This window comes from Tinamus guttatus, unplaced genomic scaffold, assembly GCF_059628265.1.
Source record: "Tinamus guttatus ecotype Peru unplaced genomic scaffold, ASM5962826v1 Tinamus_guttatus_pri_ptg000203l, whole genome shotgun sequence".
In the NCBI taxonomy this organism is placed as follows: domain Eukaryota; kingdom Metazoa; phylum Chordata; class Aves; order Tinamiformes; family Tinamidae; genus Tinamus; species Tinamus guttatus.
The window spans coordinates 1777439-1921617 of NW_028288737.1; the positions used below are offsets into that span (position 1 = coordinate 1777439).

Here is a 144179-nt window from a genome sequence, read left to right on the forward strand (position 1 = left end):
ACAGAAATATTACTAGATTTCAATTATCTCAAAGTCAATCACTTCTTTGCTACTGATAATGTTCCCCTACAATCAGTGGTATAGATGTATTTTTAAAATTATATTATATTTATATTATATTATATAATAATAATTATATTAATATTATAGTGACTTAAGCACTCAGGTGTTAGTTTCTTAGGAGATTATTGAGTAATGATGATAGGGCAATAATGTGTCAGTAGCTAATATGTGAACTTATCCATGTAAAGTAAGATTGGCAATGTATTATATGTGTGAGAGAGAGAGCAAAACTACATTTAAGGTGGGTACTAGCAAAGGCATTTATTCTCCCATCAAATGCCAAAACCAACTGTGATTGTTTTTGAGACTGGAAAGTGACACTTCACCATCACTGCTTGCAAACGATGTGGCCTTAGGTCACCCAGAGCTCATATGACAAACTCATTAAGAGGAAAAATATCAGTCCTTGTGGAGTTGTGTGCGTTCATCATGGGAACATAAAAATAAATATGGGAAAGAACAAATAGGAATTTGTGATGCCTTGAAACTCTTGTGTTCTGTTAAAAAAGCAGCAGAAGTGTATTTGCTTGAAGAGCAAGGCTACATATTTTCTTCTTTAGGTAATGTTCTCAGAAAGCCCTTCTTTTTAATGAGCCTTGTGTTGTTTCTCTGGGAACTTTCTTGGTGAGGTGGAGAGAGAGAGGAAAAAAAAAACAAAAAACAAACTAAAAAGAAACCAAAACAAAACTCATGGCAATTATAACTGGAAACAAGTTCCAGAGAGCAGCTTTTGGGTGCAAGTGTGGGAACAAAAGGCTACAAGTAAAATAGCTGTTAAATGCAATCCAAGCCTATTTGCATTAGAAATTCCTCCTAGCTGTTTTGAAATCTCCAGCTCCAGAGGCCCTGCGGCATTTTCTAGTTGTGTCCAGCTGGGGCACCAAGGTCATGAAAGCTGCCTGCCTGCGTTGCTACTTAGTCCAGCTGTGGCTACTAAAATGCTTATAATATTTTACTAGAAATTGATCGTTTGGCCAACCTGTGCCACTCACATTGGTCTGCTGCTCTTGCCAGTTTTCTCTAAACTGCACAAGATGTTGTCAACTTGAGGATGGCTGGTGGTACTTTTTTGGGGTTATGAATCTGCTATTGATGACTGACATGACATCCCTCTTTGGGATGGTCCCTACCTTCGTCGCCTTGGCTGGGATGGTACAAATTAGTTTAAGATAGAATGAGATCAATTGAAACTTCTAAAGGACTAGGGTATGATTGTGATTTCAGAAACTGGAGGAATCAACATGTAAATAAATGTTCAAGCTGTCAAGTCTTCCTATCTAAAATTTGGAATATATTCATTTATGACACAAAGGTTGATAGAGTTCATATTGTACACTAAAGATTTAAAGCAAAGCTTAAAGAAAAATGCAACACAATAAATTTGCTAATTTTATAGATGGGGTTGACACTTACTTTTATGAGAACATATGGTGAATATTTTGAAGATAAATGTATGCAATATGATTTTACCTCAAATTTTCATGTTTTCCTGTGAGTGGCTTGAGGCCAAACAGGATAATATTCCTATGTGGAATCTCCCACACCACTCTCAGTTGGTCCAAGACAACAGATTCAATGTGGGCTGTCAGTCATTTGCAGGTTCTGTAAGGCAGAGTGCTTTCCCAGGTGTCACCCTCCATGGGTCTAGGCACTCTCCTCTCTCTGGTTCACCGCTCCTGTGGTAACTAGATGTACTACTTTTGATAGCACGTCAGTTTATTTTTTAGATATTCTCAGTGCATAGAACTTCCCAGACATCTTTATGTTTAAGCTGATATCTTTGTGTTTAAGAAATTCCTTCTGTTTGCAGCAGGAAACTGATAGTGTGGGCTTTTAGCAAGTGTAAACAAAAATTGAACTGTGCTTATTTCAAACCATATTTTCTGCTGTAATTCTGCCCTTTTCCTCTTGCTTTTAAACCTCAGAGCTGTAACAGCATTGGTATAAGTGGGTGCCCTTACTTGGCAATGCTGAATGCGAAAACAGGATTGCTCTTTAACATTGTTTAAAATATTTGGAACCTATATTGGTTTTCAAAGCCCTTTCTTGACTCTCCTTGACTACAATGAGCAGTTTGGACCTCCTTTTGCAAAGGGGGAAAAAAAAAAGTGGAATTTGATGACCATTTTTCTAGAGACAAGTAAATATTGTATCCCTAACAGCATACTTTCCATCCCTGAGGCATCCAGTATACACTGGTAATGGACCAACCCTAGAAAACCAGTGTTGTCACACTGCATTATCATATGTTATATTTAGCATAACGTTACTAAAATAATGCAAGGCTGCTAGGCAATGAACAGCCTAGGATACAGCTCCTGCAGCAAAAAAAAAAAGCTTACAAGTCAGATAAAGTTTGTCTCTGATTCTAAAATAGCTTTCACCAAAATCTAACATTTTAGATATGATGAAAATGGGGAAAGGGTTTTACCTCCGGCTATGTTTTGAAGCCCAGGGACAATTCCTGCAGTTTGTCCTTAATGGACTTTGTGTTGACAGGGCCTGTTCTCTGCTCCCTCGTTTCTTTCTGTGCACAGGGACCACAGAAGTGCTACCAAGTCAGCATATCTGGGCTGAATTCGCTGCCTGAGCCACCTAAGTGACTCTCATTGGAACTAGTAGAATAGAATTAGCAAAGAATTTGGATTTTTTTTTTAACATAGGTGATAATGGTTATAAAACTGGTCAGCAGAATCAAGCCTTGCAATGTATTTTTTGCCAAAGTTGTAAAAACCAGCAAAAAATGTCTGGCATCAGCCAGATTCTTAGTCTGTATCTGAAACATATATGACCTGGTAAAGAAGAGCATGCGGAGGCGTTTTTGATTTGGGCAATGTCTAAATCTGAGCTTTTGGCCTGGGTTTATATTAGGATGAAGGCTCAGTTTAAATGCAGTCCTAATGTCAAGTGCAGACTCCTACTAGCTTAGTGAGTTGCCTGCATCACCTCCAAAAGCAAAGTTACTCCTCCACCTCTCTATTCCCTGTGTGGGGAAATTTGGGAGGGATAAGGAAATATCAATAGTTAATAAACTGAGCAAAATTAGATACGATACTGACCATCACTGTAAATGTGCAGCCCTCGTCGCTCAAGGCAGAGCACAGGCTTCTGCTGTCTCCAGCATCGCTGCTCAGACATGGCCATATCTGCAAATTAGAAAAAAAACTGCCTTATAAAATTAAAGTTATGCCCCAGCTTTGAAACCCCATCTTATTAAGACTGCGTGTGGGAATCATTTTCAGCACAAGGTTGTCCTCTGATCCTGCTGCAGTAAATTTGCTTCATTCCCTAGAAGAGCGCTAGATTTCCAGGAACAGCTTTGCCATCATTTCCCTCCAGGACAATCTGGTGCCCAGGCAACATGTGCTGAAGCAGTGAACAGTGTTTATCAACAACGGGCACGATGCAAACCCTCCCTTTCCCTGCAGCCTCAGGCAAGCGAGGTTAACAGGAGATCTGAAGAGAAATGATGCTCTGCAGGGGGCTGGGATCTCTTTCAGGGCCATGTTTTAAACCCAAACTTAGTAAGCGTTTTAAACCCAGGCTTAGTAAGTGCAGGGAAGAGGATGGGGGCGGCCCCGGCGGCGTGCCCCGAACGGGCAGCGCGGCGCTGGCTGCGCAGACCGTCCCGCGCGCTGTCCCTGCCGCTCGCCGCGCTGCCAGGGGCCGGTGGTGCTGCCAGCCCGAGACGTTCTCATAATCATCCGTGCTCCATGTTCACCACGGAGGCCAGCTTTTATTTGCATGAAAATCACGTACGCGGCAGAGTGCCACCTGCAACCCCCAGGGACTCCCGAAAGAGGCTGGTTTGAACTGAAAGGGGCTTTTTTTTTTTCCTGGGAGCAGCTGAGGAATAGGAGCGTTTCACACTGCCAGGGTGGAGAGCTGCCGAAGTGCTGTGTTACTGTTGTTTTGTGCTGTTGTCCTTGGATAGAGCAGGGAACACGAGTGCCGGGAGCCCTCCCAGCTGCCCTCCTCGTGCTGCTCTGGGCTCCTGGTGCTGGGGAGCTCCGGGTAGGTGAGAGCCCCCGGCCCAGCACTTGCTATTCGCAGAGTGGCCGCGTGCCAGAGCTGGCCTCTGCTCAGGGGGTTTCTCCGTGAGTAGGACCCAGAAGAGTCCGCAGGGTCACAGGGCTGCAGTCATCCTCTTGCAGCGACTGGAGGTTGCAGCCAGGCCATGGTGCTCTCGCTGGTGAGGCCTTAGCAACCTGAGAAAGAGCTTCTTAACAGTGAGGGTGACAGAGCTCCGGAACAGGCTGCCCAGAGAAGCTGTGGAGTCTCCTCTGGAGATCTTCTAAACCCACCTGGATGCCACCCTGTGCCACGTGCTCTGGGTGTCCCTGCTGGAGCAGGGGGGGTTGGACTAGATGATCTCCAGAGGCCCCTTCCGACCTTAAGCATTCTGTGATTTTGTGAACCTAAGACATTTCTCGATAGCTTTTCTTGTAGAAAGGAGTTGCTGAAATGCTCTGCAATGCTGAGACCTGCTCCTTCATATCAGGGTGCTGCATTGCTCCTGCGCGTGACCCTAGTTTAGCCCGAAGGCTCCTTCTTCTTTCATGGAAGAGTACATGGGATCTGGAAGCACTTGCTAAACCTTGCTGTTGAGGCACTGTAAGCGTGAAGACACCTAGTGAACTAAATACAGCCTAGGAAGGAGTGGGGAGAGAGTGTTTTTCAAGCTCTACTCCGCCTCACCTAAAAGAAACCATCTAACCTTTAATTGCCTCAGTTTCTCAGGTGGCCAAGCAGCGTCACAGTGGGGGAAGCAGAAATATTCCCAAGAAGCAAGTGGCTGTGTAAGCGTTTTCTGAGCTCATATAGGATCCAAGCAGGGAGAACAGTTTCAAAATTCAGACAATTACTCACAAAATGGTCTTGGAGGTAGATGCAGTGCTGGTGTTTGCATCCTATATCTCAGCTCCTGGCCTGTTCTGGAAATGGGATGAGCAGCTGTAGTCTCTCCAGCAGCTGTGTCTTGTTCTTGCCCTGATGAAGCCTAAACTCTCCCTCTTGAATCTGCTGGATGCTCTGTGTTTTCACTGGTGGCTTCCCATCCAGTTTGAAAAATACAAATAAATAGTTACAGAGAGCAACAGTGTCTATAAAAATGAGCAAGAGCACTCCTATCCTCAGTCACATAACCAACTAAAGGACATCCAAACAGTATTATGAAAATAGCTAAAAAAGGATCCTTCCTTGCATAGCACTGCTGCTGCATTAAATACATTTCCTGAGCAGCTCTGTTTCTTTCACTGCCAGAAAGAGAGAGACCAATTCCTTTTTCCTGCCTCTACTTGCTGAAATTTAATTAGTACCACAAGTATTTTTCATGGAGTAAGGAAATAATGTCTTTTCTGTAGCTTTTTTTTTCCTGTAGAATACAGAAATGCATTTCAGTAGAATCTGCATAGAGATTCTGTCATTGAAGATGAGTTCCCAGTAAAACATGGCTCCGTTACGAAGAGAAAAATTTAAAAACCATGTGAAGACATCCCAGTATAACATTGCTAGTTAAACTTTGCTTTTTAGCTCCACCTTACCAGCCAATGTATATTACACCTAAAGCTAACATTCACTTAATAGTATCCAATATTTGCATAAGAACATTGGCGCACTAATCACTAAAAATAGGTTATTTATGCTGCTAAAGAAGTCACGCCACAGAAGCACTATGGTAAGGGCAGATCATTGCCTTAGTAGCATAGCAGAAAGACAGGTGTGGCTCAAATACCACAAACTCCAGCCACCCTCCCTTGAATTTTCTCCCACACTTTCTCAAAGACCTTGCACAAATTGCCCCTGTAGTCGGCGCCCTGATCTGCTGGGAAGCTCCATCTCTCCTTGGCAAGGAGTGATGAGGCTCCAGCTTTTGTCACTTGGTCCCCTCCTAGTGCGGCCCATCTTGTGAGGCCTGTGGGCATGAGCCAATGCCGCGTGTCCCCTCTGCAGCTGCCTGCTCTGTCAGGCACCTCCTCTCCAAGAACTGGACTGAAGTTGGTGTTCCAAAGCTTATCTAAACCAGAAGATGGTTTAGATGCAGCAGGCCAAGAACAGCTCCAGGATGCTAACGCTGCTGCTCATGTTACCTTAGCAAAGCACCATAGTGCTTTAGCTGGAAGAAGAGTGAGGTCCATCTGCGCTGCACAGCACGTGGCCCCAGTTTCCCACAGGAACCGGAGCCCAGCACAACCTCAGCACTCCCTGCCCTAAGAGTGAGGCGTATTTTCTTTCATCTTGAAAAGACTTATCGTGACATGTGTGTGCTTGCATAATTAGTTATTTTCGTGTGTATACATAATAAAAACAGTCTCCACTACACACGCGTCTTTCCCGAGGGAGAGGGTGAGCAAATAAATTATGGGACAGATGTTAGTCATGTTGCTTATTAAAGCATGGGATGGCAGTGATCATATGCTGAAGTGGCAAGTGTGGCACGGAGGAGTAAAGAGAAAGGGGTATTTTTAGGCGCCCAGTGTTTACAAACACGTTTTCAGAGGAGCTGAGCACACAAAGTGTCTTTGATTTCATCGGGGACACAATTTCTTCCATTTCTTATTTATAAAATACCTGGTTAATTTAGGGCAACCCTTCTTCAAGCGATATCTCCCCTCCCAAAGATTTGTTCCAGTTATGTTGCCTTTAGACTTACCCATCTTTTTGCGCATCTCCACAGTAAACAGTAGTGTCTTTTGCCTGCTATTACTGTTATCTTGCTGCCAAAACCAATTTCCAGCAAGTTCAGTGAATAAACTAACCTCCAGTTAACTTGGTTTACATTTAGATCTACGGACGTTTCTTATGATTGCCAGTCTGGTGCAATATTTGAAAGACTAATTACTATTTCTTATTGCTTTTGGATACACCACTGAGGGTTTAGGTGTCTCATTGAAGGTTTTGCAAAAATGTGCTCTGTTAAGGGAATGTGTGGCTATTTCAAACACTCACCGTAAAGTGACATAATGCCACAGCTCTGCAATATCTGACAGATGTTTTGTATTTTTTGCAGTCCAATGGCAACCTATAAACCATTTCTAAGTAGGGAAGGATTTGCATGCTGTTTGATGTATGTGCCAGTTTGAGGCTTGCTGCTCCCTAAAGCGAAAGCTTCTTTGCATAAAGCATTCATCAAAGGTAGCTCCATATACATGGTAACACGTTCAGATGCTTGCTGGAAAAAGGTAGATGTGATGAAGGTTGAAATCCGATGTATGCACCTTTTGATAGTGTCTGCGTTCTTCAGATTGATATGGAAAAGAAATCAAAATTTAACAGTGTAAATTGCCTAGAAATAAAAGCAACAACAGCAGAAAAAACATGACTTATACACTATTCTGTAGACAGTTCCCCAGTTACCATCTTGCCTAGTCCTTCATTAGCACAGAAAAAAATGCTAGACTCCAATCACTAAGACTTGATAAGCAGATTAAAGGGCAATTTTCACTGTCCATTTAACTTATCTTTAAAGCTCTGCATTGTACTTATCTTCTTGCTCTGAACTGAGCTTTTAGCCACAAAGACATTTTTAAAGAGAGTGCAGCAAATAGCCGAGGACTAGCTTTGCATTATTAGGAGTTGAGTGTTATGGTGTGGAAAAGGCAGGTGATCTGCTTCAGTGTTGGTCTGAAGAATATTTCCTCTACTTTTTTTTTTTTTTTTTTGAAAAAACAGTTTTTATAGACTGTGCAAAGACTCTATTATTAGGGGATTGCTTTTGCCCTGCACAATTTCATATATAGGGCAGAGTATCCTAAAAATAGGTCGATAAAAATAAAATATAATCTCAGATTTTAAAGATAGGTTGTTAGCTTGGTAGGTAGGTAGACTGCTAGCTACCTAGGTGGATATAACTTTATCTTTCTTTGGGCCTGTTTTCAATGCATGCAGTTTATTCAGTTGTCTTCTGTGACTACAGCAGTGTTTAGAAGTGGTTGCTCCTCAGCATACACGACTTTGAGAAGATTTAATGACCACTGTATTGCCTGATGTGTTTTGCCTTTAATCAAAAGCAGTGAGCTCCTGCCTCTAGGCAGCCTACAAGGAACTTTTTGCATCTAATGCATTATTTTCTGTCTAAATGAGCCTTTCTAGGCTGTAATTACTGTGTCTGAGCTGCAATATACACCAAGGCTAATCAGTTCATCTGTCACCATTGTCTGCTGCCCTGACAAGGGACTAAAATCATTGCAAGCCTGACCCAATGGATGTCAAGGTTAAAAATATCGCACTGCTTCTTCAAATTGGCCATTTTCTGCTTTATGATCTCTGCAGGCTTGAGAAAAGCATGTGTGAATTTAAACTAGATTCTACTGAGTGACCTGACTCCCACTGTAAGATATATTTCCACATTTCCAATGCTTTCTGGTATGTAGGTCACAGCAAATTTAGTTAACTTGCTAAGTAGCTCAAATGATAATTTAATTTTGGGGTAGGTGATTTTTTTTTTCTATTCAGGTCAAGAGTGGCCTCAGGTAACCGTATGCTATTTCCTTATCCCGCTCTCCATCCTGGCTCCGCTTTGCTTTCTGAGTCGCCTCTGCCTAACCTGAAGAACCAGCACCAGAGGGACTTTCCACGCTGGCTTTGAGGTGATTCGAGGGCAGCGCACTCAGCTGGGAGAAACCAGAATTCCTGGTGGTGGGATTGACTAAAACAACCCGTTCTGTAACCGGGAGCCAGCGTTAGCCAAGCAGGTTCGGACGGGGTCTGCAGTGAACATATTAATGCTGATCGCTTAACCCAGAGTCCTTCCGACCAAGAGCTCCTTCAGATCCTTCTGATCAGGGAAATGTTTCTACTAAATTATTTAGCTCTGTGCCAGGAAGATGCAGTTATTATTTGCTGAGTAAAAGTAACCCACATACGTGGGGAGACGATTAACGCTGGCATGTTAATGCTGTAATGCTGCAGTTTCTGAATAAATAATTGTGCTTCTGTTCTTAATGTGAAAGGGTTGTAAAATTCAGAGAATAATGTCACACAATTTCTCCTCCATTGGATACCACTACGTTCTTCAAGATGTCACTGCTTGACAGGTCGGTCTATGATCCTGAAAACCCGAGGTCTTATATGACAATTAGTTAGTGTTACAGGCAGTCGAGGTCCCAGGCTGTAGCTCCACCATGCAATTGCACAACTCAAGGTTTGCTTCAGCAAAACGGCAGTTCCAGGGCTGCTCTCTGGGAAACCAGGATCAGACCCATTATTTATTGAACACGGCCTGGGCTGCTGGCTTCCAGGGGCTAATGTTGTCTTCCCGACTTATTTCTGCTGTCCTCCCAACTATACCAACACCATTTTTTCCCCAGTAATATAATAAGCTTTTTAATATGGTATGATTACATGTCTATTCATCTTACTATAATATTTTTAGGATGGCCGTACAAAATTATACATTTAACTTACATTTTAAATATAAGTAGCAAAAATAGTAAAGCTGTGGTGTTGTCAGAGGTACCACAGATGGAAGGGAACACAGATAATTTGTGGAGACAAGGCTTTGATTTTTGTCTAAGATGTGATTTCCATGACAAACCACAGTGACATTGTACTAAGAAAATACCCTCTCAAAAGTCTTTGGTTTTGTCATGGAAACAGCTGTGACAAAATCATGGCCTTCATTGTTCTTCCTCTCATTCATTTATGCAAGTGGATTTTTTTTTCTGTCCTGCCAATGTAGGATGCAGAAAATCTAGCAATGAGCAATACCATGCACATCTCTAAGACAGCATCAGGAATCTAGGCCCTGTTTTAGAGACAAACATGCTGTAGCCCTGGTCAGAGATGAGCCGAAGTTCCCAAAGTGTCCAGGTTGCTTCTGTTTTACATGGAAAGAAAAGGAATGCTCCTAATAACCTAAGCACCTAAAATTGCAGTTCTCAGTATGTAACCTGAATGGAGCATCCTCATTTAATATCAGAGGTAACTTTTTCAACCCCTAGAATTGGGCCCTATTGCCATTAGTGCAGGATACAGCATTTTGGAAGCCACCAGCTCAGTAAGGAAAGAAGCGCTGGCTGGGAAATGCCGTTGGGGGAGGCTGCCCGCTCGCTCAGCGTGCTCATCAGCAGCCTAATCCCCAGGGATTAGAGCGGGGAAGGGGGCAGGAGGAGGACGAGCACAGCACCTGGGCCCATGGCATTTTTCTGTGTAAACCTATTCCAAGGCCTTACCGAAGGGATTAAAAAATCCAATTAAGGTATAAAAAACCCTCGGGGGATTTAACAAGACAAAACAATTTTTTCTATTGTTGGCATTTAATAGGATTCCCACTGCACGGCCTAGCAGCAGGTCCTTCCCTGTTAGCACAGTATCCGCTTACATCCCTCCACCACACTTACTGCCGTCCAAAGAGCCACGGAAATCTCAGTAGCCAGGCTAGTTCCTTCCCCTCTTCTCACGCAGCCGTCCATGTACTCGTACTGCTGAAGGCACCGTGTTAATTTTTCCTTTCTATGACCTTCTTGTCTCACATCTCGGCCATGGCTGCAGGCGAGGCTGGTCCAGGCCCGTGGTGCTCCATGTGCAGGGCAGCGTTTCTGCCACCCTCCACCAGACACTCCTTAGGACATGCTTCAGGTCTCTGCAATGCTGGCACTACCTTCCCCTCCAAATAGCTGTTTCTTGGGAAGCACTATTTTTTTCAGGCTCTGTGGCCCATTGCAAGATCTGTAGGAATTGTCTCACACATTCTGCAGAGGGTGCCAGGTTTGCGTGGAGCCTCTGCATGGAGCTTCTACACCAGAGGAGAATGAATAATGATAGGGGAAGCCCTAGCCCAGCTCTTCTAGGGAAAAAAAAATGGACATTTTGAGAAATAGAGGTTTGTTCTTTTTTTTTTTTTTTTCTCTTCCCTTTTTCTTTTTTTTTTAAATTCTAGAGCCATCTCCTGCAGGGTAGTCATTTCTCTCATCCAGACTTTGAAGGCAATGTGTCTCATGCTCCTGTGAGATGGATAGAGAGATGATAAACAGGGAAAGGAAGCAGACTTTGCCTAAAGCCATTAAGGCTCTCCAGAAAGTAGGCTGGGCCGTGTGAGGGCTGAAGACATTAGCTGTCATTTTGCATGAAAATTATAGGTACTCAACAGCTTAATAGTGGTCCAGCAGGTTGCAGCCATTTACTTAACTGGAAGCCAAAATAGGGGAGCTGGGAGGCAGCAAAACGCTGCTGAGGATACGGTGTCTCCAAAGAGAGCAAGGGGGAGCGGAATGGCTGCGGATGTGTGGGGGTGTAAGGAGAGGAAGGACGGCGTGAACCCGCCCTTGGCCATGCACAGAGGTGCAACACAGATGTGGTGCTGCCCCAGGTTTGGGCAACGGGTCCCATCCAACATCGGGATGAGAGACAGTGCCCGGCCGGGGAGGGCGAGAAGACGTAAAACCCGCGCGTGGGGCTGAGGGAGCTGGCCCATCACAGCGCCCAACCTGCGTGTGGGGCTGAGGGAGCTGGTTCCTCACAGCGCCCACCCCGCGCGTGGGGCTGAGGGAGCCGGCTCCTCACAGCGCCCACCCCGCGCGTGGGGCTGAGGGAGCCGGCTCCTCACAGCGCCCACCCCACACGTGGGGCTGAGGGAGCTGGCTCCTCACAGCGCCCAACCCACACGTGGGGCTGAGGGAGCTGGTTCCTCACAGCGCCCACCCCGCGCGTGGGGCTGAGGGAGCCGGCTCCTCACAGCGCCCAACCCACGCGTGGGGCTGAGGGAGCCGGCTCCTCACAGCGCCCACCCCGCGCGTGGGGCTGAGGGAGCCGGCTCCTCACAGCGCCCACCCCACGCGTGGGGCTGAGGGAGCCGGCTCCTCACAGCGCCCACCCCACGCGTGGGGCTGAGGGAGCCGGCTCCTCACAGTGCCCAACCCGCGCGTGGGGCTGAGGGAGCCGGCTCCTCACAGCGCCCACCCCGCGCGTGGGGCTGAGGGAGCCGGCTCCTCACAGCGCCCACCCCACATGTGGGGCTGAGGGAGCCGGCTCCTCACAGTGCCCAACCCGCGCGTGGGGCTGAGGGAGCCGGCTCCTCACAGCGCCCAACCCACACGTGGGGCTGAGGGAGCCGGCTCCTCACAGCGCCCGCCGCGGGGCCCAGCCCTTCACCTAATTACCAGCTCATGGTAGGTAATATCCCAAGGCCATGAGCTCAGGCGCCGCAAATCCCCCAGCGAAATCCAGCTATCTCTTGCAGCGGAGCTCCGGCAGACGTCTCCCCGTCCCTTTAAACTAATTTACGTGGCAATCTCCGCGCTGCTCCTGCCCTGATTATTCATGAGGCAATAATTCAGCGCGGACACCAAGGGAGCCACAGGCCTCCTGAAAAGGCTTTTTATTCTATCTTAGAAGCCTTTAAAATAACCTTAGATGGACTAACAGAGCCATTACTTATTTGGCAATTTATTTAATTATGAAATGTGCTGGACTAATGGGGAAAAAAAGATGCCCCAACTCTATGAGCAGCATTTTTAGAAGATAAAAACCCTGGTGTTTCCAAAGAGCCAGTAGAAACACGTGATATTTCTTGATGTCACTGTGTTTGCTAATTAGACTAGAAAGGAACTAATGTTTAATTAATGTGATTCTTCTTAAGATTGTCTGCAGAATTTCTATTTGCATGTAACCTTCTCCTTGCTATGCACTGTCTCACCCTTGTTTCAGTGACTTCCTGCTCCCTTGTAAAACAGTTTACCTGGCAAACCAGAGCCCAATGCTTATCTTCAAATACCCTCTTCCTTCAGGGTGTCCAGCAGCTAATTCTCCAGGCTGATGTATTCCCTGATTTCAAAGGCAAATGCCACCTTCTGATACCAAGCAGTCATCTCAATTTTCTTCTGCATCATTAACAAAAATTACAGCTGTCACAAGGGACAGAAGAGTATTTTTTACTCTCTGGTAGCTAGCACTGCATTTGCAACTTCTTTAACTCACTTCATCTAGGAGAAACAGCTTTTAAAAGACCCATATGCCCTCCTGGCCACACTGGAAAAGTACTCCTGGCAATGAAGATTTTGAAAGCAAACAGGATCTTTCCTTTGTGAGTTAGGGCTTCTTTAATAGCCATTAGGACCCCTGGACAGTTCTTGGGTATGTTCCTCCTTCTGTTCCCAAGCTGAAATTCTTGCAACAGTTAAGTAAGTATTGCAGCTAGAAGATCTTCCAGGATTGGGGAAAGTAAGTAGGGTGGTCTCCACCTGTAATTAAAAATGTTAGAACTTAACGTGTCTACTTAGTGCTCACGAAAAATGCAAAGTGAGGCTTGAAATAACTGAGGAGGCACTTAGCACTGACGTGATGAAAGCTTTGGGAGCAGGACTGGACACTGCTCTTTGGCTGCGGCACCTGAGAACTGCTGGACGACACCGCTTTGGTCACGGCTTCTTTCAGTCAGTGGCAATTTTCACAGTGGTGACCCAGAGGTGGACACTTTGACGCTGGGTTAACAGCCACTGTCCTGACTGACGTGCAAGAAACAAGACCTCAAGCAGCTTTTGTTTGGGGGCTGCCCCGATGGCTTGGGGGTTTGTTCTCGTCCAACAGCTGAAATGAACTTCCTAGAAATCCGGGCTTAGCACAGCGGGACAGGATGTGCAGGGAGCTTATCGCTCAGCAGCGCTAACCAGGAAAGCTGCTGTGGAGCCCAGATGGTGCTCTGAAATACCTGAGCCTAAGCAAGGGGAAATCAAACAGGAATGAGCCAGCATGGCTCTGGGATAACCAGTCCTGGGGCTCCCTGAGAAAGCAGGCGTCCAGACAGATGGTACCTGGCAAAACAGCTCAAGAGCCTTCCATGTCTTGGAAGTTTGAGGTCTCAGCTGTGTTTATGCTTCATGCGAGCTACTGGCTTTACAAAAGCTCTAGTTTTATTGGATTCGGCATGTAATGCAGAAGAGACTTGGATTAATAGCGATGATGTTTTTTCGACACGTATTTCTGACATACTGTGTTGCCCTGGCTTGTTTTCACTCACCTGAAGGATGCGGAGCCGCAAGCCCTGTGACCTCAGAGGAGCTGGGATTGGCTATGCAGTGAGCAGTGGCTTTGCAGAGGTCAGAAAGGGCCTCGAAATCTTCCCGTGGCCTCACCGAGTGCCCACCGGAGCCCCGCACGGCAGCGTGGCCATCAGCACGTTCCTCCCGGGAAGCAGAGCGCTCCTTCCCTTGGGAATGAGCGAGGCGTTTGCAGGCTGTTGCCTCCACTGAAATGAACCATGATGGGAAATAAACCTCACAAAGAATTCTAGCACTTTGCAAATACTGAGGGTTTTATTTCCACTTCATGTGGTCTCCAACAGACTCTTAAACAAGACCAGTTACAATTTAGTATGCTCAGAGTTCACAATGTTTTTTTTTTTCCCAAAACAAAGGAAGTTCTCTGTAAACACTGTACATAGCCAGTCGAACGGTTAACAATAATTTAAAAACTCTTTTTTTTTTTCTGTATAGTCAATGCAAGAATACCAACAATAAAAGTACAGTACAGGTAAATTCACAACAATTACAGTGAAACAGATTGACTCACATTTACGTGATGGGAGAAGTACAGTAGCAGTATGTACATGCACTAAAGTGCTAGGACCCAGAGGCATGCAAGTCAAGTATTGGATGTGTATTTTACAGCTAACTCTGTAAGACTTTCTGAGGTTTTCTTCTTTTTTCTTTTTTTTTTTTTACATTTTATTTTCTTGAGTTTACCTGTATTCCCCTCCTTCTTACTGAATACAGTTCTAGTGAACTAGCTCGAAGGCTTTCTTCACTACTTTAAAGGTACTGCTTCTGCCAGTTGCAGCATCTGTAAGACCCTTACCTTTAAAAACTGATAACACTGACATTAAAATAGAATAAAATTAAGACCCTAGTTTTACATTAAAAAAAAACCTCCCCCCAAAACCCAAACCAAAATCAAAAACATAACAGTGCAATTATAACCAAAAGGCAATTGGTATTTGGAGAGAGAGCGAGCATGTATTCAAATTCCCTTAAAACTTAATTTACATTTTATTTTAAATCTTAACTTGAGCTATCATTTTTTAACCTTTTTTTCTGTTAATATACTGTATGTAGAAAAGATGGAGACAAAAATAGTTCTCTCAGCTATGAAAAAAAAAAATCAGTTATTACAGGCACATTAACTGTTTCACTCTAGAAACATCTCTGTCTCACCGGGCGGACACTCGGCGGCTGCGCCGGAGGGCGCCCGGGGGCCGCCGCCGCTCGATGCCCCCTCTCCGACACGGCGCGCTGGCGGCGCGAGGCGCTAGCGCCAGCGGCTCAGGCCCGCGGCGCGTCCGGCGGGCCCACGGCCCCGACCCCGGCCGGGCTCTCCGCCCGCGGCTCCTGGCTTGCACGGTCCTCGGGGGAGGCCGGGTCTCCGGTGGACTGCGACTGGGAGGCCGTGGGGGAATGTGAGGCCCATCGGGACGGCGGGCGCCGGTTTGCTGGTCTCTCCGGCCGGGAGAAGCAGGGTTCGAGGGACGGAGCTAGTGCAGAACAAGGTAGTTCCTTTGCAGCCAAGAGAGCAAAAAAGTAGTTAGAGACTCGTATTAGAAGCAGGTTTCGGATCTGCAGAGAATTCCAAAAAATAAGACTAAACTAAGCATCTGTCATGTCACATGCAAGGAGCAAACATTTCTGTGTGGGGACTCCACATATCTGCGTGTATGTCCATGATTTATGGAACAGACATGGAGAGAATGAGAGGAGGTTTGGGATGAGCTGAAGTAGCTGACAAACTTCCATTTGCTAACACTCCTCGCGCTAGAAAAGAAAAGAGCTGAAAAATATATTTGAATGGTAGCTGAGTAAAACGCACTCACACTGCACTAAAAGTGCTGACCCGGCATGAAAGTGCCCAATGCTGCATTTGCAAGGGAGGTGAAAACCCACCTCTGCCCACTTTTGTCTGCTGCAGCATTGACACTGACACATAGGAAAGACCTCCTAGCTGGAGAATAACAACTGCAGCACTAGTTATGACCTCCACATGGCTTAAAGATGAAGCTTACCTAAAAATTTCAACTTTCAGAACATCACTCCTGACTGCCAGCTGCTTGGATCTGAGTTACAGGAACCAGTGGCACTCACATTAAGGATGACATTTACAGAAATAGAAGAAAACTGAAATATTATTTCTCCAGCTTTCCACTGTCCAGGATTGGTAGCCTGCTGCTGCAATCAGAAACAAACTGCGCTTGCGAATTTTCACCCTGGCACTAGGTTGGTGATTGCTTCTAATAGTTAAGGGCTTTGCTCTTTGCACACCTAGACCTCCTGCATTGCTTTGCATGCTTTATACCCATGGGATGGACTGTGGGAGCAACCAGAACACCCAGACTTCTCTATCTACTTTACATTCATACAAGCAAATCAGCTGAGGTTGTCAACCTATAGAAATGAGAAGACACTGGAGAGGATAAGAGAGCTGAATAAAAAACAGTCTTAAAACCAGAGTGCAAATGATGGTAGAGGTTATAAACCAAACAATGGAAAGGAGAAGCTCTGGCATGGTTGGACTGAGGAGAAACAAAGGGAGTGGTGGGACGATGCAGCCAGGAAATTTTGTTGTAGTGTCACATGGAGAAAAAATGACCAGGGATGGAAGATACTGGGTTAAGTAACATGATGTGACTGACCACGAGCAGACAGGGTGATCTGCCACTGTGTATCTTGGCTGAGATGTGAGCATCGACCACGAGTGTTACATGGCACGTCAAAGACACAGGGACGAGGCACAAGGCATGCAGCGTGTGGGAGGCGCGTAGGCCCCGCGGGACACGGGGAGTGACGGCAGCGCCTTGGAGCCCTGCGCAGCCCCGGCGCTGCAGTCACCGGCCAAGGCTGAGCGGTGCCCAGCCGCCCCAGCGCTGCGGAGTGAGGCGCGAGCGACACGCGGCGAGTGGCGGCCGGTCCCACATGCACACGGGCCCTCGCCCCGCACCCCGTGCCCTTCCCTGCCAGCTCAACGTGGCCCACCGCAAAGCAGCAGCAAAAGCCACACTATAAATCAACACTACCCAAGGGACTGACTCGGCGTCCCAATTTCACCCTATCCCATGGGGCCGCGGGCAGCGTAGGGCCGGCAAAAACTGCCGCTGTACTCAGGGTTGTTAATAGAAACCCTTAATGCAGAGCAAGACGGACAGGCAGCCCGGCGCCATGAACGGACGCTACGCAATTTCTGCCTTGCCTCTTGGCCTCTCTCTAAGGAACGGCTTAAAATGTTTATCTTTATGTAAGCTCTGCCTGCTCGCGGCTGCTTAATCGTCGTTTCACAGCAGCCAGGGAGAGGCAGCGCTAGAACGGCAACACTCATTTCCACTGCCAGCTCCCACCTCAACGGCACCGCCACGCGCAGCCCTCGTGGCGGCAGGCCCGCCTCGGCGGCGCTGCGCAACCCGCGTACACCGGGGCGGGGAAACGCGGGGCAGCGCCACGGCTGCTCAGCCACCCTGGTGCCCCGAGTGCCAAGGAGATGCCCAGAGTGGGTTTTGAAACCCCTTTTCGGGGAATCTGGTCCTTTCAGGTGCTTTCGGAGGGCCACCACAGCCCCGTCTCAAGCAGGCCATTCCCTGAGGGCGCTGAGGCGAGGCGGGTGGCCGCAGCCCCGGGCTCTGTGGTGTCTCCCGCCACGCCGTGGCTGCCTGGCGCGTCCCCACGTCGCCCTCCGGCTGGCACTGGCCAAACTGGGACCCCAGGCGACCACAGGCCCTTGGGCCTACTCTCCCGTCCCAACACCACCCCATACATTTATCCGTGTCTTAAGTAACTTCATTTTTTTTTTCAAGTTTGAACCAATCACCCCATTTTCCTCCAAATTTTCACTGATATTTGACCTTTTCCAGGCCTGCCTACGCTGGTGCCCCATGCACAAGTGGGGTCCCGTCCTGTGCACTCCCCGAGCGCTGCCAGGGCCACCACGTCCCACCATGGGGCCCGCGCACCCGTGCCAAGCGACTGCTCTCGGAAAGAGCTGGAAACAAGGTGGAAAGGACTTACAGCAGTGAGGCAGGCAGGGTTAGAGTCCCCAGGGGGCAGTTAATAAGACAGTTTGGTTCTGGACAGAACAGACAGAAAAGAGAGAAAGAAAGCAAGTAGGTTGCAAAGATCTGTTTTAATCAATTATTCTTTTTTCAACGTGAAGGTCTCTTGTTGGCCAGGAGGTCTCCAGAAGTTCCCACCCATTCAGATCATGTTACAGCTGGACCGGGTTGGGGGGAAACTAAGAGTGGTTAAAAGAAGATGAGCCACTAGCAGGAACAGACTTAGGAGAGAAAGAAGCAAACAAACCAGCCCTTCGCAAACGCAGCCGTGTCTCAGAAGTGGACACGCCATTAAAAAATCCAAACATTTCTATTCAGCGGAGAAAGGCGTTTCATCTTTTGCCAAGCCTGGTTAAGACCAGAGTTCAAAAAAAAAAAAAAAAGTAAGTTATTGCAAAAGAGGAATAAAGCTGTATTTTTTCCCCCTTGTTTGATTTTGAGAGAGAATTTCTGCTTAGGGGACGATTAAAAGGCAAAAAAAGCCACTAACTTTTATGTTACTCAGATGCCCATGTAAAGCTTTGATGAGAGCTGTTTGCCTCTCCCCTTTTGCTCCTATTTAACAGTGCTCCTATTAACTTGCTCCTATTCCACAGCAAACTGAAATAAAACACTCACCTTCTGCCACCTGCTACTTCCTACCTCCTCCCTGCAGTGCTGCTGGGTTCAGCAGCCAGAGGACCCAGCAGCTCCCTCTCCCGTGGGTCCTTAGGGAAGGCCCTTTCTCCCTGCTCTCTCCAGAAACAGGTCTTGCCCCCACCATGTAACCTCCCTGATTTACACCCGTGCCAGCTATGGAAAAGTTTCTACTGTTCTAATGAGGCTAGCTGGGTAAACCTAGCTTTTTTAGGGTAATATTTATAAAGTTCATGATATGCAAGTAAGTTTAGTGAATTGGCAGGGTAAGACACCATGAGGCTACACTGGGTGGATGTGAATTTGCTTGTAAGCAGCTCTGGGGAGGTTAGAATAAAAATACAGAGCTACTATGAAAATACATTGCTACTGTGTATGCATATACCGGCACACATATATATGTGTAAATATATATGAACTAGATTTTATATTTGCTGTAGGAATATAAAAGCAAATTATGCAACGGGAACATCCAGAAGCTCTACTTGGAGAAGAGCTGCCAGCAGGTGCTCCAGGCAAGTTTTAAAGCCATAGATAGGTGATGCCCTGACTGCAGGGACGGGAAGGCTTTCCGTTGTCCAGAAACCCAGAGGGATCCATGGACAAGGCAGTGGATGGGGGGGCCCAGCAAGGAGCAGTACAGGGCGGCAGGACTGCCCTAGTCCTGCCTCTTGCCTGTGCCAAAACATGACAAGGGTAACTTGCACATGGCCAGTGTAACCCACACATAACCCAAGGGACTTCTGGAGTCTAAACCCCTTTGCAGCCTTTTTTTCCAGCAGGAAATCCACACTCCGCAAGCGCATCTTGTAGAGCTCCACCTCGCCTGGGAAAAGCTAAGCCCCTCGTGGATGCCGCCCACCTTCCTTTCCCAGGCACCTTCTTGGGAAAGGACGGGACTAGCCCAACTTCATAGCAACAATCCGAACAACTGAGACTTGCAAGGAGGAAACAGTCTGAGCTGTGAGGGTTGGCACTCAAAAATAGGCGAAAGATACTGAAAATTCCCAAACAGAAGCAATTTTCTACTACGCTGATGGTTAACAATGTTTTTTTTTTTTTTTCTAAACAGCATTGACACAAATCTCTCCAGGCATCAAACTCTGGTACTGATGTAGGCTGTGTTGCCAACAGCAATTTGTGATGAGCTGAGGTGACATCAGTTTACTTATACTTGAAATTTGCTGAGATATTTAAAAGATGCAGGAGGAAATCGAGAGTTTTCAGTGATGCCTTGAAGGCAAAGTTGAGGTGATGCTGTGAGAGTAAAGCACATACTTTCTAATAAGGAGTAGTAATGCATTCCCAGTATTTCAAATTATAGGCAAAACACAGAGATAGCTAGAAAGATTCACACAAATGAGGCTTCTTCCACTTTTTCTTTATGCTCACAGCCTACTGTCTTTCACTGTTATTTATAATATGCATGTAGTTTTGCTTTTCAATATATATGTATGCAAACTTCCCTATTTATTTCCTTTCAAACAGCATATAGGTAATATAACCTCAGCTTTGGATGCTGTTAGGAAAATGATTCTGCCCTCCAAGTACTAACCGCAGAAGAGGAGCAAATCACACTCATTTAGAACAACCTGCTAGTGAAAGGCAAACTGCAGAGCAAAAGCAAAAAGTGCCCCTCAGTTCCCAGAAAAGCCTCTCGACCCTGATGTTGTCTGAGCAAATGGGTTTTGCCCCTTCCCTTGAGGCTTTCTAAGGCCGGAGTGGTAGGAATTGACCCCCAGAGCTGCTGCTGCTGCCCATCTCACCCCAGCAAGGCTGCGGTGGTGCCCCAGGGATGCCAAAACATGGGGATGCCACAGAGACAGCCCAGGGTGGGCACGGGCAGCATGGCAAGTTCCTGTCCCTACCCTGGGAAACTGCCCTGACTAGCCAGAAAAATGCTACTGCACTGAGGTTCCAGAACAGGCACTGCTGAGTGCTGGATGGGGCTCAGCTTCCCCAGACTCCCTCTCTTAGACATGGACAGCTCAGAGAGCTTGTGTCCATCATTACACCCTCTTTTGGGTTGATTTCTGTAGCATGTTCCTGTACCGTAGGATCTGACTCCCAAGGCTTGGGTATATTTGCTGAGACGGATAACTTTCGACAGTGCAGTAAGACATCAGTATAGACGTCTTAAATATTAAATAGGTTTGTGCTTTAGACTAGTTGATTCTCATTATTATAATCACTACTATTTTGCAGGGCAGCAACAGTCAATTCCAAATTTCATGCTGTTTAATCACATGTACAGACCAGAGTCAAGCTTATGCAGATGCATCCAGAAAAGCTACGCTGAAGGCACTGAAGTTCTGGAGTGGGGCATTGTAGTCACTATTTTTAGCCTTGTTAATAGAGAACTACTCATTCTTGCATAAGAGAAACAGCCTACCTTTCTGTCCAGCACAACACAGAAATTTACTCAAACCTAGGGTCTCTAATTTGTTAATTTGTGATGTGTTTTGTGACAGAAGCACTCAGGGGAGAACCATAAAAGATAAGGCTCATTTGATACTTTCAAGCCCAATAAGCTGTCAGGATAGAACTTAGATTGTTTAACGAGTTCTTCAGTGACTAATCCAACAGCTTCATGACTGGGACTCGCTGGTAGTACAATGGCATGACTAGAATACCAAAATACTCAGAAGGCCTGCAAGACATCTCATAGTGCATTTGCTCAAAGAAGGGTGCATTTAGCTAAAGGAGAAAAAACAAACAAACTCATTACCTCTATGGACCCTGGTTCTACTTTGACAATATCTGCTGTGCTGTTGTCATTGCTAATATTTGGTGGGCTGTGTGAGGGTAGCCTTCTCTCTTCCTTTAAGGCATGCTCCAAAAGTTTCTTATTCAAGATCCTGGCAGCATTTTCTGCAAGTGTATACCCTGGAGGAGCAGACAGGTCCTGCCTGATGCTTGTCACCTCAGTCCCTTCTTCCTTTTGCGCCTCTGTCCCCAAACGGAGAGGACTGGGTGATCTGCCACGGGCATTTGTACATGGTTCCTGCACTGGACCCAGCTCTGCTCTGGGTTCTGCTGACCTGGATCGGCTGCTAGACCTGGGGCATTTTTGGAAGGTCTCATGAAAGATGGGGCTATGGTCAATGATGTTGAACAAACTGGAGAGGCCATCATTGATGGTGGTATGGACCGGACTCTCCCGTGTGGTCGTGGATCTTGCCCAAGCGGACTCGCTGAAGCCCTTCTGAGGAGTTCCAGGCACAGGCCGGCCGCTTGGCTGCTCTGATTTGGGAAGGATTTTCCTTTGCAACTTTGGAGAGCCGTATTTGGGGGAGCAGCACGTGCGTTCAAACTTAGCCTGGACCTTCTCAATGACAGGGGTCACCTGCCTGCTTCTCAGGCTTCTGGATGGTGAAGAGACAGGAGTGGATCCCCCCTTTGGGGTGAGACACTTGTGCGGGCTGCTGGTGATGCTGCGCAGGGTTTCTGTCTGCAAGCCCACGCTGATGGTCTGCGTGGTCTGCGTCCCGGTCGTTCTCATCCCGTTGGTCTGACAAGCCGTGTCCTTGAACTGAGGCTCTGCTGAAGTGGAGTTGGAGCGTATTGCGTTCCGAACAGAGAAAGCCACCTCCTTCATGTCGTCACTCATGTTTTTGGACATCTCCAAGGTGTGCAAGGGTGAGGCAAAGCCCACAGTAGTGCAAATAGGGCGCTCAATGGGATGGAGACCACTCTCCAGAAAATCCTTATGATGTTTGGCCAGGTCACAAGACCATCTTCCAAACATATCTGAGGAAGCACCTTTTGTCTCACCAACATTCCCCATAGCTTTGGTCACAGAAAACAGGAAATCTGGCTCGACCTGGTTTTTCCCTTCGCTGCCAGCTAGCACTGAATTATCAAACCTACGGACAACCGGTGGGCTGTGAAAGACCCGAACTCCCATCTTTTCGGGAACACCATGACTCCTCGTTGGCTGCTTCTGGCAGTGCTCTGGACTGGTCATGGTGGTAGTTGTCATAGTGACACTGGTGGTGAGGTACCAGGATGACGCCTGGAAAGGATCTGAAGCAGGTTCATTCCCAGCTTTCCCCATCTCTGTCCTATCTGCCCAGGCTTCCAGAGGCTTCTCGGCAGCCCCACCATGGTTCCTAGTGCTACTGTAATCCCAGTTTTTATTGAACTCCTCGATGTATTTCAAGTCATCAGGAGACAAGGGAGGTGTGATATCATCTTTGCTGCTAGATGAAGGCAAGGTTTTTTCTGGGAGGAATGGAGAAATATCCATCAAGCGCTGGAATTCTGACATGGAAGAAACGGACATCGCCCTGGAAAGGAGAGCACAGAGGTATTATACTTACACCGACCCTCATAGAACTGTTATTTTTTAATTTTATTTTTTCCAGTGGAAAACTACCTCAGACAACCCTGCTTTCACTAAGGACTTGCACACTGAAACCACTTTAGCTCTCTTTTTTGCTGAAGTTCCCTTATTAACAGCTATGAAATGCCAGCATTCCTGATGAGTCACTAAGAGTGCCCAATAGTTTATTAATGGCTCCTAATCTACTGTTTTCTCCTGGATTGCCGCTTCGCAAATATCTGAAATGTGCAGCAGTAAGATGTGCTTCAGAAATATGGTATTCATGGAAAAGGAGCCTTCCTGAGAGCATGAGGTGCCCATTTCACAGCAAGTGTGGAGTATTTGCGACCTGGCGTGAAACCTGCCCGTCCATCCCTGCTCCCGAGACGGCTCAGGGTGCACAGCCACACGGGGCAGCCTAGATGCTGCTCTACTGAATTGGCTGGGGGAGCTGAGCTCATGCTATAATGCAGCAAAAAGGAATCCACAATTATGCTCGATTCCAGGCTTTTCCCACACTTTGCTAGCTCATACAAACTAAAAATGTTTGGCTGAGTCGTCCTACTGCTTCCCTGTAAGAAAAATCAAGCAACAGAAGAATACTTCTGAATCGAATTACTTAAAAATATAAATAACTGTGGTTATTTACAGAGTCTGCTCAGTGAGGTAGCTAAAGCTGGATGAGGATTCAGTCAGCAACGCTCTTCATATAGAAATGTTCCAGAAGGTACAATAAAATGACATTGTAAGTTTTCTAATCAAGAGAAATTGTCCACAGCGAAATATCCCTGACATGCATGGGGGTGTCACGTCCTCAGCACCATCTGCTTTGCTCTACATATCGGTGTGCTAACAGGTCTGCTCTACTTGCTAACACAATCTCCAGTGAAAGCTGAAGCCTCGTGCACATATAGCCCATTTTTTTTGCACCACAGCTGAATATGGCCCACATTGATCAGAGGAGAACAGAAGCATCCCGAGACAAATTAACCCTCGGAGAAGTCCATGAGCCTGGCTCAAAGCTGAGGAGGCGGCAGCAGGGTTGTGCCTGGAGGTTGTGGTTTGGATGTGAAAACTCTGGCTGCTGCTTTTCTTTTTTTTTTCTTTCTTTTTTTTTTTTTCTGTTTTGCTGTTTTATTTTCCCCTGCAGTTTTACTCACCTTTGAAGATTTCCCTTGTGCGTTTCTTCTTCCTGAAGCAAAACAGAAACAAAGAAGGTAAGTTATTTCTGAACCTCCTCATGGCATGAACTAGTGGGTGTTTTGCCATTTACTTCCACGTAGTTCCACAGGTAAGTTGGTCCCTGAAAAAACAGCTGATTTTTGCTAGGATAAGGAATCACAAGGTGCCTGTGGAAATATTCTTCCCTTTAAACACAGGCAGGAAAAGTGTCAATCGGGCTGGAAGAACACACTGCACAAATAAAGAGCGTGTCCCAAACCCAAAATGACCTTGAACTTTTACAGACCCATGTTACCAGGACTAGAAGTAAGCTGCAAAAGAGTTTTCTTCCATATGTACAAAATATTTAGTTGGACCATAGTTTTATGAGTTCTCTGCAGTTAATCTGCGTTATAACAGAGACCTAGTTGTGCCAAAAGAAGAGATAAAAGAAGGTCCTCTGGCACAAGATTTTATTATATATTCTCTAGGAACCAACAAATGGCACCAGCTGTAACTCATTAGACTAGCTATATTAAACGTGTTGGAAAACTACTACTTGTTTCACAGCGGGAATACCTATGCCTTGCTAGCAGCATTAAGATGTTGTTATGGCAATTATTTCCCTGTGACAATTACCAAAATTAGTTGTCTTTTTTTTTTTTTTTTTGTAATAGATTCTCCTGAAGCAATTGCTCTACAGCTATTGTTCAACTGTTTATTCGTATTTCTAATAAAATATAGCAAATACCAAATATGACAAGGAACAAAATAAAATAATTAGGACTAAATAGTCAAACACAGTCAGTCAAACACAAACCCAGAAATCCCGGAGAACAGTATCAGAATTTTTCACTAAGCCCCTGAGCACACATGAAATAAACAGGGAAGAAAGAATGAGACAGCATGAACAGGGAATCCTATATTTCCACCCAGTCACTCCTGACATTGAGGGGAGGGAAAGCCAGCTGCAATGCACATGCAGCTACAGGTACTTAAATGTATGAACATAGTCATATTGAGTCATATTGAGTCATGTTGCTTGGCTCTCTCCATTTTTACTTCTGCTTCCTTGCAAACAACCTGACTTCGCAGTCCTTTAGCTAAGGAACCATGCTTTAAGTCTCAAGGAAAAGTTCAGGTCCCATTTTCACAGGCCAAAGTGTTCAATTTAAGCCACACTGGTGCAACTGTGTCAGTCCCACAGGGAGCTCATGGTCTGACCTGTTGTCGAGCTTCTTCCAAGAGCTGTCAGATTTTTAAGCCTGCGTACACACATGGATATCTCATGGGAAAGTTTCTGCTTACCTGTTAGCTATGATTTGTATATCCAACCAGTATTCACACATTCACAGCATAAGTGTCTAACTCATGCACAAATCTGAATTTTCAGGCAAGAAGAGAATTCTCAAAACTAGAAGCTGGAACATACAGCAGGTGGAAAAAAGCAAGCAACATGCTGCCTGCTTGATAAAAACTGCAACCTGCAGAACACTTCTTGAGCTATTAACACTCAAGGAACAACAGAAAACAAGGAAGACTGTAGCACTTTGAAGCTTCAAAGTGCTTTTAATTTCACAGAAGGGATTAAACTGCACAGTTGTGGTTAATGTGGACATCCTCACCGCAGTGAGTATTACACAACAGTTGGCAGGTAATTTTGTATGAGCCTACAAGGATGGGGACCTTGGATTTCATTCAGCATGGATATAAACTGAATTGTGAAGACGTGGATCCTGCACCAGTTAGTGTGCTTTAGAGCAAACTTCAGCAGATCATAGGGGTCATTCACTGCAGCCTGATGGCACCTCTTAATACTGTGTTTTGGTACTTACTACCTTTTTATAGTGTAATCTCTGTAACTTGCTAACGAAGGACCATTTTATTTTTAAAAATCTCATCTCACTGACTTGTGCTAATCTCTTCAGAAGGCAACCACTAGGGGATAACCAGAGTTACCTCTCTGAGAAAATAGAGCCTATGCTTCTTCATATACAGAGAAATATGTATGTGCATGTATGCATGTATTTACAGCTGGAAGAGGTTTAGGACCTTGTAACCCAGTATGTTATATCAGGTATAGCTATCCATAAAAGCAGGGTGAGACAAGAAGCACCAGCAGAGCACGTACTTCCGTCAAGCCCGTCAAGAACTTCTCCCGCTCCGCTTGCCGCGACCGGTGCTCCTCGGGCTCCTCAGGGGAATCCAGGGACAGCGACTCCAGAAAGAGGTTTTCCGTGGCCGTGCACCTATCGCTCTCCTTCAGCTTCGACAGCGAGCGATCGTCAAACTGGATGGCATCTGAGTCAGAGTAGGATCTTGCCCCCATGGCGCGCGGTAGGTGAAGGTTCCCCTGGGTTGCGAACGGACGCAGGTTGCTCTCCTTCTGGTCACAAAGGAAACCGCTCCCTCTTCGCGGGCTCACTTCTTTCTGAAGCTGGCAACGAGACAAATTAAAACAGAGAGCAGTTATTTATGTAGGAGGTGGTACTCTGCACCTCTCTTCTGAAGAACGTAGCTTTCCGTAGCAGTGTCCTTTTCCACACGCGTGTCCTTGGGAGGCAGGCACGGCATGTGGTCTGAGCGCAGAGCTTAGCTTTAGGCCTGGCAGCTTTCAGCACTGCAGCGTGCTCTTCTGCAAGGGAGGAGGAATCCCAAGGGCTCTGATGTTCTCCCTCATTGCATTTGTGGTGATTAAATATATATATACGCATACAGTTGTGTGTGTTTATGTATATATGTATACATACACTCAAACGCACACACCCTATATATATGTGTGTGTGTGTGTATATGTGTGTGTTTGTGTGTATACACACAAAATGCATCTGCTTGTAATTACAAAGAAATCAACTCTTATTATTATTTAAAAAACAATCTTGATATGTGGTCCTAAAGCAATACAAGTAGAAGCTCAAAGGGTTGGTTACTCAAAGCAAACACAATTTTCTTCTCGTCAGCAATATAAGGGTTGCGCTTTTATGTACATCACCCACCCTACATTCTTGTTTCCAGAGGTGGAAAAAATCACTTAACAAAAAACAAAGTCTATGTTTTAGAAACTGACTAATGCATAGCTATAAAGTTGGATATTTGTACTGCCAGAGAGACAAATTAGGCACAAAAAGTTATGTTGGAGGAAAATGAATATTTATAGAAGGACCATCAAAGTTATTAACTCTATACTTTGCAAGAGCTGGGTGAAGAGAAGACAGGAACATGTGTGAAACTGAATCTTAAATTAGATTATGTGGCCAGCTTTCCTTTTAGTTGTAAATGCAGGAAGATGGATGAAGATATTTTCAAGCAATGCATGGTAGGAGGAATCTGATGCATAATGCTGATGTTCTGCTACAGCTGTCTGCTAAGGTCTTTATCAGGCCCAAGCAACAATAACCTACAAATGCCCAAGTCATCCCCTAGGACTTTGAAGGCTCAGGACCTACAAGAACATATTAACTAAATCTTCTTGGGTGTGGTGGGAAAAATACAAAAAAGGCATCAGTTGGCTCAGAAACATTTTCGGTCAGGATGCAAGCAACTAAACTTGCACTTGGGCTGCACTCAGCGGATTTTTGTTTCATTTAGGCTTGAAAAAAACTGAATGCATCTTCAATGTTTTGCTCATTATTTGCAAAATCTGAAACAGCTTGATTACCAGGAGCTAATTTAAAGTATCCCCTACATATAGGGGTGGAAGGTCTCTCCAGAGGTCCTGGAGTCCTTTCCCTGGAATATGTGCAGGGCCCACTGCAAGGAAAAATAGTAACTGCATATATTCTGTACAAGCAGTTCCAAATGTAAGTTCTTCTGAATTTTCATGGATCCTTAGGATATGATGGTCTGGGAACCTTTATGAGATAAGATTACAGTTTGTTGCTTACGCTCTGACTGGCAAACAACTGACAGGCGAATTAAAATGATAAAGTCCAGCCTAAATTTTAAGTGACTAATGATTTGGTGTCCCCATCCGTTAACACCTAGAAACACACAGCTTTTCACACAGGTAATCTCATGCGTTTAAATATTTGGCAGTGTGATCCGTTCCGGATTAGCTTTGGTAACACAGTAGTAGGGGAGTCTCTAGGGGAAAACAAAGTGACAGTGCACTGGAAAAGAATAAAACTTGGAGCTCAGCAAGAAGTAGGTCATCATGCATGCTTTTTTAATATGTTAGTAGGATCCCTATACCCATCCAGTGTAACATATTTTATATATATTCTACATTGGTGTGAGCTTACCTCTTATCATACATGTATTATTCAGGAACTATGTGGAAGCAGACAGGCATGAAGCATTAGGAGGAAACTTGGCACACAGGCCTCTATTATCTCCTCATGTCTGTTTTTCAAACATGCACACTGGTGTGGTCTCTGTGTATTTCCATACATGGAATACACACAGAAAAACACGGGGGAGAAGGACTTTAAAGATGTTCTAATTGCTTCCATCTAAAGCAGGGCACGAATGCAATCTGAGAGGATATTCCACTAAAAGTCTGCAAATATTTGGAAGCTCCCTGTCACACAGGGAAATGGTTGATTACAAGCAAAGATGGGGTTAAGATTTTTTGCAGGCAGATAGCCAAGTCTTCAAATGCTATTTGTGATCCTCCAGTCCTTTAAGAATAGCTTGATATCATATGCTTTGTTTCTCTGTCTATCACTAATACTGTGAACAATTCAGTTGTACAGAAAATACAGAGCTGTACTGTATAGGTTTCAGAACCAGTTCCAGGACTAGTTTAGGGCTATTTTGTAGGCTCTCCCAAGATGGCATGGAGAGAATATGTTAGGTCTATAGAAAAATAAGACCAGGTAGCATTAACAGGGATTCTTCTCCTTACTCCTTTACTAACCTCTACTCCTTTACTCTCAGGAAAGAGAAAAGCAGTTTTTAATCAGGTGAAATCCCTTAGGTTATTGAGGATATATCAAGGAACTAACATTAAAAAAATACAGTTCACAGAAGAGTGTGAACATAAACATCCAAAGAGGCAGCAATGACTTTTCAAACAAAAATTTGTGTCCATGCCTTTATATTTTGCATGGAGAATCCCTAGGAGGTAGTTTTGTCACTGAAACTCAACAACTAGAGAGCAGTCCAGTCAAACCATGGAGAACTCAGCATCCCCTTGCTGTGAAGCCTGGGAATCAAATGAGTCTGATGATAAACTGCTTGGTCGCAAGCCCTCCTCCATGGTGTCTATTGGCTGCCCTATCTGACACCCAATTTCGGTCTGCATTACCAAGCAGCATAAGGGTTTGTTCCATTAGCTTCCTGACCTATTCTCAAAAACACTTTGACATATGGGAGATTAAAAAAAAAAACCCAGAATATCAATTATTGGTATTTTAAATTAGGAAGCTCAAAAATTACCTTTCTTAGTTGATAAAGCTTTCATAATGGTCACCACCGCCATCTGGGTGATACCTACAAAGTTAGTGATTTTAGAAATGTTCATAGAGTACAACACTTTCCTAAGTACTTCTCTGTAGATTTAAAAGCCACACCTTAAAGCGAGGTGTAGTCTCGCACTCAACTCACTGCCTGGTGAATTTTCCTTAGCTTCTTGTTGCAGCCTAAGTGTGGGAATATGAGGTACAGATAAATAATGAGTGCTTTTCAGAGATGGGTCATGAGATTATACCAGGCTTTCATCAGTTTAACATGTGAAGCTACTCTGTGCTTCATTCAAGTGTAATGCTCCCTAGAGAGCATACACAAATCTGGTGCAATTCCATTTTTGAAGTCCTAAGGACAGAAAGTAATCACTTAATTGAGGAATCACAATTTTTGTTGTTTTTCTTTCTCTTCCAGGAATGCATGACTCAGAACTGAACAATGTTCACTCAAAAACTCTGTATTAGCCATCCCTCATTAAACGTTTTTTTTTTTTCCTGTGGCTTCCAGCCAAAGAGTGAATCCATTAGGTGTAATTTGGAACAACATTTTCAAATCGGGCTCTAATACTAAGCAGACGAAAGTGCAGATCGGCACGAAAAACAAGTGGAAGAGCCATGCAATTAATAGATTTGCAAATGATAGCAGAGGTTCATGCCATTCATGTGAGCAAGGTCAGAAGTGTCTTCTGAATACTCAGCATTGATAGCTGCTTATTTGTCATGAGTCAGGGCTCTTCCCTGTCACCCCCTGCGTTTCCTTGCTAGAGAAAAAGAGACTGAATAGTCACAGCAGCTGCATCTTTGGTGGCAATTTATGGAGGAACAGACTTCTTTTGGCAGGAAGCTGTGTATCAAACCTCAAATAACCCTGTGTGTGGGATTGAGTGTTTTAGCATGAAGACACGTGCACAAACTTTCAAACAGGATGGATCAATGTGACCATCCCTGTCTGGGTAAGTAAAATGAGGCAGGAAATGGCCTTTCACCTGGAGCTGATTTCTCAGAAACATTATTTTAAATGGATTATGAGCATTTTCCTTGTATTCCCTTGTGTATGCAAACTGTTACGGACCATGAGAAACCCTGAGGTAGCCAAGAAACGGAAAAACAACCCTCTGCTGTTTCTTAGCACAGCTTCTCACCGGCGAGCCCCCGTGCGGAGCCGGCGCGAGGCGGCCGCCCGCAGAGGCGGCCCCTTACCTGCTCCACCCGCCGGAGCAGCTCCTTCTTCTGCCGCTCCCACTCCCGACGATCTCTATCAAGCCTGTCCAGGAGCTCCACTTTCTCCCGATTCCAGTTCTTCTCGCTGTGCTGGATTTGCCAGCGGAGATCCATCACCACACTGTGACTCTCGGCCAGAAGCTTTTTGTGCTCCTCTCTCTCCCTTTTGAAAGCCCCCTTGGCGTCGGCGCTGAGGCCTGTCTCTCCCGAGGCATTCTCGCTCTTCCCTTCCAGCTGCCATCAAGATAAAGCTGTATAAGGATTTCTGAAGATAAAACCCATGTCTGACAAGGAATTTAAGACCTAACTCCACAAAGATAATTGCAAAATTAAGGTAATTCCTAGCTCCTAGGATCTCAACAAACCATCAAAGATGTTCAACTGACAACAAGTTTTAAAATCAGAACAGTAAAAACCACAGTCAGTCTATTTTTTCCCAGCTCTACCAGCTCATGCTCTAAGGTACAGTGCGATCTCTCTGATGGATGCATGGGTGCCAGCGGCGAGGAAACACGGAGCTGAATTCCAGCCTCAGCAGCGAGACACCCGCCAGGGCCACCACCAAGGCTCTGCTTCGCTCGCCCACTCAGGGCACTCATCTGTCCAAGAGACCTCTTGCCCAGAGCAGTTCTCACCAAAGGCCTTAGTGCACAGCTCCCCACAGCTTCCAGCAAGAGAGGGTATCACCAGGAAAAGAGATGTACTCGGATCGCACCCCATCTCTGAAGCTTCTGGTTCCTCAGTGGATTTCTAGGGTGCTCAGGCAGTTAGTTGATGCTAACTTGTCTCTCTTTTCCTTTACTCTGTGTTCAGGGGTCAGCTCTGTCAGAGCAGAACATCTGGCCCAAGGTCATGGGAAAAATTCAGGAGGGATGGGGACTCAGGAGGTCTCTCACCCAGGGCCGTCTCAGAGCAGGATGAGCTCTGGTCAGACCAGGTGGCTCTGAGCTGTGTCCGGTCGGGTCCTGACAAACCTCGGAGTGGGGAGACTGAGCAGCCTCTCTGGGAACCCTGGGCCACTGCTGGGCTGTCGACAGGGTGAAAATGGAATTATCTTGTGATAGAGAAATGAAGAATGTATCCCTGAAGCCTGACCTTTTGTTAACAGCTCAGTCCATGCAAAAGTGAGTCAGAGTGAGACACATCCCCTGGCTCTGCAGGCAAACAGGAGGGTAAGACAGCGAGGGCTCTTTCCATCTCTGAGGCCAAAGGGTGTACACAAAAAACACAGGCTGCAGGTCTGCTGGGAAACACATCCTTTAGCAGGAGAGGAGAAAAACAACTTCAAACTGTCACAGGTGGAAAATAAGTCCAACATATCTAAGTCAGGGGATTGATTCAGGAGACTACTCCATGGAAGCAGCTCCCCAAGTGGCAGGAAACTCATTGCTTAAGTATTTTAAGACTAATGAAAGAACATCCTCCACAGCTACTTGTGTTGACAGGGAGATCTCAAACACCTGCTTACTCTACCACTAATTTCTAAAGTAATGTTATTTTAAAAACACACCAAAAAATCAATTATAAAAGCACAGGCCCTTTGTTTAACTAAGTTCAAAGGGCACCATGTCTCTCTCCCTTAGTTTGTGCAGTGTAAATTTGTGGGGCAGAATTACACTGACGGCAGCTGATGAGATTCAGATGTATGATCGTGTGCACAGATCCAGTTATTGGAGACTTCACTTTTAACTATTTATACCTGCAAAATCTCCCTCAAGTCAGATCAGTAGGATCTCGATATTTCTGCCAGTATTTAACTCAGTAACTCAAGTTGTCAATAAACGAGCAAAAAGGCAGGTACCAGACTAGGAAGAGAAGAAATTACATCAGAAATGTGAAAAAAATTCAAAACAGAGCAGAAATGCTAAGATTTTAAAGAGTATTTTTTGCATTAATTAATTAGAGAGTAATGAAACATTAATCTTTTGCTCAAGTTCTCTGACCCTAGTGCTAGCAAAGTTAGTGATAAACCTGCACTGACTTCAGGGGCAGTCGAGTGCAAGGGGTGCAGACGGCTGGACAGATGAGCCTGGAGGCCATCATGAGGAGCCCTGAGAAGATTTTTCTGCCCAACAACTGCAAGTTGTAACTGAATACACACACAGAGGTATATTAAATACCTCAGTGCTGCAGGTCCATTCCTGGAGACATGGTCCCTGAGCACAGAAGCCAGCAGGCTTTGCTGTCCTCCTGCCTCTACTCCCGCACACAGGCAGCTCATGCTTCGCTCAGCAATACTTAAAAATCCTGCTGCCAAACTCACTGCTAGCTGCAGACAATGGCATCTTGCTCTTTTTGCTACATCTTCCCTCTGTGTGTCCCCAATTCCCACTTCCCCAGTTTATGGTGCTGCTGGAGTCACGGCTGGTGCTCAGCCATCCTGGCACCCATTTGCTCAGGGTTGCTTGCTCTGAGTTTACTATCCTGTGGTCCCAAAGGGTTGCCCTTTGCAAGTGTCTGCTGGGGTAACTAAACAGCTGTGACACTAAATAATTATCTGTACCAAACGTGTCACTGGGGAGCTGAGATCAGCCACAATGTAAGGGACTCTAAAATGAAGCAAATTGTATACAATTTCCTTGCACCTTAGCCTGACAGAGGATTATTTAAGACTTGTTCTTTGGGATATATGCAACTCACCTTTCAAGGGACATTAAGGCACTGCAGCCTTCCCATCTTGGAATGGGAGCCCTTAGCAGAGGCAGCATCTGGAGTGCAGGCACAACCTTGCACGTTTGCTCTCTCCTGGACCACTTGCAGTAGTAGCTATGGCTAACATGCTAAGTTGCAAACACCTCCCCATGCCTGCTATAAATTCCTGACCTGGCATGAAGCATGAAAATGTCAAAACAAACCTATAAAGCAAAAAATGCTCTGCTGTAACATATGCAATTTGTATAATTATAAAGAAAATTCCCTCTTTTTTTTTTTTCAAATCTAAAAGGTACAAAGAAGCTGAACTACATGAATATGAATACAAAGAAGTTGAAAAGCTGAACAAGCCACACTTTCTCCCTGCTTCCCCAGAACAGTGCTTTTTTTTCACTTGCCCAGCTGGAGGCTAAGCATTGCTGGGGTTCGTTATTGGCTGAGAGATACCAGATTCCCATAGTTAGGAGCAAACGCGCTACTTCTTATCTTAAAAACAATGCCTGAGGATCCTTCTGCCAGAGAAGATGGATATGCACATCTGACAGACAAGAGTTTTATTTTGTTTTTAATGACATACGCTGTGTTAAATCTTAAAGCTCCAAAGCACAAGGCAGCAGTATATGATCATCTCCAATATGCCCTGCTATTTTAGCCCAGAATTTTTTCTTTCTTTCTGTTTTTTTTTCTTTCCTACACAGAGAGTTCCAGCATCAAAAGACAAAGCCACTGTCAGCAGCCATTAGCTTGGAGGTGTCTGTCTTGAGGAAGATGCTCCAACTGACCTCCTGCTTCACAAAAAAACAGGGCAAACACCACTCGTGAAGACAGCAGCGGAGGCGAGAAAGGCCTCGATTCTCTACTGGCTTGTCAGGGCTTGGGCAGCTCTGTCCTGCCGCAGGGAGTCATTGCTCTCTTGCCATCGGTGAACAGGACAGGCTGAGAGGTCCTCTCTCCACACTGACATGAAACCTGGGCTGTTTCGAGCTGTTATCCTACATCATGGATGGCACTGAACTGCACAGACTGTCAATGTGAATGTAAGTAATGCTGGTGTTTCACACGTCATTCACTAGCTGCCCCCATGCTGATTCTGAGGCTGAGCCTGTAACAAGAATGCCCCAAATTCTGAATCGCTGCCATCGGCCTTAGCTCATTCCTACTTTGTATTTCCATTATTTCTGTTTTCTAATTTAATTTTATATTACATCTTGTTATTACGTTGCCACCAACCAATACTTGTAAATCAGTGGGACGCTCACATTGTGTGCACTATCCTATTTGATGGGCTAGTGGTGTGTACAGTATCTTTTTGCTGCTTCACTGGGGACTCGATTTCATAGTGCAGTATAAACCTCTTTGGGGGAGTCTGGCAAGAAAGTCAGTTTCATGCCTTAAATATTGATGTTTTATTCCCTTAACTTGCTTAAAGAAATAAAAAAAAAAGTAACATCCACCATTCAGCAATTACCATATATGACAAACTGCCACCAGCAGGACAGCACAAAAGTAGAGAGAGTGAAAATAGTTGGATGAAAGGAAGGGAGCAAACCTCCCTGCTCCCAGGGCGGGTATGGGAGCACGGTCTCACCAACCAAAACAGCAGCCTAGGTGTACATTGCCCATATGAACACAAAGGTGCAAGCTCTGCACTTGCAGATTTCTCAAACTAACTGTCTCTAAGTTTTGGTCTTTGTTCTCACATTTAGGTTAGGGAGAGAAAATGGCAATTGTTTTTATTTTCTTTTTCAAATGATCTGTTGACTGGGAATTCGTGTGTGCTATGACACTGCTGATCTGAAAATGAGAATCTGAATCCACTGAGGGAAAATTCTGCTAAAATTAAATCTTCTTCCATCACTGCACCTGGCCAGGAAGAGAAGTGTTCACGTCTCCACACCATGCGTCACAGCGAGTCTCCTGACAGTGCTCCCATGTTCAGTAAATCCTCCTAAATGTACCATCGTCTCAGCAGCTAATATTGTTGTTACATTTGTCTTCTGCAGAGATGTTCTACAATTATAAATCTTTCCAACAGGACCTGAACATATTATTTCTCCTTCCCCTCCCCTCTTCAATGCAGAAAACCAAAGCTTTTACGCTGTCAGCCTTGGAAATGATGCCATGTGGTTTTCTGCAGGTTTGTTTTCATTTTGCCTCAGAAACAGTGAACTGTGAACGGCAGTTTGCAACACTGCAGCACCTGGCGCCAGATTTTACAGACATGCTTTTAATAGAAACTTATGGCAGGAAGCTAGAGCTTTCTCTCCACTGCGGTACCATCCGTCACCAGTCAGTAGCCTGGACTGGCTGGTTTGCTAGGACATACTGATCTGATGCTTCGGTATTATTAAGTTACTCATTTCTTTCCTAAGCATCAAATACTGCAGTTGTTATGTGCCAAGGCACAGAGATGAGCTAATTGTGAACATGCCAACACGAAGACATTTTCTCTCCTAAAAATGCAAATGAATACAGACAGCCGCATGTCTCATTATCACAGCTGATATATTACCAGCCAACTCTTTGGAGGAATTAAAACCAGAAGAGGTTCAGATCCTTTGTCCTCACGTATATTACACAGTACCTGCTCCACGGATACTCATCCTGGGGCAACTGAAACCCAAGAGGTACTCAAAGGGCAAGGCATTGCTTAGGCACCCAGGGAGGCCTCATGACGCTTGGCTTTTAAAAGGATAACTACAGTAATCTTCCTGACTGCCACAGATTTCACAGAATCCCAGAATGGTTGAGGTTGGAAGGGACCTCTAGAGATCATCTTGTCCAACCCCCCTGCTCCAGCAGGGACACCCAGAGCACGTGGCACAGGGTGGCATCCAGGCGGGTTTGGAAGATCTCCAGGGAAGGAGACTCCACAACCTCCCTGGGCAGCCTGTGCCAGGGCTCTGTCACCCTCACAGGAAAGAAGTTCTTCCTCACATGGAAGTGGAACTTCCTGTGTTTCAACTTGTACCCATTTCCTACTCGGTTAAGTGATTCTGCCATTTCCTTACAAGTACGAGACATGGGGGGCACTACCTGCTCGAGCTGGCACTTGAGCTCGGTCATTTCCACCTCCCAGGCGGCCTTGTCCCGCGCGTACTGCTGCTGGAGGCCGTGGCGCTCGCGCTCGTCGTCCCGCAGCTCCGCACGGAACTCGTCCAGGAGGCCCTTCACGGCGCTCAGCAGCTTCCGGCTTTCGCTTGCCTGCCAGGACAGAGAAAAATAAATGTTCCATCTGTAGTAACCTTAGCTTCTAGCTTCACTTTTAGGAGGAAAAATGCCCATATGCTCACTGCATGGCAAAGAAAGCGCCTGGGTTGCCTCTCACATACGGAAACTAAAAATAGCGATACCTTCTGTGTCCACTTTCCCTTGCAAGTCCTAGTTCTGGAGCACACACGGAAGCCAAGGACTCTTAATCATCCTGAAGAAAAGACTAGGCATCTTTCTGGATTGAGGACATCTGTAATAGCTTCCCTTCCATCACTGTAATCCATACGTAGAATATAAGATCTGTCAGGCAGCTGTAAATCTCCTACAGTTATTGCTGGCCGTCAAACCTCAAAAATGTGTGAAGTTTATAGTAAGAAATAGGATTCATTTGCAATGCTTTGGCATTGTAAGACAAAGTTACTCTAAAAAAATATATTGTGGTTTTGAGCTAAGTATCTCTGCTAAGGGGCTTCACATTTCTTCTCAGTCCCATGCAGGTCCACAGAGACCAGCTTTGCAACATGTCAAAATGCCAGGCAGGAGGCTTTCCCTCTTACGGAATAGGATCAAAAAGCAAATCCTCCCCAGCATCTTGCTGAGAATGCCATGGTCACATTTAAAATATTCACTAACATTTTAAATGTTAATCGGAAGCCAAGAAAGGAGCCAAAACAGAAGTTTAGCCCACAGTTGACGTCAGATCTTGGCAAGTACTGACAGATAGGTAGGTACATTTAATCAAATCACTGTTTTTTTTTCTTAGTTTGACACTGGCATTCACTTGGCATTTACTTTCTTCAGACTCTCTAGGGACTTGCAAAACCTGTCATAGTTATATTAAATACCCAGCAAAATACTTTAAAAGTTCATGTGTTATCAATAAAAAAAAACCCAACCCTTTCCTCCAACCCTTTTTGCTGTCTTTGAATTAGGAAACAGAAATGTGCAATATGATTTATTTATCCAAAAACTCAATCAAAGATTCCCAATGAGCCTCTCAAAGATCAAGGAGTAGCTAGAGATTGTATCTGACAAGTTTTATTTTGAATAGAAAAGACTTTTAAGAAAATTACAATTGATTAGCAGGCACAGCATGAGTAGAAAAAAGGGGAAAATGCATGAAACAAATTCGGCATTTAGTCACCTGGGTCTCATGAATATGCTAGCTTCCTTGGGAACCCTAACTGAAATTATCTGGCTTCAGTTTTGCTTGATAGTCCAATTCCTTTTATTTTTCATTCATTTTTTCAAGTGTAGGTTGTCTGCAGTTCCTCTTATCTAGTATTTCATGAAGCAGTTAAGTGGGGAATTCTTTATAGCTAGGTCAGGTAAGCAGAGGTGCACAAAAAACAAAGCAAGAGTGTCTCAGAGACAGAAATTGAGGTATATATTTAGAACTTGCCTAAGCAGGGTGTCCTGGTGTGTCGCATGATAGAAGCAAAGTTGATGGATGTGCAATACCCTCAAATTTGAGACTGTCTAGCTAAAGAGTGTTGGATAGTGCCCAGCAAGGACAATAAGAACAATTTATTCTATAGCCTAATTACAAAGTAAATGTAAAAATTAGGAGAGCAAGCCAGACATACCGTGTCCTTTGTATTTTATTTTGCTTTCTTTAGAGGCAAGTTAAAAACTTCTTAATGAAAGTTAAAAACTTCTTAATGAACCCCGAAGGTTCAGGTTATTTTCCCAGCGCTGGGGCCCGCACGCTGTCGACTCGCAGCGCCTCCGGTCCAGGACAAGCTGCAGAGCTGCAGCCCCTGCGCAGAGGGTTGTGCCAGGCACGTGTGGGGTGGTAGCACCACTGCTCCTGGGAACTGCACGGGATGGGGAAAGCGGCAAAGCCAACCGAGCATCCCCCACAGGCCAAGAGGGTCCGGGGGGCTGCACCCCAGGGTGCCCTCCAAGCAAGTCCGAAGCGGGGCTTCCACCTCTGCTCCTTCACACTTCAGCTCTGTGACTCCAGACCAAAGGCTCAGAAGGATCACAGAACTTTAGAGCTCTAAAAAAGTTAATGGTTAAGCTGTACGGGATACAGTTTTGCACAGGCAAGTCAGCTGATTTCACCTGCCTACCAGATGCTTTGGCATCACTGAACCCACCTCACCAACTTCTGCTAGTCAGACATGCTGTTCCACCTTCTTCTTGAAACAAACATACAGAGATGGTCTACTTTTTCCAACCCATTTGGTTCATCAGCCCAAAAAATTGCTGAACACATAGGAAAATGGGTGCAGGTGCTCCCTGACTGACCTGAATCTGCTTGGGCTAAGGAAATGTGACGGCGTGCAACGTGACATTGTGTAAGAAACACACCCACAGAAGCAGAATTAACACCATTAACATTTAATGCCAATTAGCAGTAACCTACTATGCAGCTGCACTCCCCATTATGCACATAGATCACCTGCTTTTCAATAGGTGATGAGATTTTACAGGTTTGCACCATGAATTGGCATCCTGATATCCAGCAAAGGCCAGATTCTCCAAACAAGTCTCTTGCACAGTGATCAGAATAAAGTATCTTTGAAGATCTGTCCTTAGGATCGCAGTGGGAGCTGCTGGGTCCTGAGTGCTTCAAAATGTAACCTCACCTCCTCAGCGAACCCTTGACTCCCAGTGCCTCGGAAGTGCTTTTGTTCAGGAGCCACATTCTGTGTTTCTTGTGTGCTGCATCAAACTCTTTCTTGGGCAAAGTAATTGAAAGGCTCCACAAGGGAAAAGAGGCAGAAGAAAAATAAACCCAAGTGAAATAAAAGCAAGCTAAAGCCTCCCTTTGCTCCCGCATTCCTGTGCAAGCATTTTTAAGTTTTAGAGTGGCATCAAATTAGGTCTTATGAAGAAATAAGCCATCAACTGGGGCGGAGAGGAGTTAGGAGAACCTCCCTGCAGGTTTGCAGCCTGCTGGGGAGAGGGCACATCTTATTTCTAGAGGTGTTACATCAATGTCACTGTATGAGACAAGCACCCCAGGTACCCCCTGAGATTTTAATTAACTTGCCGATATAAGTAACATTTTTGGTGCATTCTTCTAATTCCCGCAGAGAAGTCCCTTGTGTGTGACTTGCAGCCTGAAGTTGGAGAGGTCTGTGTGATTACTATTCTGTTCTGCCAAACTGAAGAATTTTTAGAGAACAAACATGGTACTTTTGAGATGATGTGCTTGGAAATACAACATTTACATTTAGAATTTTTTTTTAGCCTTCTGATGTAAAACTGTCAAATAGCTTTTGCATAACAGTAAATCCCATAGGTATAAAATAATGATTGTTCCTGTCTTCCTGCTCCTCCCAGAGATGTTTTGCTGCGCACAGGCAGAAGAAACAGGGCATTGCCGTGATTCTCTGAATAGTCTCCCACGTAAGTAGCTGTCTCCTTAGTACCTGAAAAATCACTATAATTTAGACTGATTCACAACAGATCCAAGACAAAGAAATAGAAAACAAAAACCAAAAAAAAAAAAAAACAGTTTAGAGTCTTGTTGCACCCACAGGTCAGGTTTTATAGGCAAATGAAATACCAGTTGACAAGAAGTAGGAACTTAACATGGCAAAGCCCATTTCAGTTCCAGGACTTTGGAGTCTTTATACTAAGTAGATTCGAGCCCAGAGATGTGAGCCTCCAGCTCCAGAAATATTTGGACCTGAGAAATTGTTTGAAGCTTGGTTCTGGTTTTAATGACACACTTTCTTTCTTGGAGAATTCATTTAACAAGTTAGCCAAAATCTGGGATTGTGAGCAGTTTAGCAGAGCAATGAATTAAAAATACAAGTCTGGAGCCTAAACTCCGAGAACTGTGCATTTTCTCTCTGTATTCACAGCTCTAGGAAAAAAAGTGAAGCTGGATATTTGTGCAAATCATTTTAGAATATTTAAGTCTTAATTACTCTTCCTTTAGGCCTTTTTTTAAGCTAAGCTTTGAAAACAAATATGCAAGAAAAAAATCTAACTAGAGATTTTCTGGAGTCCCCACAGCCCTACCCGTGAGTGTATTGATTTTTAACACGTTTTCTATTGGCCAGCAGATAGGTAAACTCCTTTCTTTTCAGTCCCCCGGTCCTACAGTACCAAGGGGCACTTCGCCCTTTCTGCTCATCCAAAGGCCCCGCTCTTCCCTTCTCCCTGCTCGCTCCGTGCCCGCCAGCCGCCTCTCCGGCGCCACCAGCCCAACCTGCCTGCTTGTCCCCTGCCTGGGACCAGCCTTTCTTCCTGGCTCCTGAACCTTCCCTGTCCAGCCTCTTCTGCCACTCACCCTGGTTATCAGCAAAGGGATGGCATTAGAAACGCAAGACCATTTAATATTAAAAATAAATGTGGGTTACTTTGAGTTAGTTTTCCTTTTTTTCTGACCTAGTTATCACAGCGGCTCTTAGACTATCGCAAGATTTCCTTCCTCATGTGGAACGAAGCTTAAACATTTAAACACTTTTAAGTGCTGATGCTTTTCATCTTGGAGTTTGCCAGGCAGAAACAGCAGCTCTGGGCTCTCCTTGGGCAGGTGCAGTCTTGATAGACTTCCCCCTGTTACAGCACTCACCTGAAAAGCCCCATATACAGCTTTTATTCCTGACTGAGAGCTTAAGGAACCTGCACAAGACCCCAAGGAACCTGCACAAGACCCCAAAGATCCTTTTTTTTTTTTTTTTAATCACAGGATAAGTCACTGACAAGTCAGTAGGAGAAGGTGAACACTGCTGAGATCCCTGTCTTCAGGACGTGCTCTGCATCTGCTCTTTGCAGAGCAGAGATTGCACAAGCAGATGTGTTTTGCTCAGTTAACGGACAAATTAACCAGTGAGTTTTCAGGATCATATGTGAATTAAGCGGATAATTTTACAGAAGAAAGTCTGTCATGGGTGTAGATCAAGGACCAGCTTCTGTGACCTTGGTGAGAACCTCATGGAGGAGGTTGGCAGGGCCACAGTGAGATGGGCAGATGAGTCAAATCCCACTAAAGCATCGGAGGTCAGTGCTTGGTTCTGGGAAAGCCTTGAGCCTCCATCCCAGCCCTTTGTCACAGAAGACATCGATGCCCTGAGTTTATCCCAGGATCAGAATTAACCTACACTGAGGCTCCCTATTTCTGTGTCACAGGGTAGGATTATAATCCTTCCTCCCCATTAATAGCTACCATCCAAGTAGCACCAAAAACCCTGTTCAACCCATTCAAGCACACGCCTGTGAATAAATACAGTGCTTGTGGGAAGACTCAGTGCACTGTAAAATACAGTAAACAGGTGAAACAAGTAATAATGCTTGAAATGAAGAATGCTGAGCAAAGTTGCTCACTTGCAGTGTTGAAATAACACTTTTTCACAGTTGGAAGGTAGGAAACCTCTTTTACCTTCACAAATCCATCTGGGTGTTGTGCACTGTTTAATATAAAATATTTCTTCTATCAACAGGGGTCTGTTTCTGTACCTCATTTCTTTAAGTGAGATTAGCTGGAAATGCTGTCTTAGAACATCATGCAAGCTATTAAAAATGAATCACATTCAATCCTACTAACCATTTTTGCCACTTAAATTGAGATTAGTCTCCAAGCAATGATTATTTTAAATAAGATATATTTTATTTGCATGTTCTTGGTCATTTTAAGGGATATATATGGAAAATATACGACAAAGGTTGTACTGAGATGGTATATTGCTTCATATTTATTATACACAGATTAAATCAGTCTACAGAGTGAATGCCACAAAATGAAATGCTCGGGAGCATCTCTTCCACAGCCTTCTTCAACCTCTACCAGAAAGGAGCTTGCTGAGAGGAAAACAGTGATGGGTCTAGGATTGACAAAGATGTTCCTGAAAGCAAAGTTGTCTGACCTCCACCAGCATTAGTAGCACTATACCCTTTCCAAATGCTAAACTAATCAAATGTTGGGAGCAATGCTACCTTGGGAACAAACGTCATCTGAAATCGCAGCTAGGGGTGGAATCATCAGCTAGTACTATTAAAAAGGAAAGCTCAAGAGTACATGAGCTGAAAGCAGGCTAGGAACTGGCAGAGTGCTCTTTTTCTCTACTGTTTTGCATTCAAAGACGAATTCTAACTGAATAGAGAGGTAGTTTGCAAGAGAGCCTCTCTATCTCCCAGCACCAGCCTAACTTTACTCTAGGATGGAGACTTACTGTTGCCTACACAGGCAATATGTAAACTGCACAGTCCTGAGAACTGGGGGAATTGAGAGAGAATTTAAGGAGAGGAAGGGATATGCGGAGACACAACCCACACTAACCCCAGAGCCTGCAGCAAGGCCAGCAGCGTAACGTGGTTGTGGAAAACGTTTGCTAAAGAAGGGGCTCCAAGGCAGGGGCCTGCACAGAGACTAAACATAAGGCATAAGGATACAAGAACTTTTTCACTGAATATGTTATTTTCTCAGATTTTTTGCTGCTACGTCCATTTGTAAATAGTTCTAAATAATGAGATGCTGTCATTTGAACATTTTCCATTTTAAAAATATAAGAAGATGCATCAAAAGGGCTATGTTAGAAGCCTGGATTTTCCTCTTTGAAAGTTTGTTATTACTGTCGTTATTAGGATTGTTGGTATATTCAACGCACAAAGCTTTGAATTCACTAGGCATATTCAGTGCACACAACAATGCACCAAACACTGAAAAATTCAGCACAAAGATGTGTGACAGTGATCAGCACCATATTTCATATCCGTGGAGTCTTAGTTTTACTCACTTAGAGATATTAGAAATTATGAAAATTTGGTTGAGCCTTTAAACAGGACACAAGGTACCGTGTGAAGAAATGTCAGTGAAACTATAAAATAAATCAGAATATAACTATGTGTTCTGTTGGTGTGTGTGCCTTCAGTCTTTCAGCAAAACACCCATGTTTTGGAGGGTTGGGTAGTTCACCACACATTTCAAAAACTGTTGAGTGAATGAAACAAGAAACCATGAGGAAAAGAATACACAGTTACTCAGTTAAAGATAAACCTCTTCACAAGACATGTGCAGAAAAGAAATGGCTAAAGCTGTGCAGCTATAGTGTATAAATGATGAAAACTAAAAAATGGGTAATAGTTCAGTTTATTCAGTCCAACTGTAATATGTCCTACCTGTGAATTTCATACTGTTTTGTATTAAATTTTACCATGCTTAGGAGTTTTTGCAGCCTTTGAAAAAATATATGTAGCGTGGTGGTGAAATCAAACTTCTGTCTTGCATGCTTTTATTGAGTGTTGAGTGTTGAGTTCTCTGCACATTGCTCTGACACACAGAGACAGGGTGGAGAAGACACCAGGGAAAACTCAGCATGATTTGCCCTTAGGTATTTGAAAATGAGGCCCAGTGACAGGAAGGAACTTTTGCACTGTTTTCCCATCATCTCTAAAGGAATCATTAAATACATGTGCTCATTTCTTAAATTATTTAAAGGAAGTAAAATCACCTCTTTTTGCTAGAAGCTGGACAGGAGAATACAATAGATATGCAGAGGCAAGAGAAGTGTGTAAATTCTGCAAACCATCACACACTGATAGATGTTTCTGGGCAAACGGCCACAAGAGGAAATAGGATTTTTCCCTGAGATCATCTGCCAACAGGAGAACAGTAATCACGTGGCTCCTGATTAAATATAAATCTAATGGACGAAATCCATTGCAACTGCTGTGTTGCTAGAGCTGTTGTTATGAACATGATTCCAGGTGATTTAGCACAGCAGCAGCAGAATATGCATCCCCTGGAAAATCCACACTTTCCATTCCCAGGACATGACATACAAGTGCCTTCTGGTACGGTACCTGCTTCTGCTGCTGCAGTAACTCTGCAGTCTGCAGCTGTGGCCCGTGATCAGTGCTCTCCACAGTGGGACGCTGAGAATAATCTGCCAGTGCAAAAACAACATCCTCTTCCTCCTCCTCTCGCTCTGCATCCTCCGCCTTTTGCTCAGATGGAAGGCCAAATTCAGGGAGGGCCTCAAGAGGCTCGATCTGAAATGCACAAGATGGGACAAATCAACAGTCTTCCTACATTTACCATGGAGGAACAGAAATCTCCTGAAGGACTAAGGGAAAGGACTATTTTCTCTTTCTGGCAGGGTATAGTGGCTGCTTCCATTCTGTAGGTTACTGGGGACAGTCTTCCATACGGCCGCTGAGCAATACCAGCTAACTTGCTGCACATGAGAACACGGTGCTATGCAGGCCTGCAAAACAGGAGAGCTGCCTGTTGTAGCCGTGTGGTTGAGAAGAGGGATGCACAAGCACCACGCAGTGTGAGAGTCATCATGCAATGAAAACCTACAGAAGACAATGGTGGTACTGTAGGACGAAGATATGGAGATCAGGAGGGGCCTGAATCCACCACTTCATTTTCTCTGTTGAGTTAATGAAAACTCATGACAACAGTAATGACAGGAGAGGGACTGACTGTAAATGAACCAGTCAAAAAACCCAAGTAGTGAAAAATGGAAGCTATTTAGATAGAAGATGATAGAAGATGAGTTAGTACACAAAAAAGCAAATCAGTATTTCTGAAGTAAAGTAGAAGCAAATTATTTCTAAACAGCTACTCATCTTTCTGACTCATATTTCCACATCTGTTAAAGGTACGGATGTTCATCCATCCTCTATTTGGCATGCAAAACATTGGAGTATTCTACCTAACCATATTCTTAGCAGACGTGAAAGATTTCTTGTTCTGCCAAATGTAGAAAATGCAAACACTGGAAAACATTGGGTACATAAATACCAGAAATAGTGGGAAAAAAAATCCAACATGAGTGTTTGATGAGATGGTTTTAAAATTGCATGAGCCTGCAAGATCCCTCTGCCCTTCACAAGGATTTTGGACAAAATGTCTGAATGGGCAAATATACTTTTCTATCTAGGATTTCTTTGGATAAGATTTCCAAAGCAATTGTTAATTCTGGCTCTGCAGCCTGACATAGCTCAGCAGCACCTTTTCTCACAGTACATTTCTGGAAATCACATCCCTGTTAATCATGCCAGCTTGGGGATTCCAGGTTGCTATGTACTTATGAAATTCCTGATCTTAATTTAGTTGCTGCTTGGAAAATCACCATGATGACTCCCGGTGTATTGCTGCTGACGGTGATAGACGTGTGCATGCAGAGAAGGAACAAACAAGAATGAATCACTGTAAGTTCCCACAAGAAGCTGTGTAGTTCTCCTGCCAACATGAAAACAGAGCTTCCCTCCATCTGTATTGCTGAAGGCTCTGTAAGGAATACACTGTACACTCACTTGAGAAAAATGACAGCACTCAAGTCATCTAAACCAATTCCACTCCATCAGCTCACTAATGCATTTTTTTCTTTCCAAAAATTACTCAGGAGTCATATCTCAGAGGCCTAATTAAATCTTCATTTACTATGAGAGGATTTTTCAGGACCAGATGTTTGTACTAGCCAAGGGTTTCGATTCAAAGATAAGTGATCTGTAACATAAAGATATCATACAGAATCCCCTTTAGTACAAGCCAACCTAATAAAAGGCTTCATGGTTTACTTTCAACCTCTTAAAGCCCATACCTAATCACAAAGCTGCTGCTGCCACATCATATTTAAAGCTTGTCTTAAAGAAGGGGCATCCCAGTGTCCATGCCCCCAGTGGCAGTGCTGGAAAGCCCTTCCCCCTTGCGATTTAACTGGGTTATCACTGTGGTCCAGTTACCTCGAGTACGTCCTCCCCTTCCTCCTCCATCCGCTTGCCTTGCCGCCAGTGCTTCAGCAGCCACTTCAGCTTCACGTACAGCAGGAAGGTGTCCTGCTTGAAGTGCCTCAGCTCTTGGTGCAGCAGGCTCTTCTCCTGGCTCCAGGTCTTCTCTTCCAGCTTGTTCTGCAAAGTCAAGCTCTGCACTTCCAAGTCTTTCCTCCGCAGGGTCTGCATATGCTCCTCCTCCAGCTTTAATGGAACCACAGACACAATGTCAACAAGGTCCTCTCCTAGGGGTCTCCAACACTCGTACTAAGTTGAGTGAGACACACTGAAATCTCTAGTTTGTACTGAAATCTCTAGTTTGACTTTGGCAAGGGTTGAGGAAACCAGAGGACCACGGGTGATAAATGTGGCTTAGATAACCCCATCCTAGTAGCCTGCTGTGGAAGAGGCCTGTTTGCTGTTTGGAAGAGGCACTCTGAAGATGCACATGTAGACATTTTTCAGCCCTTGTGCTTTCCTCCCTGTCTTGACTGTGTCCCTGCAGTACGCTCCCAGCACAGCCTAAACTGTCTCCTGCTCCTTCTGGAAGGGCAACACTTCCCAAGGAACCACATCCAGCATCTCAGACCTGACTACGAGACCCTCCTTTCCCACCATCCATCCTCCTGGCACCTGGGCAGCTCACGACAAACACTTTCTCATTCTGCTCTGACTAGGCAAGGGATGCTCGCAGGAACGGAGCAGATAACAACAGGCTGCAACTCTGCCTTCACCAGATTGGAGCTGCAGTACTAGAAGTACCAGGAAAAGCTCATAGCCTGAAGTCCAAGTGTAATTACACCTGTTTCGACACAAGCCCGCCTAAAATACTGTTCTTCAAAGGTGACTTCTCCCTCAGCATGTCAAAACCAAGGAACAGCATGGCTCTGGCCAGGAACACCTAGACAAGCTAGCTGTACAACATCTCACATGCTACCTGAAGAGACAAAGCTGTAGTTCATATTGATAAAGAAAAGCACACAGAAAAGGAGTATAGAGCCACTCATTTCCAAATGACAATTTTTACTATTTTCCATTCTGTTGTATTAATTCACCTATATAGAAAAACAGTCCCTCTCACTCTCTCTCTGCTTACCAGCTCCACAGATATAATCTATGAAAGCCATAGTAAATTAACAACCACAATGGTTTACACCATAGGAACATACCCTGGCATGAAGAACATGCACATAGTTATGAAGAATGCTTCTGAAATCCTTCTTCGGGGGATAGGAAGACAGCCCCATCAGCAAATACTATAATAAATATAAGCTTGATTTTTCACAGCAAAATTCAGATGCTTAGGAGACAACTGCTTCTTCCATGCTAGATACTTTACTAATGACTGTGTTGCCTTTAAATTATGCTCTGGCATAATGTAAAGTTTCAACATATATGCTAACATTTCTTTAAAAGTGAATGCATCTTTAACATTAACCGAAACAATTTGGAAGATTTTAGAAGAAAAAATATTTTGATTTTGTTATATAATTTCATTATAATAAATAATCCTTTAAGTAAGTATAAAAACTTGTAAATATATTCCTGATTAAATCAGAATTATTTACAATACTTACTTGCTTAAGTGGGTTTATAATGCATCTTAAAAGTAATCTGAAACAAAATTAGATATAACGGTCCCTAAAACATACACACAGCTTCTGATAACACTCGTGAGGATTGTATACCACTAGCATGCATTAATTAAATGCCCTTAAATATTGCCATAAATGAAATAGTAAAAAGGAGATTTTTATAAATTTAATCTTCACAGCAAGACACAAACAGATCTGGTGTTGATACAGATTCCTACACCAAACAAAGTTATGGTTAAATACAGCAAAGATCTATGAGTCATTTCCACCAGAAATCCTGGAAGATGATAAAAAAAGGAGTAATATCAAACAGGATGGGCATAATCTGGAAAAAATGAAGAATCCAGAAGACGCTTTCATTCTTCATTTTCTACTGTTTTAAGTGTGAATATTTAGCTTTGATTCTGCTGCATTTTTTATTGTTTTACAAGTTATTATGGTCTAAGTCACAGTGGCCACAAATGCTTGCAGAAGTCCCTCGTGGAGGTAACTTCAGAGGGTATTATGCTATTGCAGAATAAAAGAATTTTAAGAGGCAGGCACAGCTTTCAAAAAGCATTCAAGACAGCTAGGAAGGAAATCAATTTACTGGTTGCCTTCAAAAACCTCCCAGGAAAGCTCCTATGGAGATCAACTGGAAATTAAAACTATTTATGACAGAGAATGGAGAAATACCACTTGGGCATAATGCGATTAGCTGACACAAGGATACATGTTTTACACCATGCAACAGTTATGCTAAATTTGGTTTATGAAGTAAATTTTAAAAGAAAACTTCAGTAAAGTGCTAAACAGCCTGCAAAAATTGGCAACAGATTTTTCTGCTCCAGAGTTATTGACTAATGTTCCAGCCTTGAAGAAAGCCAGGGGAGCACATGTAACAAAATAGGATTTCTTCACTGTTTATGAGCAAGAGGAATGGAAACATGGGGTACTGAGAAATACAGAATGACTTGATTTGCATCTCACTCGAGAGAGAGTAGCAGCTCCTCTGACTTGAGAGTAGTGTTGGGTTTTCTTTGGATTAGGAAGGGGCAGAAGTGTCAGAACTGCTCCCAGAGAGCACAGCTCTTCCCAAGCTCACAGAGGGCTGACAAAACTCCTACTGCAATATTTCACGGTTTCCCCTTCCACTTATCTGCTTGTCTTACACTGGAGGTCTCTGATGGAAAATGTCCCTTAGAGCTTGATTTTTCCCTGCTCAGTACCTACCAGGGTTGGAAAATTTTAGGAGCTACCCTGGCAACTCAATGGAATGGCCTCTTTCTCATATGGTTTACATAGATAAGAGGACAAAGTCACTCCCTAATGAATGGAGAAGCCACAATGAAAGTAGTAGAACTATTTTCAGTTGAGATTTTACTAACTCCCAGATTCTTCATTTACTCAGATGAGCTCAAAACCCAGGTCTTTTAGGACACGAGTTCCCGCATTTCTGACACACAAGGTTATGGTTCACACACTATGGCCATGCGTGTCTCACAGCAGCTGGGTCGTTTATTTACCTGAATGATCCTTTCTGTAAACTTTTCTTGCTCCTCTCGGTGAAGTCTCGTCTCCTGCTCAAGTTGAGCCTGAAGCTCCTGTATCGATACACTCTGTACAGGTAAAACATGGGAATCCCTGAGCTGATCAGCAGGACAAAGGATAGGTTTAGTGGAAAGTGTGTTTTGGCGGTTAAAAAAGAAAGGCAGGACAGACATCTGCATAGTTTACAGTTATCAACAGTTCAAACCAAAGCACAGCGTGCAAATAAACAGCAATGCCCTAAATTTGTGTGGGAATTTCCCGTGTGACTTCGTCCAAAAGCTAAAGCCATGATGCTCATGTTACATGCTGCGTATTCCCTTCAGGCCTCTGCTCTAGAACTGCACTTTGCTGAGTAGCTGAGACAGCTTCAGCATGAATAAAGTTTGACAGATTAGTTCCTAGTTCCAGGATTCTGTATTTGGTGGTATATTTTTTTTATGATAATCAAAACTATAAAATTTTAACATCCCTGCAGAAGATGTATGTAGGGTATATATATAGTGCACCCAGTTATGTACTCATTTGCAATACTACTGGTTAGACAGGTAATTGGTTATGAAACCAATCAGACATAAAAAGTCTCTTTCTTCAAATACAGCACAGCTCTCTGCACAAGTCAACTTTATTCTGCAATTCCCACTCAAAACAACTACTCTACAAATGTCATGGGGACCACCTATGTGCAGAAACAGATCTCATGAAAGGTATTGACTTTGAATCCCAACCCTACCGACTCACCTGGCATCTACCCATACCTTTCATGCACCTCCCCTTCCTGGTGCACCCTATTTTAATCTTTGTACTTTCAGCTTCCATTTTGTATAGGTTTGCCATTCCTTCCACTTTGCTGCTGAATGTTACTTAATTAAAATACAAACGCCCAGGAAGGCAAAGCGACAGCCCCCATCATTTATTTGATGTTAATTAATCCTGTGGCATCTAGACTCCTGGTCAGCACTTTCTGTGGCCTTCATTCTGTGCTGCCGCATTGCTGCTAAGATTGATGAGTGTGTGCACATGGGGTGCTCAGCCAGACTTATCTTCGCATGTACCAGCAGTGGGACCCCCAGAAAATGCTATCTTACCCAATTGCTACTCCTCAGAGTAAAGATGCATCTAAAGACAGTGTCGCCTCAGGCTTCAAAGCGCGCATGGTCCCCAACTCCCTGCTGGCCATGCTCCAACCTCAGCAGCTGTGAGGACTTAATGCAGGTCTCATGGACTGCCCCACCACGTCCCCTGAGGCACTGTCACGGTGCCTTCCCTTTCCCTGTGTGCTCCTCCTGTGCCCAAGAACAAAACCGGGCAGCCCTGAAGGGGCATTTCTGGCTATTCAGAGTCTTTGGCACTGGACCAGACCCTCCTCTCCTCTTCCAGGGCAGAAGAGATAGGGTGCATGGCTGCTTGTCAGCAGGCACCCACAGCACGTTCACTTTCTAGGCCCCCAAAGCTCCTTCTTCATTCACATATTGCCTTGTGCACGTGTCTGTTTCGTACCTGAAAAAGTGACAGTTCTGGCCCTCCAAAATGTTCACTGAAGGTGACCAAGAGTGAGTTATCACATCATCTGTCTGATCGATTTGTCTGGGGTATCAGTGTGTCTGCAGGCTTTTTTTTTATTATTATTATTATACAAGGTCAAAATTTAGTCTCACAAATAATTTGGAAAGAATGGTCGATGATGGGATCTGCCCAGTTTGTCCAGACTAGTTAATTCAAGGAAAATCTACTTAATTCAAGTGTAATTTCAAAAATGTGCGTTCTTTTCTTTATAGGTTCAAAATCAGAACCATGTGAAGTCAACCTGATCAAAACAGTTTCAACATGGAACTGAATAATTTAAGCTCACGTACCGCAAAGAATGGAAACAGCATAATTTATGTTAAAATGAGTACGTTTTTAAAAAATATAAAGGAAGCATGTGTTATCTTAATAAAAACTCTCTTTACAGTCACATTATTACACATTTAGGTAGTTAGAAATAATGTTAGTCTTGGGATTCCTGAAATTGGAAGCTGAATCATAGCAGCAAAAAGACCTAGCAGAAAAGGTTTGGGTTTTTCACTATTCACTTCCAACATCTGTTTTCCAATGAACAGTGATTTGCTAGAAGATCAGTTGTTCTAAAGTGGAACATAGTTCTACATTAATGTAATGGAGTTACAGATGTACTGAGAATGCATTATATCCGTGAAATACAGACAAGAAAACAATGTTCTCAAACAACTTCTTGATAAAATTGCAGTCCAAGCAAAGCCAGGTTTTAGGAAACTTAGGTGCTTGGATTACGTAATAACTGCTGGAATTACTAGTAAGAGATTAAGACAGATACAACATTACAAAAGCTCTAAACAATGCAAATCTTTTTACCATTGTCTTGCCTATTTATGGAGGAAAGGTCTCCACAAGCAGCAAAGTAAACGTGTTAAAAAGCAGTTGATGTACGAATGCAGAGCTGCAGCACACCTCCTCCCGCCCAGTGCAACCTCAGCATGCTCCACAGCCTGTGATTTCATACAGCATAGTTTCTGTTAGAAGGCATTGGAGGCAACAGTACTCAAACCAAGGGAGATGAGGCTGCTTAAGGGCCTAAGAGATTATTGCTAAATGGCTGGACCTTAAATGAGGCACGTGTAGAGTTTAGCATGCTGAGACTGTACACGTAGGCTAGGCACATGTCTGCGCTCCCGTTTGGAAATCAGGCCCCTAAGGCATAGCCGGCCTGGTGAGCCCGCGCCACAGCGGTGGTTGTGCTCTGGCAAGCAGCACTGTTGCCACACTGACACAGTAACTGACACCCTGTTAACCCCCATTCTTGGCTCGTCTCCTTTTTCCTTCTTGGTGAACGTGCGGCAAGAGGAATCACCGCGCACGGCCCCCGCTCAGGAGGGCTCGCAGAGGGCAAGGCCCGGCGCCGCACACCGACCCCATGGACACGGACACGGGCGCTGCGGGAGGACAGGCAGACACAACACCACAGCCGCTCCGCCACAGCGCTGCAGGAACAACCACTCCGCATCTGCAGCGGGGCAACTACCACAGCTTTCCGTGAATCATTTCCAACGCCACTTCCAGCCTCACCGGCCAGCACCAAACGCTCCTCCCGAGCCCTTTCCCTCTCACCTGCCTTCGCCCCACAACAAGCTAATCCACGCTGGTGCCTTTCCCTCAAGAGGATAATGCAGAGAAAAGTCACCCACCCCATGAGGCTTCACTACCCTTTTCTCCTTGCACCTCTGCCCCCTCTCCACCTGGCTACTTCTCTGTTTCTGCAATGACTCATTTTACATGAGCACCAGGCACCGCAAGATGTGGCTGAGCTTTATTTGCTCGTTTTCTCCACTTGAGCATAGCTAATTTAAACCTCACTTTGCCTGGAAACCTAATCATTTTATGGGCAACAACTGTGAACAGCAAATTTCATCAAATCACTGTATTTATTCTTTCTTTCAAGAGGGGTGGAGCAAAAATAAGGCCTGAGGAGGCAGGGTGGAAAGACAGACTCCAGCATCTCTGTGCGATTCCACAGAAGTGAAACACTAAACATTTTATACCACTAGTCTAACACCATAATTATAATGCTTTACTATTTTGACCTCATCTAAGCAGTCTAAAGCTATTTTTTTTAAGCTTGACAGCTGACTATTGCAAAAATAGAATAACCCAGACTAAAGAGGAACTTCCAGTGCCTTTTATATTGCTTTCTTACACTTTACTCCAAGGAAAAATAAATAAATAAATAAATACATCGCCTCATTATATGGATAGCATATGGTGTCCCACTGAGTCAGTTCGAAGTTGGATATTCAGATTTACATCATAATGGCTCTTTCAAGCCATTATACTGTCAACCTTTATGGAACCTTGCATAGCAGGAAAGAATACGATTCATCAAAGTAAATTATTCTTGCTGCCTCTAATCTCGGTGGGAAGGAAGACTGTCAGCACCAGTTTGTCTTCCCTCTTCCCACAGTTTTGCACTGTAGGTGTAGTGGACATTAGGAGATGCAACTTCTTACGGGGTGCCCAGTTTTGTTCAGAATTAAGGAAACCTGCAGTATATAAAACATTCACTGTTCCCTTTCTGGAGAGAGAAAATATTACATCAATGCAAAAGGAAAGGATGTGCAAATTTTCTGCACATGGCTTGGAGCTGCCGCAAAAGCCATCCTGCTGAAAAGCTCTCAAGTGGAAAAACTGCACAGAAGAAACACAGACACTCTAAAATCAGCTTCAACTAAAGCAGTCAGACGACAGACTGGAATCTCCCCAACACGTCCAAATGGAAACACATACAAGATTCGATACAGATTCAAAGCAGGTGACAAAAGGACTTACCTAACTTGGACATCACGGTATCTGGTTGTTCCACATTTAACCCAGAAATTAATTTACAGTAATAGAGCTGCATTACATTTGTTATGGGCAGAGTAAGTACGAAAAATAGATAAACAACTTGTTCATGGTCTACAGGAAATTACTCTTCCTCGTGAGCTCTAGCTGCCTACTTTTGACTAGACTGTATGGCGAACTTTAAGACATGCTCTCACCTTCCTCAGCCTATCTGCTTTTATTTTAATTCTCTAGTGACAACTTGTTCCCTTTAAGTTACTTCAGCAATTCCAGCATGTTTACTTTCCACAGCATGGGAGTGATGGAGATTTTGTGGTGTTTCTGTCCACAAAAATAGATGTGCAAATGTTTAAAAGCTGTGTGTGAAAATAATCACATTATCCAAATTTGAAATGCATGGATGAAGATATGTGCCTTGGGTGATACATGCTTATTCAGGTAAGGACAGAAGCAATACCCTGTGACTGAACAACCAGAACTAAGCAATACAGCTAGATTTTAGGACATCTGGTATCAAACACTGCAATAATCTGTGCTTGGTTGTCTGAAAGAGTAAAATTTTTCTTCTCCAGAATGGCTACTGTCCCTCAATAAACAGGAGGAAATTGCAGCCTGCTTTAAAGAAGATTTTTTAACAGATATTGTATTAGTAAAAAGGATAAAATTCACCAGATGAAAAATTATTTACCAGTTTTCCACTGGTTTCCACTTGTTGCCATAGTAATCCGCTCCGTGCCGAGCGTTTGCTCCATAAAACATTGTGATACCTTTTCTAGCTCCTCCATGTCCTTTAGTTATGGCAGTTCTTGCTTGCTTATTCACTTTTTCTTTGGATGGTAAAGACGGCTCTCTCCCTCCCTGCCCAGCCCAGCTCTGCTGAAATCATGAATAATGTATTGACCATCCACCCCAACGGGCTCCAGCCTCAGCTCAATGGCTTGTTTCAGCCACAAAACAAAGCCTTGCTCTTAGGGCAATTTCAAGATAAAATTTCCCTTGGACTGTGACTCTGACCCACCTCTTTAACATGCAAATGCATTCTAATAATACTGTTGCACTAACAACTGCAGTGCAAAGAGCAAACAAACGCAGATGTTTACAGTTAGGCTACAGGGTAGTTTCAAGCACAAGTCAGCCTGCATTTATTGTATTTAATCAAACAATTAGGCTCCTGCGATGCTCATTTTAAAAACAGGGAGGAGGGGAAATGGCTGAATGGAAACTGCTCAGCACTGCTTGGGAAACTTTGCGTTTGAAATTCAGCTTGGGAGAAAATGTACTAAGAAAAAAATAGTTTTTTTTGTTTATAAAGAAATCATTTGCTCAACTGAAGTGAAATGTGTTCTTCTCACGCTGAAAGTCCACGCATAGTAAAAAGAACATCCATCAATATTGGACAGTGTGAATATTTTCACTTCATAAGTTAAAGCAGATAGCAGCTTCCTTGCAGCCATTTCTGCTGTGAGAATGGAATGATTCGAGTTTTCATCTGAAATTTCTGTGGTAATAAAAAGAACCCACTGGAATTTGAAAAATATATTCTTCTGCTCATTCATCTGGCACAAAAAATCATGGCAGTTTTTGCTATAGAAATGTTTGAAGTCAAAAAAGAAAAGAATGAGACAGATAACAAAACAGTATTTGCAAGACTCTTCTGCCTCATTTGGGCTGAATTGTACCGGTATTAAATGGTTGCTGACCCACTGAAATGTTTCAGTGTAAAGCAAAGTAATATACTCTGCTGCTTGTGTAAATGTGATTGAACCAAAGATCTTAAACGTATTCTCCGTTTGGGCCATGAGCCCCATCCATGCTCACTTTTTGAGAACATCTGGACCTCATCTGGATATTGTCTACCTTTGGTTACAATTACGGGCTTGTTCGCTCTCAGGCTCTGGTGAGAAAGCTGGCCAGCTCCTGTTCTACTGTACGAGTTTACAAATCATCCCCTCTTGGAAGAGGAAAGACACAGCCTGTGCCAAAGTTACCCCAACCCCCTGTCTTAATAAACAGAGGGCTCATAAATACAAGACAATACAAAAGTGAGGCTGTTAATAAAGATGAGAGCATTTAAACAAAAATACTGTAAACATCTGCCTTGGTTCTGACCTAATCTACACTATTGATCAAGCCAACTGCAGAAAGATCCACAGTGAACTATTAAGATTTCTCTACCTCATTTGCCCGTTTTTAATATGAGGAAAGACTTCACCTTTCAGTGAAGGACTTACTGTGCCCTGGATTTATCAGATATCCTTTCTGAGGTTTATTGGCACTGTTAAAAGTTGAAAAGTGGAAGAGAAGCTGCTGCACGCATTAATTATTCCAACACTACCAAATCTCTGGACTTTCAGGACATTTTAAAGCAGACTAAACAAAATTAGCAGGGAATTACCTGTGTTAAGATGGAGCCACTCTCCCTCTGACATTCAATACAGAATTTAGCTGTTTGGCTACTAGCCACCCTGATGGTTTCTCTTCCTTCTGCTTTCTAATGCTTATTATTGCTTAATCACAAACACAGCTGTTTCTTCATTTTTCCAGACAATATCAGTGGTTTCAGATACCCTGTGGCCTCTGTGTGTGCCTTCTGAATTAAAAACATATTTAAATTTGGCCCCCAAAGGAAACTCTAACTACCATAGTTTCAAGTTGGATTTTGCAGTGGCCAGCAGAAAAGCTTTTAAATGCACTATGTAGCCTAAATGCCTTTGTAGCAGACAGACTAGAAATTGCTTTCTTCAGGACCCGTTGTAGTATCTGGACAATCTATCTTCCTAAGAAACCAGCTGAAAAGACGTTTACAGAGGCTGATATGGCCTCAGGATGGATGAAGATTTAAATAAAAGCTGATCAATGCTTCTGACAAATGGAAAACCATTCAACGGCCACAGCAATGGAAGATTCTGCTTTAAATGGGTATTTCTGGGAAGCTGCAGGGTGCCGTGGTTCCTGATGAGAATTACCATGCACGCCAGCATCAAACACTCTCCCACGCACACTACTGCCAGGCAACATGCGGAGAGGTCTCTATCTGTAGACTCCTCAGATTTGAAAAATCTAACAAGGTGGAACCTGCAGTCACATGTGTGGCAGCAGGAAATAAAACCTCTTCCAGATTTATTTATTTTTTGCTGCTACATTTAACTGCATGTCATCCCTGAGCCACATTTTTTTTCCACTAAGCAAGGCTACTGGGAGGAGGGTCCTACTCAGGATCACATTTGCTCCTATGAAACTGCAGAAGGGGAAGGAGGCCACCAAAACTTGCACAGCTCAGGTGCTGTGCTCTGTCCAATTTACTCCCCCAGCCCCTGGCTTCTCTTGCTCACATCCTGGCTAGGGCAGCAGGAGGCAGTGGGTAAGACGGGCTGCTTTGCTGACCTCTAGACTGAAACAGCCCTTGTCTCCTGGCCTGTAGCGTTTAATGTCTCCATCAGCTCTGCGATGTGGGTCGGTGGTGGCTCGCTGGTGGTGAATCTCTTGCTCCTCTCCACGATCTCGTTTGAGCTGCCACTCCATCTGATCTCTCAGTTTGGACTGTTAGGTGCATGGGCGGTTTAGAACAAAAAAACAAAAAAGGACAGGAGGGAATAAAGAAAACAAAAAATGGGTAAGGTAGACGACTGAAAAACTACAAGACAAAGAAAAGCGTGAACAGAAAAACCAACTTAAATACAGTGGCATAAGAAAGTGAAGAGAACAAAACCAAAATGAGGATGAGCAAAATGATGGGCTGAAACATCTGAAAAGCAAAAAAGAGAAAGAGAGGAAAAAAGAATGCAAACACTGGTTATGAGGCGCATGCAATGAGGATGCATGAGTCAAACCAACAGCAAGCATACAAGTCATGAAGGATACGGCGGGATACAAGGCTCTTCCTTCCTTACTTGTGCTGTGCAGAAAAGCCATATCCAAGTGTGGCAGTTGTGGCGGCTTAGGCATGCGCCCATTGGCAGTGCTTTGGGGAGGGCAGTCCTTCGCTGGCTACTGTGCTTCTCACCCGCTGCTCCGTTAGGGGAGTGAGCTGCAAGCAGGCTTGTCAAAACACACCGCCTAGAAAACTGCTTTGGTGGGGTCCTTTTGGCAAGGCTTTTGAGAGCACGCCTGGCCCTTTTAAGAGAGAGCATAATAAAGACCTCTGCACATTTCTCAGCAAGGGTGCTAAAATTACTTTCATTACTAAATATGTATATATATATATTTAATTAATCTCTTCTTTCATGGGGAAACGCTGCTGTTAGGAGTAAAAAAGAAGGAGACACATCTCTACAGCACCGGTGGATTAGCCTTTTCGCCATGAGGAACCACCCCTGAATCAAAGGAGTTGTGCAAACAAACCAAAGAAAAACCTGGAAAGTGCTTGTTTAACATTCCGCACGCTCATACACCGCAGGTCTGAAATCATAACAAAGCAGCCGGGAGGAAAATCAGCTCTAGGGCAGCAATGCCAGCAAGAAAGAGAAACGATAGGAGAGAGAAGGCAGAGGACGGGCCCACTTACCTGGAAGTCAGTGATCAGCTCCTTCCCCAGGTTCCCGATAGGAGAGTCTCGGGACATGGACGTCATCGTGGATAGGAAACTGGAAGACTCTGTGAGGTGGGGAAGAGGAGACAGGTCCTCCATCTGCTCCTTAAGGCCCTCCCCGATGTGGTCAACCTTCTCCAAGAAGGTCTGCAGCTCCTTGCGGAAAGCTTTCATCCGGGAATTGACGGTGTCCAGGAGCTCTGGTTCGCGTCTTTCGTCTCCTCTTTCTACCTCTCCGCTTCTGAAATCCTGCTCCGTGGAGGGGCTGCTGGCTACATGCACCTTGGCGTCGTAGATCAAGCTGTCTGTGTCGGTGATAAGGCGCTCCACCGTCCTCTCGAGCCGCTCCGCCTCGCGCCTGATGCTGATTAAAGACTCCGTGTCCTCCTTCACTCTCAGGAGCTCGGCGGAGCACAGCTCGCTCACCTCAGAGGGCTTCCCGCTCCCAAAGCCCGAAGTCTTCTCGTAGACTTCTTCCGAGTCGCTTTCACCCCCAATGGGCCCCTCTCTCTTCGGTTGAGGCGGGCGACCCTCTTCGCTGTCGCTTTCCTTCTTCCCCGCGTCGCTGTCGGCGTCGCTGTCCCTGGGGCTGGAGGTGCGCAGGCCCAGGTGTGAGGCCAGGTCGTAGCGCTGCACGTTGGACATGAGGACCCTGTTCTCATACTGGAGCTTCATCACCTTCCCGCTCAGCTCGTTGATTTGCAGCCGGGCCGATTTGAGCTCCTCTTGCAGGGGCCCGCCGCACTTGGAAGCCGTGTCCTCCAGCCAGCCGGGCTCCTGGCCTGGCTCGAACTTGAACTTGCTCAGCTCGTTTGTGAGCTGCTTGTTATGATCCTCGACTTCGGAGATCGACCGCCTCAACAGTTCTGCCTCCTCCTCCACGAACTGCAAGTGACGGCGCAGCTCTGTGGCCGACTCCACAGAGTCGCCGTACGGCGAGGTAGGAATGCTTGAAATGTGGTCCCGGCTAAGACACTCCTTTTCATACTGGCACCTCATGTCCTCCATCTCAGCCTTAATCCCCCTGTTCTCCACCTCCAGTTCCACTATTTTTCTGCCCAGTATGTTGGCTTCCTCTTCCACCAGCTTCAAGCGAAGCTTCAGCTCAGCCTCCCTGGTGCTAGGTGGGCCCCCGGCCTCTCCGGTCGGGAGGGGACTGTCCACATCTCCATAGATGGACTTATATTTCTGGAGCTCCTGTTCCAGTTCATCCTTTTCCTTCCCCAGTTTGGCCATCTTCTTACGCATCAGCGACGCTTCCTCTTTGGCAAATTGCAGCTGGCACTTCAAGTCAGCACTGTCCTCCTGCCAAGAACAATCCCCCCCGACACACCAAAAAAAGTTACAAAAAATGTGCAACCCACTGCTACCATTCCCAAATCTTCCCTCCGTCCTCCACCCTCTGAGCTGCATCTGTCTCTATGCAGACTGTACAGAGACAGAGCTGCGCAAGTCCCACCATTGACACATCCAGTGACTTGGTCCACCTTCAGATGGAAAAGCAGCTTGAACAGAGTTAGAGAGAGAAACATCAGTGTGCCAGAACAAGCGCTCACTGACGCAAGAGTGCCAGCACAGGGCACTTGATACACGGTATCCCCAAATATGGAGCCAATTTTGTGGAAAACACACAGTACTCAAGTGAAAGGGTGCCAAGATTTGTTTGCGCTTTCTTTTTCATTTACTTTAATGATATCTTTGATCAGTTTTAGTATCATGAAACAGAGACTAACTAGTCAAATGAGGTTGCTCATCACAATCCCAAATCTTGGGCTTCCTAAACTAAAAAACACAACAAAGTCTGCTAAGCGGCATGGTTGCTTTGCAGAGCGAAGCAGCACATGATACACACTTGAATTACGGGATCTCCACAACATTGTGAAAGAGCTCAAGTGTCAAGCTGCTTTCAGTCGGAATAGGCAGCACTACTGCTGTTACTGCAGTTGGTATCACTGTGATGGAAGAGAGCGCGAGCTCTCCTTCTGCCACGGACAACTGTTTAGAAGGGAAGTTACTGAAAACAAACTCATTAATCCAAACCCGTCCCATGTGAAACCCTGTATTTTTTGGTGAGCACCAGCCTACTAACTGAGAGAGTTTGATCTTTTTTTGGGGGAGGAGAGGGAGCGCTGGGAACTCTGAATTACTGCATCTCACGGAAGAGACCAAGCTCCCCGCTGCATTGTGCTGACATGAGAGACAAGGTTAAGTAAATTCTAAGCTGATGAACAATTTCTTTGCATGAATCACTTTCATGAATTGTCATGGAGATACAGGCACTTGGCCTCAGAAGAGACACATTTATCAGCATTAGCGGCATAATAGCAGGCAGTCTTTGAAAGACGATCTCCCCAGACAGCAGATTTCATCACTGTTGTGAGGCCATGTGGACATAGGCCCAATTATCTATAGAAACTTCCTTTTAGTCTCTGTAGCACCATTATCTTCCACAAGCACCATTTTGTTACAGTTCCTAGAACAGCAACTGAATCAGGAGAAAACATGATTGATTTTAATTGTTCACCCAGATCAGGCTATTAAAAAAAAAAAAAGATTTACAAAACTAATTAAGGCTCAGCAGTCTGAGGAAATTATATAATTTCTAAAGTACACATCTTTCCATGTTGCTAATGGTGTCTTTTATGTTATCAAGATTAATCTTCCCCTACCCTGTTTAAACATACGCTAATTGCGTCTTAATTTCAGTTAATACCTAAACAGGCACAGAATTAATTGGTAGTGCATTTTTGAACTCGGTCAGCTTTGCTACTGATTTTTCCTTGTAGCAGGTTGCGGCTTTAAAATACTAAGTGGTCCAAAAACTATCTGTATATGTAAGTAACACAGAAGAGATAAACAATAACCAAAATAGTTGCTAGTTGTCAGTCATCTCAGTGGTAACCAGGAGTAGCTGCAATCAGCTGAGTAACTAAGACCCTGGTCTTCATTTTTCTGGCAAAAATGATGTGATTTTTTTAAGTACAATCCAGAAACATGTAACCTATTACAATCAGAGTCTTGACAGGATGGGCCTTTTTACCTGCTTCATCTCTTTCTCACATATTCACACTCCCTTTTTACACTCTTGACAGTAAATATATTTGCAAGTTGCTTTTCTCCTTATTAACTATAAATTGCAAATTCGGTGGCTAATTAAAACTTGGCAAAACAGTGCAGCTCCAGCTGAAGTCACTCTGAACTTCAGTTGCTCTAGCTGGATAAGACTGTAATATTAAAAGATCATGTTTGGTCAGGGCTGCACAATATACACACCTCTCTTCTCTTCTATTATTTACCAGCACTGCTGCAGGTTTCACTCATAAGGAAACACACAGTACCAGAGAAGTTAAATCTACATCAGTGCTGAAAATCAGAACTCGCAGGTGGGTCCATTAACTCTACTTTCTCCACTTATTTGGTAATAGCTCAGAAAAAGAATTGCATCTTGCACTTTCCTTATTCCCATTTCCTTTATAACCGAGCGTGCCTCACCACATTTGTTGGCTGCCTTTGGCTGCAAGAGCCCGGCAAGCCGGTGATGACTGCCGAATTTCTTGTATCATTTTTTGCAGACAGTTGCATTCATATACACACAGAGGTTGCAAGGGACAAGCCTGTTCGCATGCCTCCTCCTTGGGGTGGGCTCTAGGGATACCGGGAGGATATTCTAGGAGCTCTAGGGATACTCTTCTACCTGGAGCAGCTCACAGGGGAATCCTGGCCTGATGCTGGTGGGATTTCAAGTTAGCAGGATAGCAGTTGGTGGGTTGCACTCATGGCAAGTGGCAGCTTTCGAGGAAAGCTGCAGGGCTTCACGGGATCAGGGCCCTAATGATTTTGTTCGGCATCACTGTGCAATGCAAACCCAACGTTTCTGTGGGGTTAGGATGCTATTAGAGCAGAACAGAGCAGTTAACTCATTTAAAATGCAGTTAAAGTTCATCTTATAATTTCACCACTTTATTGTTACTTTTTGTGGGGAAAAAAAAAGCATGACCTTTGTGAGTTTGTTATTTTTTCACAAGAACTGAGACAAACAAGTTTGACTTTTTTTTTTTTTTACATTAAACCATTAAACAAACACAAGCCTCACACAAAATGACAGAGTTGATGGATGTTAACCTTGCCTACAAAATATGGATCCTGTTTGGAAAGGTGAGAAAGCTGGAGATCTTCCCTGCTTCTCTGTCAGGGAACCGTGACTACTGAAAAGCCCATTCCCAGCTTTTCCAAAGGAACAGAGCCAGGAGAGCTTATCAGTAACATCTAAGCATGCCAAAAGAATAGGGCTCTGACCTTCATGCATATGTCCCTCTGAAACTTTGTGTACAAGAAATATCAGCATTTTCTTGATCAGTTGAAATCAAGTAGAGACAACAAGAGGGTAAGAGATACCTACATAGGCTTTGAAATATAAGGCAAATTGAGGAAAGGGAAATCACAGAAATTAAAAATAATTCATTTTTAGATAAACCACAGATGGAAAGGAGGGGGAAAAAAAAGATGAAAGGTACAGTCTGTGCATCCTACTGGAGGGAGAAGGGGCTGGGATGTCAGGGGCTGAGCTCTGGCACAGCTCAAACGCATTTCACGTCCAGCATAGGGACACCTTCCTGAAAGGTATATATATGGAAGACTATATAGAAAGGGTAAAACTAGCGACAGTGCAAAAATGTTTTATCATCAGGGCTGCTAGTCATTGGTTTTAAAAGATCCTGAAGGATAAATGGGAGTTAATGATACTGAGAGTGAATATTTGCATGCTATAGCCCCCCAGCTCTGCGTAGCACCTCAGAGGGATGTTAATGGGGAAAAAGGTGGAAAGGAAAAAAACAGAGCCCTCCCTAAAGAGCCTATGGTATAATCTAGGCAAATGTAGAATGTGGCAATAAAGAAATGAAATAGTAACAAATTCATTATGCAACGTAAATGATGTGACAGGAATGAGGAGCTGATCAAAAATTCCCGGGGGTGATATTTCTTTTCTAGCGAGGAGACACAAAGAGAGACAGAGCCCAACACCATCTCTTCCACCGCCACCAGCTCGCGGGCGCTGCCAGGCACGCGATGGGGAAGCGCTGGGGTGCGGGTCTGCGGGCAGCGCGGCTGGACCAGCACCCAAGCGTCTGGCTGCTGCCAGGGCTCCTACCTTGCGCTGGAGAGGCACTTTTCTCTGTGTTTTGCCTGGTGCCTGGCATTTTCCAAGAAGTTCCACTTTGCCATTCTGCTGAATAAAAACTTTTTTTCTTCAATAATACCAGAGGCGGAGAGGCACTACTAAGAATTCCGTCTTTACATTACTTTCGAGACAATCAATTTTACAGGGTTTACTCAAGGTGCCCTGCAATGGATGTGACGTTCCAGCTAATGTTCATGGGGAGCTCTCAGTAAATAAAATACGGGATTTGTCATATTCTTGGATTATTTGGAAGTACGCAGATGGAATTTTCTTGAAGAAAATTCAAGAGCCACCTTGCATAGTGCTGCCCCAAAGGTTTTCATTCACAAACACAAATCCTGCGCTTGCCGGAGTTACTGTGTAAATATTTTCTTTTTCCCTGGGTGGGCTACTCGGTTAATTTTCCCAAGTCATTCCTGAGGCTTTCCAAGGCAAACTATGGCTGCTTTTAATGCCTGGGTTTGGCAGGAGAAAGCAAGCACAAGGACTCCATCCTCTCTCTACTTGTCTCTCTACCCAAGAGCAGGGAATAGGACAGAGCACGCTGCCCACCGAGCCCAGGGCCTACGTGCGGCCTCCCGCCTGCCCACCGCCCCGTCCCTGCCCCCGTGAGCACGCTCTAACGCCCTACTGCCCTTTTAACCACAAACCAACTGCTCTTTAGGGCTGCAAGTCTCGGCCGCGTACGCCGAGGCGGGCGGGGAGCAGGCGCCATCTTGTTTCAGTGAAGATACGATGTCGCCCTTGGCCGCGTTCGCCACGAGGTGAAACCCTATCCCCGTCTCTGGGGCTCTCCTGCCATGGGCCAGCCAGCTCCATAGAATGAGGATATCAATAAAATCGGTGTCCAGAGGGAGATGGAGTGGATGGATAGTTGGGGTATGGGATGGAGTGGGTGCCTGGTGCTTGCCCGCTGCCCGCGCCTGCGGGGAGAAACCCCGGGCGCCGCTCCCATGGGTGAACTGCACTCGGTGCCAAGGCCTTCATTAGCCCAGGATCTTTGGCACCGCGTACAAGTTTAGTTGGTCCCCGAGCTGTGATCCAATTACTCTGTGAGACAAGGTGATTTTTCCCTGCCTGTAGGAAACCTGCAGCGTGAACCTCCTGATGCAAGTACAAGGAACCTGAGAAGCAGCACGGCTGAGAGATCAAATTTGTGTCCTAAATTGCTTCTACATTAGCTCTGGAAGGTCTGAGCCAACTAAGGCCTAATTGCACTCTAGGTAATGTGTCTGATGGTCCTATAAATATCCATTTAAAAAAATTGTATGTTTTATCATGTGATTTTGCTCATAATCAAATGTTCTTGCAAACCATACCTGGGTAAATGCCTTTTTTTCTTTGTGAATTTCTCTGCTGCCTCTTCTCTTCAGGGAACTCTGAAATAGAAGCAAAGCTGCGTTATTGATACCCTAAGTACAAAGTCTGCAAATCTGAGATCACCATTAGAAAGTGAACTGAGGAGAAAGGGATGATATTCTCCTGCACAGATGGTGATTCAGTTATCTGTATTAATCCCAAAAAAGAAGAAATGATCAGAGCCTTTTCCGTGAATTTTTCAGTGCACAAAATATACCCCCTAGAAAAGGATAAAAATTAGTTAAAAGTTCACAGAGGCAAAACTCCTGTTTTATTCTCCTCCGGCCCACTGTGATTTGGGGGCAAACTTTGTTTTCAACAGGGCAATGATTTATGCTTGATGAATCCAGGGCAGACATCCAAGAATGTTATTCCCACTGGGTGTGAAAAACATTTGGGAAACCTCAGAGAGAGGCAACATAGAAAAAGGGAAGGTCAAGGATGTTTAAGTCATGTGGCATAACATTACAGGTTAATCACTGCTGGCAAACAGCCTGAGGAGCCCAGATAGTGACCAAGTACAAAAACATTCTCTCTACATATCTGAATTTATTTTGCAAATTAGATTAGTTTTGCAAATCTTGCAAATCTTTTTTTTTTAAATCTTTTTATCACTTTATAAGCAACTTTTCAACTTTTCTGCCAACTCCAGATCCCTTTCACAGTGGTTTATTCCACTGTTGTCTACCACTACCCGCAGTGATTTGCAACACGTTTGCACAGAGAAAGTATTCTGTCCGCTTGCCACTTCAACAACCAACACAGCAGACTTCAGCAAACTCCAGAGGAAATATTAATTTTTCAGTCCCTAAGGGCAGACAAAGCCTGAAGGATGATACTCCCCTAACGATCAATCTGACACTGTGGCCTCTTCCCTTTGCTTCAAGATTACATTATGGCAACCTCTATTTATATTTGCTGCACGAGGGCCAGGGCACCCACTGCGGGGCCAGCTGCAGCATCCGCCAGGCTAAATCCTGCCCTCAGCAACCAGTGTTAACCTCGTGCTGCCCGAGGTGCTTACGGGACTTAGCTGGCATTTACAGCTGCGTAACCGAGACCGTAATCTTCTCCTCCTGAGCCCAGTTTGAAGAAGCTGGTGCAGTACAAGGTTTGCAAAGCATGAGCTCCTGCAAGGAGGGAGAGGCATCCGGCTCCTCAGCTCTGTCCCCTCTCATCCGCTGTCCAAATCCAGGATGGCAGCTTGGAGTGGAACATGCAAGGCGAACAAAAGCGGTGGAAGCTCTGTGGCTTTGTGGCTTTACCTGACTATTAAGGTAAAATTATTTCGGCTACAGAGCTACTATAAATTATAATTATGGCACGCTAAGACAAATCTGTCCCTCTGCTCTTTGCAACACACGAGTAAGTGGTTAAAAGCCATTCATACACATCACCATATGCGCAAGACTTCCTACAGTTTATTTTTGTTAATCTGCTCCCTACTTTAATCCAGTGATTTCCTATAACTAATGAAGCTCAGTAAGAGAAATGCTTTTTCTTGGTAAGGCGATCTTTTTTTTTTTTTTTTTTTCTGGGTACTGAAACAATTTAATGAAAAATGATTTTTAAACACTGAAAACGTCATCTGAAAACCCATTACACAAGCTTAGCCAGAATAAGCAGAGTCACTGTGTTTTCCCTTTTTTTATCCCTCGGCACAGCATTACTCTGGAGGCAGATGTGTGACTGGAAGCAGCGACTAGGCATAGCAGCACCATTTCCCGGTGGGCAGGATGGGTTCCTGCAATTCAGGAGCCCCCAAACTTAGCCCTCATACAACTTTACCTGTGAATTCACACCAGAATAACTCGAGCAAGAGGATGCTGGCTAGTTGCTGCATTTAATTTGCAAGCTCTCAGAATCAGGGCTGAGCTTCCCAATTTCTGCGGTGCCTCCAAGCACTACTGCAACAAACCACTGATCCTTGCATCAAATCCTGGCACCGCTTTTGCAGGCCAAAACATTACATTTAGAAACATACCTTGAGAAACTAGGTGGTAAAAACACACGGGCAGAAAGTAATAAAGCCGTTGCTCGATCATAAGAAATAATACAAGATAAAGTTTAGGTAACAGAAGTAGATGAGAAAAACAACAGGTAGGGATCTGGCTTTGCGAGTTGGTATGTACCACTCCTCACTTTTTAACAAAAAAATGGATTTCACAGGTACAAACTAAACAAGTTCTTAACCTAATGCAAAGATAGGGCCTCACTTTAAACACCTTCATACTGCCCTATTTGTTCTGTGTGAGAACAACCTGCTGATGAGCTCGGCTGGAAGACTGCTCTGCATTTCCATGATACAGAGATTCAGCTTCTGTTCTCACTAGGGAGAGAACGGAAGATCTTTGGGGGTGCTTTATTGAGCAAATATCAGTGGATTATAGAGCAAAACCAAGCACATGGCTGCGCAGGGTATGACCAGGAGGAGCTACCAGACTCATGATGTCAGTGACCTCCTCTACGCGAGAGGGACACCTCCATTTTACCACTGTGGGACCAGGTTACTCTTAGATGTGAAACACCAGCCAACAGAGCTGATGTTCTGTCAGCACCGCAAGGGAAGTCTGAGAGTAGTCATAAATGTGAACACATGGAATGTCCCAAGTTTTCATACTATGTGGCAAAGATGAGACTGCAGGTGCCAAAAGGAGGCAGTAGAGGAGGAACTGAAAAAAAAAAAAAAAAAAAAAAAAGAGAGCAGCAGCTGCTAATAGCTGCCAGCCTGTCTTTTTATTCATGGCTACAATAACAGCAAGTCATTTTGGATGCAGTTGGGCATCTACAGGCAGGTGTGGGCCTGATATCATACGCGGATCAAACTGAATCTGCACAGTCAAGGAGTTAGCATTGAAGTGACCATGTTTGCAGCTTAGGAACAGAGCGGCCGGCTCGGAAAATCTGGCTCTGAAGGCAGTTACTGCTACTGCTGTGTGCAAGGATTTACACGCAAGCATCACTGTGGCTTTTGAGCTGCGTAAGCAATGCTGCATGTGCAACGGCAACGCACGACTGATGGCTTGGAAATGGATTATCACAGTTACGGTTCACATTCATTAGGAAGTACTGCCTGGGAGAGGAGCTCACATTACTTTAAAAACAAACAAACAAAAAATGCAAGAGTGACCAAAAACGCTTGCTCCAAATAAACTGGTGGTTTAAATGGGCTGCTTTCAGATTGGGACTATGTCTAAGGGAAACAGTCCCAGAGCTGCACAGGGGCATTTCACAGTGAAAATCAACTTCTTGATGGCTGCTAAGCACCCTCTTGTTCAATAGAGTACAAAAAGTCTTTCCAAAAGTCTTGATTCAGAAGTCTTTCCAACAGATGGCTTCCTGCAGAGCGGTTTTACTCCAAGGTCCACCAGTGGTTTGAATGACAGCAGGTCCGCTTGGCACCAGAATGCAGGAGAAGAAAAATGGGTCCCCTGCTGCTTGGAGGGCACACTTATCCCCCCGTGATGCAGAGCAGTGTTTGCCACCCTGATTCAGGAGTACCTCCCGGGAGGTTTTTTCCTGGCGCTGGGGTGGGACAGCATGGGAGGGTCATGGCAGAGTATGGCAAAACCAGGAGATCTCCTTGCTCCTTCAGCGGCAAACTCTCCCTCGGTGCATATGCGGCTCCACGGGCATGGCAGTCAGTTTCCCTCTTTTTTCCCCTCAAGTTTTTGCACATTCAACCTGCCAGGGCCCAGTACTGGCCGCGTGCAAGATCCCCCTGTAGAGCCCCCTCCCAGCCTGCCTGGCCTCCTCGATAAAGACAAAAGCTTTTGTGCAAAGCCGGCCACAAACAAGCTCTTTTTAACAAACACCCCACTGGAAGAGCATGAAGCAGATGTGCTGCTTAGGAGGGAGGAAAGACAGGTAGCTTTTGGCCTCTTTCTGAAAACCACTTGCTGCTGCTGACACCCATCTATGTGGGGAAAAGGAAGCGCCTCCCATGTCTGCAGCAGCATCTCTATCTCTAAAGGCGGGATGTCCCTTTGCAAAGCCAAGGTGCTCCTGATGACAGGGCATCCACCAAAATTTTGTTTTGGCACCACACGATGCCTCTGCACTGGGATCATGCCTGTACTTATGGGATGCTTAATCGAACTGGGAAGCACAATGAAACCCTAATTGCTTCTCAATTGCTGTAGGCCCTTGAAAGAGATATCTCACCAAGCCCTGATAAAGCTGCCTTTGACGCAAGCGATCTGTATCTGCTCTCATTCCCATGTGTGCCTCATTTACCAGAAACCTCGAAATGCCGTGATATTCATCACTCACACGACCCAGCAAAGCCAGCCATGTCTGAAGCATCATAAGCATTACGGTTCAGGGGCAAAGCTCTCCTCTGAGTGAAAAAGCAGTAGCAGAGACCACTCGCTTTCAGCACCAGCTTAAATTTCCCTAACGCTTCATTACTCTGTTTTGTGAGGCTTATGAACAGGGGCTTTAGACGCACCTCTTTTGGTTTTTTTTTTGCCTCTTGCAGCTCACACACAGCACCAGTTATCTCTCCCGCCTTCATGGTGCCCTTTGCATGTGCATGGACACTGCAGCCCTAGCACCGAGGTCGGTATTTACAGGCAAGGGGGTCCAACAGGGCTGGGATGGGCTGCGGGAAGGAAGGTGCAGGTTACTCCTGCTTTTCAATGGTCTTCAAGCAGGGTCTGCAGCTCTCGTCAGGTCGGGGCAGGAGACAGCTGGGCTGGGGTGGTGTTGGCTCACAAGAGAGCATTTCACTTCGTATTTGGGCAGCAGAGGCTGGCAAGGGGACCTTAAAGCAATGCAATCCTTTTTATTAATGTAATAATTGCCTTTATAGCAATAATTGGTAAACAATTACAGCATGGAGATGGAGTAACTGCTATTAATGTAATAACTGAGGTCCTGCAAGAGGCAGCCCAAGCACTAACTGGCGTTACCTCTGTGCTTCCGACCAAATACTTCATCTATGTGTTAAGTCTAGTAAAATGGATTTTAAACAGTCCCCCTAAGTGACACTGTGTTAAGCCATGTGTCCAAATTACGCGCTGTGTGTTATGATATATAAAGAAAATTATGATACTGTGAGACCAGACCTCCCTTTCTTTGGTTCCTTTACAGGTGAAGTCAGTGAGAAGCAGCCCCGCTTCTCTGCCCTCCTGCTAAACCCTGACGTGCCACGGGGAAACGCGCCCTTCCCAGCCCTTCACCCTGTGCCGCTCTCACACGTTAGTTTCAAATTCGTTTTGGACCGCAGGAGCCAGCCCACGAACGCGGTGCCAGGCAGCCCATAAGGGCAGAAACGGAGCGGCCCTGGCTGGGCTTGCCAGCAGGGACGCTACTTTGCGGCCTGGCCGCAGCGTGTGTAAGGACACGTGTGCGAGGCCTGCTGCTGCTCCAGAGCCAGCACCGCGTGCTGGAGCGGCAAGGCGCCAGCTGAGAGAGAGCCAGGCCTGGGGGAGGCTTGCAAGACCTTACAAACCCCCTTTCCCCTCTTTTCTCTCCTGTGAAAGCAAGCCCCATGAAACAACAGGTTTCATGGTAGAGCTGCTCTGCCATCAGTGTCGCTCCGACCAACGCTGCCGCATCGCACAACGCAGAAAATGCAACCTGCACCAAACAGGAGGGGAAATGCTCCCCTCTCCTCTCCGCTTTCACTGGGAAGCGCTCTAAATCCTACATCTTTCCTCAAGGAATGGCACCCAACGCCGCGCTGCCGTGTCACGGGCCCCGGGCAGGCGGCCAGGGTGGGTTTTATGAGCTGGCCTGCCCCACAGGTAGTGTGCGCAGAGAGGATTAGGAGATCACGTTCCCGAAGGAAGACAAAACCAGAGCGTTTAGCACCGATCGATGCACACCCAGCATGGTGTTTCCTGCAGCGCAGCCACTCCGCTGTGGGCATAAATATAAATTTTTCAGCAGAAAACTAAGAAGGTAGTTTTATATATATTTGTGCTTATATATATGCTCAGGAACAGATACCTGTTCTCCAGCTGCATACAGAGAAAGAGCTCTTTGCTTTTCCTGTTGTGGGGCAGACAGATTTTTTTTCCAAGAGCAGACAGAAGCATGTTCGATCTCCCTTGGATTACACCAACTTGCTGTTTCTATAAAGTATTAAATGAAATTCTAAAGAAGCTGAGAGATTAAAGGTCAACTGAGATCATCCTCGATGAACGTGCCCTAGATGATAGTCTTTGTAATCCTTGGTTGCCCATCTATTATCTCACAGTCACCAGGGCACTGTCCTCTGACTAAAGGTTTCTGTTCTTCACACTAGTAGAATAAAAAGATGAGAAATCCACACTAGTCGCTGGTGACATTTTTGCACCTCGTATAATCTCTCCCTGTAACACACATTCCCATACATCATTCAGTGCATATAACAGTTTACAGATAAGTGGTGTGTCACCCGAAAGACATCCATATTCAGCAAGCCACGGGAGCCACAGCTCAGTTCAGCACAGCACAGCACAGCACAGCCACAGCCACAGTTCAAGCACAGATAAATTTAGTTCTGATCCGGGGACAAGGCTATCAACTTGTAGGAAAGAAATTCAAGCCAGAGTTAGCATTTGTAATTAAGAAGCTGTGGAGCACAGGCCAAGGCAAGTGCGGGTGACAAGAAACGGAGGCAGCTCCTGCTCTAGCCCACTTGGCTCCAGGGGGAGCAGATTTAAGAGCACCGGGGTTCCCTGGTTACTGACGGGGGAGAAGTGTTAGGTCATCTGTGGGTGCAGTTCCAGTTGAAAATGGTCATCAGGGGAAGAAATTGTCAGTTAGGAAAGCCAGTATAACTGCAAACGCCCTACTTAGTAAAGCTAGTCTATGAAAGTGTGTCAGGAGGAATCCTGACACAAGCTCTATGAGATGAATATAGCTCCACACGGACGCACTTGGGAGGAAGCATGACAAGCCCAAACAGGCACATGTTCCTATAGGAAACAAAAATCCACGTGCACAAACATGTTATGAAAGTGGTCCTGAATGCAGACAGCAAAGTAATTCTGCGTGAGGCATTTTTCTGAGGATACCCTAATGTAAGCAGGTTCCTAGCTTATCCTTCACTATTATTCCTCCTCCTGGGCTTGGGCTATTCATAACCCAAGGCAACAGCCTTTACTCAAGCAGCTGGCTGGTTATTGGGATTCACGCCTGTGGGAGGTGGACTTTGCCTTTTAGGCAAAGTTCACAGCTTTACCTTGCCCTGTGCTTCATCTTCTTGCTGTATTTTATTCCTGAACTTCTGTTTAGTCATATTGAAAATATCTGAGTTTCATCACGTCTCTTGAGAATCTACTCCATGCTTTCAGCAGTCCTAATAGGGGAGAATCTCTCCTCTCTGACAATTTATCCTGCTGTTTTTGTACCTGTTTGCACTTTTATAGTTAAGCAGACACAAGAAGCTTAAAACACATTACAGATACACAGCTTTTTAATCCTATCATTGTGCCCAGTTCTAGTGTCCGCCACTGGATTGTGCTGCTGCAAATCCAATCTCAAACGCAGAATGAAAGAGAATAAGGAAGTAGCTCCACAGACTTCACAGGTCTCTGGAAGCTGGTGGCAACTGGGGTGTCCTAAGGTTGGAACCACAGTCCAAAATGCACAAATTGAGCTTATCGATCAGCAAGAGCTTATTGACCCCGTTTGCAGGGGCTGTTACTGTTGCTGCATGGTAAAGACGAGGCCTCTGAAGCTCATATGAAATTCAGCTTCTGAAATACAATTTTCTGACATTAACTCACAAGTCCTTCTATTCTCTGGGTACTTGGCATGCTGAAGTACATCAGAGCAGGAGCCTCCTCACATGTTTTGTATCCGATTTGTCTGCTGCAAAGAATCTCTTCATGTGCAGAAAGCTTTGCAAAATGCTTGGGAAGAGTCAAGTTGCAATGACATGAACCTGCTGGCCATTGTAGGCTGGGGAAGTATTCTGGGGAAGTACCTTTTATTATTCTTACTGACATTAAGAAAAAAAAAAGGAAGGAAACACTTTTACTATAAATCACCAGGATTTAATCATATTATACACGACTAAGTGCCAGATATTGCCAGCCAGCACCGCCACTCTTATGTTTCCCTGAGGATCCTGTAGATCCTGCTGCTCTAGCAAAACAAAACAAAAGGGAAAAATCCCAAACCATCCAGCTAAACAGTGTTTCTCTACTGCTGGTCAGGGCAACCGATCCCGAGGAGGACGTTTCCCCCCTGGCAAAAACAAACTCCTCATTATATTCTAAAATGAAAGTGTCTGCACTGATGGATCACCTTGTGACCTGACGCACGGCAGCTAAGAGCGGAGCAGGATGTAGCCTGGCTTGGGCGCAGGAGATTAGTGTTGGTGAATAGTATGTGTGTGTGCGAGTGAACAGAGACAGCCCTGTGAACGGACGGGCACAGACCTGCAGGGGCTGTTAACATCAGTACTTCTCAGGTGACAGCGTCTACGACAATGATAAATTAATACACCTCTTTTCTTTTAATTAAGACACTTATGAAAGCTGCTTCTTTTTAATAAGCCATTGCTTATACTTTCTTTATGTGTCCTAAGCCAGCTGGACGGAGCAGACCCTTCCAGGCCAACTCTTCCTTTGCCCACCCTCTGAGCATGGCACAGCAAGAAGGCAATGGGCAGCATAAGGACACGAGCACCTGCTTTTCTAATTCCAACCCTACTTTAAGGATTCCTAGAGAAATTTACTGATAAAGGAACTGCCTAATTTGGCCCCTTGCAAAGGCTAGTAATTTGTGGCATTTGCAAGAAATCCCCTATTGAAAATACGACCTCCTTCATGTCTTTCAGGTAGGGCACCCACAAAATGCTGCTGTGCAAGCACAAGGCAATTGGCGTGCAGAGATTTTGCTCAGATCCGCAGCTATATGAGGAGCAACAGGACAGCACTGCACACGTACTAGGCCAGACACCCCTCAGAGCTGCTGCAAGAGGTTGTGCTGTGCTGCTTGGGAGCCCGACTTACATGTTGCCACGGACACAATCACATTGTGTTTGCATTTTATTCCAGAAAAATTCCTACGGGTGCTAAAGCAGGTTCACTGGAGCCAGGACACCTGGGCTCACGCTCTGCCCTATGAGAGACAAGGAAGGGGAATAAAACTGCTTTATGGGACTGATCTTCAAATGCAGCTGCTGATTAGGGATGAAAATCTTAAGCAACAGCAGTTTTTTAAGATGCATCTTGACACATTTCTCTTCTGTTTCTAGAAACCTTGATGCACTTTATTTTGCTTTGAAAAATTTGAAGTCCCAAGGATTTTCCAAGATCCAAGCAGACTTTGAGGCCCTAATCCGTTATTGGGAGGTAGAAAGTTCATAAAAACAGAAGCAGGTAGTAACTGGTCTTGACCATCGCTTCCAACCCTCCCGTTTCTTTTTATTCCTGCCCTGCCACTCCAAGCTCCTGGGAGGAAACACTGGGCTCAGGCTGCAGCTTCTGGAGAGGCAGGAACAGGGACAAAGCTGGGAGGAGCCCGGCACACACAGGTATCACATGCCTGTCTGGGAGGACAACTGCACTGCAGAGGCCAGTGATGTGCACGTGGGACAAGGAGGCAGCCACTGCACTGTCCTGCCCCACGGGCTGCCTCCTCTTGCCCCTCTTGGCGCCAGGAAAGCCCCGACTCACCGCCCCAGATAACCCCCGGCTTCCCAAGCTGGCTGCATTATGTTCCCTTCCTCTTGCACATAATCCAAGGGAGAATTTTCAGAGCATTTTCATTTACACAGGAAAACTTCAGAAAGCTGCTTGTGCTTTGAAGGAAACCAAGAACTTCAAGCAAAACTTGATCCCGAGTAAAGCAAAAAACTCTGAGATAATTATTTTTAATGCCTTGGAACTGAAACTCCTTTAGATGAGTCCTCTGCCTGTTCATTTCACTGCCAATGTAAAAATTACAGGTTTCAGCCCAGCAGTTTACCATTACAGTGAAAACTCAGATGGAAGCTTGTTGCAACCTTCAGTTCTATGAGGCATAGGTAAAACCATCCCCCTCCAATTCCACGTGAAAATTCCTCACGCTTAATAATGATGCCTAAAAAATGTTTTTTTTAACCCTGCTTTTAGTCACTGAGCTCCTGTCAGCAGTACTTATGCTCTGTAGTACTTGGTGCTACGACGCCAGTAATGAGTTGCAGATACTGCAAGATGAAATAAGTGGGGTCCCCATCCCCTTCAAATGACTCAGCAGGGATTTTCTTGAAAAAGGGATTTTCTGAACACTGTTCAGCACTACTGAGACATAAAATAAAAAACTCATTATCGCCAAGTAAGGCAAAAAAGAATAACAAAAAAAAGCAAAGCAAAAAAAGAAAAGCCAGCCAAAATTCAATAATCCATGCTATTCCTACAAGGCAAGGAGCAAGGAAAGCCCAGGTTTGTAGCAGATCCTAATGCAAGGCGGCATCCCGCTGACCTCCCTTCGGTCGGGGTGGCAGAAGCTCAGTCCTGTGCTGGGCAGGCCCGATTTTTCAGCACACTTATCAGGCTTCGTGTGCCTGCTCTGCAGGATGGACTTTGTCCCAGCCCTCCTCCTTCTTTTCTTTAGGCCCTTCTTTCTCTCCACTGCTCTCTGCCTTACGTTGTTTTCCCTAGTAAGGGTGCATTTAGGCCTCGAGCCTGTCAGGCGGCTCTTGTGCATGACTTGACCGTTTCTGCAAGGAACCCAGGCACCGAGCCCAGGATACGGAGCCAGGGAATGGGAAAGACTCCTAAAACTTTGCAATTACTGACTGCAAAAGTATGCTGAAAATACTGCAGGCCACCAGCTGATTGTATTTCTATTAAGCATTTCAAACAGCAATGTTTAATGCCTTCCTTTGAATGAACAGCTATTCTTGCAGTTTTTTTCTTGAACTAGTGTTCTCCACGCAAGCACTGATTTTCCCAAGAATTATAAGGCCTTAAATCCGAAAGTGTTGGATATTGGAGGTGGTGCCAGATGTCCCCCCCTGCTATACAGGGACATGGGTCTCTCTGCCACCACTAAGGCATCAGCACGTTCCCAGGAAACTAGACTGGGCCCAGAGCAGGACTAAACTGCAGCAGCAGTATTTTCCTTCTGGCTGCGTTTTAACAATGAATGCAAATGCATATAGGCTTTTATGGTCTTTGAATGTTTCTATTCAAATCTTTCCATTCAAAAGGCTTTTTTTTTTTCTTCCCCTCAACCGCCCATCATGAAAACAGAGGCTAAAAAGCAACCGGTCCTTTTCTGAATCACGACTGTACAATAGTGTCACCTAAGGGGTGACATTTTTGCTTGGCTCTTCCATCCCTTCCTAGACGAAAACGGAACAATCTCAATATAGGAAATCCTGCACTTTTGAGGTGTTTCGTGGGAAATGAAAGTATCCAGCCCAATGGCTGCACCCAACTAGAGACAGGCTGACACTTTGAGCTCTTCCAGCAGTTTTTAAGTTTGCAATTTTATTTTCTTAGGATCCTTCTGCTGCTTTCCTGGCAGGCAGGGTGCCACAGCGGAGCAGCCAGCTGAACCTCCACAACCCTTGGAGTCTCCTTGTCCTTTCCACACACCGCACCATCCCTCACCGAAAGGAGTAACCAGCCCTGGAGAGGCTCAGGGACCAACTCGTTCAAACAGAACAAGAATGGCAGAAGTTTTCAAGCCTGCAATGCTGGGATATTTGTGCAGGCGGGCTGGCTCTCTGTGCCCAGCTGTAAAAAGTTGCTGAATGAAGAGAAAAAAAGAAAATAATGTTGCATTCTTGCCCTTCTTACTTACAATCGGTTGTTTATGAAGCAAACAAGCCCTGAAATATGCAGACTTCCCTGCAGAGCCTTGGAGAGGGTGCGCAGTCAGCAGAGCTCTCAGATATTTAGTCTGAAAATTCAGCTGTAAATGTCAAGCAGTCACACAGAAAACGGAATGAAAATGCCCACTTTGGGGCAGAACATGCAGATTATTCTGTGACAGAGGTTGTGATTTAGATTTCTTTACAAGCCTATTTCTCTTGTTTTACAGACAGATGACCAGTGCAGGTTTGGTAATCAAGAACTGCTACCTGCCAGTCACCACTTCAGCAGGGATTTCCTGCACTGCCCGATTTCTGGATCATGGTCTGCCCACGTTTGTAACTCTCAGGGCTGTTGCAAGGAATGAATCTTTGCACTTTGAGTTTGCAAATATCTGCACACTATATGCAGAATAACAGCCATAGCTATAGTCACTTGATTATTGCTCAGACAACAGAAATTGAAAGATGAGAGCTATCATGCAATTACCTTACATCCAATTTAAAAAAACTCTCCCCATTAACCTTGACTAAACTCTGTGCATAATTGGGCACAACTTAAAAAGCAGACAGGTTTTACAAATAAACGTACCTCAGCTGATTTCACAGTTACACAAATAGCAGTCATAATTTATTCTTCATTTCTCTTTGATGTTCTCCCACACTGAAAACACATGTCATTGCACATTATGGCAGCTCTGCTGGAAAGGAGCCAAATTCAGCACTGGTGTTAATAGGTGCAACCTGGCAGGAGCCAACTGTGATGCAGCTGCTTCCAGGAGGGACAAAGCCCGTTCAAAGCTCTGTCAAACCATAAAGGTTGTAGTTTTATACCTTTAAAACAAGCATGTGCAAGTCTGCTCCCCTCCTTAATTTGATACTGTTGTCTTCTTGCATGTGGAGATCTAAAGCAAAGCAGGTTGCACAGAGAAGAGAGAGGGAAAATTTACAGTAAAGGTAAGGAGATTCCCAGGAAAATCCAATGGCCAGGTTTGCTTTTCAGCCGAAGCCCTGCGGAGGAGCCTCTCTGAGCTGCCTATTTTAAGCTCTGACAAAAGACAAAGATTTTCCAAGGCGGGAAGTGCTTTGAGTTCATTAAAGGAGGCTGCCGCTGGCACTGGTTTGTGCAGAGAGGCAAAGGGGCCCTGGTGGGAAAAGTCCTTTTCCCTAGGGCAGAACTGGCTGAGTTTGGCGCAGCGGAGCCACAAACGCCGAGGCCAAGGGAACTGTGAGGCAGACTCGTGCCTGTGGACACCATCCTTGTCCTCCTCCACTTCTGGGCATGAGCCCAGAAAAAGGCTGCTTCAGGCCCAAGAATTTCGAGCCGCGTTTATTAGCAGCAACTCCCCTCTTGGGAGGCTTCCCAAGAGCTTGCGGTGCCCAAATCCCAGGGGGACGGGCTGTGAGAGTTAAGGTCTCACCTCCCAAAATGTGCTGCCCTTCATGCGGAATCGAGCACACGGGGAAGGTCCAGCCCAGGGCAGAAATTCTGTCCTCTGGAAACGGGCACTACGCAGGACCCCAAGAAGGCTGCAGTTACAGGCTCAACCTAAGAGCAAAGAAGGGGCAAGAGGGGCACGACGGCAGGGAGAACTGCCAGTGAGAGGCAATAAACACTTAAAAACATTTTATAACTGAAAATAACACCCTGACCGGAAATTAACTGGGCTGCTGAGCGTTCCCCACTGGCTGCTGCTGATCTAGTCCACAACTGAACTCGTTCTTCCAGGCCCTGCCAGCTCTTCCGAGCCGCTTCCACAAGAGCGAGAGAGCACATTAGCTATTCAGGCCCGTCGTTTGGTAGGGAAATACAGTCCCTGCTCCAGGTGGGACGCCCCACGTGGCCTCCACATCAGAGGAGCAAAACACGCTCCTTGCCCTATCTGCGGATGAAGGCCTGACGCCGGCCCCATGGCGCCTGGGCCCTGGAGGTTCCTGCTGGACACCCACCTCAGGGGGCGGCCCAGCTCAGGGTGCACTGACCGCAGCCTCACGGCAGCTCGCACGGTGCGTTCCCCAGAGCACTGCAAAGCTCCTCATGGGCAGCACGTGGCTCCCCACATGGAGCTACAGAGCAGTGCGGAGCTACGGAGCGCAGCCAGGGCATGAAGGAAACGCGGGAGAGGACATCTCAGGCGACTGCTGCTAATGACCCAAACCATCTGTCTTTCTTCCCAGTGCAAATTAGCTATTTATGCTGGCATTTCCTTTTCCCCCCAGACAGCTTTTTCTACCGCTGGCCATAGTATTTTAAAGTAATATAATCTAATTTTAATGGCAGCAATTGTCAAAAAATGAAAAAATAGCAACAAGGATAACTGTTGCTGTCCTAGCAAACAGAAATATAAAAAAAGTACCATGCCCTTAACAGAGAAAAGATGAAAGCTGGTCAAGCCTGTAAGTCCCACTACAACCAAGTGTTACTAGTGATAATTACAGTCATTTAAAGAAAACTATGGCCACAGCTACAAAAGGAGTGGCCAATATTGAATTCTTCATATGGATCATTCTCCTACCACAAACAACAACAACAAAAGCAGTGATGGACACTAATGAGAAAAAGCAAAGAAAAAGCTCTCTGTCAGCAAAAGCTTGTCATAAATGCGTAATCTGAGACAGACTCTCCCTGGTCTTTCTCAACCGATTTATGCCTCTAGCAGAAATAAGTCCATTTCAGGACAGGAAACTGTCCTTGAATGCCTGTAGATGTGAGCACTGCTTTAGCAGAAAGGTAAGGAGAGGATACACAGGCCAACCAAGTGGTCCATCCATCTTTCAGTAGGATGTCCCCACGGCAGCTGCCACCAGCTGCTCCAGCGGAGTGCATAAGAAACCTTGTGCTGAGTTATTAAAGGACAGCCTGTCTGAGAGAGGAAGTCTCCTATATACTATTACCAGCTACAGACCAGCTTTGGTCCTCAGCATGAAGTCTGTGGCCCTTTCAAGGCTTTGAAGACTTTATCTTTTTTTTTTTTTCAAGACATGCCATTACAATCCTAAGTATTAGCAGCTAGCCAGTGGCTATGCGCCTCTAGCAAATGTGAATATTCTGCAATGTAAAAAATGGACCACACTGAATTGCAAAATGTGGCCTGAGGCGCATGAGTGGTTTCGTATTTACACTTCCTTTGATCTGTGGGCTCAGATCAGCACGCACGGCCCGATTCAGACCTCAGGGGTGATGTCGGGGAAGGCTTCACCTGCTTTTTAGGATGAAAGCGTAGAACTGGATGGTCTCTCTCCAACCTCTTTTGAATAAATTTTAATCTGACCTGAGCCCAGACCTTTGTATATGATTGTAAGCCAGCCAGCAAATAAAGAACACTGGATTTGGACTTAAATTTGGACTTCTATGAGGCAAACATTTCCCCCAAATACACAGACTTTGCTGAGGAGCTTTGCCAGCAGCAGCATTTCCTGATGTTCAGGCTTGAAAAGGCAACGCTGTTGTCGTAAAGGGGCTCTCACAGGAGCGCGCAGCTCGTAGCGAGAGGCATCCCCGGACGCTTCACACCGAGATGTTCCTGGTCCGAGACCAGGAAGCTGGATCCGACCCACGTATAAGAAGGAAGCAGCTGGTCACCCCTGTTTTGTACAGCTGGGACTGAGAGCTAAAGCACTGCATAAAGTTAAGAGTATTCCCAACTTTTCTCTCATCAAGCAACATAAAACACCTAAATGGGAACTGCCAGAAGTAGCAAAGCTGAAACGAACTTGTGTTCTCACGGTGAATAACACTTAAATAACTCTTGCTTATTTTGCTCTTTGTCTAAAGCACCTTGAATATATCTACTTGTTTCTAAAGGTACTTGAGACAACTGTTTCCAGAAAGCTGCTTTGTTGAGAGGGATCTTGAAAAAAACATTTTTGTTTGAACAGACCTGGGAAAATGTACGTCCTACACAGACTTTTCTTTTACTTGTTATTGTCTTTCTATGCACTGAAAATGCAGCTGAAGGCATAAACGGCTGCAATACTGCAAGCTATAAATATGCTACTTATGCTGGAGCGCTGCTGGAATGATTGGGATGACTTTTTCCAAAAAGAGCTTTTCAGAGATAATTGATAGAGCAGATTTTCCTGCTCCTCTAAGAAAAGAGCTCCAGGTATGTGTGCATCAAATGACAGGACACATATTTCTGGTTTTACAATCTAAGAGAGGAGGAATAAAGGCCTAACAAAATCTTCACAATAACCCAAAGTATATCTCAGCAGCTCTACTCCAAGTAGTTCCTTCTGGGGACATTAAACAACATGCCAATTTAATTTTTTTACTAAATGATGAGCTCAAACTACACCGACAGCAATGTGACCCAGGAGGGAGGATTAAAGACAGCTTAGTTACTCACAGGCATCTGCCCCCACACTGGCTAAGTCTTATTTCATCTGAGAGCGACTAACCCAGGAACATGGAGGATAATGTTATAAAAAAGCTACACTTCACAAAATGGAAAAATTAAATGGAGCAATGCTAGGTGGAAGAAGCCAAGTAACCTAATACGGGAAAACTGGGCACAAAAACTGGCTACTCTTACAATCATGAAAGGAGAATATTTGAACATTGTCCATGGTGGGAAGGCCACAAGAGAGCCGAAGGGAAGAAACTCTCTTTTCTGGACTGCCATGCAAACTACAGGCTACTGCCTGAAGGGACATAGCATTATTATGGGATACAGATGGAAGCAATTTTAGGATGGTGTAAAGCTCAGCCAGTTTGCAGATTGTCTATTTAGGAAGACGAGATACCAAATACTGCAGGCTCGCTTGCCGAAAATGAGTGGGAAAAATAAGCATAGGGAAAAAGACGGTGCCCTAGACAGCCCTTATACTTATTCTCTTATTTTGACATGGTTTATGTATCTCCACAGATGAACCCATATGGGCATGAAATTCACTGCATCTGTATATTCTACGCATCCTGCATCTGCATATTTTATTTATAGAGCTGAATAAGAGCATAGGTTCTCCCCTATTACAGCCCACAGTGTACTCAATTTCACTCGAACATCTTCATTTCGACATTAATACATTGTAAGTAGATTCACCTATTTAGTGCTCACACAGCAAATGACCTCATAACATAAGTTTTTAGGAATGAAAAGTCGCTGAAAGGAAAAAAAAAAAAAAAGGAGAGGCCAATATTGAATTCAAAGAAGGGAAGTCACAGGCCGGTTTCCAAAACATTGTTCTGGAAAACTCATTTTGAAGGTTCTGACTTTCTGGACAGAAAAAAAAATGCGATCTAGTAAAATCACCTCAAATTATAAAAGTTGAGCACAGAAGGAGGCTGCTTACAAAGGGAACCAGGAATTGTTGCTGCTGAGTCTCTCTTCACAAGTTGTCATCACAGGCAGAATATCACCAGTCTGAAAGAAGACCTGACACAAGGAGCTTCCTCAGCTCCATGTATGAGTGACAGGGTACGTGAGACTTTCATGGGCATCCCCGGTGTCAAAAGATCCTCCAAGCCTGGGCTTCAGCAGGACACATTTTTCTCAGCAGCAACACGCCACGGGTGCACTTTTTTGGCCATGTGCAGAACTGCAGTTATGACGTGAGGCTGCCCTCGTTTTTAAGAACTGTACTGATACAGAAATAAAAAGCCGCTTTGAAATCTGCTGCTCAGGTGAACAGTCTGTAGGGCCCTGAAACGAGCTAAGCTTCACAGGGATCAAGGGAAGCAGCCTTAAAATAGCAAGGATGAAATGCAAAGATACATATGACTAACATGTTCACGCCTTGGTAAACTCCTGCCTCAAACAGCTGAGAGACTTCTCGAGGCAAGTGAAAGTCTGATGTGGTTGGGATTATATTGTGGATACTTCCATGCTGGTGAGTGTGATGTTCCCTGGCACATAAGGGAAAAGCCACCCTGATGCGGTCTACGCTGTTACTCAGCAGTGCAGGCTGAACTGCTCCTTCTGCTTCCTGGCCAGGCCCTTGCATGCGCTTTAGGCTTGGAATTACTTGATTCTGTTCTTTTGGGAGAGGGATTTCCTTAATTTAGCTTTGAATTTTGGAATCAAAGCTCAATAATTTGTTTAAACCACAACTACAGGACTGCTAATTTTAACATACGTGATATATGCACAACATTCTGGAAAATGCCTGGAAAAATCCCTACCAGAACTTTGAAAGTAAATGAAAGAATCAGAGACAGAAACCAACTTTTGAAGTTACTGTTGTCAACGTGCAGGAGGCCAACAGGAAACTTGTTAGTTTGGAGATGAAGTTTATCATTCCTAACTAAGAGGCAGAGTGTGTTGGGAGAACAGTGCCACAGCTGAGTTAAAGGGGAATAACTGGATGGCAGAGATTGCAAATGTTGCCAGCCTTTTCCCAGCTGGCAATACACCCCCTGCCTCACTTGGACGTGCCTAGGGGTTGGTGCCACAGTACAGTAAGGACTATCCTGTGCTCAGCAAACTCACCGCGCTCAAGAACTTAGGAGGTACAAACACAAAATGCCTTTTCCATCACCTTCAAACACTTCTGGTGTTTGGTGTCCAAGCACTCAGTAGTGACCTATAGGTCAAAAAAACCTAGGTCTGATACTGGAAATTCTCTGATATTTGGTGCCCTTGGATATTGACTCACCAGCCTTCATAAAAGCTCAAACTTTCAATTTTTCTGCCTCTTGAGCTTTTCGTGAAGACCCCGCCACCTCACACGCAGCAGCCCTGAGACCCCAGGCGGTCCACGCCACCCCCTACTCTTTCACACCGGTGAGCGAGGACACCCAATTCAATCCCCCAATCCACAGCAAGGGGCAGCAGATTCATTTCAAGCCTGCCCTGGTCTCTGAGTTCCCAAGTGGCAGAGAGAAAAGCAATTCCAGCCTGGGATTGTGGCTGTTTTGGGGTGCAGACAGCACCCCAGCTCCATCTTCTTCAACAGATCCAGGGTGCAGGAAGAAGCCCAGGGCTGTTTCTTGCAGGGCCCTCTGCTAGGGAAGCAGTATTTCAGAAGGCAGCACCAGCAGAAGGAAATGTTGCTGCCAACTCTCCGTTCAGAGTTATTATTTGCTCCACTGCAGCCCTGGCCATGTGAGCATCCAAGCTGCTGGAAAAATAGCACTGGTCCTTCTTCCATTTGCCTCAGAAGGTAGTTTGAAAGGCAGAATGACAATTAATGAAGATGTAGTAAAAATTCCCAAATCTTCAGTGTTATATTTCCTAAGTAGTACTGTGGCAGCATGGGATTAATTCTTGCCCACTTCTCATTTCCCCATCAGTTTATACACCTAGTTTTGTCCAATACATCTTGTTTTGGCTAATTCTTTCCTCTCACTTTCCACCTGTATGATAACAACTCCTGCGTGCCTTCATCATATTTATTACTCATGCTTTTCCTGCATTAGACTCACAAATGTAAAGAGAGGCCTAATAAATTGCATATAATCCCTGTCCAGAAGAGGTAGAAACTCAGAGGGTATTCTTTGCATACATTTTCATCATCAAAAAGAAGGATTACAAGTATCTCTACACGGAGTTCACCGCGATGCTGGATCCTCCTCGCAAGAGACGTCACCAGCTGGGCTGCGCTGGGCTCCCTGGCACCGTGTTTGCCCCTGTCACCTCCTGGAGACTGGCACCAAACACGGGGTGCCGAGGGGGGCCCCCCACTGCACAACCCTGCTCCTAAATTCCCACGCGGTCCCGCAGGCTCCACAAGCGACTGGGGATCTGCTGGGCAGCTGCTCCGCGGAGATACCTACTCACACAAATCCTGTTTACTCCAACTTTGCTGGAAGCTGCAGAGCAGCATTTAATCCTATTTCACTATAGCCAGGATTAAGCTTATACAGCAATGATGGCAGGCTAACCCTTGCTAAAAAGCCTTGTTAAAACCATGCATGGGCTAACCAGAAGCATATCTTTCCAAGCTACAACATCGTACGTACAACAGGGGCAGGTCCGCTTAAAAACTGCGCTCTAGGACTTCCTAGAGATTAGCTAAAGTTATCTTTGCTTCATTCACCTTTGGGAGAAAATATTAAGAAGACCTTGGTTTGGTTGAATGACTGATTATGTTTTCATCTAGCAATTTCCATTTAGAAAATACCAACAGTATGCAGCAAGATGATACTGGGTATTTAAATTTAATTAAGTTTACCAGAGAAAAATTATATAAGCAATTGCATTACTAGGACGTCGTATTTTTAATTAAAGTTCCCGAGGATAAGATAAGCATCAAGTAAGAAAAGCCAGCCATGTCTGGAAGCTGTATTGAAAACAAAGTCAGACGCCGGAACACTCTGCAGAAATGGACATTTGACATTTGGATGAAGATTCCCAATAGCTCGGATGAAAGAAGAATGGGAACGTGGAGTTCCAATCTAGGTGCGACTGAGATGTAACATAACTTCTGTGGGAGTTTGGGGCTGTGAAACTTTTCAGCTTCAGTAACGGGTATTTTTTTAGCAAGGTTACAGACATTGAACTGAGTGAGACATCTGTGTGTCCCCCCTGGGAAACAAGCTGGAGGGATCACCAGCAGTGCCCCAAACAGACACTCAACACTAAGGTCCAGCAAACTCTGCAGGAAATCCCTCCAGGCTTGTGGGACCCAGGTAAATCTCCAAATTCTGTATTCACTGCATCCTAAATCCAGTGCTGCATTCATTCCTAGAGCTCATGGTAATACTTTTCCTGGTATTACAGGTCTGGCTGCTCTCTCCATCCAGCTGCATGTCTCGTCTCCTTGGCTCTCCCTAAATCCTTGCCCTGAGTGATAATCATGTAGCAATAAGTTTTGCAGACTGGTTCCTTGTTTACACTGTCTATGGAGTAAGTCATTCTGTAACAGCTTGTGCCCCGGGGGACCCGCTGCACCAGTATAAAAGTCACTTTATCCTGGAAGGGAAGAGCAAAGCAGGAGCTTTTGTTAAACATCAACAGTGGGACTTTTTCTGCAGTCAACACTGAAGAGCAGTGATGGGGGATTAAAGATTATTGTTAAAAGCTGTGATTTGGAGCACTGTGAATGACAAGCGACTCAAACAAGGCTCTTTCTCCCTCCCCTGTTATAATCCCCATCAGAAAAACAAAATCAAACATAAAAGCTGCATTCAGATATATCCCTGGACTAACTACTACAGTTGCACTTGACAAATAACTATTCATGACATGTTAGCTGAGTCTCAAAGCCCAATATCTATCCCTACTCTATAGATCAGGAACAAACAAAATTAAATGTTTAAAATAGTTCTGTGCTTCACTGTGCCCCATTAGTAAGTCTGAGATAGATGGAAGAATTGTAGTATGCAATTTATTAAGCGAACTACAGTGATATCCTCAAATCTAAAACATTCTCACAAGTCCAAATACATGTCACTAAACATTGTGGAATATTTTCCTTTCATTTTCGAAAGTACGCTAAAGCTACCCATACGCTAGTTATATTGGTTAAAAACTGGTTTAAGACTGCTAGAAATTCTCACATATTCAGCAGCCCTTTGCCTTCCTGATTTTTCTCAATTAGCATTTTCTTTGCAGTAGCTATTAAGTGACAGTACTAATTTATCTTCAATGTGCTTTTTCTTTGTTATTAATTAATTTATCTTTTCCTGCTGCTGTCCACATCTCCTGGGAAGTCAGTGGAGAACATTCCCATGCCCGACTGCATCAGGAGAGCAGCCACCTCCTGCCTGAAACAAGGCTCAGACACTCGAGAGGACTCCATGGATGTGGTCGAGTAGCAATTCGAAGGTGGCTATTCCCCAACACACCCACATATGAAAATAAGGCATCAATGATTATGCCATCACAGGGAGTGCTGTAAACACCATGAGATCACCGCTCTGAATTCACTTTGCAACAAAAATAGGGACTGGATAACACGGGCAGATGAATGCAGCCACGCAAATCAACTTCATATCAAAAAAAGGGGAGGTCTTTTCCAACCTCTGCTGCACCAAAGAACAAATGGCAATTGCAAACGCAGAACAGAGTGCTTATATTTCATTAAGGCAAGGAAGGAAATTCTGCCTGCCCTCTGATAGCTCTTCGTGCCAGCTGAAAGCAAATTTATGGCATAATTGCAATTACATTCCTTCCCGGCTACTCCCTTGCTTGTGCTGAGTGTCATTTTGTTGATGCAAATTTATCATGCTTTATATCTGAAAGAGCTCTTCTGTTGCGGCCGTCCCACTCGTCGGACCATCAGCCTCTAAAACTCTGGACATTGCAATCCTCATCCCCCTCCTGATTCCCTTTCATGAAAAATTGGCAGGAAAACAGAGGATAGCTCCAAGACCAGCTAGTTATTACATCTCCTGAGAATTGCAAGTCTGCTTTCATTGCTACAGGTGGATTTTCTCTTTATGTTTGGCTCCAGTGTCCCTGACTTGAGCACGTACTAAACGGTCTAAAAATACCTAAGAGCAGAAGCAGCCAGAGGAGGAGAAAGGGCAACCTGCATCCGACAGGTTGGCAAGCAGCACAAGAGCCCCATGCAGCAGCAAACCCGCGCTGCTCTGCCAGGGGAAAGTTTGTGCATTGTGTTCATCCCCCTAATGCCCAGCACAGACAGGGAAGGCCTCGTGTTGGCTTCCAGTCCTCGTGCAGACTAATGCACGGTGTGGCTGCAACCCGGGGCAGACGCTGGCGGGGCGGTGCCTGCCCTCGGATGCAGGCAACCTCCGCTGATTATAGTGCAGGGGAGGAGGTTTGTGCCAAGCAATACAATCTGTTCAGCAGATTATTTTTTTGAACTGTTGTTTATGAACAAACCTGATCCCTGCTGAGATTTCAGGACTGGCCGTCATAAAGTAGAGTTATGGGGAAATGAAACAAATTGCCTTCGAAGGCCCACTTGATCAAACAGGGAGTGCCAGATGCTGCTTTTCATATCATGTTTGAGCACAGAAATGCCCTTTTAAGCTAGCCTTCCCATCTCACCCCAGCCCAGTTTCAGTCATCACCTGCGGCCGCAAAGCTCCATGGAGGAGCCGTGGGATTGCGGGGCTGCTGCTTCCCACCACCCCATGTGGGGAGGAGCGGGCACTCTGCCAGGAGATGCTAACGGGAAGTTTGAAAGTCAGAAATCCCTCAGTCAATCCAGGCCTTGAGGAGAATACACAAGTGCAAGGTATTGAAACAGGGGCATTTTACCTAGCCCTATTCAAATTGCCTTATCGAGTCTCATGCACCTGTTTACTGTTGAAACATCAAACTGAAATAATTGGTGCCTTGATACATGTGCATTAATCTGAAGGATTCATGAGGCCTATAAATATAATCAATTGTTTAAGACAGGAAATAAATGTGTTTTTTTTTTTTTATTAGGCAGTCTGCCTCCAGAGATTGTCACCGTTTCCTGTGACAGCTTGAATTGCTCTCCCTGTGAGAGGGAGAAAAAAAACCAAACGCAGGGTCATTCCTTCTCTGGAGATCTTCCAAACCCACCTGGATGCCACCCTGTGCCACGTGCTCTAGATGTCCCTGCTGGAGCAGGGTGGTTGGACTAGATGATCTCTGGAGGTCCCTTCCACCCTCAACCATTCTGGGATTCCGTGGTTCATTGCACTGCAGCGATTTCATTATGGCAAATCTTTCACTTGAAAATAATAATAGGGAAAATAGAAATGCAGTAAGTCCTTAATGGTGCCTAGTTGCTTTTATAGTGTTACACAGTAAAATAATAACTCTTGCAAATGTTTTGATTGCCAATCTGATTTAAGATTTTAAACCTGTATGGAGTAGAGCAGAATTTAAGAGGTGGAGTAGAAATATTGCTAATAATGGTTTGGCTTGTAATGGCTTGATTACAGACAATCGGCCATGAGCAACTGCAACACTAGAAGCTCCTGAAAGTTATAACTGAATCGGAAGCATCTCAAGGCTTGTCATTTCTCTTCCTCCATTAGAGATCTTCTGAGCTGTTATTACCACATCCTCCTCACCCAGCAATCCCCACTTGGGAGAAAAGAGTAAAATGAGACTTTGGTGGTGGGTGATTTATCTGAGCTATTTCCTCTCTCGACTGCTTCAGCATTTCCGGAAATCTCATATTCTTTCCATTCCTGTCTTTGATGAGCAACTGAGTTAAACTCAATCCCGGAGCCTCGGAGCAAGCGACAAAATGACCAAATGAGGAACCGAATAAGTTTCAGCCTAGGAAGTGGATGGAAAATAAGGCTTCAGGTTTAAAGAACAGATTGCAATATGATGTGAATGACAACCTCTGCATCCTAATTACTGCTCCTGTCCCCTTCAATTATGTCAGTCCCTGACCTGGAATAATGGTGCCAGGATCCAATCAACACCTGCACTTACAACTAGTTAACGGAGTGTCGGCCGCAGCTGCAAGAGGCCAGTAAATGCCTTTATTAGTAGGCAATCCCCAAGAAACTTGGCACTCTTCATTGCTGAGAATGAAATATGGAGTGTTTCAGGAAACTGAACATAATGTATGGAAAGCGGGTTTTTTTTTTTTTTTTTAACCTCTGTCTCTCTTGCTCTGTGATTGCCAGGAAAAAAAATCACATAAAAATTTTATGAGATCTTTCTTAATACCAGACTCTCTGAAGACGTCTTGTACCAATAAATATCGCATCCACTGCCCTGCTATTGCCATTACTTCCGAGGAAAGCGTCAGTTGAGATGATAGAATCTGAAGCACCTGTGAAATGCTGGTGCCCACAAACCTCTTCTTTCTGCTTGGAAAAAGCTTCTCTGCCCTTGACCAAAAGTACTGGCCAGGCTTCCTCCTAATCCTCCTGCAGCAAAGGCACAACCGTGCTGAAGCGGTGCACAGTGCCTGTTCATGCCGACTCGGTAGGACACCGCTTCGTGCAATGTAATACTTGTTTCTTCTCTCTGCAATTTCATAGCAATTTCAATTTCATATTCTCTGGAGATCTTCAAAACCCACCTGGACACGATCCTGTGCCACGTGCTCCAGGTGATCCTGCTCGTGCAGTGGAGTTGGACTAGATGATCTAGAGAGGGCCCTTCCAACCTCACCTATTCCGTGATAACAGAATTATCACACAGGTTTATTTCTCTTACAACATTGCTGGCAGAAAGAAGCAAGGGATATCTTCAAATCTGCGCTGCTGGTATTCTGGGGGGAATACCTGAATTGCTATCTCCTCTATAGCTGTCTGGACTGGTGGATAATCTGTTCCAACAAAACTGCACAAAAGTCAGACCTTTACCCAAGAATGAAATCAACACTTTGTAGGATGAAAAAAAAAAAAAAAAAGCTTAATTATTCACTGACGTGTTGTCTTTCACTCCCTCTGGTCTTACAGATTACAGTCAAGACCAAAATGGAAGTGACAAATTATCTCGATAAGGGACTGTTCTTGCCGTATTTTCAGAGAAACAGAGAGCAGTCAGAACAAGCAAGAGCACAAAAAATAGTCCTTCTGTTTGAAGATATCTGTGCTTGCCTGATGCCCTGAATAAGGGGAGCAGCAACTCCTGACAGTGGCTGGAAAGCACCATTTTTGCATGGCTCAGCTGAGCTGAGCTCAGCTCGGGCTGGTAGAGCTAGTATTGCTGAGCTCTGGACACTAGAGACAGCTGGCCCAGCATGTGCCCAAAGCCCTGCTCTTCAGAGCTGCCAGGGACGGTTTCCAAACGCTGGGAAGTTGAAGGTTCAACTCAGCATCCCAACTGGTGTTAGGCACAGAAGAATAACACGCTGAAGATGACAGGAGTGGAGCAAAAGATGCAAGAATCCCACCAAAGACAGAAGAGTAAAAGCGGAGAGGAACCTTTTTTTTTTTTTCTTTAAGCAAACTAACTCTATTTCCTTGTCCTTTTTTTACTGTGTAGAATATAACTCAGCCACACACATTGACAGTTGACCATTGAAGGACATGGTAGAGAATTTAAGGTCTACTCATCATAATGGATAATTTTGATGGATAGTGGCCATTTTGATGGATAGTTATCCAATGGCCAATATATCCCAAAGCAATAGATCCTCTCTCTCAACCTGCTTGTTGTATGGATGGAATTACAGTGATGTGGCAAAAAGGGGACTCTTGCAGTAGGGGACTGAGGATTAAAATTTTTCCCTTTAGTGAAAGACCATTCCCAACCTCTACCATTTTTTTTCCTCCTTGCAAGTGATTTTCATCATTTCTCACCTCTGTAAATAATTTAGGACCTATTTTTTTTCTACTCCCAGAGTGATATTAGAAGCTTCCTGTATGATTGCCCACAGAGCTTATGATACCTATGGCAATATGTCCTGTATCCTCTGGTTAGGAACAACCAACACATTAACAAAGTCTTTGTAGAAGATACATGGGCAAGGCAATGGGAAACCAGAAGGACCAGACTCTGGGTAACTCAAAGCAGAGATGAGAAAACGACTCTCAACTGATTTTGATAGAAAAAATATATCACAGGCAGCAAAAAGTATTAAACAGAAAAGCAACTTCCATGCTACAATAAACTACTAGATCCAAACCTACCTCAAAACCGCTTGTTATGTCACACAAGAATTACTTAATTCTCTCCATCATCGCTTTGAATTTTCTTGTTTCGACCTCCACTGAACGCAGGGAAAGGCGTCATTTCTGCACTGTGCGCGAGGCACCAGGCAGTGGTGGGGAGAGCTCAGCAGTATTCACGAGACCCAGATTCCTGCAGCTGAGCTGACTGCAGCAAAAGCCTTCTCTGGAGATGGACCATAACTATTTTGGAGCAACCCCTGAGAAACAGGCCTTAAATAGAGCAATGCATACGTCTGGCAGCCTCAGGTGGATCATTCTGCTCCTGCCCACGCAGACATTATGTTGATGGCCCTAAATATCAACCCAATTTACCCTCGGATCCAGCTACTCTTACTGGAGCAAAAATGTAGAAGATTCACATAAGAGTATCTTGCAAAACTTAAGCTCCTCAAGCTCTGGTTTTTATCTTGCAACAAAATATATGGTGAAAAGAAAAGGGAGTGCAGAAGGTAAGAGGTAACATATCTAATATGAACAGGCAGTGGCATTTTATTAGGTTCAGTGAACCACCACATTCTCAATTACTGGTACTAAAAGAAACTTCAGATTTTCTCACATCAAGGCACAAAACTAACACCAAATCAAGCGAAGCCTTCAGTGTGTGTCCTCCCACAGAAGAGAAACAGTCTCCTTCCTCAGCATTTCTTAACGGTCTGAGCGTAGGAACAAAATGTGACAGCCTTGCAGAGCTCCCTGATGATCTAACTGCAGGCAAAAATCTATGGGGAGCAGTGGGGTGCAAGCAAGCACATAAATTGCTCTTTTGTGAACTGGAAAGGGGCTGAAGCACTGCACACTGTCACCACTTTGGCATCTATTGGGTTTGTGAAAAGAGCCAGGTGGGTGAACACGTCCTCATCCTTGGCACAAAGAAGCAGCTATTTGCTGGGCACTGTAAAACAAGCTGATTAGAGGTTGCTCGAAGACTCCTCACTGCACAATCCCGCGTCGAACCCTTGCTGAATCCGTTAGACTTTTGGCCTGGACACCAACCGTGGTAATGTCGTCTGCCTGATGGTGAATTGCTATGCAAGTTCTTCTCCGTTTCAGCCCTCTACCTGCTAGCCCCACGGGGGAGACCTTCCTTTGGGATCAAGGCACGGCGTGAGCCACAGCCAGGTTGGAGGGCCTGCCAAGCCGCGGTGCTTTCGGCAGAGGACACGGCCTTGCAGCGTGGTGCCGGCTACATGCAAGTAGGAAAGCACAAGGCCATAACACGCAGCAACGTCAAGCTTGGCAGAACTATCAGATCTTATCCCCCTCATTCATCTTCTGACAGCTTGAGTAGTATGATGTTAATAATTCATACGTTATCTGTGCAATAAGTTACATTCGCCTCTTAAAAATAGAGCTAGAGAAGCAAGCGTAAATAATTAATGGCCAAAGAGAAATAATTGATTAACCCCTTCAAAGGAGGACAAAAAAAAAAATCAATGGCACTGACTTTTTCACCTGCCTAAACGTTTCTGGGCAGCGCTGCCCTGGAGGCTGCCAATGCGCCCATGTGGCACCGACGTGTGTGCGCAGCACCACCACAGCGAGGGCTGCAGGCGGGCTGGGCGCTTCGCCGAGGCGACGCGCCTCTCCCCACACGCCCGTCCTCGCTCCCGCCGCCGCCGCCGGCTCTTGGCCATCCCACTAAGCACGGCTCCAGATGCCAGGCTGCAATGACGGCGGATGCGATAGGAAAACAACTGGCACCCGCTCGCTGCTAGGCGGCCAAAGCGGGGAACAAAAGCTGCATGTCACGGGGGCGGCAGGGCCGGCCCGGCCGCCGCTGCCAGCTGGAGCCAAGAGGCAAAGGAACAGCGCTTTGCACAGGGTATGCATGCCCTCTGGCATTTAGCTGGAGCTCTCTGATACACTGGAGGCCAGATTCACAAAAAAATAAAAAAAAACAGTACTTGAAATTTTGCCTTTTTTTTTTTTTTTTTACAAGGGCTCGCTAAAAAAAAAAAATCACTTTTAACTACGCTGTTGATAGCTTAGGGGAAAGGATCAAAAATAAGCCCCAGTTTTTCCCCGTGAATGTTTTATAGAGATGTCAGAGTGACTACAGTTTGTTTGCATTGTCACTGCCGCAGCTCGTGACACACGGCGGGATTATTTGTGGTAACGGCGTGGAGGACGGGGAGAAGGATACACACTCTGAGCTTCATGGAGGTTGTCTCCCTATCAGTTTCACTCCTGAAAGACTTCTGCTAAGTACTAACAAAAAACAGGTGAAGAACTTCACATAGGGAAATTGCAGTTATTATAAAAAGATGATTTCTTTATAACTAGCCTGTATTGGGATAATCATGTAGCTATGGAAGACAGTCGTTCCTGTTGCAAATGCCATCACCTAAGTGATATTGTTCCATATGCGAAGGCCCATTGAGGTTCATCAATGCACTTAGTAATTCCCCTAAATACACACATATAAGAAGGGAGCATAAAGTGTTTTGAAAACAGTGCTTTTTGTAGTTGATGTTTTTGACAGATTTTTAAAACTTTTGAAAAGAAAAATAGTGGATTAGAAGCATGCTATTGTATGGTTCCTTCAAAAAATCTTTCTTTTCACTGAAACTACTCCTTTTTGCTACATCTATATCTATCTATCCATCTATCTATATATAGTGTGTATATATACACATACATTTGCTTGAGCCAAATGCATTCCCCCTGCCTTCCCTCAGCCCTGCTTTTTCATTCCACTGTTTGTGCAGCTCCTGAAATGGCATATTGATTATGAATCCTTTACTGTGCTTTAGGTACCAATTCATTATTTATCACAGTGAGAAAATGTACTGGAGATAAAAGAGAGCTGCAGCACAACTTTTATGTAGTCAATGGCTTTTCTTACGATTAGTGCAGATGACTTCATTACTTACAGTTACATTACTTACAACTTCTAATCAGGGCTACAGTGATTTTAATCACCTTTAATGTGATCACACGGTGATTTTAATCAGGCCCTTCTAATGTTATTTGAATGTACACCTTGCAAGTCTTCTCTTTGCCTTGTTTTCCGTGAATTTCGATCATGCAAACTCACCGGTAACAACAAATAGAAGTCATCTCCTACCGAAATCAAAGGACCTTCACAGCTTACCCTGTTTCACCGTGGCAAGTAAGGCAGTCACACCAGAGAAGTGACTGAAGAACATTACGTGACACCTTCCTGAACACACGCAAAGTCCCAGCTAATGAGAACACAGGCAGGATTTTCTACAGAGAAGCACACTGCACTAAAGAAATAATTTCTCCATCAACTCTGTGTTACCTTGGACCTCATCTACGTATTTACACCAGAGAGAAAAGATAGAAAAGTGATGTCGGATGGGAATAGCCATGTTTTACACACACACTGCCTATATTATGCCCCACTGAAAAGGTTCTAGGCAATGAAAATCAGACTGTCACGCACAGTTCTAAGAAGTAGCCTCCAGATGTTATTTTGCTGTATTATGTATGTTTAGCTCTACAGCTAGATTCTGCTATCAGAAAAATGCTCTCTGCTCCCAGGGATGTTAAAAGGAGTCACGCACATGTATTTTGGAGCAAAATTTGTCTCTAAATAATATGCCTGAAAGGTATTTCAGCTCTTTGCATGTATTTCATTCATTTTTGAAAGAATCTGAAGGCAGCTTTTCACTCGGTTACAAGGAACAAACATCTTAACAACACAAAAATAACCTTGACTGCAGAGCAGCAGTTCTCAGAATGTGCCTCCCAAGCGGGTGCTGCGGGAGGAGGAGAGGGTGAGCAGCGGCACCACGGCATCGCCATTATCCATCGAGCCTCGCATTAAAGAGCCTCGGGGAAAGCCATTGTCCTAAAAAACCCCTACAGGTATTCTGGGAAATCCCATTTGCAGCACATGTTGCCTTTCCTCGCAATCTAAGCATCCTACAGAGACATCCTGGAAGCATTACCCACAGTCCGTGGGGGTGCACTTCTCCCAAATGGAAACGAATGGAAACCGTTTTTCCGGCTTTCCCATTTTGCCTCTGCCCTTCTTGGCAGCAATGCCAAGAGCCAGAAGCTGCAGTGATGCTTCTCCACTAACCGGACGCGATTTCCTGAACGGACCCACCTGGAGAACAGCACTGGTGCCCACAGCAGTCCCAACAACAAGAGACTTCAACCCAGGCTAGGGCTGGGCTGAGGAAATCTGGCCGCCACAGCAGGCCAGGGCTCCCTGTGAGAGCGCGCGCAGCAGCCGCGCGTCGCTGCTCCCCACTCCCCCTGCTGCTCGGGGCTGCCCCATAAGCCACAAACGCCCCTTTCTTCCAGTTACCAGGTTCTCCTTCTCCCTAAACCCCTCCATAGGGCTCCTGGCCGACCTCCTGGCAGCTGCCCACCCCTCCATGATCCCGTCTTTGTCCCTGGGCGGCCCGGTGCTGCCACAGGGATGTGGGCCCATCTTCCCCCTGCAGCCAGCCCCGTTGAGGACACGCTGGGCAGCTGCAGGGGATAGCCTGGGCAGGTGCCCCCAGGGAACAAAAGCGGCTCCAGGGCCTTTTTGGCACATTAATACACTACAGAGCAGGGCGGTTTGTTCTGATGAAGGCAGCGAGTTCTAGGGGGAGGATTACTCAGAGCGGTGCTACTTGCGGGAGAATTAATTAGCTACCCGCAGGGGAATTAATTAGCTACCCGGAGTGCAAAGGCGGCGGCACTTTCCAAGGACCATTTCAGTCGCCTAAACTTACTCTCAATGTGTGGCATCTGGGCGGGAAATAAAAGGTCTCTCTGCTGACCACCTGGAGCCGCGTGGGGAGGACACGAACTCCTCAACCGCTCATGAGAGCAGGGCCAGGGAATGGAGGTGGCTCCTCCAGAGGTACCGGTTGCTCCAGGGAAGGGAAGGGTGTAGGATGGGTTAGCTGTTGTGTGGACTAGCTCCCATCTCCACATCTTTGAGAAAAGGTCTGTCTTGTGAATGCTCAGGAGGGAAGTGCTAAGGGCTTCGCATCAGTTCTGAAACGGCCCATCAGTGTCCAGTGGGCTCCTTCCTATGGGGCAGCTAAGAAGAATCCCATTTTGGGACCGGTCGTTTCCTTGCAATTATCCTTGAGGACGCTGTATTACTGAGCACAGACACTTGGTTTAGGGAAATCCTTCACAGGGAAACATCTCTTCTGTGACTTACGCAGAATTAATTCTAAGTGTACAAAAACTCTGTCTACGTATCATCTTATTCAAATTGACAGAAATAATATTAAGTAATATATGTATTTGTTCACATGGTTTTAAAGAGACTCAACACCCTGGAGTGGCAGAAACCACTGGCTAGATCATCTGGGGCCAGGACAACTTTTAGAGCAACCACAGGCTGTTGTACAGGTGCAGAAAGGATATAATCTTTGTGCAGGCATTCAAGCAGTTTATTCACTGTGAGAAAACCACCCAGGGGCAGACAAAGAAGCTTATCTTCTTCTTTTTAACATATGAATAGAAACCACTCAGTGACCATCAGCCATACTGCACACTGAATGAGACAGGAGCAGAGGAGAAAAAAATAATATATGATGATGCAATTAAAAAGCATATGATAATGAGTGGACACAAAGAGACATAATTACAGCGGCACAAACAACCCTAATTCTGAATTGCCTTGTCCTCTGAACAATTGACTTTACATTCTTCTCTAGTTTGTTTTTTTTCTGACATTTCAATTATTTTCCCAATGAAAGGAAACTTCGGAAAGAGTTTCCTTAACACTGGCTGGCTGATCAAGTTGGATTCTTATTAAGGACCAGCATTCCTTATGAGCTGAATTAGAAAATCAGGAAAGAAGAAATGACAAGAAGAAATGACAGATGAAGGGAAGTGCTGAGGGGAATCTGCCAGTGATTGTCTTTTTCTTTTTTCTCTTTCCTCCCAGCAGCCTATTGACTCAAATGCTCATAGTCATAACCTAGACAACATGAGAAAAAAGAAAGCGTTGGCCATAGCATGTAAACTTACCGAGGTTGTGAGGGTAGAGAGCTTCTCCTTATAAAGCTCTAAGGAAGTAGCAGCTTTGGTAAGTCACAGAAAATCCTACCAAATTCCTAGAAGGGACAGCTCTTAAGGACATCCCAATTTTACAAAGGACTTACTACAAAGAAGTGTTCACAGCAGTAGGAAAATTCAGAAGCTCTAACAGAGAAGGAAATAAGCAGCTGCCACAAAAAGAAAAAGGCATCATAGGGAGGCTTGAATTCAGTTAAGATTTCCAGGACAATAAAAAAGAACAGTTGAAAAAAGGGAAAGCTAAGAACTAGGTGAATGTAACTTGTCGGGGGAAATTCAGTGAACCACAATGCTGCAGCAGTTAGAGAAGACTGAAGCAGAACAGCTTGATACAGTTGGTAAAGTCAAAAATACTCAAAGAAATAGTACTACCTAGTGAAAGAAATTGCTTGGAAATAATCAGGGGAAGTATTTCAGGCAAGAGTAGCAGGGAGATGAAACTCTGCACTGACAAGCAAACAAAATCTGAACAGTTTTTGGAAAGAATTATGGGAAAGGAAAGCACCATATTACCCTTTGGCTCAGGCGACTGAAAAAAAAAATACAGAGTAGAATGGCGTGATTAATCAAAGCGAATGCCATGGTTCTGTTGACATTTAGAGGAAAATGGGAATGGTGTCTAACTGGAAAACATCAGAATTGGATAAAAAAAATGTTTGTTTAAAATCCTAATTAATCCACATCTAAGCTCAAAACCCATCTACAGGAGGGAGATGAAGTATGCTTATTCAAACAAACAAACAAACAAAGGAAAAATCTAGCATCACCCTAAAACTCTGTAACTGCTTCTGCTCTGACCCAGGAGCTCCTTGTTTGAATGATCAGTAGAAAATGGAAAACCTTCAGATGATGGAAGGATCTGGCAGAAAAAGCCAAACTATACCTGTTTTAGATAGATTATGCAAAAGCTTAAGCAAGCAGGTCATGAAACTGGAATCCAGAACTGCCTGGGAACAGAGTGGGCAGTGTATTAGCTACTACACAGTGGCAGCATAGGAGAGAAGAGCACTGTCAAGGACCTTGGCAAGTGATTCTCGTCACTCTCCCCTTTGTTATAACTTTGTTTCTATGATTTGCAAGGCTAAGACATACCAGGGAAAGCTGTCTGGTGAATACAGAGGAAAGCCTATCTATCTCAGCTCTACTAACAACTTGAATTGTTCTGGCTGGGAGAAGGTGAAAATTCCCATCGCAGTTAAAATTGAAGGCTTTTAAAAAGAGACAAGAATTTTACTCAGACTGAACAAACCCGCATATATTTCACACACACAGAAATCTTGTTGAAAGAAGTATCACAGGAGATAGAAAGAGACACTGGGATAAAGAATGTATAACAGCACTGAACACTAAGTATTTGGCAGTTCTTCAAATGATTATGACAAAAAATGAAGGCTGCTTTAAAGAAATAATATATGCAGACATGGGTACAATTCTTAAAGATGTGTTAGCATGCAAAATACATCAACATACTTGCAATTCCACTGCCGCAAGAAATTGGACCTGAGGGAACTATACAGCAGGACAAAGAGGATGTTAGCACTGAATTAAGTAATAAACATGAATCAGGTATGAGAAAATCTTTATGTTGATCAGAGGATGACAGAAGGGCTGAGAATAGTCAAGGATGTGATGGAAAAAATAAAAGCACGATGACAGGAAGCAGTATCGGGGCAAGAATCCTGCCTGACTGGGTCTTGGGCGACGCTCCAGGACTAAAAGGGGAAGATACTGTTTCTAAGTGTCAGCCTTCAGCCAGACAAGACGCGGTGTCAGAGCGGATGGGTAAAAAGCCATATGGCCATTGGGGCACTTTTTCTCCTCATATATGAAGGATTAGCTTTCATATCAGCATGTTTGTAAGATACCCTTTTACAGGTTCATATGTATTAGAAGTTTTTAAAAACACAGTTATATAAAAATTTCTTGACCTGAGAACTGTACTTTTTTTTTGTATTTTTAAGATTTTATCATAAATTTTGCAAACATATATTTATCTGGTGCAAATATTGCTGTGTTTCTCACGGCATTTGAAAAAGTGACTCCCTTCTAACTCATTCACCTTTACGCAACCTGCTGAGGTCTACATCTCCATCTTGTATACTACTGTCACCCTCTGCAATTTTTTTGACCCCCCAGGAAAAACACCACTCATATTACAAATGAATGGATTGCAATTTATACCCAGCAGTGCTTTTAGAGCATCTTGGAAGTGTATCTGTCCATATCTCCTTTCCCTGCTTCTCCAGCTTTGCCTCTTTCGGCAGGCGCATCCACTTCCACAGCAAGGCTAGATCCACTGCAGGTCGCACTGCAGCAGCAAGTTGAATTAGCTGGGCTTCCCAGCTCGGCTTGGCTGTAGCAATTTAAGAAGCAGGGCAGCTTTAGGCTGGTGAGGGCTAATTTGAGAATCCAGGACTGCTGGAGCATTTTGTTTTCCATTGCTCACACACAACTTCATTCTCCAACTGTTTAACCCCAAAGACCATCAAGTTCTATCTAGTGGGCTTGCATGATAACCAACAACAAACAAGACATCATGTCTGGTGCATGTCACAGTGTCAATGTTTAAAAAATAGACCAGATACCCTGTAACTCAGTATCATACCTATTAATCTCAGCATTCACAAATAACATTGAGAAAGAACAGCTAAAACATCATCGCGGCTTTCCTTTTGTGTCAGGCTGCTTACACCGGCTGACATTTGTCCCACCACGTACAGACTGCTCCAAAAAACTCTTGCACTGGATTTCTACTCCTCCTCCCCACTCTCATACAGAGAGAAATTAGGTAGGGGTTGTCCTTGCTAAACTGAATCAGGCTTTGTGCCAGTTGATATGCAAGCGTTGTTTGAAAGATTAAAATAACACATAATTGCAGCAGCTCTCTCAATCTGACCATGGCTCAGAGGATAAATGTCTTACCTCACTGTGTTTAAATATTCTGTCTCAGTCTGGTCTAAAATGGAGCAGAGGCTCTGAGCTGCCAATCTCAGTGCTAAGAGAAGAGAAATACGGCCCCAGACCAGGATACGGGCTCTGGTAAAGAGCTCCATTTAGGACTTGGCTTCCCTTTGCTGTCCTCCACTGCTCAGCTCACTTGCTTCCAAGGATCATCGCTTTGCCCAATACGACCAGGTGTCAGCTCCAATTGAAATGATCCCTCTTCTTAGAGGACAGCATTTCTGTGCCCGAGCTCAATGTTATTTCTATGTTACAGACCACTCATGCTGGTGGCTCCCACTGTCACCACTGAGCAGCACCTGCCAAGCCGTTGGGAGGCCTGTCTGAGCTAACCCTTCACAGATGCGTCCTGCAGACTGCGCGTGGGTCTAGAGCAGGTGCAAGTCCCAGTCCGGGTAAAGGAGAGGCTGGGCTCAAATCAAAGATAATTTTGCTCCATTAGGAACAGAAAAGCTAGCTTAAACTGGTGCAGAAGCAGTGTGAGGAGCACTGGATAAAACCACCAACATCAACCAACTACCTCTCTCTTGTTTCTAAATTCCTAACATGGTTGGGATAAATAGCAACGGTGAGGAGACCTTTTGGACAACTGCACAAGCAGTGTCAGGAGGGATTTCTTAAAAGACTTAGTCTAAGATGCTGCTGCATCTACCCCAGGAACAGAGTTCTGCGTGGCTTTCCTGGTTATTGCTTACCTCTTTTAACTTGTCCAGCTCATTTTGTAGTGTCTGCTTGGATACTTCCACCTCAATGATTTGCTGGCGAAGGACTTCATTTTCATCTTCTGCTTTAACACGTTTCTCCTCCACATTTTCCAGCTCATGGTGCAGTCTGACAGAAACATCTTTGGCTACCTGGGCAAAACAAAAGCACAAAAACATGAAGATGATCTGCATAGGAGAAGCAGCAGCTACAGCAGGAAACATATGACAGCCCTGGGTAGTGGAGAGATTTTCAATTCAATTATGAGACTGATTGTTGTTGAAAGACCTCAAGTCTTTTGAATACCAAAATGAATATTCATTTCCAATAAACAAATCCGAGATGAAAATCTCTTCAGTTATCCCTCTCCAGCTCCCTTTCCACATTACGCTAAGGCAACCGCATGGACAGCACTGGGAAACAAGCATATACCAGGGCTGCACATCAAAGTCCCAGCGTATCACGCTGATGAAACGGAGGATGAGGAACAGTGGCATAGAGCTGATAGGTCATGGATCAAAACCACATCCAGGCAGCAGCCTCATCCCCCAGAATTTACTGCTCTAGCAGCAGTTACAACCGGGCAAGAGTGATAAGAAAGCACAGGAGTACATGCGAGCCTAGGTTCTGTGAATTCAGCTTAACTAGAATAGACATTTACTCTAAAAACATTTTGAATGGTGATTCATCTTCCAGAATGATGAATTGCAACAATTCAGCACAAACAAAGAAAACCAAGATCTCTTGTTTTCATTTGAACCTATGGACAAGTTTTTTTTTTTTTTTTTTTTTACAAATAATGTATCATTTTTACAATGATAAAGTAAACATTTGCTTTCTGCCACCAAAAAAAGGAAATTGGATCTGACATCTTGAAAAGCTTGATAACGTGGTATGTCACTCTGATTTCCATTGCTGGGAATCAGCAATTCCAATTTCCAAAGGTTTTATGTTTTGCATTTCCAATTTCCAAAGATTTCATGTTTTGCATTTTCAGGTACAAAGTGCTTGATAATTCCAGTGGTTAGCAATCCCTGTCTACAGAAGCTATTTTCAAAACAGTTACAAGAAAGCCATATTCAGAAAGACAAGGGCACGAAAAAGCTAGATAAAAATTATGCTGATGTGAAGCTTAGCCTTGATTTCTAAAATTCTAAAACTGCTTCAATATGAACAGAATATTTAATGGGAATTAGAAATTTTATTCTTGCTTTGCCTACTTAAATGCTGCAACAACCTTCTCATGTACGAGCACCAAAAAGAGTATCTCATTAAGAACTAAGAAATGAGCAACTAGACTTTTTAAATTACTTGCCTTAAGTAAAGAGTGAAAAGCAAGGAAACAGAATGAATAGGGAGTAGCACATCACGTTTTGTTGGTATAGACCAGGAAACCTAAGATTTTGCATAACATGAGTAAAACCAAACCCCTTTAAAACTTTCCGACACACAAATGCAACGTGACCCCGTCTCTTTCATTTGACTCAAGGCACATCTTTTTTACCCAGTAACACATCTTTTCCGTATGATTAGCTGAGCATTTGTTTTCTACTGCAGAATAAGGGAATTGCTCCTGACATTTTGAGAACTACCGCCTGCTTCGTACGTCACCCTCGCTCCCGCTGCAGGCGGCCGAATCGCAGCCCGCTCGCTTGCGCTGTGGCCCTGATGGGACACGTGAGCCTCTCACCTACCTTTAAGTCTTGTTCCAAGCTCCTAATGAGCTCTCCATCCACTTGACCCGTTTGTGCAACTTTCAAGCTTTTCTGCTCGGCTTTCCTGAGACGATACTGCAGAATGCGGCAGTTCTTGTTTGCCCGGTCCAGCTCTCGCCGCAGCTCCTGCAGCTGGTAAACATCTTCCTCCAAGTAACTGTCACGCATTTCTTCCATTTCAGCCCGAAGTTCATCCAGCTCATCCTGTGAAAAGTCAAAAGTGCTTCATCATACCCTGAAATCTCACCCTGGAGGGGAAAAAAAAAAAGGACTCGTGCTCGCTAGGACAGCGTATTAATAAAGTGATGCGGATTGCAACGTGCAGCTCCAGAAGGCAAGGGAATGGCAGCTTTATCCCAGCATCAAACAATCGTGCTGACCTCAATTAATGACTGCTTGCCACGTTCCTCACGATTGTTTTAATAATGAAAACCAGACCAGGGTTACCAGGATGCTCATCTGCCTCCTGAAACCAGTAACACTTTCATTTTGCCATCTCCCATTAAAATAAATACTGCATAATATTTTGCCACTGTCCCAACTGATTGCTTGTTTTATTTAGATGACAGCAAACCTATTTAATAGAGCATCGTTAGAGCTGCTGCCTTCAGAGCACCCGTAATTCCTTAAAATGGAATTACCCCTGGAAAACCTTAATGAATCTTTGCCATATGAACTTCCTGCCAAGTGCCCAACTGTTCCGTGCCCATGTGCTGTCTCGTCTAAGCCCTGCAGAGCGGACATGCTCCATGGCAGATGGTTTGGGGGGCAAGAAAGTGGTTTTCAGTTGGATGAGCCCATGAGGGAATAACAGAAGGAGAGCCACAAAACGTCCTGCTGGCCAGGGGGAACATAACCTGGTTTCTGCTTTCTGAGGACTGTGAACTGTCCCAATTCCTCGTTACCTCATGGGTGGCAAGTGCTCTATAAAGTCAGATCTAAAGATTTGCAGCTGAACAGGATAAGCTCTATCATTCCCAGTTGTTTAATCTGAGCTTGACTGAAGCTCCAGAGCTAAAACTCTTATAAAGGTCTTCCAAGCTCAGGGGTACAAGCCAGTAAATTGCTGCGTGAGGGCTCCGAGGAAACCTACAGCTCTATTAACTTGGAGCTGAGCTGAAGCAGGGAACTCCGTCACCAAAATGAACAGAGAGAAGAGCATTTTTCACTATTAAGCCCTCATCAAAATTTTTCTTTTTAATTTTAAAGCATATTTCCTTATTGAAAACGTATTTATGGATGAAATGAACTATTAATTTTTAAAGCAGGCTATTTAAAATTTCATTTGACATTACAATGACCAAATTTTCTCTGGGAAGCATAACTAAAATAAGATAAAAGCAAAGCCTGTGGCCGGGCCATTATCTCTGCCCAGACTCAAAGCACCAAGGATGGCTGGAGAAGATTTCACACCTTTTGGAGGTGACGAAGATGCCCTTCCACATTAGCACCCTCAAGGGCTGGACCACCTGCCCATGTCCCTGCAGCACAGGGGGGTTGTCCCAACCCCTCCCTGATGCCAGATGCATAGAAAAACTCGTGTTTTTATAGAGTCATGTCCTAAGTCAAGATAAAGCTGGCACAGATCAACCTGCGGGTGACCAAGAGCCCGGTAGAGTCTGAAGAGCCATAACGTTAAGCACAGTAGCAGGAGCTACCTCCGCAGCCATGACATGCTCATAAATTACAAATCCATTAATTAACCACAAATAGCATCCTGCGAGGAAGCAAACAAGGCCTGCAGACCAGGCTCGGCAGATTTCTTTCAAAGGCTAATTTATGGCACGGGCCCTACCTACTCCGAGATAGGATGTAGCCAAATGCACGGGTCACTTTAGAGCCAATCAGCTAGTGCAATGATGTTAAATGATTGGCATTTTAAAAACGGAAAATATAGTATCATATGCCTGAGTGAGTTAGGGAGAAAAAACTACTTCTTTCTTTTTAATATACAGGCTTTCTCATTACGCTGCTTCACATTTATAAATAAATTCAAAAGGCGAAGTAAAAATTTAACCATGGAGATGCAGAAGAAAAAGTCAAGGCTTTAGAAATGAGCTCAGGAGTTAAGACTTGCTTTTGAACCTATGAAAGAGAGTACATTTTCATGTTAGCAGTAAATTAAGTAGATATTTTGGCTTGAGTGGTGACTCTGAAAGTGCAAACTTCAGCTATCAGAGCCAACACAGGCTGCTGAGATGAACAGAACCAGGGCTGCTGCTCAGGGCTGTCAGCAGACTCAGGAAGCTTCCTTCAAGTAGATTTAACCTCAATAACTTTTTAATTGCATCTTCAGAAACCTCATGTTAGATTAAGAATTTGGTGGTAAACGGAATATTTTGGAATACCACTCCACATATCTGATACCACAAAATTAATGAGACTCAGTTTACAATCTTAATTTTCTATTTCGAGAACTAAGCAATGGTTTTAGTGTATTAAGTGGCTTGCAAAGAGTAATTGCAATTTTACTGCTGCTATCTTAAAATTGCTTCTGATCAAAGTCAGTATCTGGAATTAGCAAAACTGGCCCATTTCTGAAGACAAATATCCCACTACAATATCTAATGTTATGAAAATACTTAGTGCAACTCATTGCAAAGTGGAACTCCTCCCACCAAAGAAGAGCCCAAAAAGATGGCAAGAGAATGAATTACATTTTAGCACATAGGTATGTCTTTTACCTCCACTACAACTTTTCTCAATCTTCCCTAACAGCATAACCCTGAGTTTGCAAGTCTGCCTTATTTGTGCTTTTAGTTTGGGTTATAAATGCACACTTTGCTTTTTTTTTTTTTTCAAGTGTAATTTTGCAGCTACATTAAACTTTACGACAGGACAGACTTGAGTAGGAGAGGAAAAAAAAAAAAACGCTTTAAATCCACTCTTACTTCTCTCCTAGATCCTTCTTTTTTACTTGGCTGAGTAAATTTTCTTTTCCACAGGAACACCCAAAAACATTTCTGTAGAAAGCGCAGTGTGTCCTGAGCCCTCGAACAGAGGAATACAGCAGTCTTCTGATAAGCTTTAAAACAGGGCTACACACATCTAAACACATGGAGGGTACAAACAATTTTGGCCGTATAAGGAACAGAAAACTAGTCACACAGGCTGCATGTAACGAGACCCACTTTCTGTTGTACTGCCACATTGCTCAGAACTCCTAACAGTCTTTCCAGCCAGGAGAGGAGGGAAGAAGAAAGACACATCCTGCCTTTTTGAGTGGCACAATGAAGTCCTGTTTTTTAATATATATTAAAAAAAAAAAAGAGAGCGAGCAAGTCAAAGTTTTACCTCTCCAAATTTTGCAATATAGGATAACTGCATGTGGTTCAGGTTTGTATGACAGCACACAGCCATGGGTACCGGCATTATATTTAACTAATTACAGCAAGCCATAATCTTGCTCTAGATTCACCAAACCAGCGGCAAAGCCGCAGGTGCTTCCAGCTCTGCGCAGCCGATCCCCCTCCGCAGGTGCTCGTCGTTCTGCTACCGTCACCAACACCTTGCGTGGGCATCTGCTAAGTCACCACTGCCACAATGACACCTGCAAACTGCTCCAATCCCCGATGTGTGCATTAAAATAATAAAAATAATTAAAAAAAAAAAATGAGGAAGCTAGGCTGAAGTCTGCTTTATTTTTCCACCACTTCAGCATGGACTTATCCTTGACAAGAGGCTGCATAAAAGCAGCATCAACACCCAGGCCTCGCTCCTGGGCACAGGCCACCAGTCCGTGCAGGGGAAACCAGGCATGAGAACTAAATCTTCCTCCTTCCCCGTGGCCTCGCTGCCTTCCCGGTGGGACGTCCCCCGCCGCACACGGAAAGGCTGGCCGGGAGGTTCGGCGCCGCGCTCCAGCTGAAAGGGCTGTGCTCAGAAGCCCGGAGAGGAAATGAATCCTGAAAGTGATGATTTGCAGGATGATTTGCAGGCCTCAAACAGCCAGGGAGAAAAGACCCAGGGAAGTGGAAATTACAATGGAAACGCGGACGGCCCCGCTTACCACGCTGGCAGCCCTATCGCTTTGGGAGAAAACATGCCAGTCATCAGCTAAATCAAGGGCAAACGCAACAGAATCAGGACCGTAACCACCACCAAACTTGGTAGTTCACCAAAAAAAGAGTTGTCTTGGCTGGAAATACCAACAAAACTCCATCCCCGACTTCATTAAAATCTACCTTGTTATCACTGTGAGTGAGAACTGAAGCGCGTTCTCTCAAGAGGTGTTGAGTTCCACACTGCGGCCTTCCATTTTTTAGAAAAGACAGAGATCAGCATAGGCCCAAACTGCAATTAAAACAAAACGAGCAAGAAAGCAGCTTCCCTCTGCGCGGCTGGAGAAGGAGAGTCCGTTCCCTTCCCGAAACAGGGGGGTCCTGCTCCACCACCCACGGGGCAACTGCAAGGTGAAGGGCAGTCTAGAATTACAGGGAAATCATAGCAACATGGCTTATTTGGGATTCTTAAAAATGACCTTAACCATCACTCAAAAGATGGGAGTTTTAGGAATAACTACTAGGGCGAAATCACATACACAAAATAGCAAAAATGATGGATGTACAATGTAAATCCATAGTCAAGAATTCAAGCACACATAATGGCAAGCTGAAGATTTTTAGGTTCCACCGAGTTACAAAACATCAGCGTCCAGACGTTACATACTAGCTTGGTAACGTCTGCAAACTAGGAAGACAAAAACATACAAAGCCAGTAATTTGTAGAGCACTTAAGCAAGCACAAAGGACAAAACTCAATTGTCTGTTCAAAAAAAAAAAAAAGCCAAAATGCTTATTTATAAAAAACAATATTTTTCTAAATAAAAGGTTACTTAGTATATGTTAAATCAAGTGAGCAGAAACTGAGAAAGGGAGGAAGAGGAAAAGTTACAGTGGGTAACTGCTGTTCGTATAAGGATTGTTGCTAGTCCTTGATGAGTCCAACATTCATGAACTAGAGTTCATTTAACGTCTGTTTTCACATTTTGAATACCTCAAACTGTCTTTATGCAAGCGATGGTGCTACCACTACAGAATAAGCACATCCCCCATACCACTTTACCTGCTTCAGCAGAATTGCTGTAGGAATAAATGTGCTCTAAAAAGGCTTAGGTTGAGAACAGAGGAACCACCAATCTTTTTGACTTTTGCAAAACACATCAGCGAACTGAAAGTCTCTGCCCTCCCCCATATTCTTGGTTAGCTCTCAAACCAAACTCGTTCATAAGTCTGGCACTGATGGCCAAAAGCTGTCTACAACCTGCATGCCCTTACCAGACCGAATGCAGCTAGCACCAAATCAGGTGAGAAGTCTCAAAAAAACAAAACAAAACAAAAATCACAAAGTCATAAGCAGTGTTTTTTGGGGGGCTCTTTTCAGTTGGCAGTTTTTACGTTTCACCCGAGCATTGGTCGTGCTCTTGTTCCTGCTGCCTTCCCTGCAGCAGTTCACAAACCATCACTGAAAGATTCATAAAGACCACACAAAAACAAAGCAAGGCAGGTAAGATGATCAATCTAAAATATTTTAGAACATATTTCTGTGCTAATTTCTGTGCTACCAGTAGCATGTCCAGCATGTTGGACTTGCTCACAAAGAAAACACACAGTAAAATAAATCTAAGTAAATATATATTTTATGGACAGTAAGAAGCACTATGCTTCATGCAGACAGATTTTTTGCTTCTTGTCCAAAAAGGACAAAAAGAGAAAGGGGGCATGTGTCAAATTTATGTCTTATGACTAAAATATCACTTCTGTTTCTGTTAACACATTTATTTAACTGAAACAATCTCAATTAAACTGATGCCAAGATAAAACAAGAATATTTTAATTGCTGAAATTTGGGCCCTTTTAGTTAGGATCCCAGATCCTTTAGAGGGATCTGTATCTTAAAGAGCTTCTTTCAAAGTATCCTGGAAGCTGCATTAACACAGGATGGTTTTCCATATTCTCCAGGCCTAAAAGTAATCCTGAAAGTGGCATTTGTGTAGGCAGTATTTTGCTATTAAAAACAGGCCTGGCTAGCAGTAACTAAAATTTTATCTTCTGCTAGAATTTACTGATGACCTGCCAGCTTCAGTCAGCTACCATGACATAATTTCATGTTGTCTGACCCCAAAAGTAATTGATACCTTATAAATGCTACTCTAGTACTACAGCCTTCCTGCAGAGGTAGCCAAAATATGATTATGCAAGAAACACACAGACACAAGAATGAAATGTCACAGAGCCCATAAAAGAGATGCTGTAAACCCTGACCCTGAGAAATTTGACGTACATGCTTAACTTCACGAAGAGTCAAGTACGTCTGGAGCCAAAGCCTCATCCATGGTAAAATGACAGAGTCACTGCAGCTACATAAGCTGGTAACATCACACCAGTTTGAGATCTGGCTCATAGTATTCAGTCCTAGACACTTGCAGCATGAACAGCTTGCTTTGCAAGCACTCTGGGAGATGCCTGGATTACAAATAAAGACAAATGACTACAGACAAATGAACTAGAAGGGTTCCTTCTAGTAACCTTTCGATTTTCAGTAATCATTAGCACTAAGCAAGTCTGCGTGCAGCTTTATGTACATATCCTCTCCTATATCCTGTGACTTACTGTATGAAAGATACATGTCTCTGAAGTCTCCCTTAAAATTCTGTGCGCCAATCCAGATGCTGGGAGGGAAAGGGAGCAGTGAAAACCAGAAATTTCAGCATAAGGGCATGTTCAAGCCATTAACAGCTTCTTTGGCCAATGATCTAATGATTTGTCTATTTGCGGGTGGCAGCTTCCCAGTTATTGCTTAGGGAGGGGATAAGCAAAACCTTCAACCAAAGCAGAGCACAACAGCTCCAAAAAACAAGGCAAAAATCCACAAGTGAGCAATGAGGGCCATGCTGTGGGTTTCGCTTTCAGAAGACTAGAGGTGTCTTCAGGTGAGTTTGCATAGGAAAGGAAAGCCTGGGAATTCTGCACCTTACTCCCCTGCAAAGTTTTGAACCAGAGACTGACCAGTCTGGCAGAGGAGCAGCACCTCAAAACTGGGTGTACACAGTGGCCAAGGAGAGAAGTGTGTGTGTACATGACAGGTACTCAACTCCCCTCAGACTTGTTGGCCTGAAAACGTCACTGTCCAAACCAAAACAGAGCAGGGCTGGGATGGAGGCAACAAGGTGGAAGACTTGAAAACACTGTCACACAGGGCAAGAAGCTTGAAATAACACAGAATAACAGTTACTTGCCAATCAGGTCCCTTGGTCACCAGGTACCAGAGAGCCGGTACCCTCATGGTGGCCTGTCCTAGACAACGCAGAGGAACAGGCATGGAAACACACAAGGGCAGATCACGTCCTCCCCAACCCCTTTTTTAAAGTTTTCCATAGATAGAAATGATCTTGGGCTTGAAACAGGAGGCTTCGCTAAGTTCATCATCAGTTTCACAAAGTTAAGTACTGTAGTGCTGCAAATCCCGTTATCCAGAAACGGCCAGTTCCTTTTCTGGCTTCTACTAGACTTTTGGCCCCAAACACCAATATGGTTTAACTACTTGTAATAACAACCCTTTTATCAAGACTGAATTTCATTACATGTCCTCTTTTTTCTCATGTAGAACAGAAACTTCCTATACAGGTTCCCTGTGCTGTCCATCTTTCTATAGACTTTGATGCATTTCTCTACTACACTCCACAGTCTTCCATCCAGTACGGATGTTATACGAGCTCTGCTGTGCCCCAGGAGTTTTATTGCTCTACTTCCATACTATCCTTTTTTAAATGACCACCACTGTCCATAGTATTTCAGGGCATAAAATGCAGACAGATCTCTAAAATATTATACTATTTTCTTTGCTTTTTCTCCATTCAGTTCCTAATGTAACATAACATTGCCTGCAGTTGCACACTAAGCATTGCTCTTTCCATCGTGATGCTCCTGAGTTAATACAGTGCATTTAAAACTCAGAAAAGTACATATTCAGCCTGTTCCCTTTTCCCTCTGAGTGCTTTGAATTTTCAATACTGAGATTTATTTCCCGTCCTCCGCTTTCATTTTTTACCCATTCACCTCCCTTGGCTAAGCTGCCTATGGAGTTCTGGCCAATCTTTGCTGGACTTAGAATAAAATAATAATAATAATAAACCCTTAGCATCATCTGAAAAATTTGCTGTATCATCGCTCACTCCTTACTCCAGTTCATGAAGCAGCAGCAGAGAGCAGAGCCCCTCACAGCACCCCTGCTGTTAACCTCTTGCTGTGCTGAGCGCTGCTCCTCCTCTCCTGGCCAAGACTGCCCAGCAAGCCCAGGCCAACTCCAAAGCACCCTCCTTTCTCCCTGGGCTACCAAACTCCACTCCTTACTCGAGCTGAGCTCCCTTGCACATCCACAGTCATTTCTTTTGAGAGAAAAATGGTGCTCGTGACAGCAGGGAGCAGATATTGGCCTCGCTAGTGACAGAGTCAAATAGTGCAGTATCTGTGGTTACAAGATTACCTCAGTTTATTTTATTTATAGATCTTTATGGATGCTGCCTCTTTGCTGTGCCAAAAGATCACATCGTAAGTGCCAGCCCGATGAAAGGTTTCAGCGGGTCAAACCAGCTCAGCTCACTCCCGGATTTAGCTGCCCCATTTCCTCGGAGGATGAGGGCACACGCACCTGCTTTGCTACCTGCACAGAGGCGCAAACGCTCCTTTTCTTGGCACTGTCACTACTGCCAGCGCTTCACCACGAACCGCGACAAAGTAACACAGTTAGTGGACAAGAAGACCCTGTCACCTTTCCCATAACAAATGAGGGGGTGGCTTTTTTGTCCTCCCCCTTCCACGAGGATACTGAGGAAAACAGTTCCTGGAAAGCGACTCCCGCCGCCCCGCAGCGCGTCCCGCCGCCTGCTCGCGGCTCTGGAGCGCAGCGGCCCCGCTCCGCGCGGAGGCTCCGTCCCGGCGGGCGCCCTCGGCGGCCCCGGCGCTGCCCCGCGCCCTCACCTTGAGGTACTCGTTCTCGGAGCGCAGCTCCTCCAGCTCCCGCTGCAGCTCTTCGCGCGGCGGCGGCTCCGGCGCTCGCTCCCCGCGGGGCCCGGGGGGCGCCGGGGCGCCGGGGCCGCCGGCGGGGCCGGGCGGCGCCTCCCGCTCGCGGTCGCTGGAGCCCGTGGCCGACTCGGCGTCGCTGCTGGCGGCCGGCGCCGGGCGCTGCTCGTCGGAGAGCGGCTCGGAGGGGCAGTCGGAGAGGTCGGAGCTGCTGTCCGTGTGGCCGACGCGGGCCAGCGCCGCCGCCGCCGCCGCATGGCCGGGCCCCGCCGCGCCGCCGCGCTTCGCCCTGCGGCCCTTGGCGGCCGCTTCGCCGCCGGGCGGCCGCCCCGCGCCGCGACCGCCGGGCGCCGGCTCCGGCCCGCGGGCCGCCCGCCTGGCGCACGGCGCGTTCCTGGCGGCCGCGCCGCGCCCGGCCGCGCCGCTGGCGGCGGCCGCCTTGGGCGCGGGGCCGGCGGGGCGGCGGGAGAGGCGGGCGGGCGGCGGCGGGAGCCCCGCGGCGGGCGGCGGGGGCGCCCGGCCCGGCAGGCTGGGCGACTTGGGCGGCGCGGGCGGCGGGCGGGCGGCGGCGCGGACGTGCAGCTCCCTGAGGAACGGCCGGGCCGGCGAGGGCGCCCGGTTCAGCCGCTTCTTCTCGGCGTGCGGGTGCTGCTGGTGGGCGCCGGGCGGCGGGCGCAGCGCGTCCGCGGCGCCCGGGCCGTTCAGCGCCTCCATGGCGCGGGCCGGGGCGGCCGCGGGGGCGCCCGGCGGCGGCAGCGGCGGGGCCCGGTGTGAGCAGCACGAGCGGCCTCCTGCAGCCTCGCCGCTCGCTCTCGCATCACTTCTGCTAAACCCTGCCACAGCCCTCACACTTTTCTTTCCCGGTCCCCCTCGTCCTGCCTCCCCCTCTTCCCTCCTCTTCCTCCTCCTCCTCCTCCCCCTCGCTCGCTCTCTGCTGAGCACTGATTTGCTTCAATAAAACGAATCCCGGTCCCTCGGCGCCGGCTTCTCCTCCTCCCTCTGCTTCTGCTTCCCCGCCCGCTCCCCTCTCTCCGCCTGGCTCGCCTCGATGCAGCTCAAGTTGTGATGCAGCCCGGAGGAAAAAGGGTGGATAAAAAAAAAAAAAGGCTCCCTCGAATCCGCTGCAAAGGGGAGGCTGTGCCGGCTGCCTCCGCTCCGCTCATCCCGCCGCCGCTGCCCCCATGGCCCCGCGCTGCCCGGCCCGGCCGCCGCCTCCGCCGCCTCCTGAAATAGCCGCGGCCGGGGCCGCTCCGCTGCCGCCCGCGCCCGCGCAGGACCCGCCCCCGGGCCGCGCTCCGCGCTCCGCCGCGCTGCGGGCGAGCCCGGTCCCCGGGAGCCGCGCGGCGCCGCGTGCCCGTTTTTATTCCTGTTACTCTTAATTTTATACCCCCGCCCCCAGCTAAGAGCGCGGACAGCCTCTCCCTCCGGAGCTCTGCAGCAGCCGCTGCGTTATCGCTTTGCTCGAGGCAGGCACGGCCACAGCAGCCGGGATGTTCCGACTCCTCCGCTCAGGCACAGCGAGACCTTGGACAAGCTGCGCTGGCTCCCTAGCGTGGATCTGTCACACGAAGGTGGTGTAGTAAATGTCTGCTTATCTCATAGAGTCCCCGGGAGGCTTGATGCAGCCAAATTAAGGAGTTCTGAACAGCAGTGATCGTGCTGCGCTCCAGGGAAGTGCAGCCCGAGCTGGGGGCACTGTGTGCCAGCCCCCTGGGGCTCAGGGTGTCCCAGCCTGTGCATCTAGGGGCAAAGCATTATGCTGAAAGGCAGAAGCCCTGAGCCCTGCTAAAGCCTGAGGACACTGGGTGCCGTCCCAGAAACACACGGCGTGGGCTGAGGTTCAGGTCAGCGCCTGTCCTGGCAAAAGGGCTCAGACCCTGTTCCGGGGTGGCAGCCACGTCCGCTACGTCGGGTCATCCCAAACGGCCCCGGTCAGCCTGGCAGGGGAAGGGCTGGGGCAGCGCTGCTGCCCTGGGACTCCTCGTCTCAGCAAACAAGATGTTTCAGCAGGCAAAACCGACGTATCCTGCTGAATAGCGACGCGGATGCTGCCCCATTAGCATGCAACACGTAGTCATTAGCTATAAAGGCTGTAGGGTTGAAATATTATTCAAATCGCAACTGCATTACAGGTCTCCAGGAATCGGGAGCAGCTCCTCGGCACCTCCCCGGGCAGCTGGCGTGGGAAGCGGCCGCCCCGCGAGCTCGCCCGATGACAGGGTTTGGGCAAGCGCCAGCCCTTGGGGCCACCTGCATCCCGGCTGTGACGCGCAGTGCCTGGTGCCTGCCCGGCCACCGGGACCCCAAACCCGGGAACAAGGAGCTGCGGCACATCCCGGCTCTGGGATCCCGCCCGTTCTCCCCACTGGAGACTCTGCTGCCCCCAGGGAGCGACACGGTCCTTCCACAGTCTTTTCCTGCTAAGCTGTTGCGGGCTTGGTTTGTTTGGTAGCCCATTACTGGGCAATGTGAGCAACCCTCCTTTCCCCAAATTCTAGTGTGAAAGGGATGATGCTTGCTGAACTTCATACTAAGAAATAGTAATAATTATACATGTCACCCTCGATGATAGGCATACAAAAGGTTGTTTTGCACTAGCATGTTGCCACTCTCATTTGATGTTTGTTATAACCTTTTAGAGTAGACAGGAATTCCATCTTCACCTACCAGATTTTTTAATGTTTTATAGTCCTCTGGTTGAGGGGAACTGTTCAGCCATAATTTATGAGTACTCTGTTTTGACGTAGTTGCTCCATGAACACAAAAGTTCAATTCAAAAGGAAAATAAAAGGAAGAAGAATGGCTCAAGATAAGCCACTTTCCTAGGAACAATAGTAGGGAGACAGTGCCAGGCTCCTCTGCACTGGAGGGGAAAAGACTTAGGGTTGAGAACAGAGCACATGGGCTGGGAATTGTCTGGGGGAGTTAATCTGCTGTGCCCGAGTGCCTGGCAGAGCCCCCTTTGCCTAGGTTACCCTATAGCTTTTACATTGCAAATACGCACACCTAGGGTTGGTTTTGTGTTATTTGAGGACCTTGTCTGTTTTTTTTTGTTTCCCTCCCCCCCACTACAGGCTTGCTTTCAGCTACTAAGTGCTTTACTTTAAAGATGTCTTGTTGTGTCCCTGTGCATTACCGGGCACAGGTTCCCAAGGACAAAGGCGAGGAGGAGCTGAGCTGAGTCAGGCCCACTGCGAAGGTGCCCTGGATAAACACAGACTCCAGCGGCCGAATAGCTAAAGCCCCAGGACCCGGCAGGGTGACCTTAGCCTAGAAAGGTGACCCACGGGGAGCAGATGCCTCTACACACATTCATCCTCGCGCTCCGTGCGCCTTCCTCTCGCTGGCACGTGCCACGACGTGTGTTGTCCTGCACGCAGAGACAGCACCGGCTCAGCTCGGCATCGCAACAAGTGATTTGTTGACATTGACACTCAAACAAAATCGCGGTGGGGCTGAAAATGCGTGACAGCCAAATGATGCCCTTTAGACTGAGGCCGGTGCTCAGAGCCTTTTGCATCACTCCGGCAGGACCGAGGGCGTCGAAGCGACGCTGTGCGGCGCCGGGAGCCCTTGCTGGGCGCGTGCCGAGCGGGATGCAGACGGCACGTTCCTGCGGTGGGAGCCCAGCTGCAGGGTCCTGCCGTGTCCCTCCAGCCGCTGCTGTCCCCATAGCGCCCTTTGGAGATCCCCAACGCAGCGCTGCAAACGGGCATGGCGGGAATGGGGCTCAGGCCCTCGTGTGAAAGCTAAGTGCATGCCACAGAAATCTCCACGGGGCTAGGCCAATGCCCACTGAGGAATACTGCTATCAGATTTCGTATTTATTTATACCAAACCATCCTTCCCTTCGCATGGAGTTCACTAATGGTTCACACAGGAGCGTGCACACTGTCTACCCCACTTTCCCTAGCTTTGCCCTCCCATTCTTTTTATTTGCTTCTAATGTTCAATTGTTGTCTCTTATCTTAAATCCGTCATACAGCCCTGGTGGGGGAACAGTTCCTTACATGCCTGTGCAGCTCTCAACATAATAGGACGTCTGGGTGCTGGCTGAATAATACGAATAATCAGACATAACACTTTTACAACAAATTTATTTTGGCAACGCCGATGCCCTTTGTCTGATATGTGCAGACATTTGATAACCACGTTGTACTCACACAAATAATTACAAAAAGTAGATGCTAAGCCTGACTAGATTAGCTACCAAACCTTTTACAAAGCATAAGGCATGGTTTGGCAGTGCAGGGCTCCTTAAATTCCTTTGTAGGGCTGAGGCACAGGAGAGTTTACAATTACTTAGGGATGATGTGAAGAGGCTCAATCTAAATGTAAATTTGTTCCTCAGAGAGCCCAGCTTACAGTAACCTAAGCCTAAGCTGTTATTTTCTGCTATTCAATGGGATCTACTTCAATGACACCATAAGAAGAGCTCGTTGTAATGGCCAGGCTCCGAGTTAGAAGGCAGCGCTGGTGTTTAGGAACTGAAACAAAACAGGAAATGTAGACAGAGAAGATCCCATGTCTGCCACGCGTGCAGATCAAGCAGCACCATCGGATTGATTCCAACGTTTTCCCCTCTGTAAACTCCTGTGTGGCCACACTGTGCTCTCTGATTACAGAGTCCTGGAGGGATCCTCAGCAGGGCCGGCGGGTGATACAGGATACAGGAAACAGCAATGGCTTCACCAGAAAAATAGGTGACTTTTCATGCTCAATTTTTATCCAACCTCTCCCTCAACCTCTTCTTGGGGGATCCAGAGCCCCACAGTCCTTGTCTAGGCTTCAACTCCTGGTCTTTGGAGTTACAGCCAGACTGCAATGGCTTGTTACTGATTTGTATCCAAAAAACCAAAAACCACATCAGTTTCAAATCACTATCCAAAAAGAGAAAAACCCCCAAACAACACGTCAGCCCACCAACCTCCTGCAAGTACCTGGGATCTCCTTATCAAACGAGGCAAGCCGAGCTGCCGGTGCCACGGCACCACCTCCTCCCCATTTCCTCGCTCCCCAGCTCTCCAGAGATTAAATACCACGTCTCAACAAGTGGCCTGTCCAGTCGGAGTTGACACAGCTCTTCCATTTCTGGTTAACCCCCACATGCTACAGGTGTAGCTCCGTCCAGCGGAGCACTGCTGTACCAAACCGTGCCAAATCAAGACTTCCACAGCTATGAAACACTTGGCTGGTTTGAGCATCTGGAGCTTTGGTGATGTTTGAAGGCTCAGTCATCAAATAAGTAAAAAGTCGCTGGCAATTGAAGGCTGGCTGGAACGGAGAAATGTGCTCTGTGCCTTTCTTCGTAGACACTGTGGAGTTCACACGGAACAGGAGCATTAATCTAACAGATATTCAGGGAGGAAAAAGGAAAAACAGCTCATATACTTGTTACTTTATAAAGACTGATGCTTTTCATAGATTGTGGCAGCTGAAACTGACATGCCTACTGGAAGGCGTTGTTGTAAGTTATAGTTTGATATTACCTCAACACCAGAAATATTTCATGCACTTATGAAACATATATTTTAAAAGCCTAGGAGGCAGATTAATAAGATGATTGCTGTTCAGCAGTGTTAGTGTGGATATTCTGCAAGGGAAAGTGTCACCTTTACACTGAGCAAAAGATCAGTTTTATAATATGATAAATTATCCATTCCTAATGTACAGTTGGCTGAGGAAAGCTGCAGAAAATATATTCTACACACACACACCTCTGATAACTAACCAATATCCAAACATAGCAAATATTCAATAGGATTAACTTCCTAGATATATCCATGCCAAATTTAGCAATTAAAGCTTCAGTATTTTTCCACAGTTTCATTCCCACTGTATTATTGTCTCTGTCCTTAGTACCTCTTCATCTGTTTTTGTCTGAGCATGATTATAGGAGACAGATCCCAGAAGAAAGTAAATTCCTTTTTTTTTACTTCATTCCCACTTCAGCTCCTTCTTAGATTCTGTTTTGTCTTTGGGCAGATCTACTGTATTCTTTATTTTGTCTTTTTTTTTTTTCCCGGTAATCTGCTTCCAATTGATGCTAAGCCTTTAGGACTCCAGGTCTTAGGGCTGGTTTCCCTTAAAGATCTGTCTGGTTTTGAGTTAAATCTGGTTTTGGAGACAGCTGCTCCCTTGCTTTTATGTCTATGAAAACCCAGAGCAATTGCTCTTGCCCATAGCCTGACTGAGACGGGTTAGGGGTGACTCTGTCCTCAGGCACCTGCTCTTCTCTTGGGGTCCAGGGCAGCCACCAGAGCAGCTCTGCTTTCTCGACAGTGTCTCCACGTGGAATTTGCCATCCGATGCTCCCACCGGAGCTTGGGCCTCCTCACCGCATCCTTGTCGCGTGGCAGCCAAGCGCTCAGTGATGTAGGGCCTTGGCAGCTAAGCACGTCGTTCCTTCCTGCAGCTTGGCCTCATCTGAGCAGGCTCCACAACCAGCTGAGAAATCAATGATTTTTAGGGAACATGCAAACTCACACCCACCTGCCAGTGACTAAGTACTGAAAAATAAAGGCACAGAAGCAGCAGAAACCAATGAGTAGGAATGCCTCATCCCCAAGCAGAGAGAAGCAAATAACACTGGCTTGCATACCCCAGAGGGGTATTTGGAGATGGATCACTCTTTGCAGAGGAAAAGAGAAGCATGGCGTAGATACAACGGAGCGTAGGATCCACAATGTGCCCAACGGTTTGTACCAGGCTCCATGCTCTTCCAGCAAATAGGTCATTTACTTTAATTTGCAGATTCAAACAAATGCTGTCAGCACCTCCTCTTCAGAAGCCAAAGGATTAGCCTTGCTTTCTCGACAAACTTGTCTCACAGTTAATACAATTAACACAATACTAACGACACTTGTAGTATATTGCAATCTTTATGTGAGCTGTAGAAGAACCAGCAATGTTCGTTTTCTTTTCATCTGTAACAAATTGTTCAGCAACAAAGCTTTTCACTAAGATAGGCAGTTAAAAGTCCACCAACAATATTTTCAGATCAGCAGAACACTTGTTACTATACCATATCAAGAAAGAAGTGTCCTTAATACATATACTGATTGAATAGCATTCTGGAAGAAAAGCCTTGAGAATTAAGCAATGATACAAGTGTGATATCTTTTCTGAACTTTGGCCTATTGTGATTTCAGGATGATTTGAAGCAGTTAAATGTAATTTAGCGCTGGAATTGCCTACATTTTATAAAAAATAAGGCACAATCTGATAATTAATTAGAGCATCTCAGTTTGTAGGGTTCCTTTCAGAAATACGCTGAAGAGGGAGAGTGCAGTAAAACCAGGTAGGAGGAGGAGACATTCTGTATTTATCTTACCTTGCTTGGACTCTATTCTCCAGCTTCTCAAACCAGAAACAGACGCCTTTTTTTTTTTTTTTTTTCTCTCCAGTTTCTTGCCTGGTAGTGGATTTACAAACCTAAATATTTTCTATTTATAATCGTGAGGTTACAGCATGGTGAAAACACATCGATGTCAAACCTGCTTGAATGCCTTACACGTGCATCATTATTCCGGTATTCATACAACGACCGTTTTTACATTAGAAACAGAACAAAAACAGAGTTTGTTGGATACGTGTCTTAGTCTGGGAGCTAATTACAAGTTCCCTGTGCTTTTTTTTACTAACGCTGTGCTAGCAACTTCCCGAACTAATTTATCCTAACACCGGGTGAGAACAGCCCTTGTCGGGCTCCTTCTGCCCGGGTTTGGGAGCGGGTTTGGGAGCCGCTGCTGCCACCGGGAGCCGGGAAGCGTCCGGAGGGGGACTCAGCCTGGCTGTATTGTAGGCACTAATCAAAAATAGCAGAATGAAACCGGAGAGACTTTCGCAGAGTGACTAACACGTTTCTAACGTGTCCAGAAATTTATGAAATGCAAGGAAACAACAATTGCAATCTGTCTGTCTATCTATCTATCTATCTATCTATTTTAATTTTTGCAGTATTTTGATAAATGTCTTAAAGAAACCCATCGACAATTCTTCTGGCAAAGAATTGAAAACTGACTGAAAGGTGAGGAGTTTGCAGGGATAACTGGCAAATGTGAAAAGTGGTTACTAGTGGGAATTTGTCAAGGCATATCACAATACAATTGCTATTTTCAATTTATTAACAATTAACATGTGAATGAAGAAGCAGTAAATTTGCTCAAGTGTGCCAGGCTACAGGAAGATCTTAATGAAATTACCTAAGTGGCCACTTTGTGAAAAAAAAATTACTTTAGATCCATGGAAGATAGTAGACTAGAGCCGAGTGAATAATTATTTCTAAAATGTATCAGCAATTTTTAGCTTCTGCATACGTGTGCAAATCACTAAAGGTCCATTTACGGTTTTCCAAAATTCATTACTTATTTCAGTTATTTTCTGTTCATAAATTGTGTATGTCAAGTTATGTCTACTTGAGCAAGTAGAGCCTGAAAATTCACACCCTGATTACTGCTTCTGGGTTGCTGGAATCTGGAAGAAGCAACACACATTGATTTCTGTTCTCTTAATCCCAGATTTCTGTGCTCTTAATCTTCATTTATGGATTCAGTAACTATGAGAGAGATTTCTAAATGTTTAGAATTAGCTAGATTAAGAAAAGTGAAAAAGATATGCATGATAGAGTAGAATATGTAATGGCAAGTAACGTGAATTATTTTTTTCTTTTCCCTTCTGTTTTGTACCAGATGGAACTCCATAGAGTTATTAAAATACAAGCTAAAACATGTACTCTACACTGTAGCCTATCAGGTGCAAGGAAAGCTTAGTTAAAAAATTCAAAAGAACATTTAGGGAATTATATCAGTAATACTGAATTGGGGGAATAGATAATAATCTTAATTATAATAAAAATGGAATTGTGACAAAAGTTCATAGAAAGAATGTAGTGAAGCTCAGATCACTTGTAGGACTCAAGATGACTGAACAAAGATTACTGGGACAATTCAGGGAAACAATTTTGTCGTAACTGTCAAGGAATATAACTAGTTTCCTTTGAAAAGCAACTATTCTGTGGATTGAAAGTAAGAAAATTGTGTTGGGCAATAACATCTAAGAAAACAGCAATTTGGGAATCTTAAAACATGTGTGCTGAGAAAAATTTGGATATGAGGAGTTTACCGGCCTTTTGCCACTGTTTAAAGACCTGAACTTGAGAGTTTGGGCTGTGTATAAAACCTGCTGCCCATTTCTCAGTGCATCGTCATAACAGACCCAGCCAACACATCACGGGCCTTGGTCACACCAGGACTTTGTGTGCCTCTGCGTTTATGTTATCTGAAGAAGAAGCCACTTAGCCCTTAATGGGTAAGCAGCATCTCTCCGAAGAGCACCAGCATAATGTGGCATTTAATAGGATGCAGAGCACTGCAGTCTGATTTTAACAGCAGCAGGTTTATATTTGTTCCACTTCTCATTTTTAATTCATTGTCAAAAATGCATTAATTTTGCATCATTTGCATCATACATGAGGCCTTTCCTGTAAAGGGAACACTAAGAGTCCATTATTTTTATCTTTTTTTTTTCCCCTATTCTGTTTCAGTGTTAGTCACTTACTTTCTTTATATGAATCAATGTTGCCTCTCCTCCAGAACGAGTGTGTGGGACTCTTCAGACAAAGTGCCGATACCAAAACTGGGGCACTTCCCTTTAGTGATAAATCCTGAGCAACAACATAAAGCACCACATATGAGGGCCCTCACTCGAAGCACAATACGTACCCGACTCCCTCTCTTTGCTGTCTGCCACCAGCAACGTGTTCACACCTTGCCGTTGCCTCCTCATTTCTTTTGGACTGTCACAGTAAGAATCTTCATTGCCACTCTCCAGAGAGATGCAGCAATTTTTACACCACTTCTGTTCTCTGCTGAAGTGCAAGAAAAATCTTAAATGTCTATTAAACTGCCAGTTCTTCACTAGCCATTTTTAAGCTCATCATCCTTTCTAATGTTAAAGCTCTGGGCAGTTGCTTTGATTGTAGCTTCTGCACACTGTACTTTCTCTACTTTGCCTGTTGCTCAACAGGCAAAGAGATTGTATTATTCTGTATTTGTATTATACATCGAAGAGATGTATATTCTGTATTATTTATGTATGCATTATTTATTTTCTCAGAGACTAGAAAACATGAAGCGAATGCTGCCGTCTAGGCTAACGCTTAACTGCACTAAGTGACTTCATAAAATAAATGAACACTCAGAATATAAAAAAACAGACTCCCTTTTGGCATGAGGTTTATCCTCCTTCACTACTCTTTCTTTTAAGCATCCCCATGCCTTTCTTACCTCTGCCTCCTGCTTTCTCATCTCATCTAACTCTTGCACACCCACTGTACCAAAACCACGCTTGCCCTTTGGGCCATGTTACTGCTCTCTCCAAATCTTTCTGCTTGCCTGCAGCGTATTTTTTTAGATCTTATCCTATTATCTTCGTGGGTTTGCTTCTCTCCACACATGAAATACGAAAACTCTCTGATCAGCGGGGAAGGATGCTGGAGGCCCATCGAGTTTGAACCCATTATGTTTAAGTCTGCCACTGGGTCAGGACAGAAAAATACTATGCAAAGTTGCATTGGGGTAAATATTGGGACTGCATAAGCCGCCAATTGAAATCTCGTTGCGATAGAAGCCACAAAATACACCATTAAGGACAGAAGGGACCCAGCACAGGCGTCAGTGTCTTGTGTCAGAAATGGCACGTTTGGGACACTTCTCCTTTAAGAATTTTCAAGAACATGTACTAATTAGCTCGATGTATAAGTATTTAAATACCAGGAAGCACAGCATTTTTATCAGCCTTTTAAACCTTCCTCTTTAACGACAGAATAACGCATCCCCTTTGCACGTAGCTAATATCAGTTTTGCCGTGTGCCTGGGATAAACGAGGTTACAACTCTGCTGGGTTATTAAGGGCTCTCGCAGCTAATCCCTGCGATCAGGCAGACCCGGGCAGGTCGGGACGGGAGCACCGCGGGCTACGTCAGCTCCTCGTGGCGAGGGTGGCATCGTCGCTGGTGAACACAACGCTACCGGGTGGCACGCTTCGTTGTATCTTATGTTCTTTGGCATCTTGGCGAACTTGACCATCCGGGTTGTTACTCCCAAGTTCTATCTAATAAGTGATGCTAAATAATGATACTCTTTTTATTCTTTTCTCAGTGTTCTAGGTTTCAAATTCTGCATTGTCTTAAATGAATAAAGTTCTTCAGGCAAAACTAGCTAGTATAAAGCTAGGAACTCAAGTCCCTGTTGTTACCTTGAGGCTACAACGCACTAAAAAGTAAAGCACTTTATAGAACGCTATACCATATATTATAGAACTAAGCTCTTCAAATCAGGATATTCAGGATTAATGCAACATTTAAATCCAAACATCATGAATGGAAAAAAAAAATATGGCCTGGCATAACCCCTGCCATCTGATTGCCTTATACTAATGTTATGTAAGAATTTACATGAGGAAAAATATCATCCTTTTGTCCTCTGGTGACATCGGGAGGGAAAAAAAGATATTTTAAAATGTTAAATAATTTTCAACAACTATATCTTTATCTCATCTGAGATCCTAAATACTAAAATACTCAAATCTAAACTGTTTGGCTATAGTTATCATCATAGTGAAGAGCTCATTTTGTTAGGATCCTCAGTCATGTATTTTCTGTTTCAGCACTCGCATCTTAACTCATGCCTGAACCCTCACATTTTGGGAGCTTGTAACTTTTCAGATGCTTAGGTCTGTGACACTTTTGGAATTACCACAGCATCTCTGCACTATATTTTGTTTTTAAGTATGTGACAGATATTCTCGGTGCTGGCTCGGTCTTGAAGTTATTTGCATTTTGGAGCAAAAATGCCAAGATTATGTTGTCACATGGGACTGTATCTACTCTCAGCACAATATATGCCTCCTCTGTAAGCAGCTTAGGACAGGGAGCGTGTTTTACACAAAGCAGAGTGCGTAACCAATGCCCTTATTTAGTAATATTCCACGTTCCCACTCCGTCTGCCTGTAGTGCCCCGCAGCAGGACGGGATTTACTGGAGTGAATAGGAGCGCTAGCACCAGTGTCTACCGGAGCACACGCAGGATTGCTGCCCTTCCTGTCGGAAAGCAAGAAGTGGCCGAGCAGCAGCCCGGAGCCGCCTCGGGTCCTCCCGCCACCTCCTTCCCGGGATGAGAGCGGCGCCCTCGGCCGGAGCGCTCCGCTTCTCCCATCCCTGCCCACGCTCCCGCAGAAACGCGCTGCCTTTGAAATGCACGGGCCAGGATATTACTGAAAGATCGATGCCTCCCGACTCCTGCTACGGTTCATCCCGCTTCTTTGTCTAGCTGGCAGGGAGGCGGGGGCTAGGGGGATGCTGGATTATCCTCAAAACCCAGCAACAAAAGCCAGAAAAGCTCTGCCTTAGGCATTTCATAATCCACATTTCGAGAGAATTACTAAGTATGCCTGAATTATCTCAGGGAAAATCTGGCCTGTTTTAAAATAGCCATTCATAAAACTTGCAAAACATTTCACCTCCAAACAATTTCAAAGCCAAAGGGGTGTTTTGGTCTGATCTGGTACCCACTACGGCTTAGCAAAACAAAACAAAAACAGCAGGCTGCTGAATTAGTAGAATTAGCTAATATTTAAGCTCTCTAAAGTTTTCTTTTACAATCATCTGCTTTATCTTTACACCACTAATGCTAGACAGATAAAACTAATAAATGTGTACGAGAAGCACTGTGATGGAAGTTTTGACAAAAGGAGGGAGAATATTCAGGTTTTTGGTCAAGTGAATAATTAAAGATCTTTAATATGAAAGACCTTTACAGCTAGAAGAGAACTAAGGAATTTGCTTCTCTGAATATAACACGGGAGAGAGGGATTTGGGTATTTGTTTATTGATTTATTTTTTTAACAAAGGAAAACAACTAGCTAGTCCTTTCTCATGGTATTAGATAGATATCATGCAACGGCTCAAAATGCTGATTTGCTTAATTGCATTAGTCCACTCCCCTCCTGCTATGGGAATTGAAGCTTCAATGGCAAATTCAGCCTCCTAACGAGATTACGGTGGCGTTCTCCATATGAGCCTGTAGGGTGGCAATAAGATGGGCAAGGGAACCACATGTGTCCTTGGTGACTGGCTGAGTGGTTAACCCGGGTAAGAGAGGGTGGAGGGAAAAACGGGTTTGAGTGACAGTGCTCCATCCTACAAAGTTCAGTTCACTGCTGAGCAAAGCATAAACAGTGCCAAGCAACGACCATGGGGAAATTACCCTTGTTTTAATCTCTGTGTCTTCCAGCTGGTGTCAGTAGAAGGGGGACAGGACAAAGGACCTCACGCTGCGGCAAAGATCATTAAAATGAAATGTTAGAAGGCCACGGAGATCACTGTGCCATCTATTAGATATTATGTTCAGTTGAATGCAAATTTTTTTTATTTGTTATGCAGTTTGATACTATTATTATTATTCTACCTACAGTCCACATTCTATAGCTTGATTCCCTTTTTATCCTGCTTTCATAATGAAGGTGCCTTCTAGTCATCTCCACCAGCTAATCAAATTGCTTTCTCTTCATTACTCACATGGAGGCTTTCAAGCCTAGGAGGCTAACTGAAATATATGATCTGGACTTATATTCCATGGAAGAGTTGAAGCTATGCCAGAAACAAAGTGTATTGCTATGTTATTCTTGCAGTCATACTGAGAGCTGGTGATAGATTTCATAATAGCAGGCATTTAGTCACAAATATGCTCAATTACTATACACATACTACATATAAAATGTGCTTGTTCTTCATTCACTGACTTCAGTGAAAAAAAAATGATAACCTTTCTGCCATTTATCCAATAAATTGTGTTAAGATCTCTGCAGGGCCATATTAAAGAGATAAAGTCTGTGAATGCAGAAAGACAAGAGTTTGCTTTGTATACTATTTTTCCAGGATAAAAATATTTCTGAGTCAGAGGACAACATCAACCACCCATTTAAGCAGTCTGCAACCTGCCAATGCTGACCCTCTGAACCCCGTTTAAACCACAGCAGTTCCAACCTAGAGGATTTCCATCGGAAGCAGTCACATTAGACTGCCATGAAAAATGTTTGCAAAGGCAGAATTGCACTCAGTGCCATGAGACTGCTTATGTGAAGTGGGACAGGAGATCGAGCCTGTGCCTGAAGGTGAACATTGCTGCTGCAAACACAGCAGGAATGCAAAAGCAAAAGAAAACTTACTTGGACCAGGGTGTATCAGTGGTGTCTGGTTGTGCCTCTGGCACTCTGCTCCTGGGAGGGAGGAACTGCCACAGTGTCCTGGTGCAAGGGGAAGATGAAAAGGACAGACCATTATGAAATGAAACCAAGAGAATCAGCTTCTAATTCCTCTAATACACTAATTCAGTACAACTGCGAGCACAATCAATGGCTTAAATCTTTCCACTATTTCTAAATCTTAGGGAGCACATGGAAATCACATTTTAAAGAGAGAAACTTAATTATGTTTCCTCAGAGCTAGTCATTTGCCAAACAAGAAGTGACAAGGTCAGGTCCACATTCCTTACCTCTTTCCTCATCCGTGAGGGTTTCTGGTGTCCACTGCTGACCTGTCAAATCCAAGCTCCATCACAGCAGCGCTCCCTCTGCTCTGGGTCAGGCTGTGATGGCTCCTGGCAGCCCATTTTGACACAGCTGGTTACAGAGTTCAAAATGGAAAAATCAGTGGGTTTCTCGCTTTGTTTTGTGTTTGGTTTTGTTTCCCTCGGTGCTTTTGGGAAAGCCTGCAGCTCTCAGAATCACTTCCCGACCCTGGCTGCCGAGGTCTCCTGTTTCAGAAGAGCAGCGCGCTGTGATCCCCGGGGCCAGGGCTCACACGAAGGGTCCCGCAGCCCTTGGGCTCCGGCCTCGCTCGGCCCGGCCCGGCCCCACAGCGCCCGGGGTCGCCTCGGGGGAACGGCTGCGTTACCCGCGTCGTCTCTGCTCGGGCCTGCAAAACGCGACGTTCTCGGGGCCTCCCGCCGCCTACTGAGCGCGCGGCCAGGTTTGCTCATTAAGCCGTCCTCGTTCACGCAGGTTGGGAGGTCAGCTCCAAATGCAGCAATTGCTGTTGTGGCTGTCGGGCTCATCTGCAGCTCCTCCTTTAGCCCCTTTTTTTTCCCTTTTCTATCACGAGAAATTATCCTTCTTTACTTTCTGGAAGCTTCTTTGTTGTTTCTTATTTCTCTGGAGCCCAAGAAAAGACATCCTGATGTACTTTCCAGCAAGTCCAGCCAGTAAGTGAGTTAACAGCTTAAAAAGTTGAAAGACTGTGAAAAAGGAGGGAGAATCTCAGGCCCTCTTTTGCTTTTTTTTTGTTTTCTTTTTAGGTATTTATCCTTGATACATAAATTAGAAGCCTCTAGACTCTTCAGACTCTCTAAGAGTGAAAGGGATGACTCTTCCTGAGAATGACTTGATGTAGGAACCTAATTTAGGCATCCAGATTTAGATGAGTTAAGTATATGATCCAATGACTCCTTCCCACTCCTGTTCATTTTTCCACTACTCACATGGGTAGGAAATTCAGATGTACGATACTATTTTTTAGCCACTTGATGTGACCCTTTATTTCTGATGAGAAGAGAGTAACCTTCTGAAGTGTGAGGATGAAATTACACTCTGCTCGGGATTAGAGCCATGAGCTAATATAACCACACAACCTCAGGAAGACCTACGCACACACCAGAATCACGGATCTGAAATCTGCACCTATAATGAGAAAAAACAGAACACGGGCTATGTAAATGGGCTCAGGATCACAATCCCAGTCAGTCCTGATTTGGCCAGGAACAGCGAATAGTTGGGGAGTGGGGATGACTCTTCTGTGGGAGTAACGTCACCTTCCAGGCAGATTTTGCCATTGGCTAATCCTGCAAAGGCAGGAATTTTGATTGTCACAGAGGGGCCTAAGAACTAAAATGATCACTTAACATGCAGCCCAAACACTGTTAGGAAGCGGGGTTTGGGTGTGTAGCATACACTTGTGACCGCGTCTGGCTGTACAATCTTCTGACCTCAGCTGCAAGCGCTCGTGCAGTCAGAACGGCCCTTGCAGTTACGGAAATATTACTGGAACTACTAGAAAAAATGACCACTAGTCATCAGAAGGGAGCGCCTTCCTCTGACCAGATGCTATGAGAAGAACTGTGGAATATGGGTAGTATTATCTGGGAATCAAAAAGAAGGGGAGAGTGAAAAAAAAAGGCCAAGATAGAGCTTTCTGGTGCTGTAAAAGAAAATGGAATAAGCGGGATAAAACACTGTGATTCCAATCCTGAATTTGAGGAACTCCTAAATTACAGCTCTGTGCCAGAGATGAATGGTCAAGGACTCTGCCTTTCAGATAGCCAGCAACATTTTGAAAGTATCTGGCAACTACCTAGACACTTGTGCATCCACTTGTGCATTTTGTCCCCATTTCAGAAGTTTTTTTCCCACCGCACACTATCATTCTCTACTACTTTTGTTCTACAGGATCTCCAGTTCTGCTGTGCTCCAGGGGCACTTCCTCCTCACTCCTCTTTCCTTCCCCATTCCCTGGAACATCCCTGTTTCACCTTACACCATTTCTCAGATCTATTTCTCCCCTGCCTCACACTCCCTCACCTTAATTTCGCTTCATGCCCCAACCTCCACTTCCTCTATGTAAGAAATGTGCACGAGCCTGGGATGCTGCTTCTCTTTGGAGCCTGTCGATGCCCCGGGCTCAGCTCTTGTTTGCCATGAGCTCCCAAGCTCTCCCAAGTGCAGTATTTCCACTTCCAGTATGGAGATTGGCGATGCAATATTTAATACGGGAGGTTTGACCCTCCTGCATCTCTAGTCTCATTTGTGTTCTCCTCTCCATTCATTTTCTTTTCTCTTCTGCCATGTAGGACACAGGGATCGCAGGGCCTTATTAAAAGGCATATGGCTGTCAGAAAGCTGCAGCAGCAGCACAGCCTCCTTTCCCTCACTGCTCACACCCCGCTCCTCTCCCCAGGGCAGAGCCGGGACGTGTTAGACTTTCTCTGAGACCAGCGACTCACTAACGTTTTACGACTGACTAAAACAAACAAAAGCCTCGTGTTGATTCGAGGGGAAATCAGAGCCTAAGTGGTACTGGATTAAAATTGCACGGCTCGTTCGGTTAAGTCGTCCTGATGCCCATGCACCATACTGCATTGAGGTGAAAAGTGATGCTCTCCAGGAGCTGCTTTTCCACCTCTTCAGAGGTGAGCAGCCACCCGGATGCAACTATCTGATTTTTGTTCATGTCAAAACCCTCTTTCCAGCCCTTTTCCCCCCTCAAACACTAATATTTACTTACACTGAATTGTGCAAAGCATGACATGTTATTACAGAAAAACGGAAATTCTCTTTGTCCTACTGACCTAATTGCATGGAGTTGCTGTTTCCTGGGAAAAGAAAGGTTTAACCGGACAGAAGAGCTCCCCATCTTCCCACTTACAGTAACATCTGCAGTTTCAGCAGGCACCTAAGCTTTCTTTAGGGGCTCAGAGCTTAGCACAACAGCAACATCTGCCCTGTCCAAACACATTTTATTCTGCAGTACTGCACGACCTCAGAGGACATAAAACTAAATTTACTCATTAATCTTGGCTTCCTAAACTTGCATGTTGTCCCTTGGACAGTCAGCTTAGCTGCATGCAAGTTGGATACAAATGCTAGATACTGCTAAAAAGATAATCCGGCCTGCAGACAAAAATTGCACGCAGAATGCAGACAGCAGGTAAAGCAAACAAGTAAAAAGCAGTTAAGTGCTGGGATTAAGGTGACATGAAAGACCAGAATCATGGGAATATACCTTTGGGATGACCACAGTATTGTATTCCCTTAGGTTTACAGTTACAATTAGTAGCCTACAATTACTACTCTTGCATTGAAAAGCATTTCCTGGGTGGATGGTTTCCCCACAGAATCAGATCTCTTGCCCCCTGCCTCTGCTTTCCAGAGTTAATCCCACATGGTAGGTGGCATTTTGTATAGTCCAGTCTAGTAGTACTAGTATAGTACTAGACTATAGTCTATTACACAGGTAGGTATTTTATATGGTCTAGCACATCTTGTCCCAGTGGTACCAAGAGGAATGTGACAGTACAAATGAGGATGGGAGGTAGCAAAAAAGAGATCCAGCCTGAAGTGCACTTGTCTTTCAACACTGCTGCTTTCCATATTTTTTTCTCCTGTTGAATCACAAGTGTGCACTTTTGGACAGTGCTTTTGCAGTTTTAAGCTCGAGTGTAGATGACCCAGGTCCCTTCCACCTTTATTTTTGTATTTCATCTTGGCCCTTGCACACTTGGGTTCAGTGCATTTATTATGCAACTTCATCCTCCTCTCTCATTTGCACTTTGCTTGCTTTCCTAGTTCTAGTCCTTCCTGTTACTCTTTGTTTGCTAACAGAGCAATCTCTAGCACGTACCAAAACACACTTAGGAGCAGCATAATCACCACTGCTCATAATCACCACTGTTCCGATCCAATTTGATATATATATATATATATATATATATACAGATGTCTACGTTAGTGCTTAACTGACATTAGGATCATCTGTTCTTCTGGCACTTTGTTCACACTGCAGGATTGTGTTGGAGATGAAGAAGTTGATTCTTTCAAGAGAAAACTCAACCAAAAGACGACCTTCAGGAGCATGATCAGCAAATCCCAATGCTGTCAGGCATTCAGGCCACAGGACCAGACCAGAACTAGTCCAAAGGTATCTCCTTCCCTAGCAGTGCCCCGTGCAGGTCCTCAGCACCAATTTGGTTCTCCACATCGACTTCTTTGCGGCCACACGACTTATTAACATCGACAGGATATATGCAGCAGGCGTAAGTATACACAGATTTGCCCTACTCTAATTTGGTAAAGTATTGCAGGGACCTGCAGAGAAGTTACAGCTACCTGTAGAACATCCTGATCTTTTTTTCATTAGTATTTTTTATAATAAATTGCCTCCTTAATGTGATGCTTGCCTTACTGAAGCAGTTGCCACGTTCTCTTCTTCCTTCCTCCTCCCCAGGGAAACCATGGATGCTGCATTCCAGGACTTCTCAGGTCCTTGAGCATTTTTGAAGAGCACTTGTAGTGATAAGGGAAGATCATCTGATTTCTTTCCTAAAAGATTATCATCTCCCCAAGGCATTTTGTGCATACTTTGGTTTGCTAAGCATTTTTATATTTTGTTTATTAATATACCTTCACACCCCAAATCCGCTTTTCCTGGCACAAGACTTCCTCTCAGGGCAGGAAGAAACAGATCATTTTGGATGCATTTTCTAGACATTTCTTCACTATTTCTATTTTGAGACTACTTTGCTTACCGCTCACAGAGTCATCGCATATTTTTTGCTTCATCTTTCTATGTTTCTATCGCACTTTCTTTTTACATCTTTTACAAGTAATTGCACTAGTTTAAATAAAGCTTTGATTATAGACCATTAAATCAATAATGGCTTGGCAGACTGACATTGATATTGGGTAAATTGACAGATATTATAATCAAAGAGTTGAACACATACAGGAAAATATTGGGAAAACTATAAACATACATGATATCCAACCACCAAAGAGCACACAATCAGGGAGAACTAGGCAAGTCTGCGTAAGTCACCACTTAAATTATGAAAAGCAATCAGTAGGGTTAAGTGGCGAGTCTTCTGATAGAATCTAGGTTCCAGGTGGAGTTCTGACATATCCCAGAACGTTCTGGAAAAAGAAAAAGCTTGTGAGATGGTAACGTTTGTGGACAATGTCAAGCAAAAGACAATCTCTGAAAGGACTTCATGCACAACAGGGCAATAAAACAACGTCAGTAAGTGCAGATCAACACACCTGCAGAAAAACAGTCCTAAGCTTTCACACCAAATGGTGGGCACTGAACTTTCCTCACCGCTGGTTCACGATGACATGGAAGTACCATGAAACACCTTAGGTTTGAAACTAATTACGTAAGGAACAGATTTTACTGGGCAAGTCTAAGATAAAACATTGTTATTTTAACACGTTTAATACAGTTTAACAAATCACATTCAAGCTTGCTTATATTTTGATTCATTTATTAGGAAATGAAGAAGGCCCAGATACTTTGTTATTCTTGAGTAAGCTGTAAAGGTGGGTCCTCAGGTCGTACAACGAAACAAATGGCATGATACAGATCACTGAAAATTTCTTTAAAATATCCTTTTATCTCCAGACAGAATATTTAGGCATATGCATACAGAAAAAAACAAAAGAGTTTACTTTTAATCCTTCAAATAATGGCTTCCTTGTAAGAACAAAACATGCTAGCATCTTTCTTCGGCAATATTTTCAGTGTTCACAGCCGCTCACCACTATTGCATTTTAAATCTCTGCTTTGCCAAGAGCAGCTTACCCGGTAGGAAGAAATAAGAAGCCTTTCCCATCCCGGCCGGGCACTTCCTGGCTTCCTTTCTAGCGGCGCTGCACTGACCCCTTATGGGCGACTTCCACCAGTGCACGTATCCTTAAGGAAAAGGGCAGTTTCCCGAGGAAAACTGACAGGATTCAGAACTGCTGCTTTGAACCTCTGGCTCTTGGACTTCTCATCATGAAATAATCAAATATTAGCAGCTCGCATCCAAGACGACTGCAATTATTAGGCAGCCATCTTCATACTCGGATCATCTGAAATGTTTTAAGCCAGAGGAAGTGAAGGAACACATTTGTAAGTGAACACTACATTTAATGTGTTAACTCTGACAACTAGCTGTGACAAAGAAAATTCCTTTTTTAATTACCATTTTTTTAAAGGTGTCTCGACTGATTTTGTATCTCTGTCTGAAGGAAATGAAAAACATAAAGGTCTAATTCAACATTTTGCATGTGCTTTCTGCAGTTTTTAAAGGAATATTTGCATTCAGCACAAATGAGTCTTTTTACAAACAGAAAGTTATTTCAAAGATCCATTGCCTCAGTAAAACTGCTACCTTTTCCACTGAATGAGGAACTACAAACCTAAGAAGAAAAAATGAGGTTCGTGCTGATTGATGCAGTTTCTTTTTTCTTCCACAAACTACAGAAAACTTGTGGGAATGAGCTCGTATTATGGAAAAGAAAGACTCCAGGCTGGAGGGGTCTGCCTTCTATAACAGCCCTTGGAAGAAGTTCCTTCCTTGCTAGCTTGGTTGTCCTAGTCTCCTTGTTTTCCTTGCCCCCTCAGAAAGGCTCTAGAGATCTTCCTGGCGCCGCGTGTTTTAGGCGCAGGGAGGCAGAGCGTGGGCCGACAGGATGGCGAAGCCGAGGTGCTCGCACTGAGGGCTGCCAGCACAGCCCTCTTCAGACAGCCATGCAGTCCGGTAAGACCAGCACTGGCTTTGAGGATAACGGGATTAGCTGGAAATCCTTGCCGAGCCAGAAAGAGCTGCTGAATTCCCTATCCTTTTTAAATCTAGCACTCTTAAGCACTGATTAGCTTACCACCTATCCATTTCACAAATGGCATTGATAAAGAAGCAAACCCAGCAAGTTTCACGTCCTTCTGCCCCGTCAGTGCGGTGACATGAAGAACAGGAGCAGCCCTCAACGCAGATGGGAGAATGGTCCCATGTACAGCAAGGACACAAACGCACCCCTGGATTTGCTGTAGCAGGTCACCATACCCCAACCCTTTAGGTTTCGGTCTTTTATTCCTGCTTCTGCTCCCCGCTGTGGTACCAGCCGATGAAATCACCTGCGTGACTCTGCCTTCATGGAGGGCATCTGGGGAACAGGAGGTGCCTTCTGCTTCCAGCACACACAGCATCACAGCAGCTGTGACACCTTTTATTTAATTCAATGTGTGCAGGTGAGCTAGAGGTTTCAGCTTGCTCCATATCATTTCCTTATCACTTTTACAAAAGTTAAAAATTGCCTGTCTTCCTACCTTCCTTCTGGTCAGCTCTAAAAAAGTGATCCGTTAATAAACCTGCTGGTTAAGTATACATTATGAACAGACCTAAAACACTGTGGATATGATAAATACTGTATCAGTCTCTTAAGAGATGAACTTCAGTTTTTGTACATGATGCTGCAACCCACAGCACCAACTGGACATGCCCCTGAAATCATGTCATTTTAGGTGTTGCCTGGATTTAATCCTAATCACACTGAAATTGGCAAAATCACCATTCAACAGACAGGATCTATCTGCCATTATCTCATGAGAGCCGCACACTCCTGTGTATTTTCTCCAGGATTAAAGAGAAAAAAAAAAAAAAAAAAGCAGGGACTAGAGGACCCAGCACCCACTTGACATGCTCCTATGATAAAGCACATTGGGCTCGGTCGTAGAAGGAAACAACCCCAACAGACATCCTAAAGAGTAGAATGGGCTACTCCTAATCAGAGTATTTCCAAGAGCATGATGATCAGCTCCCACGGGTTAGGAGAGGTGCAGAACTGCAGACTGCCCTTTTCTCATCCTCTCATCTACCAGTGGTTGTGCAGGCTGCTCCAACAGTCCTTCCTTAGGAGCTGGCAAGCCTTGAGCTGATAGATGAACTTCCATGTGAGGCAATGGAACAATCATTTTATATATAAATATACAAATATATAATTTGCCCTTTTCCCCACTACACTGCAAGTGCCAGCTAGGTGGAGCAAGGACATAACTGAACTTCTTTGGAGTCATGGAAAAGTTGCAAAGAAAAAGACAGAAGGCAACATCTTCAAGTTCATAGTACAATAGAACTAAAGCAAGCAAGTTTCCTGAATTTTCTGTAATTTCCAATGAATAACCAAAAACATTTAGGCAATCTTGCTTAAAAACATTTTTCTCAAATTCAGTGTCCTTTCATTTTTTGGTGACATAGATTGGGGCCCCAATCTACTTATTACAAACAAACAGCACAGAATTACAACAGGAAAGTTTAGCTAAGTCAGGTTTCTTAATTTTTATTAAATTCAAAAACTTCAGGAAAAAAAAGTCACAAGTATCTAAGTACATGTAAAAACAAATCAGCTAAAATAAAGTGGTTGTCAAGTTAAAATTCATTTTCCATAATTTTTCCATCTTTGCAAATTGCCCACAGTACTATCAGAAATCCTATGAGGGCTTTAGAAATTGATTTTGTCTTACCAATATGATAGTAAACTCTAAGTTTACTATGTAAAAAAGCAAACTGTTTAGGCACAAGGTGGCAGAAGACATAAGCACAAATACCAACCATGCTTCTTTAATTAGTTAGTTGACAAGAGTGTGCTACATACCAACATGGTATTTTATCCAGAATGTCCAAGCTTATTCTGTGAACTAAGGGGTAAAAAATCATTTTTTGGGGGGCTGTTAACAATTCTTAGTGTCTTTTTCTCCTTCAAAACAGAAGAAGCTGCTTAAACCAGTGGTATAACACACTGGTCAGTAACCACTGTTTATGCTAGAATGGTGGCAAAAGTGGCACAACGGGTTTCAGCACTGGGGAATGAAAAGGAGAGGAGGTATAATCTGAAAAAGAAGAAAACAGATCCGTTCATACTTGCATTCCCATTGCAATCCATCATTTTGCAACACCTGCCGAGGCGGCGTGCCGAGCAGCCCCACGGGGGCAGCGGTGGGAGCAAACGACAAGTGTCCGCTGCTCCTCCGCCTGCGCCCAGGGGAACTGTGACGCTGAAAATCAAACCACAAGGACATTAAAGCAGGAGTTGTTCCATACAGCAGATTTTACCTTTTGTCCATCCTTTGATTTTTGCCATTCTAATAACAGGTGCAGTTCCACTGTCATTCATAAATACAAAATTTTATTTGCACTTCATTAGTTTAGAAAGACCACAATGTTTTTTCAATACCACAACATTCAGGACACGCCAAGTTATTCAAATATGTAACTACTGATTTACCACAACTAAACTAAACAGTGCATTTTAATAAAAGATATACCAAAGATATAATTCACAAATTCATTATCAGACAAAAAACCTAAACACAGTATATGCTCAATGGGAATAATTTCCACCCTTAGGAAAGAAATCATTTTACCTTAAGTTTCCCCCTCCCCCCCAATCCTAGAGATGTCCAGACAAATACACATATATATTCCTTAACACAGGAAAATGTATTATCTTTTTTTTTTTAAGAAGAATTTGTCTAGGACAGCAGCATTGCTTTTTCAACCTTCTTTTAGAGTTAAATACATCTCTGTTTTTATTGAATCTTAATGATTCTTGCAATCAAGTTTATGCTTAAGCGGAAAATTATATATGCAATTTCAGAGTGTAACCTCAGACCTGCACCACATGTGATGTCTTAGTACACAAAAATAAGATTCAGCGTTAAACAAAATAAATAAGAGACTGCCAGAAATTAAACTTAGCTTTTCAATAAATCCAGTCAGCAGAGGATGCTACAGCCAAAAGTTTTTTCACTACGTGAAAAGGAAACATAATGCTGGTTATGGAAGCTTTGTACATAAAGTCCTCTGTTTTTTTTAAAAAAATCATCTTTAAAATAGTTAGCAAAGCACCATATACTTATCTTCATACCAGAAGAGCTTCTGCCTGCCTGTTTATAATAACAAGAACTATTACAACATTTATGTCAAGAATAGGTATAGATTAATTTTCCTCCTCCTCGACTGGAAGTGTGGTAATTCCCCACAGACTGTACAATATTTATAACACTGGGGCAATAAATGAAATACAATTGTGAGGGAGAGGGGTAATAATTAAATGTTATAGCTGAATCCTACACAGGATTACATATTTGCATATTTACAAGTTAGTGTGTAGCTCTGACTCAAATAACAAAGTGCAACAAGAAACTGCCAAATGATTGTAGTGCAGAGTAGTAAGGATACTTTCTTTTCCCTCCCACTCCTATTTTTCACTCTGTATGGAGTAACAAGTCAACAGCAACGGACATGTGGCCTCGGAGGAGGCAGTTCTGGTGGGATTTCTGGCTCTGGCTGCAGGGACAGGATACTGTTGGACAATTCAGTTCTTATAAGATCCAGTGGCATCTTAAAGAGAAAAAGAATAATCTATGAGCAATCATCTGCACAGAGCTCAGCACAAAGGAGACAGCTTCAGGGATCAGCCAGCCAACATAATCATAGATCTTTCAGTTCTTACTGGTAAAATACATGAGAATAATACATTAATAATTTCTTTGAGGGCAAAAAAAATTTACAAAACAGTGCTGAAATAAAGCCCTTTCCTAAGCATACAAATTACAATTAAAAAATGGAATAGAAGGAAAAAGTTTCACTGAGAAGTTTCCATAGCAATTCATTGTGTACATGTCTTACTACTGATATGCATGAGCGACAAGTATGAGGAGAATATTTCAAATATTTTGATAATTATTTGAAACAAGGAACTCCCAAGATCTAATCCTAGTTCATATCTGAAAATAAGTGGTTGTGGGTAAATGGTTATTCTTAGTCTATGACCCCTTGAACTATAAATAGTCAGTAATCTTTATCTATCTTTTAAATAGTATTTTGCATTTCTCAAATAGTTATTAATTTACTAGACAATTTATTAGTACACTTTTACTTTTTTTCAAGGTGAATCTCAACCTTGTAATTGGTATCTTGGCAGTTTTAAAAAGGTACTGTTAGTCCTAACACTACTTTTATTAGTTTAGTGCCAGGATAACATAAATGACACTCTCCCTAAAGAGTATTGCAAAGAGCACTTTGGTTTGCAGTGTCTAACGTGCAATGTAATTGTCTTTAGCAGTTTAAGAGTGCGTAAACAGAGGACAGCTAGAAACATGCAACCAGTTGGTTCATTCATCACTTGAAGTGACTGTAATATTGAAAAATAGTTTCCAATAATAAACCACCCAATGAAAATTATCAACACAACAGGGCTCCAGTTCAAAATCACAAAATGATACTTTTCAAATATAGTAACATAATGTCTCATCTAGACGTGGAACATATACTGATCAGTTAAAACATGAATCCAAGATCAAAATCAGCACCTGACAACTCAAAATGGAAACAAGAACTTCAGTTCTGGTGTGGTGCTCCTACAGCTTGCACAAAGACTGCTGCTCTGCTTGCTTGGATAAACAAAGTCAGGCAAGCTGCTGACAGTTTGCTTCTCCCCATGGATCTTAACTATGATTCCAGTTTGACTCAATACAAAGCAGATTGTTTTCCCTTAAATAATTTGGGGCATACTCAGGAAATTATGGCTGCAGATGAAAGTAAGTGTATAGTCAGTTGCTGATGTAAAACAAAGTCGTAGCAAATAGGAGCAGATGTATGACAAATTCAACACAGTGAACTGGAGCATAAAGCAAACAGTCCTGCCCACCACATATTAACTAAACATTTAGCTGTACAGTGTGCAGCCTGGCTCTATGTCCTCCCAAGAGGTACCTGAAACCATTCAGCATTTAAGCACTGTCCCTTTTACATGGTCACACAAACTATCATCTGAATGTTTTACCTTTTTCAAAATGTCATCAACAAGTTTTAGAAATATTTCATCCACGTTAAAATTATCCTTGGCACTGGCTTCACAGAACCGCATCCCAGTTATTTGCTGTGCAAACTGATGGAAGAGAAAATAAAGTAACTACATAAAGAAGCAAATACATACCCCTCATGTAAACAGCGGATATACACCCCTTACAATACCTTTTAAAAACCTTTTCAAATCTATGGGTTAATGTTAACTTAATTAACAATATTGAATCCCCGAGGTACAGCAAATACTGCCAGGCATTAAATTTTCTCTTAAAAAAGTTGATCAGAAATGTTTTTCTGTCTGGGCTGTATTTTTACAGACTTAAGTCTGGTAGTCTTATGTCTTCCATTGACATGAATTGGTGCAGACTGCCTAAGATCTTTTCATAAAATTTGATTTCAATTAACCACGTCCTTAAGATGCAGAAAATGAGACTAAAGCTACTCTTTGCATTTGTTCTGTAATAGCAAATGCCCAACTATTCAAAGCATCACAGGTTGCTGAAGGGAAACTTCCATGTATGCCCATAACAGCAATGTCTGTTGAAGATAGTGCAAGAGACTCTTTTCAGTGTTCCTACCACTTCTGGAATTGCAAGAAAGGAGGCACAAAGATGAGCCAAGTACTCAAGCAGGTCTCTTGCCCACCCTAAAATGCATGCCCTCCACTTGTGATCCAAGACTTCACTAAATCCTTTTTCAGAGCCACTTTGCAAGAAAAGGGGTAGTAAGACAATACAGTGAATGAAGAAATTCCAGGAATATGACAACCTAACAGCTTCGCCAATTTTGAGCTATTTTTTTTCTCCTCTCCAGGCAGCATATCAGAAGTAGTATCTGCTAGAGCTTCTCATAGCAGCTTGCCCAACACTACTCCCTGAACTCCATGTTCACGGATGGGGCACTTTTTGATTTGTTGAGAGCACCTGAAAACAGGAGAACCTCAGATGAGCACAGGAACTTACCACTGAAGCACCTCTTATACTGAGGCAGACCAGGACTGATGCAGTTGTTGCAAAGTCTACATTGAATCACATTCATGTCTCATACCACAGTGCACAATAATCTTTAGGAACACCACATGGTCCTCTATTACTCTGATTTGTATATAGTTTCAAAGATCCATCTTAGAGCTAAAATCCTGCAGTTGTAAACTAGATGTCAGACAGCTCTACAACTCCTGCTCTTTGTTATTTAACACTGATTTTTGGGATTTTTTCTTCTATTCCAGCTGAGGAAACAGCAACCAAATTCCTCACACAGTGTTTAAGCCTCATTCTCTCTAAAAGGCACAGGCAAGCTAGTGCAAGGAAAAACTTCAATCTCTGATATCTGGTCAGCCTTCATGAAGAGTTTCTGGCTGAGACCAAGTAGAATAGAACAGCACAATATAACACGTTTTGCTTCCCTAATACTACTGTGTACGGGTAGCCGATTATTCCACTTGGTTTTCTTCATTCATTAGAGCAAAGAAGTACAGCTCCCATAAGAAAGCAAATACTTGCACGTTCTATACAAGACAGTAACTATCACATGGATTTTGACAGAACACCACACTCCTCAATATGCCCCTTGGGTGTAACGGCCTGGGCAAAAGTAGCCACAGACACAAACTGTTGGCAGCAAAGCCACAACAATTTTGTTCCTACCGGTAGCTAGATTCTAGGAAGCTTCTATTTACTTAGCCAATATTAGAAATTCTCCACCTGAAAAGCAGTCATGTTTACAACTTGCACGAACTTGAATCTGGGTTTGTTTCAAATAAGATTAGCTCACCTGAATACAATCTCCTCCTCTCACCACCACCCAATAAGGAGAACAATTTGTTTACATCTGTTCTTACCTTTTCTCCCTGTTGTCGAGTAATCTCTCGATCAACTTCACAGTCCAGTTTATTTCCAACTAATAGAAGCTCTGCATCTTCTGAAGCATACTGCAATTAAAATTTTGAATTAACTAAGCCTAAAATGTTAGATTTTGAAATGCTAATAACATATGAAAAATGGGCAATTCTGCCAGCAAAAAAGGAATCATATCTACACAGTTCATATAACAAAATTTTTCCAAACACTGCTTCAAGAATTCTCAACATCAAAATTCCCTTTTAAAAACATTAGTTAAGAACTAATTGCTACAGTTTATCTAAGAGTAGATATAATGCGTTAACTTCACAGGCATTATTTTTTCTTTCCCTCCTGTTCACAGGAAAGAGCTTCACTGATACTTTATGACAACTTTAGTTTTGGGCAGTAAACTGGCACTTTGTATCAAAGCACATGAATGTTAAATCCCTGCTGAAAGAATCCAGCGTAATTTAGTAATCAGTACTTTAGTAGCTGTATAACAATGCTATTTAAAGCCTTACAGAATCCCTCGAGAAGACTTAAATAATTTGAAAACAAATAAAAACCAACCCCCCTTCCCAGGATGTAAGGGCCTACCTTATCGATCATTTTCATCCATTTTGGTAAATCATCAAATGTCTCCTTCTTGGTGATATCATACACCAATATGATTCCCTTGGCACTTCTGTAATAAGCTGAGGTAATGCTGTTGAATCTCTCCTGACCTGCTGTGTCCCTAAGAAGCAGCAGCAAACATTGGCACAAGTATTTCACCAATTCACACGTTACCCTTGTTTATATTTTAACAAAGACAAACCCAGACGCATTAGACATTCTATATGGGACATTCCCTTCTGTGCGTGTGAATTGCTGGCAAAACTAAACGGAGCAGCAGTTTCAATTATAAACTTTCATGACAGCTACTTATCCCATACTAACTTCACTAAAAAAAGGTCACCAGACAGTTCTACACGTGTCTGAAAATGAAGCTGCCCAATGAGACTGTACCAGGAGATGAAGCTGCTTATTTTTCTTTGTTTGTTGCCAATAAAGTAGCCTGGAAAATGAGAGCAAAAACGGAAACATGCTGATCAGCCTAAGACAGCTGGACATTCAACTGTAATGAGGGCAATGCATTGATTGCTATCACTGGAGCTCTCCAAGCCTCTCTGGATCAACCACAGCCAGTGAACGGTGCTTCTAAAACGAATTCAGTGACTCCCAGCAGAAGTTTATAAAAACAGCAAGCACCCACCATGTGGCTGGTAGTAGGTAACAGGCTATCAGACTCGCATCTACTAACCCAACATGTTAAATGGCATTTCCATTCTCACTTTCAGCAGGCTACAGATTCACTAAGGATGATTTCACACGGGAGACTACTTTTCACCACTGATACTAATCTGCTCGTACTAGCTGCAGTTTATTTCCCAAAATAGTTGGGACAGAAGGGTTATTTTTCACTGATCCATGGGTACTCCTGAACTGCTTTTAATCTTATCGCTATGCCTGCTCATGGAAGTTATAGGCAGGTATGCTAAAAAAAAGTAGGTGGATATCCTTGTTCTTAAAATGTGACTAGTATCATAACTGGAAAGTAAGTTACAATCAAGTGGTAGTTTTGTCAGTTCAGCCCCCAGATTTAATGGATAATTTTGAAATTTTACTGAGAGAGTAAGTCACAAGCTAGACCAAAACTCATTCCTCAGGGGAGACAGTAAGTACATGTGCATAGGGACGCTCAGAATAGAAGTTCAAAAGGAACTCTATTCAGCAGTCACATTTTAGACAAAAGGAGGATGAATTTGGGGATGAGATGGAGAGCTAAAACATTTTAGCAAAATAAAAAGAAGAAAAAAGAAAAGGTCACGTGTACAAAATGACACACTGATCATCCCGAAGAATTCATTCTTTTAAAGAGTATATGCACAAAAGTAGTAGAATAAACTACCACAAACCTATCTACACAGAATCTTTAGGGATCTATTTGATTTAACGTGCCTTTCTCCTGAAACTGTGATAAGCCTACTAGTATACTAGACAGCATCAAATCTACATGGGGATTTTGTAAAATAAAGCACTGACCACTAGAAAAAGATTTGAAACACCCACTTCACACTCCATAGATAAATACTGGCTAATACTTCACTGCAGGCCAGTGGTATTGTAATACGTGACATGGAGTAGGGAGGCAGAAAAGAATGAATTCCTATCACTTCTATTTTTATTTTCATTTTTCAAATGGCATTCTCTGTAAAACTTGGAAAAAAAAATCACATTCACACAAATCTTTGGGACCCACAGAAGGTGAAAACAAGGATCTGTTTCAATAATGTTAAGCTCTAGCAATATTTAAGATTAGTTTTGAGAAATCACCTTCTTGTCACTAGAGAAACATTTTTATTAAAACAAGTTTGGCAGCTGAAATTACATATATAAACATTATTCAAGACAACTAACACTATTTTCTCTTCTGTTACACTTCTCTGCTATGGTCAGATTTATTTTTTGCCAGATTCTTTGAAAGCACATCTCATGAGAAATTTGCAGATTCTAGTATGAACCGTTGATTTTCCACATATGGATAACATTGCTTCAGGGCTCCCAAGCAGACTTCTCTGCAATCTGTCGCTAAGCCAGTACCGAGGGCACTAGGGAGGGGATCCCTTTACGGTCCTGTCACTGCACAGACATGGCTAGATGGTGGGAGGAAGGGCATACCTGATGTGGAAGAATGCACTAGATCTAGTTTTAGCCAGACTACTGGGAAAGGTTGCCTTTCTTTTTGCTGGTCAGTGTTCTCTCTCTTCTCTGTCCTTTGGTCCTTACCAAACCACAGCGGGGAAAAAAAAGAAATAGCGAGCAGCTACTTCAGAGCACCTGACTGTGCTCCTGGGTGAGCACTAAGTTCTGGTCCCCTCAAAAGCACCTACTTCTGCTACCAAATCACTCAGCACATCCACACGCAAAAGGCCAATAAGCACCCTTGGGTACAGCCATCCGCTCTGCGGCCAGGGAGCCAGGGCTCTGGATAGGCTCACAAGCCAACGAGGAGCCAGCCACACCTCACGACTTGCTGCCTGCCTAGTTCTCTCCCGCATCGCGTTTTCCGAGCTCGCAGCTGCATCCCCAGCTCTGATACAGCAGCCTCTCCCCACCCCGCAACACCCAAATAAGCTGATTTTGCATCTCTGACAATAGCTATAAGAAATAATTATGAATCACAGCGGTGCAGTAAGTTTAGAAAGCTACTCCAGGCTATCTAAACAAGTCGCAAGTCTCTGAAGAGATATCAAGCTGACCTTGTACTTGGAGACTCCCAGATATCTCATTTTCTGCCTGGTGCTATCTTCTCTTTTATAATGTGCAGTAATTTCTTCTAATAATGAGAATTAAAAGTGACATCCCCTTGTGTGGAACTAGAAGAATATCTTCATTTAAATGGCATTTTTGTGATATGGTTTATTCTGTGTTTGTTTTTCTATATTTAATTTACTGCACTCCACCAGTGGTGATTTTTAGTAAAGATAGTTGTCAAAGAACCAACAGAAAGCTGGAAGCCGAGAGGAACATAATCTAACTGGACTAACACTATGCAGCTTCATGAATAATGCCAAGTACTCAAATACCAGTTCATTTTATTCCAACTCTAGAAGTGCAAACAATAAGTTACTGCAACTTGATCCATAATACCACTTCAAGGTATAACAGGAGACTTTTTGGAATACTAAAAGCAGTTTTCCTTTATTGATTCTCCAAGAACTTATTTTAAATGGAAAAACACGAACTTAACACCAAACAGTAATCACACACAATGTATTGAACTCCTTGTACATTTATCATTGGGAAAAAAGAAAAAAAAAAAAATCATGAAACAGAAAGCCTCCCAAGCCCTTACTTGCCTTTGTTTTTCTGTTTTAGTAGCAGAAACCAGACATTATTCTAAAAATACAAACATTACTCCCAGATAAAAGCAAATTACAAAAATCCACAAAACCCATTTTCAAATATTAAGGATTGACTTGACTCTATTTCAGAGTGCATAAAATACAAATACAATTTGTCTTATTTTAAATTAACACTGCATTAGTTTTGTTTTATGTAAGTGTTCTTGTGTCTATTTAAGAGAGTTGCTTGAAGCAAATACAAATAGACCCAAAACTATCTTTGGCTCCAAAGTTAAATTAAATTTTATCTGTGATGGTGGCCATAATAAGGGAAATATTAAATATAAATACAAATCAACACAGATGTAATAATTTTATGTGCTCTGTGCTTATACACAACAAATCAACAATTTGTAGTTATGGAGAAAATTTTAAAAATGTTTTAAA

The 144179-nt window shown here is 44.5% G+C and overlaps 2 protein-coding genes across 3 annotated transcripts in view; both read right to left on the reverse strand.

Annotated features, from left to right (window-relative positions):
* Positions 1 to 15517: 15517 nt before the first annotated feature.
* On the reverse strand, positions 15518 to 112262 carry MTCL1 (microtubule crosslinking factor 1). 2 transcript variants are annotated; one of them, XM_088524067.1, is made up of 17 exons: positions 111507 to 112262; positions 102504 to 102732; positions 100807 to 100961; positions 64886 to 64945; positions 63537 to 63611; positions 58364 to 59692; positions 57244 to 57399; positions 49482 to 49604; positions 46355 to 46585; positions 44462 to 44650; positions 36521 to 36688; positions 30812 to 31066; positions 26338 to 26643; positions 24206 to 24237; positions 21450 to 23010; positions 18042 to 18099; positions 15518 to 15548 (listed from the first exon to the last, which is right to left on the reverse strand). In XM_088524067.1, the coding sequence occupies exons 1-16, from the start codon at positions 112260 to 112262 to the stop codon at positions 18061 to 18063; spliced, it is 5664 nt and encodes a 1887-aa protein (XP_088380193.1). In that variant the 3' UTR covers positions 15518 to 15548; positions 18042 to 18060. The 2 variants fall into 2 exon arrangements, with proteins under 2 accessions (XP_088380193.1, XP_088380194.1); XM_088524068.1 differs by lacking the exon at positions 63537 to 63611.
* A 23038-nt stretch (positions 112263 to 135300) lies between these two features.
* RAB12 (RAB12, member RAS oncogene family) overlaps positions 135301 to 144179 on the reverse strand; it is a 24311-nt gene continuing 15432 nt past the window's right edge. Inside the window, exons 3-6 of the mRNA XM_010211757.2 lie at positions 140443 to 140581; positions 139845 to 139934; positions 137982 to 138086; positions 135301 to 136537 (exon numbers count right to left, since the gene is read on the reverse strand). Of these exons, the coding sequence (XP_010210059.2) occupies positions 136424 to 136537; positions 137982 to 138086; positions 139845 to 139934; positions 140443 to 140581 (448 nt within the window). The 3' untranslated portion in view covers positions 135301 to 136423. The remainder of the gene's footprint in view (positions 136538 to 137981; positions 138087 to 139844; positions 139935 to 140442; positions 140582 to 144179) is intronic.

Excerpts from the sequence above, each read along its gene's own strand:
- MTCL1 (XM_088524067.1), bottom strand. The coding sequence starts at position 112,262 with ATGGAGGCGCTGAACGGCCCGGGCGCCGCGGACGCGCTGCGCCCGCCG. Across the intron at positions 59,693-63,536 it reads AAGTGCCTCTCCAGCGCAAG|GAGGACAGTGCTGACTTGAA; the intron begins GTAGGAGCCCTG and ends TGTTCTTGGCAG. Across the intron at positions 36,689-44,461 it reads TACTGCAGCAGCAGAAGCAG|GCAAGCGAAAGCCGGAAGCT; the intron begins GTACCGTACCAG and ends CTGTCCTGGCAG.